Source organism: Canis aureus, chromosome 4, assembly GCF_053574225.1.
Source record: "Canis aureus isolate CA01 chromosome 4, VMU_Caureus_v.1.0, whole genome shotgun sequence".
In the NCBI taxonomy this organism is placed as follows: domain Eukaryota; kingdom Metazoa; phylum Chordata; class Mammalia; order Carnivora; family Canidae; genus Canis; species Canis aureus.
This window is the reverse complement of record NC_135614.1, coordinates 22,900,769-23,013,228: the sequence shown is the minus strand read 5'-3', so window position 1 is coordinate 23,013,228 and position 112,460 is coordinate 22,900,769. Positions and strand designations below refer to the sequence as shown.

At 45.4% G+C, this 112,460-nt stretch overlaps 4 protein-coding genes across 12 annotated transcripts; all 4 read left to right on the top strand.

Annotated features, from left to right (window-relative positions):
* The first annotated feature begins 256 nt into the window (after positions 1 to 256).
* Positions 257 to 26,058, top strand: NPFFR1 (neuropeptide FF receptor 1). Of its 8 annotated transcripts, none has more exons than XM_077894840.1 (8): positions 257 to 384; positions 14,589 to 14,903; positions 17,216 to 17,315; positions 18,172 to 18,274; positions 18,488 to 18,769; positions 20,837 to 20,957; positions 22,407 to 22,969; positions 25,923 to 26,058. In XM_077894840.1, exons 1-7 carry the CDS (start codon positions 378 to 380, stop codon positions 22,556 to 22,558), a joined length of 1,080 nt encoding a protein of 359 aa, XP_077750966.1. In that variant the 5' UTR covers positions 257 to 377; the 3' UTR covers positions 22,559 to 22,969; positions 25,923 to 26,058. The 8 variants fall into 8 exon arrangements, with proteins under 8 accessions (XP_077750966.1, XP_077750964.1, XP_077750965.1 ...); XM_077894838.1 differs by having other exon boundaries at positions 20,837 to 21,084; XM_077894839.1 differs by lacking the exon at positions 25,923 to 26,058 and having other exon boundaries at positions 20,837 to 21,084; positions 22,407 to 23,795.
* A 9,399-nt stretch (positions 26,059 to 35,457) lies between these two features.
* PPA1 (inorganic pyrophosphatase 1) lies at positions 35,458 to 71,482 on the top strand. The gene is made up of 11 exons (XM_077894831.1): positions 35,458 to 35,627; positions 38,294 to 38,352; positions 52,987 to 53,040; positions 53,878 to 53,997; positions 57,005 to 57,091; positions 58,365 to 58,491; positions 62,777 to 62,904; positions 63,180 to 63,265; positions 69,305 to 69,374; positions 70,397 to 70,439; positions 71,128 to 71,482. The coding sequence occupies exons 1-11, from the start codon at positions 35,564 to 35,566 to the stop codon at positions 71,157 to 71,159; spliced, it is 870 nt and encodes a 289-aa protein (XP_077750957.1). The 5' UTR covers positions 35,458 to 35,563; the 3' UTR covers positions 71,160 to 71,482.
* Positions 71,483 to 79,774: 8,292 nt separating this feature from the next.
* On the top strand, positions 79,775 to 96,052 carry SAR1A (secretion associated Ras related GTPase 1A). Of its 2 annotated transcripts, none has more exons than XM_077894829.1 (7): positions 79,775 to 79,922; positions 84,622 to 84,695; positions 84,814 to 84,933; positions 85,370 to 85,435; positions 88,447 to 88,550; positions 91,497 to 91,628; positions 93,644 to 96,052. In XM_077894829.1, exons 2-7 carry the CDS (start codon positions 84,638 to 84,640, stop codon positions 93,758 to 93,760), a joined length of 597 nt encoding a protein of 198 aa, XP_077750955.1. In that variant the 5' UTR covers positions 79,775 to 79,922; positions 84,622 to 84,637; the 3' UTR covers positions 93,761 to 96,052. The 2 variants fall into 2 exon arrangements, with proteins under 2 accessions (XP_077750955.1, XP_077750956.1); XM_077894830.1 differs by lacking the exon at positions 79,775 to 79,922 and adding an exon at positions 80,554 to 80,733.
* Positions 96,053 to 98,919: 2,867 nt separating this feature from the next.
* Positions 98,920 to 108,535, top strand: TYSND1 (trypsin like peroxisomal matrix peptidase 1). The gene is made up of 5 exons (XM_077894828.1): positions 98,920 to 99,579; positions 99,616 to 100,202; positions 102,259 to 102,389; positions 103,436 to 103,621; positions 105,876 to 108,535. The coding sequence occupies exons 1-5, from the start codon at positions 99,001 to 99,003 to the stop codon at positions 106,091 to 106,093; spliced, it is 1,701 nt and encodes a 566-aa protein (XP_077750954.1). The 5' UTR covers positions 98,920 to 99,000; the 3' UTR covers positions 106,094 to 108,535.
* The last annotated feature ends 3,925 nt before the right edge of the window (positions 108,536 to 112,460 follow it).

Here is a 112,460-nt window from a genome sequence, read left to right as displayed (position 1 = left end):
GCGGGCAGGGGGCGCTGCGGCGGGCACAGGCGTGCCGGTTGCCGTGGCGACGGCGCCGCGCGAGCCCCCCCCTCGCTGGCGCCCCGGGAGGCGCGGGGCAGCGGGCGGCGGGCGGCGGGCGGCGGGCGGGAGGCGGGAGGCGGCGCCGCGGCGGGGCGGGCTCGGAGCCCCGAGGGGAGCGAGACCCCGCGACCCGCTGGGCCCCGCGGCCGCACGCCGCCCCCCGCCCCGCCTCCGCCCGGCCCCGGCCCGGGACTCGATCCCCGGAATGCAGAGGTAGGGGGCGGGCAGGCCAGCCCGGCGCCCGAGCGCCCCCGCCCCACTCCCCTGCCAGGGCGGAGGGGTCCGCTGTGCCCCCCGCCGGCCGAGCGGGCAGCATGGAGGGTGAGTGAGCCCCGGGGCTGGGGCTGCGGGGGCTGGGAGTGGGAGCGGGTCGGGCACGGACTCCCCAGCGGTGAGCCGAGGGGAGAGCAAAGGGGCTGCGGTGTGACAATGTGTGTGTGCGCGTGCCAGGGACAGAGAGACCCTGGGGGAGGCCGAAAGACCTAGAGGGCTCTGTACTGTGTGGGGTGTACGTGTGTGTGCCAGAGACAGAGACGCAGAGCCGGGGAGCCGGGGAGAAGACCTGGTGCCCCCGGGTCCTGTGCGGTCGCAGGCTGCTCCTGCCCGGGCAGGGCATCATCTGAAACCAGGTGAGCTTGGCTGTTGGCCTCAGTGGAATTGTCACCCTCGACTTTGCCTGCTAAGAGTGGGAGCACTGGGGGAGATGAAATTCTAGACAAGATTTCTTCCATGCAGAGCAAATTTTTCTCCCTGGAGGAAAGGTGCATTTATGGACCCGACCTCCAGGACTCTAAGGTATAAGACCCAGGCATTAAGCTGCTTGCTTCAGCCTTACCACGTGGGGGTCCAAACCCCGGTCGGTCTCAGCCAACGCGAGCAAAGAAAACCAAATTTAGGCTAAGAAACTGGAAGACTGAGGGGTGGTCCGCTGGCTTGCTGGGTGTCTTTGGGGTGGGAGGGGTGGCTAAGCTCCCCTGTGCCACTAGTTACCTATCTGTTGAATGCAGAAATTTACATTTAGTTGGCTTCACCGGGTGGCCAGGGGGGTAAAGTAAGACAAAATGTGTTGAACAAATCCACACCAGTAAGAGAGGGTGCTTCGGGAGATGATAAAACCCTGAAATTCCAAGGAGGTAATTGCGAACACTGCTGGCAAGAAAGAAAAGAGAGTGTCACAGAACCCCTTGTGTGGCTGCACTTGTAGGGTTTGAAAACTGCACACATACAAAGATGCGATGAAGATCGCATAACCCAAAACGAATGTGAAGGACTGGCAAGATCGATCTGTAAAAAGAGTGTTAGCAAAACACCAAAGCCCGAGTGAACAGAGCGAGGGGATATGAACAAAGACAGAGCAAAGAGCTTTCAAAGTCTGAGTAAGGATAACACGAAGGAATCTGCTCAGGGCTTGCGGTATGCGGTGTAAGCTTAGCTCACAAGGGAGGGTAGCAGAGCAGGGCCCAGGCAATTTTACTCAAATGATGGAATAAAGAGCGTAAGTTGGAAATTGAAACCCAAGATAGGTGATGGGAAGAAGGCACCAAAGGCCAGACAAATGACATCCCAGGGACGTGGAGGCTTGCTGATGTAATCACTGCCTAAAAGGAAATTACAAAGAATGAAGGAAAACCAGAAAACTAAAGATGGGCAAATGTCCTGATCTCCAAAAAAGGAAGTAAAGATAGATTAAAAAAAGAAAAAAGACTCTAAGATCAATATTGGCCTCTATAAATTATCAAACACATAATGAATACTTAAGAGACAATAAAGCAATTGAACACCTCGGAATTTTTTCAAAGGATGCCAACCTGTACACTCGCAAAGAGATATGCATGAGCATTTTCAGCTCAATGCAAAACCGGAAGCCATCGAGATGCCCATAATTAAAGTAAATTAAATGATGAAACGCATCTGCAAGCATACTGTGTAGACAGTAAGAACTGCGTTTAGGATTTTATTTACAGGCAGGGATATATGTTCCCTGCCTGCTGTGAGTAATTTTTTACAAGCAGGTTTTAGAACACAGTAGTAGTATGATCCCCTTTATGCAAAATTATATAGGCTTATTATTGGATATGTATGTAAAATGCATGCCAAGAGACCTCTTCCTTTGGATTCCCTGGCTCCTGAAAGCATACCCTAAGACAAGGGCTCGGGTCCAGGGAATCTGATGCCTGAAAGCAGAAGTGAAGAGAGTGAGATGAGAGAGGGAGAAAAACAGGTGCAGGAATGAATGGGGCTTAGCTGTAGGCACCTGAGGGCTCTGTCCCTCTCTGGACCCTCTGTGAAGCATGCAGAAAGCACCCAGAATTTGCTTCACTCGAGAAGGGGAGCTGCCTTCTGTGCTGGCTGAGGCTTGCCCTCCCTGCACTCCTAGAAGCTTCCCATACTTAGCTTCAAAGAAAGCAGAGCAGAAAGACCCGAGTGTAGGCTTGGTGGGGTGCAGGAAGCACAAGGAATAGTCCACCACGACTGGGATCCTCAGACCAAGGGGATGTGGCAAAAGGTGTCACAAACACACTGGCTGTGGGTGACCCTTGTGTGTGCAAGAGTTCAGTGATGGCCATCCTCTTCTTCAGTAGTGCCTGGAACTGTTTTATCAGGAGCACATCCTTTTTTATAAAAACAAACTTTTTTTTCCCAAAAAGAAAGAGAATAACATGGTGCTCCTGAAGAGCCAGTATCCCCGTGTTCATTCACTAAGACTGAATCAGACCAAAGCCACCAAATTCCCTCTTTCAGACTGGGTTTCTGAGAGGGACAAAGACAGATTATAGGATTTCAACAGGACACAGCAAAGATCTTTCGTGGAAGCCCCGGAAACTCATTGGGAAATGTGGGAAGGGGTTTTGGGAAAGGCAGCCCAGAGGTCCCTTTGGGCTCTGACCTTGTCCTGACATTAAGTAATTTAGAGGGAAAATAAAAGGTGTGCTTATCAAATCTCTGGATAAGAGCCACAGCACCCACATGGCAACAGATTCAAGACTTGAGGCTACCTCAACCTTCAGATCAAAGCTAAGGAAAGGAAAGGTAAATGTAAGTGGGATGCAGAGTCCTGAATTTCGGTCCAAAGGTCCAGTCAATTGCACGTGGTGACAATGACAGAGCTCTGGCTTGGATTCCTGAGGCCAGTTACTGGGCGGATGAAAGGGAACTGACGATGATGAGATGGGCCTCCAACTCCTTTCACCGAAGAGCCCCTGGTGGTTCTGGTGGGACAAAGGTGGCGGAAGGGGAACGACCCTGGGGACAGGGGCTCACTCCTGTCTATGTGGCTCCAAGGGGCAGGTTACACTAAGATGGTTCAACTCAACTGTCAGGAAGAACTCTCTAGCTCTCCAAACTGGCCTAGAAGCTGTCTCCTCACCAGATCTCATTGTCCAGCTCGGACGAGGGTCGGGGGGGCCGGGTTTGGCAGGGTCCCGAAGGGGGTGTGGACCAAAAATAGGGCCCGGAGAGCTCGCTGAGGGTCAAAAGCCTTCTCCCGGCACCTGCAGATGGACACTGCAGTCCAGTAACCCCCGTCCAGCCAGTAACCTCCGTCTGACTTCCCACCAGCCTTGGTTGTGGTGCACTGGGCTGCAGAGCACATCTACTCCCCACCCCCACTTCCAGTCCCACCCCAGCCTGGTGACTCCCTCGGAGCCCCTGGCCTCCCCCATAGCTGCTGCCAGGCCCGGGAGCTCTGTGGCCCAGGGAGGCCCAGAGGACGATGTATGCTCGCACCAGCTGGAGGTGGGGGTACTGCGGGGAAGCGGCCTGAGAGAGAGCAGAACGCCAGCTGGGCTCCCTCCAGTGCAGGCCACAGAAGTGTCTCGCAGGTCCAGGTGGGTTCTGCTTTTCCAAGCCTCTGGAAATGCTGCCGGAGGCATTGTGCTCTGTGTTCTTTGCAAAGCCCTTCGCCGCCTTGTAGCTGCTCAGGCAGTCTGGGAAGCGCGCAGGGAGACAGGATCACCCCCCTCCCTCCTTTAACAGATGATAAAATTGGGAGGTGCTCCTCGCCCTGGCTTGAACTAAATCAGGTCTGCTGGCTTCTGTACAAACAACCCAGATTCTGGCCACACTTAAGGCTGCAGCCTCCATGGAGTCCAGCGGTCCAGCTGTGACCTGAGGACCATGTGCACCTTCCTGTCTTCTGAGGAGTGGGGAATGGGAGGGGTCTCAGCTGCTGCTGGGGAAGCACAGGCCAGGTAGATGCATATCCGGTCCTCTCTGGAGCCATGATCTGGCTCGTTGGCAGTCTGTCCTGCTTCTAGCAGCAAGTTGAGGCAATAATTCCATTAAGTATTTCTGCTCCAATCATTGGGTGGCCATTCCTTTGCAAAGGCGCCAGGTTATTAGAGCCGGGAGAAGCTTGGGTAAGCAGGTGCTCAACCCTGGTTTTTGAAATGAGGACACTGAGGCACAGAGAGTGGAACTGGCCACACAGCTCATTTCTATAAGATCTACCGAAGATACAAATATAAAAGAATTAAATTCAGTCCTGCCTTCTCAAAAACCTTTTGCTACTCTCTCTTTAATAACTGAAATTACACCACTGGAGCTTTTTTTTTTTTTTTTTTTTTTTTAAATCCTGATTTAAGGTTTGACTCCCTTTGAAATGCAAACACCAAAAAGAGACACCACACCTCAAGCTGTTATGAGTCATTTCCTCATCTGTGTGAACAAATCCATCAAAATCTTTCCTAAAAGATCATGCTAGGAATGGAGAGAGACAGTGCATAAGTAGCTTGGGACAGGGATGCTGAGGCTCCAGGCCACGATGCCTGCTTGGGAGTATGGGGTGGGGAAGAATGGATCCCAAAGGAGTTAGGTGTTCATGCCCATTACTTCTCAGTTGAGCCCAGGGGAGCCTGGCTCTGCCTCTGGCCGTCATGTCCCTGCTTCCTCAGGAGAGGTTTCAGATGACCCATGCAGTATTCATGGTGTCAGCTTTGCAGCTAGAGCCTTGGAAAGACAGGGACCCCTCAAATCAGAGATCCCCATTTGCTGCAAAGGGACACTAGAGATCTTAATAGATGGTCTGATGATACCAAGAGCAAAGAGAAACTGATTGGAGGTAGCAGAACCAGAGCTAGGGCTTAAACTCAGATTAGGTCCCTTGGCTTACTTGATGGACTCTGAATCCTGGAGCCAAGTGCCTCCTGTGTTTAAGAGTAGGTCTCTGCTTTTTTAAGATTTCATTTATTTATTCATGAGAGACACACAGAGAGAGGCAGAGATATGGACAGAGGGAGAAACAGGCTCCTTGCAGGGAGCCCAATGTGGGACTCAATCCCCAGACCGGGATCATGCCCTGAGCCAAAGGCAGATGCTCAACTGCTGAGCCACCCAGGCATCCCTGCTTTTGAGCTTTGATTGCCTATCTGTGAAATCAATAATTCTCCTTTCCTTGTCAGAGATAGCTTGATGCTGTATAATAGGTATTTTTATTTTTTCAAGATTTCATTTATTTATTTGAGAGGGCAAGGGAGCATGAGCAGGGTGAGGAGCAGAGGGAGAGGGACAAGCAGACCTCCCACTGAGCGGGGAGTCCTTTGTGAGACTCGGTCCCAGGGCCCTGAGATCATGACCTGAGCCAAAGTCAGACCCTCAACCAACAGAGCCACCCAGGCATCCCTGTATAAAAAGTATTTCAACAATAATGTAAACAGTATATCAGAGCTCATGGGATACAGCTAAAGCAGTGATTAGAGGAAAATTCATAGCCTTCAAGACCTATATTAACTGCCACAATTTATTAATTGTCTGCGTGTCCTATGCCTGTGCCAGATAGTGGAGATCATTCTGAGATGAAAGAGGCATAGCTTCTGCCCCAAGGGCATTTCCAGCTTAATGGAAGAAAAAATATCTATATACATAGTTGAAGTAGGAAACGGAATGTGACCAGTGCTACAGGTAGACCCTGAGGAAGCAATCATAGAACCCAGAAAGGATTCTCCTGGACATCTGCTTGGCCTGACCTAGAGCAGGACAGAGGAAAGTCTTTCCCTCTCTTATTTTTCTAAGGTCTGGAATTCCTCTGAATGTGCTGAGAGTATAGGCCTAAGATGCCAGTAAAGAGCAGCTCAGTTAAAAAAAAAAAAAAAAAAAGAGCAGCTCAGTTAACTTCAGTTTCTACTGAGAGGTAAACAGTTTGCATTAGAACCTTCTTTCCTGGGGATCCCTGGGTGGCTCAGTGGTTTAGTGCCTGCCTTCGGCCCAAGGTGTGATCCTGGAGTCCCGGGATTGAGTCCCCAGATCGAGTCCCCAGATCGAGTCCCCGGATCGAGTCCCGCATCGGGCTCCCCGCATGGAGCCTGCTTCTCCTTCTGCCTGTGTGTTGGCTTCTCTCTCTTTCTCTCTCTCTGTGTCTCTCATGAATAAATAAATAAAATCTTAAAAAAAAAAAAAAAAAGAACATTCTTTCCTGAGTCCAGGTTTTGATGAGTAAAACAGAAAACTGTAGAGCTCCAGGAGGAAGTGAGGAGAAATGAAAAGAGTTCAGAGTAAAACGGGAAGTGCAGAAAGAGGCTAGTTTGGCTCCTGTTGGCTGCCTTGGGAGCTCATCAGCCCTTGGCCTTGGCCTCTGTGGACTCAAAAGATTCTTGGGAGGCCCACACTCCTCCTCACAAACAAAGGGCCAGGCTTGCAGGATCTGTGTTGCAGTGGTGGGTGCCTGGAATGTGGTGGGCTTTAGCTCAGCTGCCAGGAGGAGAGAAGGGAGGTCGCAGTCTCGGGAAGCCTCCCTCCTCAGCAATGACACCCCCATACACCCACATTTCACTCATCTGTGTGGCCTAACACAGGGCTTGCCAGCCTGGTTTCCTTGAGGACAAATCCTAGTGAACTGGAACCTCACTGGAGCCCCCCGGTTCCCTGCAGCTGCCTGGCAGATAGCTAATACGGAGACACAGCCCTTAGGTCTATGAGGCCCTCTATAATTTACTCTGGTATCTTCCTGAGCCTGGTAACAACCCCATGAGGTGGGGAGGTGCGAGAAGCCCAGGCCATTTACCTTTGAAAGCCAAAGAGAACGCAAGGAGGTGAAGTGGACCTCCCCAGTTCACAGAGTAATACCAAGGGGGGGCATGCAGGATGAAGCTCCCCATCAGCAGTCCTCAAACGACCCCAAACTAAATATACCTCCCTATAAAAACAGTGCAGAAGCAGCTTTAAGACAAGTTCCTAAGCTAAGCTTTGCCTTCAAACCAGACTATTCCCTACCAGCCCCTTCTATATGAAAGTTTTGGAGTGACCACCACTGGGCCAACTCTCAAAGGCATGTTAGCTGACTCCTAAATCAGTATCCTTTCCTGTATGCACCAGCAAAGACTCCACGGAAGATCACATGGCCTGTTAGAGGAAGCACAGAGAGGGCTGATATCTAACCTGGGGAGCAGGAATCTTGCTCTATCCCTACCCTTTTCCAGCTGTCCCTGGTGTTTTGTTTTTTTGTTTTATGGTGTTTCTTTTAAGATTTTATTTATTTGGGATGACTGGGTGGCTCAGTGGTTGAGTGTCTGCCTTTGGCTCAGGGCCTGATCCCAGATTCCCAGGATTGAGCCCCATATCAGGCTCCTTGGATGAAGCCTGCTTCACCTCCCTCTGCCTGTGTCTCTGCCTCTCTTTCTGTGTCTCTCATGAATAAATAAGTAAAATCTTAAAGATTTTATTTATTTATTTGACAGAGAGAGAGAGAGAGGACAAGCAGGCCGAGGGAAAGGGAGAAGCAGACTCCCCGCTGAGCAAGGAGCCGAATGTGGGGCTCGATTCCAGAACTGTGGGATCATGAACTGAGCCGAAGACAAATACTTGACCCACTGAACCACCCAGGTGCCCCGAGACCCTGGGGTTTTGAACCTGGACTCCACAGATTCAAAAGAGGCCCAAGGATGATCAACTTTGATCCCTTTGTATTAGTCAAGACAATAGGCTACAAGCAACAGAAACATTTTCTGGCTAATTTAACCACCAATGGGAATGTATTGGAAGAGTATGGGCAAGTCATCTAAGGGAAAGAAAAGCTGTGTTATTGAGACCTAGAGTCAAATCCAACACAGAAGAGGTCTGATTGGCTATCCTTTGGCCACAGGGCAGTGTAGACTCCTGATTGACAGTCCCTCTAGTTACACACACAAAGAGGGCTTACTCCCGAAGGCCAGCAGAGGTAATGGGTGTAGGGTGAGCCACAAGCTCAGCTGTCCACCATTCCCTTGAAAGTGTGTGAATTATCAAGTGCACTTTTTGAGAGAGGATCCAAAGCTTTCAAAGACTGTGAGTTCCATCTGGACAGGGGTCATTTCTTGACATACTAAGACAAAGCTCTAGGAAAGCATCTGTGAAATGAATTCAAATGCATCAGAAGCTCAAAGAGTTTGGTGACTCTCACAATGTGAAACACTCACTGCCCACAAGCAGCTTGAAAACAGGAATTATGAAATTCAGCGGTTCTCAAATCTGCTGCACTTGGAAATCACCAGGGAAGCTTTTGAGAAAAATACCAGTCCCTGGACTCCACCCCCAGAGATTTCTACTCATTTGAGGGAGTGCTGTATCCTTAAAAGCCAGGTGATTTTGATTTGAGTCAGAGTTCAGAACCACTGATGTAGTCGGTTTAAAATCACATTTATCGGAGCTTCCTTCTGATTAGAAAGGTCAAAATGCAAGTTAGTGAACAGAAAGATGAAAATCACTTGAAACATCCCTGTGGATAAATACTATTTTTTGTCATTTGTTCACACACACGCACACCCTTTTATACAGAATGCAGATTTATATATATACTGTTTTGTAACTATTACAGCTCACAGTCGGTATTTCCTCCCGCACCATAGATCTTATCCCCTAGGATAGGTCCCTAGAAGTGGAGTGGCTGGATCCTGGAGCAGGTCCCTTGTCAGGGTGCTGGATGGATGTGCCCACCCTCCCCTCCCCCCAGAGCAGAGCCACACCATGGCCATCGCTGAGCACTTTTCTTCTCTGCCAATCTAACAGATGGAAAAGTTTTTGAAAACGGCATTTCTTGGATCACAAACAAATTTAACCTTTTGTCTTATGTGTTTATTTGTGCTTTTAGTGTTGTATTCTTCAGCAGGTCCCCAGTGCCTCTCCAGCAGGTCACATTGACCCTGGAGGCTGTCAGGAAGTGGCTGGTGAATGGTGAACCCCAGGTCTTTTGGGGGGGCGGGGCGCCAAGCTCCCCGTGTTGCCAGGACCGACCAGCAGGTGGCAGTAACGACGACTGCATTCGTGGGAGTTGCTGGAAACTCCAGAAACAAATACCCAGCCTGATTCTGTGCTCTGGGCGGTGGTTCTGGTGGTGTTTTCTCTCTCTCACAGCTTTCAGGCTTTGCGGGGAGGCCCAGACCAAGAGCATCACGAAGGTCTCACCCTCACATCCGTTGTGTAGTTTTTTTTTTTTTTAATCTATTTATTTTTATTTTATTTTATTTACCTATTCATGAGAGACACAGAGAGAGAGGCAGAGACACAGGCAAGGGGAGAAGCAGGCTCCTGCAGGGAGCCCCATGCGGGACTCCATCCCTGACCAGGATCATGCCCTGGGCCAAAGATAGACGCTCAACCGCTGAGCCACCCAGGCGTCCCCGTTGTGTAGTTAACACTGCCAGTCTGGCTGGTACTGAGCTACATGCATGGAGCGCTGTGTGCCCAGCACTGTGCCAAGGTCCCTCCACCCCTCCACGCCTCCACCCAATGGCCCTCACTGCACCTCCCTATCCGCATCTTACCAGTGAGAACCCTGGATTCCAGAGAGGTGGTGTGAGTTATGCTAGGTCACAGCCAGGAATCAAGTGTTTCCACTTTCAAGATGAGAACACTGAGTTCCTACAGAGGCCAGGCGGTCTTCCAGTCTTGGGGCTGCTGTAACAAAACACCATGGGGAGGGGGGCGCTTAGAAACAACAGAAACCTATTTGTCACGGTCCTGGAGGCTGGGAAGGCTAAGATCCAGGTGCAGATGATGATGCCTGCTGAGGCATCGCTTCCCGCTTTGCACACAGCCCTCTTTCTGCTGTGTCCTCCACTGTGGAAGGGATGAGGTCTCCTTCAGAAAGGCACTGTTTCCATTCATGACAGCTCGCCATGGGAATCTAATCTCGCGAGGCCCCAGCTCCAATATCATCATATTGGGGATTAGGTTTCAATTTGTGAATGTTGAGGGGACACCTGAAGTGCCAGGAAGGAGGGCTGGGGCCTCCCAGTCTGTGTGTGTCCACTGTTTCCAGGGCCTTTGGGCCAAGTCCTTTAAACCTGTGGTTCTCTTTTTAAAAAAAATATTTTATTTATTTATTCATGAGAGACACAAAGAGAGGGAGAGGCAGAGACACAGGCGGAGGGAGAAACAGGCTCCCCGCAAGGAGCCTGATGTGGGACTTGATCCCAGATGCCAGGGTCACACCCTGGGCCAAAGGCAGACCCCCAACTGCTGAGCCACCCAGATGTCCCTAAATCTGTGGTTCTCAAACTCGTGTTGCATCTGAATCACCTGGAGGATGTGTTAAGACAGTTGGGCTTCAGGCTCCCTCTGTCAGAGGTGAAGCCTGAGAATGTGCATTTCTGACAAGTCTGTGATGCTGATGCCGCTGGCCAGGATCACAGTGAGAACCAGGATACCTTCATCTTCTCTCTGGCCCTGGACTTGCTCTCTGAGATCATCAGAATGCCTTGGAGGCAACCGTTATTATATCCTGAGACCTCCAGGAAGCTCCCCAAGTAAGGGAATGACTTAACTGGATTCAGCAGATAAGATTTTCACAGACTTTAATGTATCCACGAGGGCACTGGGCAGATCGCAGGAAGGGCGAGTCCAGGGTGTTAATGAGGCCTCTGGCTACTAGCACGGCCCAGCTGGGGTGGGAGGCCTGCCCACTCCCAACTCATTTCACCCCTACCCAGGGGAGTTGCCAGGAATCCTCCCTGAGAAAGGATCATTCAGCAATGCTGGAAGCTGCAGTGAGGGTGGGCAGAGATGCCCAGCGTAGCCGAGGGTCTGGAGATGGGCAGGGGCACTCCCCGGGCAAGGACTACAGAATAGGAGCTCACTAAGCACTTCTCCGAGGCTGAGCGAAGGGCAAGGAAAGACAGACTGGAGTCTGGCCCGGCAGGTTGCGGCAATTTCCTCTACCCATGCACACCCACAGATTTCTTATGTCATGGGGACTGATTCAGAGCTGATCTGGGGCTCAGGAAGGGTGAGCTGCCCGGGGAGGCTCCCGACAGACATGGGATGGGGTTCCTTCCAGAAGAGCCCTTGAAAGCCTTCCAACACCAGCAACATCCCCCTGTCTCCCCATGTCAGAATCCACCTTTCCTTCCTTTTTCTTTTCAAGCAAATCTGTACCTATCCAACAACCATTTACTGAACCATTGACCATGGGCAGGGACTGATGAGATGCTGGGGATGCAGGTGCCAACTGCTCTCCAGGACCTGACTTTCAAGGGTGGGGAAGTAAAAAGCCAATCAACCCAAAAACAAATAATATATGGACAGATGGAGGAAACTAAAGAAAATGCTGTGAGAGCTAATAAATAGGAGGGCAACTACTTGAAATAGAGCAACCAGGTCAGGCTTTTCTCTGAGAAGACAGCCTAGTCTAAGCTGAGGGATAAGGGGAGGAGGAGACAGGAGCAATAGGAAGGGGTAAAATCCTTGTAGTTGGACAGAGATGGAGCGTGTAGGAGCCAGGGCAAGGTGGTCAGGGCCGAATAGGCAAACAGGAATGTGGCAGGGGGTGAGGTCAGAGATGGCGACGGGGTCAGAGCACGGAGCGTTTTGGATGCCTCTGAGGACAGAGTTTGGATTGTATTTGAAAGACAATGAGGGGTCTAGGCAATAATCCTTAGGGGCTGCTGCTCAAAACATTGGTGAACAGCTAATGGCATCAGGTCCTTGGGAAGAGCATGCAACTCTTGATTTCAGGGTCGTGAGTTTGAGCCTAGGTGAAGAGATTACTATAAACAAACTTTAAAAAATTATCTAGTGATCAAGGAATTTGAATGTTGGATGCTGGGGCAGTGATCATATTAGACAGAATTGTCAATTTTGTTAGGTAGAATTCTGATCCTGTGGTTACGTGAGGGTTTTTTGTTGTTGTTGTTGTTTTGTTTGTTTGTTTTTGTTTTTTTTAGTTCTATCTTTTAGCAATACAAACTGGAGTGTTTGCGGATAAAAGAAAGCAATGTGCTGTTCCAAAGAGAGGTGGGTATGGGTGAAACCAGATTAGCCTTAAATCGATCATTGTTTTTTTTTTTTTTTTTTTAAGGTTTTATTTATTTATTCATGAGAAACACAGAGAGGAGAGAGAGAGGCAGAGACACAGGCAGAGGGAGAAGCAGGCTCCATGCAGGGAACCCGACGCGGGGCTCGATCCCGGGTCTCCAGGACCATGCCCCAGGCTGCAGGCGGCGCTAAACCGCTGTGCCACCCGGCTGCCCCCAAGTTGATTATTGTTGAAGGTGGAGGATGTATGCACAGGAGGTCTTTATATTCCTCTCTTGGAATAGTTCGTTAAGCGATATACTCTTTAAAAAAATTTTTTTAAAGATTTTATTTATTTATTCATGAGAGACACAGAAAGAAAGAGGCAGAGGGAGAAGCAGGCTCCATGCAGGGAGCCCGATGTGGGACTCGATCCTGGAACTCCAGGATCACCCTCTGAGCTGAAGGTGGACACTCAACTCCGGAGCCACCCAGTGTCCCAGCGATATACTCTTGTATATGTTCACTATAATGTTCTCTCTTATGCATGTTTGACGTCTTCCAGAGTAAAAGATATTTGGGTGCAACTGGACACCCAAGAGCACCTAAACAGGGGGTTAGCACCTCCTCCTCTCACTATGCACCTGAAGCTTGCCAGATCTCCACCTCCACCCAGCCCGAGTGCACCTGCTGCCCCTGCTGGGCCCTCCAGTCCTGGTCATGCCAGCTCATTGGCCCTAGAGCATCACTAGCCTCTAGATCCCAAGCCTCTGGTGGGTCTCCAGGCTAGTGGCTGAGCTCTGGATGTGACAGAAAATTCCCCAAAGACTCTTCATCCCCTGGAACAGGCCACACTCAGTCCCAGCGGAAGACAGGAGGAGAGTTTATGAGACAACATCATGAGTCACCACAACTAATGGCTTCCCAGAGGAGCTGTGGTTGGACACAGAGCTGCTCCTTCCCAAAGGTGGCTGGGGAAGCACACGCTGAAGCCTGGAACTGATTCAGAGATGCACAGAGCAGGACCACCTCTGCTACATACTCCTGAGCCACCTGGGGAATGTCACAGAACACCTCTGATCTCAGTTCTCCCATTTCAAAAGGGGCTAATACCTAACATGTTTACATCAGGGGGTGATTGGGAGGATGAGATAAAATAATGCATATGCAGGGCACCTGGGTGGCTCAGTTGGTTAAGCATCTGCCTTCAGCTCCGGTCACGATTCCAGGGCCCTGGGACTGAGTTTGTGTCAAGCTCCCTGCTCAGCAGGAGCCTGCTTCTCCCTCTCCTGATCATGCTTTCTCTCTCTCTCTCAAATAAATAAATAAAAATCTCCTTATAAATAAAAAAAAATAATGCATATGCAAGTGCATATGCATAACAAGTGCTTTTGTTAAATGCTGTGCAAATGAAGCAGCTGGTACCATGATGGGAGAGAGTGAAGGATGCATGGTAGCCTTGGCTTGGCTTTGGATGGACTTTTGGTAAATTTAATGTGGGCCTTTGCTCCTTACCCTCATTCAGAGTCCTCTTCCATTGTCCCTTTCTGTGTTGCCTTCTTGCCTTTCCCTCCTCTGGAGGAGAGGAAGAGGGACAACAAGATTTTGAGGGTACAAGAGGCAGAGCCCCAGGAAAAAACAAGTGGTGCACCCAGAAAGCATTTACCTGAGAGTTTAATAGAGGGACTTTATAAGGGGTAGGGTAAGAGAACCAGCAAGGGATGAACAAGCACTGGGACTGGTGGCGATCACAGGAAGCTGTGGGTGCAAGGAGAGAAAACAGTATCAGTCTGGCCCCAAAAGAGCTAGAGTCCTGGAAGAGCATCACCTAACAGGAGCTGTGTCCATATGGACAGCCCCACAGGAGAAGAGAGTCAGGCAGGGAGGGAGTGGGAAGAGAAATACCCTGGGGTCTGGCTTCTCCAGTCGTTCAGTTTCCTTCAGTGCTTTCCGTTGGCTGAACCTGGTCAGAAACCAGAGAGTGAGGGAACCTGGCTGTGGTAGTCCTTGGAGGTCAGCCTCTGGGGCAGACAGTAGGGCTAACTAAGAAGGGTGGAGCCCAGATGGGGCAGGGGGGTGGGCTATATGTGAATGGAGAATAGCCAACATTGGGAAATGAGTTGTGGACGAGATGAGATGAAGGTATGAGATCAGGGTTTGGGTGCAGTGGGTTGAACGTGCATCTAGTCACAATCAGAGTCAAGCACACGATCAAGGTGCTAGGGCATGGTCAGGATTTGGAGCACTGAAGGGCCTCACCAGTGGCAAGATTGATCATCTCTTCCTTGCCTAAGATCCTGACCTGTATGCTCCTTTGCTTCTAGGGGAGCCCTCCCAGCCTCCTAACAGCAGCTGGCCCCCAAGCCAGAATGGGAGTCATACCAAGGCCACGCCTACAGTAAACCTCACCTTCTCCTCCTACTACCAGCACTCCTCACCAGTGGCAGCCCTGTTCATTGTGGCCTATGTGCTCATCTTCCTCCTCTGCATGGTGGGCAATGCCCTGGTCTGCTTCATTGTGCTCAAGAACCGGCACATGCGCACCGTCACCAACATGTTCATTCTCAACCTGGCTGTCAGTGACCTGCTGGTGGGCATCTTCTGCATGCCCACTACTCTCGTGGACAACCTCATCACTGGTGAGTGTAGGCCATGGAGGCAGTGGGAGTCCCCTCTGCCCCCAAAAGCATTGCTGGCCTGGTCTCTTGGCCAAGATGTCATTGTCTCAAACTCTCCATTCTTGTGGCTGAGGGATTGGGTTAGAAATAATAGATACAATGAACTACAATTCTTCTCTTGGTTCCAGGAATAGTATGACTTACTCTTCTTGCATTAACTTCACTAATGCTCACAACAATCCAATGCATTGTTATTATTGTCCTGATTTTTGGGATTGGGATACTGGTGCTCAGAGTGACAAGACACAGGTCTGTAGTTACACGGCTAAGTGTCAAGTCCCATGTCTTCATACCCATATTTCTTTTGTTTGTTTTTTGTTTAAAGATTTATTTATTTATTCATGAGAGACACAGACTTGAGAGAGGCAGAGACACAGGTAGAGGGAGAAGCAGGTTCCTCGCAGAGAGCCCAGTGCAGGACCCGATCCTGGATCCCAGGATCACGACCCGAGCCGAAGGCAGGCACCCAACCGCTGAGCCACCCAGGCGTCCCTACACCCATATTTCTAACCATTACACCATTAACTCTTACTCTTCTGAGTAGCTCCCCTGGGAAAAGCTAGAACCCATAGGTTTCCCCTGAATACAGACCTAATGATCCACTTATTTGAGTTGTTCTCCAACCAAAGAGATTCTATCCTACGGGTAGTGACCTCCCTTCACGAGTGTCTAAATTAGGGACTGGCCAGCCATTTAACAGTGACTTGGTAGAAGGGATTTAAGCAGAACTAGACCACCTGACCTCTAAATTCCTGCCTTTTCATCCCTCAAACATCAGAAGGATCACACTCTCGTCTACTCCCTCCCAGGTGATTTTCTTGTTTCAGAATAAGTTTCCACGGACTCCCGAGACTCTAGTTGGACTGGCTTCCAGAGCCGTGGAGATGTCTGGAGGTCTGAGCTTGCAGGTTCTGAGCTCAAAGTGCCCAGGAACTTGGCTCCAGAGCCTGGACAGCTCCACTGGAAATGACTTACCTGACTTGGGGCAGGGGAGTCACAGTCTGTGTTTCTATAGGTTTCAGGCCCTGGGAAGTAGAGCCAGGGCAGTCACCTGTCCCTGAGCTGCACTGGCTCTGCCTGGTGGGACCTTCACTCACAGCTGGATCTCAGGTTCCATCAGGGCTGTTGAACATAAAATGCTCATCCTCTCCTTCCCAGCACACCTACACTCACACATATGCATGTGTGCACACACCTATAGGCACGCACATACACATGCACCAGTTAATAATGATATGGTGAAGTCACTAGTTGGTTAAGGTGGTGTCTCCAGCCCTTTTCACCTGCCTAAATTTTAACAATTGTTTGAATAACGCATTCACGTGGTTCAAGATTGAAAAGGTTTCCAGTTTCCCCAGCACCCACACCAAACTCTCACACTAACCCATAGTGATTTGGGGGCAAAGAGACGAAACCAACTCATCTCGCCTCGGTCTTCTCTTCCATGAAACGGATATTACACTAGGGTTGTTGGGAGGATGGAACAAGACAGTGACCGACACTCAGTAATTGTGCAGGCAGAAAGTGAACTGAGGGTGGCTGCCACTGAAGGTGGGCCCAGCCTTGGGAGAGGGCTCCTGTGGCCAGGCACGAGAGACAGGAACAGGTGGGACCCCCAGGCCTAGAAGGGCAGAGACACAGGGCAGTTACCAACACATGGCCTCAAGGAACCAAGGTGTGGATCTGGCTTCCAGTCCTGAGGCCAAGTGGGGCCCAGGTCTCCGGGTAGAGCAGCCCAGGAAGCAAAGCTAAATCTGCGTATGTCTCCCCGACCTGGGAGTCAGGTTTGCTCTGTCCTAGTGGTTCTCAACTTTGGCTGCCACTCAGATCCCCTGGGTAGATCTGAAAAGTACTGATGTCTGGTCCCACCCTCAGAGATGCTGATTGTAATTGGCCTGGCATGGGTCTGGGCACTGGCTCTTTTCAAAGCCCTCAGGTGATTCTAGTGAGTGACCAGGGTGGAGAACTGCTGGCCTAGAACTTGAAGGAGGGCTATGGGGGCAGAAAGCCAGGCAGGCCTGGACAGATACAAAGCTCCTGGAGAGAAATCATTGGTCAATACAAAGACTGTCTCTCTAACCGTGAGAACTATGACCACGGTGGTATACACAGGTCAGTTCATCATTTCTGGAAGTGTGTAAGCAGAGGCAGGATGACCACCTAGCAGGACGCGGAGGATAGATCTGAGTCACAGAGGGGACTGGACTAAATAGCCCATGATCTCTGGCTCTTTGTGGATAAGGCACTCACTCTGTGGTGGACTCTCATTGCAGGGTGGCCCTTTGACAACGCCACATGCAAGATGAGCGGCTTGGTGCAGGGCATGTCTGTGTCGGCTTCCGTGTTCACACTGGTGGCCATTGCTGTGGAAAGGTGAGAGGGTTCCTGGTAGAGTTATCCCTGGCCAACGGGGGCCCAGCACTAGAAAGAGCCACCGTCTCCACTGTTACACTGACCAGGAGGCTGGGGCTGAATCATGAGCTATAAAGGGAAGGGCTGTGGGGCTGGCTGCCCTCTACACTTGGGGGACCTACAGAGAACACCACACCTTCTTCTGGGAGGCCTGAAGGCAGCTCCCGTGGAGGTTTACTAGGGATTCCTGGGTCCTGTGAGAGCCTGACAGCAGTCCTTATTTCCTGAGCTGTAGGAATCCTGCCACCCATGAGTCTGAGCAAGGAAAGCCAGTTTCAGGGTGGGGTGCACAGAGCATGGCCTTGCTCCTTCACTGCCCTCCCATTTCTCCTACTCCCTACTTGCTGTTCCCTGGCAGCCCAGGCCTTACTAACTCCTCATCTCTACCCTACCTCAAGCTACCTGTGGTCTCTTTCAGCCTCAGATTCCATCAGATTCTCTGATAAGCATGAGTTGGCTAATAGAATGGAGCCAGGGGACAAGGAAGCTTTGCAAACAACAAAACTGACCCAAATTCACGCAGTAGGTCATTCTCCCTTCCTCCCCCTCAGTGAGCTCTTGCACTAAGGGTTCCCCAGGGCACTCTTCCCGAGAGAGCATGGGAGGCAGGCAAGAACGCTGGCCAAGATGACATAGGGACAGTTTGTCATGTAGACTCCACACCTGAACCCCCAGGGTTCTGAAGAATCCTTAAACAGCTAAAAATGTTCTTTGATACACCTACCTAATCAGCCTACTCAAAGGACAGAATGTGCAGACTGATCACTTTGCTAGCTGCCAGCTAATCAATTTACCCCCCTCCCCTCCGTCCCCAAAGTGCACAGGATTGTTTCCCACGCTGCCTGCAGTTCCTTCCTCCTTCCTGGTTCTGCCTTTGTTCCTTGGCTCTGCAGCCAATGGAGTTGCGGACTCCCTCGCAGGTGTGAACCAGTTTGCTTGCAAACGAGCCCAAACCGCCCCCACCCCCCAGCTGCTCTTGGAAGCTGCCCTTGATGATGCTGCGGGTGGAGTGCCTGCACTTTGCCAGCCCCCGCCACCCCCGGGGCGGTGGGGGTGGGGGACAGGGACCCCTGGGACCCCTGGGACCCCTGGGACCCGTCCCGAGCCCACTTCTCTTTCCTCCCCGGCCGCAGGTTCCGCTGCATCGTGCACCCTTTCCGCGAGAAGCTGACGCTGCGCAAGGCGCTGGTCACCATCGCGGTCATCTGGGCGCTGGCCCTGCTCATCATGTGCCCCTCGGCCGTCACGCTGACCGTCACGCGCCAGGAGCACCACTTCATGGTGGACGCCCGCAACCGCTCCTACCCGCTCTACTCGTGCTGGGAGGCCTGGCCCGAGAAGGGCATGCGCAGGGTCTACACCACCGTGCTCTTCTCGCACATCTACCTGGCGCCGCTGGCGCTCATCGTGCTCATGTACGCGCGCATCGCCCGCAAGCTGTGCAAGGCGTCGGGGCCCGCGCGGCCGGGCGGGGAGGCGGCGCCCGAGGGGGGCCGGGGGGCCCGGGGGGCCCGGGGGGCCCGGCGCCGCGCCCGGGTGGTGCACATGCTGGTCGTGGTGGCGCTGGTCTTCACGCTGTCCTGGCTGCCGCTCTGGGCGCTGCTGCTGCTCACCGACTACGGCCAGCTCAGCGAGCCGCAGCTGCACCTGGTCACCGTCTACGCCTTCCCGTTGGCGCACTGGCTGGCCTTCTGCAACAGCAGCGCCAACCCCGTCATCTACGGCTACTTCAACGAGAACTTCCGCCGCGGCTTCCAGGCCGCCTTCCGCGCGCAGCTCTGCCCGTGCCCGCCGCAGGGGGCGCGCCCCAGGGAGGCCTACTCGGAGCGGCCCGGGGGGCTCCTGCGCGCCCCGCCCTCCCTGGAGGTGCCGCCCAGCGACTCGGGCCAGAGCAGCGGGGCGCCCCGGCCGGGCCGCCTCCCGCTGCGCGGTGGCCGGGTGGCCCACCACGGCTCGGCCGGGGAGGGCCCCGGCTGCGGCCACCTGCCCGTCACCATCCCCGCGTGGGATATCTGAGCGGTACCCGGACGGGCCTGGACCCCGGGGCCCCGGCGGGACGCGGCAGCCTGGACGGGATAGGCGGTGGCAGCCGCTGGGGGCATCTGCCCTTCTGCGGCCTTCCCCGTCCCGGCGCGGAAGGAAGCCGCTTTCCACCAAACCCTTCCTTGTTTGGTGCACACGCGCCGGCTCCCGGAATCCTCGCCACGCTGCGGGAGTAGGTTCTCTTGTCCCTCCTCCTACAGAGGAGAAACTGAGGACCGGAGACGAGGGGACTAGCCTGGGCTCTCAGCTGGACACCTCCCAGGAGCCTGACTCAGTGCCTGCGTGGACCTCTCCAGCTGTCCCCAGAACAGCCCTAAGGTGGAGCACAGTGAAATGGGTAAATCCTAATGGCGCTGCTGGGAAGGAGAAAAAGCAAAGTTGTCCTGTCCGTTGGATGCTTTGTGTCCATGTGCTGGAGTCCCTCACGTATTACTGAAGCGCCTCTGCTTCGCCCTTTCCTGGGAGAACACGGTGTTGTCTCCTGCCGACTCCCTGTGGGGTTGTCTTTTGCTTGTTCCGAGAGGGGTTCTGGGCCGTTCTCTTCTTCCCAGAGTACTACATGGGACATCGTGTCTGAGCAGCTGCAGGATTGTCAGTTGCAGACACTCTGGGTCTTGCCCTTTGGGCCGGAGCCCCAAGAAAAGAGGAGGGTCCTCCCTCCTCTCCTCATAGGGCCCACTGCCATCACTCAGGCCCCGGGCAAGAATTTACAATGCGACAGGCAGCTGTAAGGCCACAGTGTTTACCCAAGGGCAGGAGGGAAAGCACAGTACCTTTCCGCTTTTGGAAACACATCTGCCCACTGGAGCTGCAAGTACAAAGCCTTCCCAAGGCCTCGCTTCCCCAGGGCTCAGAAGTGGGTAGGCTTGTCAAAGTCCAGGTGCCCTCGGGGCCTTCCTTGGTACACTGGTAACTCCAGTCCTCTGAAAAGGGGTGGCAACCAGAGGTCCTTTGTTTTCTCTGGCTGTCTCCCAGTGTACCTGCATCACCTCAAAGAAATGAGGCTTCTCTCCATGAGATGGGAGGAAATGGCATTGCCTCAGTGTGATCCCCGCAAGGCCCCGATAATCTGCAGCTCACTGGACATTTCCCCCTCATCTCTACAGAAAACACAATGTTGCTAGGACTGTAGTGCATAGCAAATAACTATTTCCAGGGGTCAGGCCAGAGAACGCAGCTCCGAGGCTTGATGGCTTCTGTAATGGACAACAACTTAACCCTGTTTTACTCCACTCTAAGTACCGGACATAGGAGCAGAGGAAACTTCCAGAGCAGTTGTACAGTACGATCTCCGAGAGCATGTCCTCAAACACTGTCTCATTGGATCCATGTGAGCAAGGCCGCAAGGGGCCAAGGTCACCAGCCACAGAGTGGCAGGGTTTGGATTAGAATTTGTCTTCTGAGGTTTCTTCCCAAGGCCCCTTTGTTATATTTTCCAGATGCAGTCTGCCTCTCAGGGAAGTGGCTGGAGCATAATGGGGAGGAGAATTGAAGTTCCTACAAAGGTTTTCTGCCTGACAGTGAACCAGAACACTCGTGGAGCTAGGATCCCTTCAAGCTGTCAGTCTGGGAAGCGGGACTGTGTCTACTCTTGTGATGTCCAGACTGAGCTGTTCTGTGCACAAATATCCATAACCCATGCGCTGAGCAGGCCCTCGAGACCCATCGTGACCCCACACTGGTCCTGGTATCTGGGGGTCATGAAGGGGGGCGTCTCAGGAGAGGATATGCTATCCTGCTCCTCATTAGCTGATACACATATGGGCCCCATTTCTGGTGCTCTGTGTTGAGTGTCACATAGGGCACAGAGTTCCTGGCTGCTTATTGCGAAGAACTCTGTCTCCAGGCTCTAAAAATTGGCCAGAGAAAGGGCCATCTCAAACCCAAATGCTTGTCCCTGTGGCTGGGTGGGATCTGTCCAGAGACACCTTGTGGTTTCTCCTCCGGGGTGTGTTTCTCCTTTAGCATGGCCTCTGCAACCACAAAATCACAGCCTTTATAGTGAGGGGAGAGCAGAGTGCTCACCCCAGCCAACCTCTCCACCAAGGCCCCTTTGTTATATTTCCTCCGAAAGATGCCATGCTTTGAAAGATTGGGCCTGCCAAAAAACTGCACTTGGTCATAGTTCATATATTTTGCTGTTGCTTTTCTTTTTTGAAAATCAATCAAAGGTTGTGCCTGCCCATTCACAGATTTGATCTGAATGGTAACAGGCATGACTTTATGCTTTCATGAGGGGGTGAGGCCTTGTGGGTATGTGCAGAATATTTGTTTTTTGTACATGTTGTAAAATATACACAACATAAAACTTACTATTATTAACATTTCTACGCGTACAGTTCAGTGGCCCTAAGTGTTTTCACGCTGATATGTAACTATCACCACTGTAGATTTCCATAACTTTTTTTAACATCCCAAACTGTAACACTATACCCATTGAACACTAACTCCTCATTTCTCCCTGCTCCTGGTAACCACCATTCTTCTTTCTGTGTCAATGAATTTGACTACTCTAGGTCCCTCACACACGTGGAATCAAATTGTGTTTGTATTCTGGGTCTGGCTTATTTCACTGACCAGAATGTCTTAACAGTTCATCTGTATTGTAGTGTATGTCTGAATTTCCTTTTATTTAAGGCCAAATAACATTATAGTGTATGTGTATGCCACATTTTGTTTATCCATTCATCCATTGGTGGGCATTTGGGTTGCATCCTCAAGTTAATTATTGTGAATCATGTGTGGAATTTTAAGATATTGGAAGTAGTTCCTGAAAATAATGCCTGTGTGAGCTTGGGGACAGAGACCCCAGGTTGGAAACTCAGGATCTCTCCCAGCTCAGCATCGATGGGTGACGAAGCAGAGGTCAAGGAAAGCTGTGATTCGTCTCACTTCTCTGTGCCCACCCCGCTGTTCTGAGCATCTCATGGGCTTTATTTCTTCACTAGAGTGGCTACAAAATTGATTGTTTCCTCCATGGGATAAAGTCTTATGACACTATTTTTATAGCTACAGGTTCAATGTCCTCACTGGAATCCTGTGTCCCGATACCTGGACCCTGTCAGGAGTCTTGTCCAGCTATCCCGAGGCACATAGAGGGAACAATGCTTCTCCTGATGTACCATCCTTCATCTACGGGCCAGTTGGGTCTCCTAAGGTGACTACCCTTCCACAGGCAGAAAGCCTGAAGACGAATTGGATGTGTGATGGGTGAAAAGTGCCAGAGACCTGTTGACACAGAGTACCTCCAGCCCCGAAGACTCTTGGAGGGACTCTGTGTCCCATCTTGCCACGTGCAGCATGAGTGGTCATCTAAGCATGGGTCTCCACTGATGAATGGCCTCTTGACTTCACCAAGACCATGCAGCACTCAATAGACCAATGGGAGCCGGAGGCAGGCTCCTGGCCTGGACCCCACAAACCACAATCTGCCCAGTCCTATGCTAAGAACTTTCTCTTGGGGCCTGGAAGATGCATGAGTTGATTTGGGTTGGAATGGAGGGCGGAGAGCTGGCAAAGTAGGACGAGAGCCCCCTATCATTAGTCTACTGTGTATTCATCCAGAAATCCAGGTGAGAGCCAAACCCAGAGCTGGGTGGACAAAGCATTGCTATTAAGCTCTGTACCTTTTTGCATCTGTTTCCTCAGCTCACCCCTGAAAAGTGCCACTGAGGAAAGATAGATGAGGAGGAGGTAACCCAAATAGGCTTCATTACAAGAAAACAATGTTGAATCGACAATAGATTCCTTGTGGAATAACACGATTATTTATGTTTATGGCATTTTATTGTTGGTTTTTTCTCTCTTGACGCAAATACCCCATAATCATTGTGGAAATTTTATAGCATTTAGATAAGCGAAGAGAGGAAAGTAAAAAGCACCTAAATCCCATCACAAGAGATAAGCATAAAGTCATTTGGTAGAGATATATAGCAATGTGTTTTAAAACTTCGTAACAGTTTTATTAAGGCATAATTCACATACAAAAAAAGTTTGCCTATCTGAATTGTACACTTTCATAAGTTTTAGCTGTTGTGTACAGTTGTGTAAGCACCACCACACCCAAGATAGTTCCAGCATCCCCCCAAAATTCCCTTGTGCCATACTGCAGTCAACCGTGTCCCTCACTCCTGGCCCCAGATAACCATCCATCTGGTTTCAAAATGTCATATACATGGAACCATACAGTGTGTTGCTTTTGGAATCTGGTTTCTTTCATTTAGCATGATGTTCTTGAGATTGATCTGTGTTGTAGCCTTTGTTCCTTTTTATTGCTGACTAGTAGTCCATTGTGTGGCTATATCACATTTTATTTCTCGTTCTTCAGCTGATAGACATTTGAGTTGTTATTCAAGTATGAATTATGAATAATGCTGCTATAAACAAATTCATATACAAGTCCTTACAGTATATATATGTTTTCAGTTCTCTTAGGTAAATGTGTAGGTGTGGGTTTGCTGGGTTGTATGGTGAGTGTATAGTTTAACCATGTAAGAAACCACCAAAGTATTGTCCAAAGTTGCCGCACCATTTTGCACTTCCATCAGCAGAGTACAAGTGTTCCAGTTTTTCTTGCCAATGCTTAGTAGTACCAGTCTTGAAAAACTATCCCTGATGACTAGTGATGCTAGGCATCTCTTCTTAGGCTTATTGGTTATTCTTTTTTCTTTTTTTAATTTTTTTTTCTTATTGGTCATTCTTAAATCTTTTACTGTAAAATGTTTCCAAATCTGCCTATCTTTTAGAAATGTGATTATACTGCAGACTTTAGTACAAAAATTTACCCTAAAAAAAAAAAAAAAAAAAAAAAATTTACCCTAAATCTACGAGAAAATTTTCACTAATAGATATTCTTGGGGGGGCTGGGGGCAGGGGAGAGGGAGAGAGAGAAAAACTAAAGTAGGCTCCATGCTCAGTGTGGAGCCCAATGTGAGGTTCAACGTGGGGCTCCATCTCACAATCCTGAGATCATGACCTGAGCCAAAATCATGAGTCGGACACTCAACCAACTGAGCAACCCAGGCACTCCCAGTAATAGGTGATTTTTTTTTTTAAGATTTTATTTATTTATTCATGAGAGACACAGAGAGAGAGAGAGAGAGAGAGAGAGAGGCAGAGACACAGGCAGAGGGAGAAGCAGGCTCCATGCAGGGAGCCCGACATGGAACTTGATCCTGGGTCCCCAGGATCACATCCTGGGCTGAAGTCGACGCTAAACTGGGCCACTGGGGCTGCCCTAATAGGTGATTTTTAAACCCATCAAGAATAGGTTATTTGAATAGGTAATTAGGAATGGCCTCTGGGGAGGTGACGTTTGAGTAGAGCTATGAATAAAGCAAGAGAGAAGTCATGTGAATTGCTGAGAAAAGAACAAGCCAGATAGAGATTATCATTTGTAAAGCCCCTGAGATAGGAAGGGATCTGTGAAAAAGGAATTAATGCATATTGAATGGCACTGAATTTCAAGAACTACATTTCTGGTCATCTGAAAACATGAGTACCTGTTAAAAGCCAGGGACAAGAGTAAGTGCTTTTGCCTATTATATATTTCTCCCAACAGACCATAAGCTCCATGAGGACAGGAGCTATGTCTGCTTCACTCACCTTTGTAGACTCAGATTTAGGGCATTGCCTGGTACATAGGAGGCACTCAGTAGATGTCTGCTGAATGGATGATATAATGAAATAAGCAAGTATTTATTACTATCCCCATATTACAGATGGAAAACCCAAGTCTTGGAGAAGTTAAATAACTTCCTGAAGGTCACATAACTAGATGGTGGTGAAGCTAGGACTCATGTCTTGATCCAACTGACCAGAAAGCACAGGTTTTGCAACTCCTCAAGCCGCTGTGGATTCTCCTTCCTATATTTGGGAAAGTGAGGTTCAGAATAAAACAAAGAGGCTTGATGGAGGTCCCCTGTAATCCAAAAATAAAACCAGCCAGCCACAGGCTCCAGACTGCTGTGTTGGCCGGAAGACCACATTTCCATCACATTCAGTGGCTTCCAAAAATTTGAGATGGAAGGAATACCAGCAGTTTAATTAGAAGGTGAAAATTTAGTTTGATCCAGCACCACATCAAGCCTTCACGGGCTGAAAGAAATCACCCTTGTGACTCCTGTGCCTTGCAGTCCATGATGGGGCGAAAGCTGCCCAAGTGATTGTAGTATCTTGCCTTGAGTTGTTTGTGTTCTCTTGCTGAGCTGCAATGCCCAGACCTTTGAATCCCTGTCACCAACAAATTCTGCTGTTGTCATGTGCAAGCAACCAAATTAATGTGGATGGAAAAACCCAAGCTTAGTGATTTGGGTAAATTAGTTTATCTGTCACATAGCCAGTGGTGGTGTTAAATCACTCTCTGTTTGAGGAGTAATCACTCCCCGCCCTGCTCTGTCTTCCTCTCCACGGAGAGGTTAGAACAGCCAAAGTCAAGCTGTTTTAGTAGCAGAGCAACCTACATTTCCATGTTTTGACCACCCCCAAGGAAGGGTATTTTACATAATGTAATTTGTTCATTCACAGTGCTGTCTGGAGGTCCTCTGAAGCCACTTCTCATGATCAAAATCACCCCTTCCTTCTCCTCTAGTCCATGTCTTTGGAAAATGATCCTGTTACCTCTGCTATAAATCATGGAAAATAAACTCATTACAAAAGCGTTGAGTGTTTACTTTCTACATTCATTGCATGTGTAGCTTTCCCTCTTTTGCATCTTTACTGTGAATGAAAAGTTTCCAGGCAAGTAGCCATCCTCCCCAAAAAGGCAGACAGCAGGCTATGTTACCACCGACAGAGAGGCAGGATTCCCATTTTACAGATGGGAAACTGAGTTGCATAGGGGCCCAGGAATTTCCCTGAGGCCCCCACATCTTGTCAGTGGGGGAAATCGAAAGGAAGCTTCAGGCTCTGTGGGTTGCAATCAAGTGTTCTTGACACTTCAGCAAGTCTCTTACTTGGTTAGCTCCCTCCTTTTAGGCCTATGTGACAAGTTTAGATAAAACTTAAATTCTGGCATGTTTCCTTCTCAACAAACCTAGTGTCTGTTGACTCTGGGAACACGGACCTCTCACAGCCCAGTAGGCAGAGAGAGAAAAGACAAAAAGTGTTATGCGGCCGGCATACTACTTTTCACAAGGGAACAACCATGGTTGGCCAAAGAAGAGCTGGGACAGTCTGAGGAGCTGAATTCCTGTAAGGGGCTTGAAGTAAGTCTTAAAGATGGAATTAGAGCCAGCCAGATAGAGAGGAGGGTTTGAGGCAGGGAAGTGATGCACTCGGATCTTCATCTGTTAAAGCTTCTCCTGGCAGTGGGTAGACAGTGACGTGGAGGGAGATGGAGCTGGAGACCAGTGAGGTAGGAAGAGGGATCTTGGTTAGAGATCCTGGGATTGGCTAAGGCAGTAGGAATGGGGAAGAGACAGCAAGATGTTTGAGAGATCAATTTGGTATTATCCCGTAACTGCTAGGATGGGGGAGGATGGGCTATCATTCCAGGATACTTTTAGTTGCCAGTAACTGGCTTAAATGGAAGGTTCACAAAATAGTTAAGTGCAGGTGATTGGTTGATTCAGAAGCTCAGCAATGTTCCCAAGGACCACACTACACTGTCTCCATTCCTCTGCTCTGCCATCTACGGTGTGAACTTGGTCCTCAGCCTGGCTTCCCTCGTGGTGCAGAATGCAGCCATCAGCAATCAGAGCTACCTGCTTTCTTATTTACATTGAGAGAGAAAGAGAACGAACCTCTCTCTCTTTTTAAAAGATTTTATTTATTTGAGAGAGAGAGGGAGAGGGAGCAGAAGCAGGGGGAGGAGCAGAGAGAGAGGGAGAAGCCGACTCCCTGCTGAGCAGAGAGCCAGATCCCAGGACCCAGGATCATGACCTGAGCTGAAGGCAGATGCTTAACGGACTAAGCCACCCAGGCGCCCCGAGAAGGACTATCTCTTCCCGTGACCTTTGCCTAAGAGAACAAAGTAGCTTCTCAGAAGGAAGCAGGAAACTTATTTAGATCAGGTGTCCATTCCTGAACCAATCCCTGTGGCTAGGAGAATGCCATGTTCTGAGTTCCATGCTCTTTGATGGAGTTCCTGAACAGGTAAAGGGCATATGATTACAATGATTGATTTAGACGAATCAAGGCCCCTCCCTGGAACCAGAGTCAATCTCCAATCTAGGTAATCTTTTTTTTTTTTTTTTTTTTTTAAGATTTATTTATTTATTCAGAGAGAGAGAGGTGGGGGGGGGGGCAGAGACACAGACAGAGGGAGACGTGGGACTCGATCCCAGGTCTCCAGGATCATGCCCTAGGCTGCAGGCGGCGCTAAACCGCTGCGCCACCGGGGCTGCCCCAATCTAAGTAATCTTGGGGAGGAGGTGACAGATTGATGGGAAGCTGTATCCATTAGAATGTCTTTCAGCTGCAAGAAACATAATACTCTGAATCACACCAGTTTTTACACAACAACAAAGTCAATTTATTATCTTACATCCTGCATTAACTATTAGTAAGGTCAATTTATTATCGGTTCATAAAAAGCCTTAGGCAGGAAGGGCCCAGTTTTAATTAAGTCAGCAGCTCAGTGACATCAAGACCTAAGATTTGTCCACTTGGCATCTTCATTTTGGGTATATTGTACTACCTGCAGCCTATGTCCCCTCCAGATTGTAAGACAGCTGTGCTTGGCAAATTCCATGACAATGTGTAAAGAAAGAAGAGCATCTCTCATAGAAGCAAGAGAACCTCCCCTTAGACTGCATTGGCAGCATTGTGTCACATATTTCTAACCAAACTAGTCATTGGCAAGGGGAACAGAATCACTGTGATAAACTTAATCGGACCCTCCCCTGGGGCTGGGATGGCACCACATTTCCCGAAATACATGGCCACTCAGGGGTGAGTGGATGCATGTCCGACCATCACAGTCCTGTTGGGAAAAAGAAAGGGGAGTGAACAGGTGTTGAGTGGGTTACCAGTGACTGCCACAGAGATTAACCAGGAGAGACCCACAAGGACCTTCTTGATAGGATGAGTGGGCAGTTGAGGCACTGGCAACTGAGTCTATCTCAAGAGAAAAGATTTTTGGATTTGGTGAATACAAGATGCTCATGCACCAGTTATGCTGAGAAGTCTATGTAAGGCTTGATCATCTTCTTCTTAAATCCTCTCCCCTTTCTCTGGCTTCCAAGACACCATGATTCCTTGTTTTAGCCCCCACCTCTCTGTCATGGCTTCTTTTGACCCTTTCTTGGCTTTTCTTCTGCCGTCCATCCCTGGAATATTGAGATTTCTCAGGGTTCTGTTCCGGGCCCTCTACTTTAAAAAAAAACAACAACAACTATATATATATATATATATATATATATATATATATATATATATATATATATACAAACACACAAATATATAAAAATATAAATATATATTTAAATATAACTATTTATATTTAAATATATATTTAGGGGGATCCCTGGGTGGCTCAGCAGTTTCGCACCTGCCTTTGGCCCAGGGCACGATCCTGGAGTCCTGGGATCAAGTCCCGTGTTGGGCTCCCGGCATAGAGCCTGCTTCTCCCTCTGCCTGTGTCTCTGCCTCTCTCTCTCTGTCTATCATAAATAAATAAAAATAAATCTTTAAAAAATATAGATATATTTATATTTAAATATTTATATATTTAAATATAAATATATATTTATTTCATTAATATATATAGTTCTGCTAGGTAGTCTCATCTTCTCCTGTGGCTCTATTTGCCCAAATCAATGACTTTAGCCAACCTTCCTTTCTCTTCTCAGTTCCAGGCCTCATATCTAACCACTTACTGAACTTCTCCACCTGGACTTCTGTCTCTCGTCACCCCCTAGAATCTCTACAAGATTTTCTCCATTATGTGTTACTGACAATTCTGGACATTTTTTTTCCTCTGTCTTATATAATGGACTACACCACTGTGACTTCAAGCTGCCTCTTCATCCAGCTCTACTGCTGTCCTAAGTCGCTGTTGTCATATCCATCCATTCTTTACTCTTTTTCCCTGCTCTTCTGTATTTGTTGTGTACAGGGGCAGGGGGCAGTAGCCCCCTATAGACTAGGTTTCCCAAACTCCTGTGTCAGAGGAATACAAGATTATCTTACTGTTTCCAATTATTCACTCTCTTCCCTGAAATAGGAGCACAGAACCCTTTGTTACCAAGTGCATTATAAATGCCTCCCTGCAGATAAATATAATTCTCTGTCCGCTTAACTTTCGGCCTGGCTACATGACTTACTTTGGCCAGTGGAAAGTGAACAGAAGCTCTATATCAACTCCAACCAGAAGCTTTAGGAACCACAGTGTGACTCAGAAGTTTCTCTTCTCCCTCTACATGAGACCACGATAAGAGCTATTCCCTCCATCAGGATTCTAGAATAACAGATACATGGAGCAGAGCCAAACCAATCTGTAGCCCTGACATGTAATCTGAGGAACGAATGTAGTGAGATTTCAGCAGGGGAAGGCTGTCTGTTAATTCAACATTATCTAGGAAATCTGACTGATAGAATAATCAGTGTAAGTTGCAGAATGCTGTCCTTAAGTATGTGCCATTGCTTCCCAGCGGTGGGCAGCAAGTGGTGTGGCTTTTGGTCATTTAGAAGGCAGATTACTATTAATCAGCTTGTGAGTTTAGACAAAAAAGTTGGGGAACAGATTGTCATGAGCGTGCCTTGGTTGTTTTTAGCTGCATTTGACAGGGCTGCTACAAGAAATAGATGAGCTCAGAAAAGAACTGTTTTGTAAACAGAGATTAAAACTCAGCCTCTGGACAGAGACCAGATCAAGGTCATGAGCAGTGGCTGCCAACCAGTCCCTGGTTGAATAAAGTGACCCAGGGAAAACAGACTAAGAGCGTGGCTCTCCAGCGGAGGCTTGGTAAGTTCATTACCTTAGCAGTTATGCCTAGAGAGATAGGTTTGTTCAAAAAAATCATAAGCGTGGTATTTGGCACACAGAGCTGACTGTCCAAAGTAGGTAAAATGCTACTAAGGTGTAAAGAGAGGTGTATAGCCAAGACATATCAGCTTGGGTTAAAAGATGTGATTGCTAGAGACATTTGGGCTTCCAAATTTCTGTGCGTAGGAAGGAAGCTGAGAAAGCTGCTCAGGTCCCAATCAGCCACAAGTTACGAGGAACTATTCCCAGGGACCTGCACTGGAACTTAATCAAGGAATATTTTTTACACCCAGCAGGATTTGGGAATTCTAAGAACCAGTGATGGTTGTGAGACTGTCATTCTTTCTTTAGATGAACAGAAGTGTTTATTCCGTCTCTGTTCAACCATTTTGTATTAGGTAGAGATGTGGGGGACATTAGATGACATTTGTTTGTCTTTGAGTTCATTAGTCTCTGGATCAAGAGGAGCTATATATGGACATAATGCAGAGACTATCATGAGATATTAAACTTTGGCCTTCATGCCATGATTGGTTGAAACTTTTGGGTGTCACTCTTGTTAGGAAGAGTGAGTATATTTTTCATACCAAAAGGACAGAAATGAGTATTTATGATCAAGAAGGTAGACTGTGATAAGAGAATATTATTTTTATTATCTATTTGCTTCTCTCCCTATAGGAGAATTATATAGTCCTTGACACGGTTACCATTTGCATTGTCTCATACAGGAGGAGTATATTTCCATAACCCACTGGCATCAAGCAAGGTCACATAACTTTCTTTAGCTAATTGAATGTGAGTGGAAGTGACATACATCATTTCTAAGCAAAAGCTAAAGAGCCATTATGTGGTTTGGCCATTTCTTCCCCCCTCTGCTTGGTCTTGTTAGGGCAGGCTGGGGGATGCTACTTCAGCTTCAGTCTGCGAATGAGAAGGCATGTGGGGCAGAGCCACAGGTGACTCATAGCACCACCACGAAATTGAACAAGAAATAAATGTTCATTCATTTTTTTTTTTAAGATTTTATTTATTTATTTATGAGAGACACAGAGAGGCAGAGACACAGGCAGAGGGAGAAGCAGGCTCCATGCAGGGAGCCCAAAGTGGGACTCAATCCTGGGACTCCAGGATCAGGCCTTGGGTGGAAGGCGGCACTAAACCGCTGAGCCACCCAGGGATCCCTGGTGCCCCCCATTTAAACCATTCTTAAGTGTACAGTCTGGTGGCAGAAAGTACATTCATATTGCCATGCAGCCATCACTAGCATTCACCTCTAGCACTTTTTTCTCTTCCCAAACTGAAACTCCATAACGTTAAACATTATCTCCCCATTCCCCCTTTACCCCAGCCCCTGACAACTACCATTCTACTTTCTGTTTCTGTGAATTTGACTTCTCGAGGTATTTTATGCAAATGGAATCACACAGCCTTTGTGCTGTTGTGATTGACTTATTTCACCGAGCATAGGGTCTTCAAGGTTCATCCATGTTGTAGCCTGTGTCAGAATTTCCTTCCTTTTTCAAGCAATCAGTCCCTTGTCTTCCACTCCATCCAACCAATGAAACCAGTTGCATTGATTCTACGTTAAACATGGCTCCATCATTGCTCTTCTCTTTTGCTACGTACGTTCAGGACCTGATCAGCATCTTTAACCTCAGTCACTATTGCAGCCGCCTCCTTGGTCTCCTTGTATGTAGTCTTGCTAAAACTCCAACCCAGGCTCCATGCTGCTAACAGAGCCACTTTCTTTCTTTTTTAAGATTTTATTTATTCATTCATGAGAGACACAGACAGAGAGAGAGAAGCACAGGCAGAGGGAGAAGCAGGCTCCATGCCAGGAGCCCGATGTGGGACTCCATCCCGGGTCTCCAGGATCACGCCCTGGGCCGAAGGTGGCACCAAACCACTGGGCCACTGGGGCTGCCCATACAGAGCCACTTTCTAAAGCAATTCTGATCATGCTCCTTTCCTGCTAAAAACTCTTAAGTTGCCCATTGCTTTTAGGGAAAAGTTCAGACCCTACATCATGCTTTCCAAGGCACCTCCACCATTTAACCCTGACCTACTTCTTTGGTCTTCTCTCTCTCTCTCTCTCTTTTAAAGATTTTATCCATTTATTCATGAGAAACACAGAGAGAAAGCAGAGACATAAGCAGAGGGAGATGCAGGCTCCCCATAGGGAGCTCTATGTGGGACTTGATCCCGGAACCCCAGGATCATGCCCTTAGTCGAAGGCAGATGCTCAACCGCTGAGCCACCCAGGTGTCCCTCTGGTCTCATCTCTTAATATTCTCTTTCTGGCTTCTGCCTTGTTCTCTTTGCTTTATTAACCCCTTCTCATCCTCCTGGTCATAGATTAAGGATCACTTCCTTGAAGGGGCTCCCTGCTCCCATAATGCAATGCCCTGTACTTTATCACTCTACTTATCCACATTTATTGTAATTATTTGCTGAAGTCTGCTTTCCCTTTGGACTATACCTTCTTTGAGGGCCAAGACCATGTCTGTCTAAATGCCACATCCCTACCACCTAGCACAGACAATGACCACAATAAGTGTTAAATAAAACTTAGTTGTAGATTTGAAAGTTTTCATGTTACAAGACCTAAGGTGGTAGTTAATACCAATATATACATGAGACAATCTAGGGAGATGGTATCTCTAGAGACAGAGAACATGAGAAGAAAGACAATGATGATTAAGATAAAGAGATGAAGACAAAGCTAAGGGGGAGAATGTGAAAGGAGTGGCCAGAGAAGTAGGAGAAATGTCAGAGGAGAATGTGGTCATAAGTCAAAGAAGAGAGGCCATCAGAAAATTAGAGGCACCTGCTAGGGTCAAGCACAGCAAAGAAGACACGATACAGATTGAAGAGAAGTGCCACTGGAATTGTTACAGAGCAAGAAAGATTATATAATGTTTGGCAGCAGTTGGGTTTATCCTTTGTCAAACTAATATACTTATGAAGGTATTGTTACCTCCTTTTCATTAATTCCTCTATCCATTAGCCCAGCAAAGATTCACTAAACATCTCCTCTAGGCCAGGTACTATGCTAGGCTCAGGGAGATATGAGAAATAGAACAACATCTACTTGAGCTTGTGGGTCTCACCACCATTGCCTGCAAGGGAAAAGTTCCAAACTTGTGGCCCAGCAAAACCAGGGCATGGCATTTTATTAGAGTTGCTACTGACTGGCCTTCCAAACACACTCAATGAAATAAAAGTTGGTGTGCAAGTCCAGAGGTCAGCAAGACTTTGTTATCTTGCTCTGAGCTGGCAGGAGGCAAAAGGGAAAGTGTATGTAGTACACAATTGCATCATTTCCATTTGTTCATAAGTCAGCCACAGACAAGATTCTGTGTTTTTCCAAAAAGCTAATTCCTGTGCTCAAAAGCAGAAAACTGAGAGCAACTCAGCCCAAAGAACATCCCCTTAAGAAACTCCCTGAAGTTAATCCTACTTTAGTGTTCATTCTGCAGAGATTCCTTTAACTTCCAGTAATATATTGTATTACTGACTAAATTATTGCTTGATTTTTTTTTTTTTTTTTGCCTGCCTTGTGTTCCAACTGCAGTAAAATAGTGTGGTGTACTGTTCAAAAGGTCAGTGAGTCATGGCTTTCTGAAAATTAATGGGAGACTGGATGGAGACAAGGGAGTAACATTCTAACTCATTAGAAAATTATCCAACTAGGTTTTCATTTAATACAGGGGTCATCTCCTTTTATATAGTAGTCATTGCTTTGAAATAAAAAAAAATTAAATCAAAATGTCTTTAAAGCATATTATCTTTGGGGTACCTTGTGGCTCAGTCAGTTAAGCATCCAACTTTTGATTTCAGCTGAGGTCATGATCTCAGGGTCCTGTGTTAGGCTCTGCACTGAGCCTGGAGTCTGCTTGACTCTCTCTCCCTCTGCCTCCCCCCACTCACACACACACTCTCTCTCAAAAATAAATAAACAAATCTTGAAAAAACAAAAGCATATTATCTTTAATGGCCCAGAAAAACAAGATCTTTTAAAGGAACCCAGCCCATCAAACTAGGCTTTCTTTGAAATACTCATTATTATATAATCAAATTAGTGAATAATCAGTTCCTAATTTATAATTTGGATTTTGAAATACATTAAAAAATATACATATATGTAGGATTGGGGAAGTAAATGATGCAGTTAACTGACCATAGCCTCAATCAGATTTTAGCTATTGGGGTCTGGCCTGACTCAATAGAACAGAAGTTGAAAAACAAGCTCCAAGGAACTTATGCCTGAGAGAAACGTACTCAAGGGACTCTGAGCTCATGCCTGGACCTTCCCAACGCTTACAACTGAAAAGTCCCTTGGGACTCCGGGGTGAGTTGAGCAAGGAGGGCGGCAGAGTGAATCCTCCCTCACCGGGGAGGGTAGAAATAACCAGTCACAGTTCCATAGTGCTCACAGGGAGCCAGCTCTTCCTCGGAGTCTTGACATGCATCAAGTCAGTTAATCATCCCAAGGACTCATAATAGCTACTATTATTATCTCCATTTCCAAGATGAGAAACCGAGTCAGAAAGGTTAGCAGCAATTCGCCCGCTGTCCCACACCAGAAGGTGGTGGAGCTGGTTACTCACCAGGTAGCCATGGGCGGGGGGCGGGGGAGGGGTGTCAGTAATTTGCTTCGGATTTGCTTAAAATGCGCGTCTTTAAGATCAAAGGCAGGGCCTGAGGAAGCACGTGACCTCGGAGCTCCTGAGACCAGGAATTACTCTGGGCGGAGGGGGGGCGGCGAGAGGGGTGAAGGGGGGGCGAGGGGGGCGAAGGGGGGGCCAGTTCCCAGTGTGCAAGGTGGGGGATGGGTGCCGGCCAACGCCTGGCCGGTGCGAGCTGAGAACTTGCGCCGTGACCGCCCTCGGTCAGGGTCCCTCGGCCCTCGGGGCGGAGGGGGAAGGCAGGCGGGCCAGAGCTCGCCGCCAGCCACGTGGCCCAGCCTGGGAGCCAGCGGGCCGGCGGTCCCGAGGGGCGGGGCCGGGGCGGGGGCGGGGGCGGGGCCGGGGCGCGGGGCCGCGCGGGCGGGGCGGAGTGCGCCTGCGCGCGGGGTGGGCCGGCCGCTTAAAGCCGTTCCCCGCTGGCTCGCGGGCCCAGTGGCCGCGGTGCGCAGGCGCGGAGGCTCGTCCTTGTCAGCCGGCGCCGCGTGCTGGTGGTGGCTCTGCGGCGGCGGCGGCGGCGGCGGCGGCGGCGGCGGCGGCCAGTCCTCGGCACCATGAGCGGCTTCAGCAGCGAGGAGCGCGCCGCGCCCTTCACGCTCGAGTACCGAGTCTTCCTCAGTGAGTGTCGGCGGCCCGCGGCCCGTCCCCGCCCGCCCGCCCATTCATTCCCGGGCCGCGGCTCGCCTCCTGCCCGGGCGCTTGCGGGCCGCGCTCCGCCCCTCGTCCCGGGCGCGGGCCGGGCTCCCCGGGCTCCCCGGGGCTGGGCGGCCGGGCCTTCCCGGGTCGCAGGTGGCGCCCGCAGGCGGCCCGGCGGGCCCGGCGTTCCCCTTCCACACGCGCGGTGGGGCCCGGCCCGGGCCGGGGCTGGTCTTGCAGGTGTCCTGCTCGGCGGGCACCGCCCGGTGGGACAGGAAACCACCGAGTCACCCCGACGGGGTCTGGAGGTGAACGGATCCTCGTAAGAGGATTGCTCGGTTTGGAGGACTGGGGCGCGGTGGATGACTCCCTAAGGACCTTGATTCCCGAGCCGTAGCTCCGCTTGTGGGCACCGAGCAGGATCGCATCCGCCCCCCGGTTCTGCAGACGGGGAAACTGAGGCCCAGATCAGGAGCCACATGAGTGGAGGCCCGAGCCCCCCGGGGTGTGGGGGCGGTAGCGCTCCTTCCCCTCCCGCCGGGGTGTCCCCCGCAGCAGCGATGCTGGGAAGGCGGCTTGCGAAACGGAAAGCTGTTCCCCTCGAGTCAAACAGGTGACGTCAGTCTGGGAAGCACGAGTGAGAAAGTGCCAGGTTCTTGCTCCCCCCCCCCCCCGCCCCGGGCAGGGCATCGGCATCCGAGGGGTACCGACCCCGAGTCTGCACCTGGAGCTGCGCTGAGAGCCCGGCCGGCCGAGTTCCGCTTTCACCCGGTGCACGACCTTTCCGTCCTGCAGGTGGAGGAAGGCTACCTCGGCCTTACCTCTACCTACCGCTCCCCGCCCCCCCACCGCCCACCGCCCACCGCCCACCGCCCACCGCCCAAGCCACTAGGAATAGATTATTGGAGACGACGGAGGCGTTTGATAATGTGTCACCAGAGGCGTTCAATTTCAACTGCAAAGAACAGCTTTACTCGGAAGGAAGGGAACAGGGCAGGTGCAGCGAGGTCGTTGCGTGTGATGTGTGCAGGGCAGGAAAGAGCGAGGTGGAGGGGGCAAATGGGAATACGGAGAGAATCTGCACAAAGCTCCTGCCGTGGGGGGAAGCAAAGTGAACTCAAGGTTGACGCACGGAGCTGACGATTCCTGTAAAATCCAGGGAGGCTAGGACTCCCCATTTTATTTAATTTCAGAGTTAAATCAGGCAGTGTGGGAACTTCTGATGAATAATTCACGGAAAAGTAGTTTCGTTGCCCCGGAGTTTGTGTTGCAGTTAGTGTTGCCCCAGAATTCCTCTGTAAGAGGGAATTAGAGAGGTGCCCCTAGAGTTGGAAGGTGGAGGGAGGATTAGGTAACTGACTTCAAGCAGTATTTGTGCAGCAGTTTTTACTTAGGTTACGGGTTGGTAGCGAGTGTTTGATGGCCATTGTGGAAGACTGCAGCCACTCCCTGGCTTTGGCACTGGCTAAAGGAGCTTTTTATCAGAACTTTCTGGGACTTAAATGCCGGTAATTAGCAGTATGTAATTAACTTTAAGAGTTTTTTAAAGCCATAGATTTCTTCGCACCTTCCTTAACAGAGGATTTTTTTTTGACCTCTGTAATATTATATTTGCCAGTCTCTTTAAAACTGATAGTGGATAGGATTGCAGAGTCGCAGGTGAGTCTGAAGGGATCGTAGTGGAACTGGAGATGGGACTCAGTCTTTGCTCTTCTACCTTGGTTTTTATTTTTATTTTTTTAAAAGATTTTATTTATTCATGAGAGACAGAGACAGAGGCAGAGACACAGACAGAGGGAGAAGCAAAGCAGGCTCTCTAAGGGAGCCCCATGTGGGACAGGGATCACACCCTGGGCCAAAGGCAGATGCTCAACCGCTGAGCCACCCAGGCATCCCGTACCTTGGTTTTTAAATGTGAAGGGATACAGCGTGGACTAACTCTGAGGTTTACCTAAAGAACAGTAAGGAAGTTTTGAAACTACTTTTTGGATATGGGAGTTAGGTCTCTAGAATATAGAAACTACCTGTGAAAGTGTTGTTGCAACTTGATTATCCTTAAGAAATATAATTATCTAAGATGGCTTTGTCTTCCTGGAACATTATACTTAAAACAACAGGGTTTTGTAATTCAGCAAGTTGGTCCCCTCCGTTGTCTCCCACCCCACTCCCAGCCCAACTGTTTCATTAGTTCTGTAAACTGTTAACTGTAGTAAGATCAGTCCAAAACAGTTTGATCCCCTTTTTTATACCAGGCACTGCTAGACTCTGGGTATACAAAATTATGTAAGGCAGCCCCTGCCCTCATTATAGAGGTTGGTGTCTAACTATCTGTTAGACACCTAAGGAAAGCATAGGATGAAAACTTAGCCCAATCTTGGAGGGGTCAGGAAAGTAAAATATACAACCAGTTTTTCTGGTGTGGGAATAAAAAATGTCTACTTCACTATTCTGGTGAATGGTGTTGGTAATGGGGGGAGGCTCTGCACGTGTGGGAGCAGGCAGGGATATGGTAAATCTCTACCTTTTTTTCAACTTTATTGTAAACCTAGAATTACTCTAAAAAAATATTTTTAAAAATGTGTGCTTCATGCATCTGGAAACACAATTAACAAAAAATTGGTGATAACTTTTTCTAATTCATTTTGCAGAAAATGAAAAAGGACAATATATATCTCCATTTCATGATGTTCCAATTTATGCAGATAAGGTAAGCTGTCCTCATCATTTAAACATAGTCTCTTTACTCAGATCAGTTAGTTCCACATGGATTTTCTTATATATCTTGATAGTGCTTAAAATGCCTCATTGTGCCATGAGTTAAATATACATTGACTAAATAAATCAGTCTTTTTTTTTTTTTTAAAGATTTTATTTATTTATTCAAGAGAGACAGAGAGAGAGAGAAGCAGAGACACAGGCAGAAGGAGAAGCAGGCTCCATGCAGGGAGCCCGACATGGGACTCGATCCCAGGTCTCCAGGATCAGGCCCTCGGCCAAAGGCAGGGGCTAAACCACTGAGCCACCCGGGCTGCCCAATAAATCAGTCTTAAATCCAGATTATTTGCCTAAAGAAGCAACCATAAATTGGAGAACGAGTAGAGGAACAGACACAGATGTTTTAAAGGTGTCTTGGCTTAGGGTCACCTGGGTGGCTCAGTTGGTTAGGTGGCTGTCTCTTGGTTTTCACTCAGGGCATGATCTCACAGTCCTGGGATCAAGCCCCCCACCTCAGGCCCTGCACTTGGCAGGGCTAAGCTTCCTTGGTGTTGGTTTGTTTTTTGTTTTTTTTGTTTTTTTTTAGATTTTATTTATTTATTCATGAAAGACAAAGAGAGAGAGAGAGAGGCAGAGACACAGGCAGAGGGAGAAGCAGGCTCCATGCAGGGAGCCTGACATGGGACTCGATCGAGGTCTCCAGGATCATACCCTGGGCTGCAGGTGGTACTAAACTGCTGAGCCACCTGGGCTGCCGGCTTCCTTGGTTTAAAGAAAGGAATCACATTGGTCTTCTCTGTATGTGTATTTGGAACTAAAATCTTAGTACTTCATAAGTGGTTTTAAAATTAACCAGATTAAAAAAATAATAATAATAAAAATAAAATTAACCAGATAGTCAGCATAATATTTGGGTTATGGGATATTTATCAAACAGCAAAAATAAACTATAGAGTATTCAGTAACTACCAGAAAATGCAGTACTTTTAATGGATTGGTAGACTTAAGATACAAGTAGTATTAATAAGAAGGTTAAGTCTAGAGACTTTTTTTGAGAGAGAAGGCAAGTGCACAAGAGCAGGGAAGAGAGGGAAGTGGGAGAGACGATCTCCAGCAGACTCCATGCCCAGCGCAGAGCCCAGTGTGGGGCTCCATCACACAACCTTGAGATCATGACCTGAACCGAAATCAAGAGTTGAATGCTTAACCAACTGAACCAGGCACTCTAAGTCTACAGACTTCTAAAAAGAGAGGTCTGTTCCTTTGCACACCAGCGAGCTGAAGAAACCTCACAAATTGATAGGTTTACCACAGATTGGTAAGAATCTTACTTGGCTAGGAAAAAATGTCTACAACTATATACATAGTCTGTGATCCTCTGGAAGTAGAATTGCTAGTGTCTCTTTCTGTTTGTATTTTCATTTTTGCCTTTTTATATTTTCTAGTAGTTTTACAGAGTATACATTACTTGTACAGGTGTTTAATAGTTATTATTTTTTTAATTCATAGCTTGTTTTAGATGCCTTCCCAATAGGAGAACTTATACAGTATGTAGGAACCAACACAAGGAAAAATGTCTGCTGCTTTTTTATATCTTTAAAAATTCTTGGGGCGCCTGGGTGGCTCAGTGGTCAAGCGTCTGCCTTTGGCTCAGGTCATAATCCTGGAATCCTGGGATTGAGTCCTGCATTGAGCTCCCTATGGAGTGCCTGCTTCTCCCTCTGCCTATGTCTGTGCTTCTCTCTGCGTGTCTCTTGTGAATAAATAAATAAATTAAAAAAAAAAAATTCTTTTTGAGGCACCCAGCTGGCTTAGTCCGTGCAGCATGGGAATCTTGATCTCGGGTTGGGAGTTTGAGCCCCATGTTGGGTATAGAGATTATTCAAAAATAAAATCTTAAAAAAAAAAATTCTTACTGTTCAACCAAGAAGCATGATTCACAGTGAGTACAAATTTTTTTGACTTGTAAATGCTGCAAATTTTATTAATCTTCCTTAGCTAGATAATCCATACATAATACATGTGAACATCTCATTCCAGTGCATGCCTAGAATAGCATTAAAGATTAAATCTTGTCTTTGTATGTGCTACTTTTATGTATTTGACTATGAGAAAAATAGGTGAATTCACTGAACTACCAGGAAATTTGCTTCAGTTCTAGATTGACACTTGGACATTGGCAGAAAATCCAACTCATGTTGCTACTGAGGAGCCTACGTGAGCTGGGCTCCAACTGGAGACAGTGGAGCAAATAGCCAGAGGCCAATTATGTGCCACCGTTACAGCAGGGACCTCTAATTGGCACATGTTCTCCTGTGGGATTCTCAAAGTTGTATTTATTCAGAAACTAATTTGTTACATATGATTTCCTGGGAGTTGATATGAACTGCAGGATCCTTCCTTCCTCTTGAATTGGCATCATTTGGTTGGCTTGATTATCTGTTTGGTGTATAATTAAATAAATATCAAAGTACTTCACAATACCCTCTCACAGCATTTTGAGTAGTTAAGCAGTATAAAATGATGACCGAAAGTTTATCAACTTGACATATAGATGTGCTAAGGAAAAAAATATTTTCTTGACATAGGGCAGGATTTTTAAAAATTTCTTTTGAAAATTTTATTTATTCACAAGATTCACACAGAGAGAGGCAGAGACACAGGCAAAGGGAAAAGTGGGCTCCTGACAGGGTGTCTGTTGTGGGACGTGATCCCTGAATCCGGGATCACGCCCTGGGCTGAAGGCAGATGCTCAACCGCTGAGCATTTTGTATGTGTCTTAGTCCTTTTGGGCTACTCTGACAAAACACTGTAGACTGGGTAGCTTATAAACAGCAGAAATTTACTGCTCGGGCAGCCCGGGTGGCTCAGCGGTTTAGCACCACCTTCAGCCCGGGGCGTGATCCTGGAGTCCTGGGATCGATTCCCACATCGGGCTCCCTGCGTGGAGCCTGCTTTTCTCCCTCTGCCTGTCTGTCTCTCTGTCTCTGTCTCTGTCTCTCTCTCTCTCTCTGTCTCTCATGAATAAATAAAATCTTTAAACATTTTTTTTTTTAATTAAAAAAGAAATTTATTGCTCACAGTTCTGGGGCCTGAAGGTCTGAGATCAGGGTGCCAGCATGGTTGGGTGAGGGCCCATTTCTGGTCATGGACTTCTAGCTATGTACCTATGTGGAGGAAAGGGCTAGGGATCTCTCTGGAGCCTCTTTTATAAGGTACTAACCCCATTCATGAGGGTTCCAGAGTCATGTCTTAAATACTTCCCGAAAGTCCCACCTACTGTACAATGACCATTGAGGGTGAGGATTTCAACAAATGAATTTGAGAGGGGACACGAACTTTCAGACCATAGCTATAAGTAACCAGACTATATTCTAGCCAACGATCAGATGCTTATAGCAGCTGCAGTGCCTAGTTTTCTTACTGCTTCGTTACCCCCAAAATAAGAAATGGAGACTGTATTTTGGTGCCGTGTGAAACATCTTCACTCAGATTATTCTGCTACTCCTTGAAGTCTGGTATGGGACTGATTGTGGTGATAATCTGGGATTACTCAAATGAAGACACAGCCTTTGTACCACCCTGGGCTGGTTTAAAAAACACAAGCTCTTGTAACAACTCTGGATTTTACCAGTGATCCAGAGCTCAGTGAACCTCAGCTCTTCAGATTCCTGTCTGAGAAGCAGGAAGAGTTCTTTTGTTTTTAAGGAAGTTTAGTATACACAAAACACAAAAAGGGTGTGGTGCCCAGAAATTATTTTGGATTATAGCCTAAATAAAGGATCTGATTAATTCCATTGGCTACAGAAGAGTGTGATTTTTTTTTTTGAAAAATTCCAATGTGATTAAGTTCATGTAACATTGTTATGTGTATGGCTATAGACTTTATCACTAATATGGTCAGTCATTTGAGGGGTGATAATGAAGGAATGTACCTTTCACACAACTCTGTTGGCTCTGCTAAGGGAAAATGCCCAAAGACTTCTATTCTGCTCCATGTCAGGACCTCTTAATGTGGACAGCTTTTTTTTTTTTTTTTTTTAAGATTTTATTTATTTATTCATGAGAGACAGAGAGAGAGAGAGAGAGAGAGAGAGGCAGAGACACAGAGGGAGAAGCAGACTCCATGCAGGGAGCCCGATGTGGGACTCAGTCCCAGGTCTCCAGGATCATGCCCTGGGCCGAAGGCAGGCACTGAACCCCTGAGCCACCGGGCTGCCCTTTAAAAAAATTTTTTAAAAAAAGATTTTATTTATTTATTCATGAGAGACACAGAGAGAGGGAGAGAAGCAGGCTCCACGCAGGGAGCCCGACACAGGACTTCATCCCGGGTCTCCAGGATCACGCCCTGGGCTGAAGGCGGCGCTAAACCGCTGAACCACCTGGGCTGCCTCCTTTTTTTTTTTAATTGAAGTTCAATTTGCCAACATATAGTATAACACCCAGTGCTCATCCTGTCAAGTGCCCCCCTCAGTGCCCTGTCACCCAGTCACCCAACCCCCCGCCCACCTCCCTTTCTACCACCCCTTTCTACCATTTCCCAGAGTTAGCTATCTTTCATGTTTTTTTCACCCTCACTGATATTTCCCACTCATTTTCTCTCCCTTCCCCTTTAATCCCTTTCACTATTCTTTATATTCCCCAAATATAATAATAATAATTAATTAATTAAATACATAAATAAATAAATAAATTGAAGAAATAAATAAATAAACAATAAATAAGAGACCATATAATGTTTGTCCTTCTCCGATTGACTTACTTCACTCAGCATAATACCCTCTAGGTCCATCCACGTGTGGACAGTTTTTGAGGGTATATATTCCCAGAGAGTTCTGGGAATCCTTGTGACTCAAACACCCTGCTTGGATTATTTCCAAGTCCATGAGTAGAAGAAGGCAAAGGGAAGGACTCGATGGATTTTGTCATTTGCTCTAGGTCTCTTTTGGGTCAAATGTAAAAGTACCTGTAGCTCAGAGTATCTTCTGACATAAAACCTCTGAGATAAGAGAAATTTTAAAATCCAGAACATAGCCTAAAAGTGTGAAACACTGAGTAGATTAAGCTTTATCTAAATCTTAAAGTGCTTAAATATCATGACTTGATATTTACATTTAGAAGTTTGATATTTTTCTGCTCTGTATCTTAAGCTTCAGTGTTACATATTTGTTCTAATAATATAGGCTTCCATTAGTGACTGTTGGGAGGATATATAAATATGGAAGTATGTTTCTTTTCTCCTCTTCTAAAAAAAAAAGTCAAACTTGTAATCAAATACCTTGATGCTTCAGGAATTTAACAGAATCTTTTCTGCACCTGTGTATCGTTCTCAGTTTTTTCTTTTTTGAAGATTTTATTTTTAAGCAATCTCTGAGCCCAACATGGGGCTTGAATAAGATCGAGAGCCACATGCTCCACTGGTTGAGCCAGCCAGGCACCCCTGCAGTCATTTATCCTTTTTTAAAAATTTTCTTTATTCACTCATGAGAGACACAGGCAGAGGGAGGAGAAGCAGGCTCCCCGAGAGGAGCTGGATATGGGACTCGATCCCAGATCCCGGGATCACGCCCTCAGTCAAAAAGGCAGACGCTCAACCGTTGAGCCACTCAGGCGTCCCTCATTTATCATTCTTAACTTCTTAAAGATACCATCTCATGGTACCTGAAACCTTTATAGGAGATATACCCAAGTGGATGCTTTTTTGATTACTCACTTCCTTACAGGGTTTGTTTTGTTTTGAATTTTCTGTTTCTTTTTTATTAGACAGTTTTTAAATGGAAGTTTTTTAAATGTCACTGAATTAATAATTTAAACATGGTTTTCTTCCTTCGCTTTGTATGTTTATGGAATGGGTTTTCTGGATTTTTGTTTTGTTTTGTTTATCTTTTGGTTTCATGTTTCCTAAGCCAAAGTTAGAACTAGGAACAGATGAAAACTGATGACAATTAAACTTAATTGGCTTGTCATAACTGAGAATAAACTCATTTTTCCCCCTCAAATGAGCTTTCGGGTGACTAAATTTTGAAAAGAGACATTCTAACCATAATCTCTGTGGTCTATTCGTCAAAAAGATAGAGTTGGGATGGATGATTAAATACGCATATAACACAGCCACAATGCCTGGCTTTTAGGAAATTCTCAGTAAATAATAACCAAACAAATAGGATGATGATATTGAGCACAAGGACTGATTATTTCTTTAGCCTTTCAAAGCTCTATTTTATAGAGTAAAAATCACTGAATCAGGAGTAAGGAATCTGGATTTTATTTTTAGTCCTGGTTTTACCACTAATGATAATTGAGCAGATTACTTCACCCCTGAGCAGTGTTAATCTTAGTGAGCGTTTTAGATTACATTTTAGGCTGATGATGTCCCATGTTTCTGTATATGTAGCTTATTGATGAAGCCTCATAAAGATCATTGCATTCTTAAAAAAATATACTGTTACTGGGTTGCCTGGGTGGCTTAGTCCATTGAGCATTTGGCTCTTCAGCTCAGGTCATGATCTCAGGATCCTGGGATTGAGTTTTGTGCTCAGGGGGCTGTCTGCCTGTATCCCCTCTCTGTCTGTCCCTCTCATGAGCATTCTCTTTCTCAAATAAGTAAATAAATCTTTAGAAAAATATGTTATACTATTTATTGAATGCTTCTTGTACCTTAGGTACTATGCTAAAGCCCTTATGTGGATTATATCATTTAGGGATCATGTCATTCTCTGAGCTGGGTTCTTTAATTAGCCCCGTTGTTCAGGATCAGCGGCTAGAACTCGTAAGTTGCAGTGACAGGCTTGAAACCCCGGCATTCTGGCTTAGAACCTGTGATTTATTTTATTTTATTTATTTGAGAAAGAGAGTGAGGGAGTGGGCAGGGTGGGGCAGAGGGAGAGAGAGAGAGAAAAAAGCAGGCTCCCTGATAAGCAGGGATTTTTTGAAAATCATAGAAAAGTTTGACACCTGAAAATGCAGTCATCTGCTTAATTTTATAAAGAGAAGAAAGTAAACAGATTATAGTTATAATATCTGTTTTTAAAATTTAGTTCTCTTAAAGCTCATCTGATAGGGTTGGAGAGGAGCTTATTTTTAGCTATGGCATGTCAATTAAGTTTTATTACTTTTTTTTTTTTATAAAGATTTTATTTATTCATTCATGAGAGACACAGAGAAAGAGAGAGAGAGAAGCAGACACACAGGCAGAGGGAGGAGCAGGCTTCATGCAGGGAGTGGGACTCAATCCTGGGTCTCCACGCCCTGGACCCAAGGCGGCACTAAACCGCTGAGCTACTGGGGCTGCCCAGTTTTATTACTTTCTATAGATACATACCGTAGAGTTTGTTGGAATTGCCGGGAATAGGAAATCTGTGTTTTTGGAAACCTAAATGAGTATTACTGTAAGGTGTTTCTTGGGTTTTAAATTAAAAAAAAATTTTTTTTATTTATTCATGAGAGACAGAGAGAGAGGCAGAGACACAGGCAGAGGAAGAAGCAAGCTCCCCACAGGGAGCTGGATGTGGGACCTAAGCTGAAGGCAGATGCTCAACCACTGAGCCACCCAGGGGCCCTTGGGTTTTAAATTTTAATAGGTTAACCATCTCCTCTGGACTTTTAATACTAAATTTAGTGAGCAAAGTTTTTTGGTTGGCATAAATCATATTTTCCTTTGTGAAGTTACAATTCTAAATGAATAGGGTGTGAGCTTTGTTTATCATATTTTTTTTTCCATCAGCTGCTCAAATAGACATCTTTTGTCAAGGAAATAATCAGGAACCCATTTACTTTTTTGTTTTAAAAATTTTTTAATTTTTTTCAGCTCTATTGAGGTAGGATTAACAAATAGTCATGTATTTAAGGTATATAATATAATGTTTTTATATATGTGTACATTGTGAAATGATCTCCCCCAAGTAAGCAAATAGACCTCTTCACCATCTGACATATTTACTTTTTGTGTGTGTGTGTGTGTGTGTGTGTGTGTGTGTGCGACAAGAATACTTAATATCTGCTCTTTTAGCAAATTTCATTAAGCCATGGTGTACATTAGATCTCCTGAACTTAATTGTCTTATAATGGAAAGTTGTACCAGCATTTCCACTTTTTCTCTAGCCCTTGGCAGTCACCTTTCTACTCTGTTTTTATGAGTTTGACTTTTTTTGGATTCCACTTACAAGGGAGATCAGATAGTATTTGTCTCTATCTGACTGATATATTTCACTTAGCATATGTCTTCCACGTTTATCCATGTAGTCATAAGAGGCAGGATTTCCTTTTTTAAAACTAAATAAGATTCCCACACATGGGAGTGCTCTTCAAGATTATGATTTAATTTCTTTGGGGTATATACCCAGAAATTGGATTGCTAGATTATATGGTAGTTCGAGTTTTAGAGTTTTGAGAAACCAGCATACTGTTTTCCATAATGGCTGCACCTGATTTACATTCCCACGGACAGTGCACAAGGAGGAATCAATTTACATATAATAGTTTAGAGTATATCCTGTAATCAAAAAACCAACTTTGAAGCCAAAACCTAAAATCAAGAGTTAAGAGCCCTTGTCACTTGGTGAGTACTTAGTAAGGTATAATACCTTAGAAATGATGAAATCTGGTATACCTTTTCAAAAGTTCCTCTATGGGGGTGGAACATTTCCTTATGTGAACTCTTCTGATAGGGATTTTATACTCCAAAACTATTCTATAGGTTTTTAAAAAAAAAAAAAAAAAAAAAGGTAAGCTGCCCTTGTTTTTTATTAGCCTCTTGCTTCACGTCTAATCTCTAGATATATTTGGAAGAAAATCCTAACTACCACTGTTTTTCTGTAAATTTTACTGCAAAACAGAAAAGTAAAAGTAAGGAGGATAGAATCAGAGACTGATTATTTTTTCCTAAGTCTTTGTTCCTTGATTCCTGAAGTTATCCAGAGAAATGCGATAGATTAACTTGAAAATGCTAATTTAAGCCACTGACATAATTTTGCATTATAGCATGTCATGTTCACTAGGCTTCAGATGCAGTGTTGGAAACAGATTGTAAATCATGAGGTGGTCACAGGTTCCCCAGTAAAGACCCATTTAACTTTACTACTAAGATTCAGAGATGGGATATAATTATATTAAGAGCATGGTCCCTGTATACACATACTTAACTACATTAGTAATAATAGCCTACCAAATAGCTATAGCCTGCTCACTAGCCAACAACTCGTTAGACTACTAATTTGACCCACAAGAAAACTAACCAGTTTGGAGACGAAACCTATGATCACCATACCACTATAATATCCCTATTTAATCAGTGAAATGAAAAGACTAAGCAAAATATAGGTTACATTTCTTCTGTCCCTAAAATACAAAAGTATTTAAAAGTATTTATTTATTTATTTATTTATTTTTTTAAATTTTATTTATTTATGATAGGCACACAGTGAGAGAGAGAGGCAGAGACACAGGCAGAGGGAGAAGCAGGCCTCATGCACCAGGAGCCCGACGTGGGATTCGATCCTGGGTCTCCAGGATCGCGCCCTGGGCCAAAGGCAGGCGCCAAACCGCTGCGCCACCCAGGGATCCCTAAAAGTATTTAAAATACAAAATAATATGAAATGAAAAGACTAAGCAAAATATAGGTTACATTTCTTCTGTCCCTAAAATACAAAAGTATTTTTTTTTTTAAATATTTATTTATTTATGATAGTCACAGAGAGAGAAAGAGAGAGAGGCAGAGACACAGGCAGAGGGAGAAGCAGGCTCCATGCACTGGGAGCCCGACGTGGGATTCGATCCCGGGTCTCCAGGATCGTGCCCTGGGCCAAAGGCAGGCGCCAAACCCCTGCGCCACCCAGGGATCCCACAAAAGTATTTAAAAAGTATTTAAAGTCTTTTTAATTTAATAGAATGATGTAATTAATTTTATCCTTAAATTTCTAATCTTGGAATCTGGACACCTTCGACATTGACATTCTTATTGATGAAATGATTACAAATCTGAGAAGTAAGACTGATATGCCTAACTTTGGGAAGTCAGAACTAAAGCTATGGTTTGCCTTTCCTCTGCCTCCCACAGGCTTGTCAGAATCCTCCTACAAGGGATGCTAACCTCTTCCTTCCTTCCTCTGAAACTATAAATAAGGAGCTAGATGCCAGAGCAGGGATGAGAATCAAAGCAGAGTAGAGGTGGAGAACAGAGTTCTGAGAAGCCCTAAAAATGGGGATAATAAGATAATAAGTCTAGGATTGAGCTAAGTCATAGTTGAAACCAGTTGGGATTAGTGAAAGAAGGCATGAATTCATAACTGGGTACGAAATATCCTAAAAACTTGTCTCACTATTTTATTTATTTATTTTTTTTTTAAAGATTTTATTATTTCACAGAGCACAAGCAGGGAGAGCAGGAAAGGGAGAAGCAGGCTCCTACAGAGCAGGAAGCCTGATGTGGGACTTGCTCCCAGGACCCTGGGATCATGACCTGAGCCGAAGGCAGATACTTAACCTACTGAGCCACCCAGGCGCCCCTTGTCCTCAGTATTTTAAATGCATAAACATTGGAAACGTGAGAATGCGTAATTTTTCCTAATTGTTAATTGTAAAATCCACATAAGCTTGACAGTCGTAAGCATTGTTAAGTTTAGTGATACTGAGGGATTCCTGGGTGGCGCAGCGGTTTAGCCCCTGCCTTTGGCCCAGGGTGCGATCCTGGAGACCCAGGATGGAATCCCACATTGGGCTCCCGGTGCATGGAGCCTGCTTCTCCCTCTGCCTGTCTCTCTCTCTCTCTCTCTCTCTGTGACTATCATAAATTTAAAAAAAAAAAAAAAAAGGTTTAGTGATATTGAGTACATTCACAGTGTTGTGCAAACATAACCACCCTTCATCTCCAGAACTCTCTTGGGCTTGCCAAACTGAAACTCCACCCCCATTAAACACTAACTCCCCATCCCTCCTGCCAATCCTCTGGCAGCTACCCTCTACTCTGTGTGTCTGAATTTGGCTTCTTTAGATACCTCAGGTAAGTGGAAACATACAATATTTTTGTCCTTTGTGACCGGCTTCTTTCACTTATCACATCTTCAGGGTTCAGCCACATTATAGCATGTTAGAATTTTCTTCCTCTTTTGGGCTTAGATATTGTGAATCATGCTGCTATGAACATGGGTGTACAAATGCCTCTTCAAGACCCTGCTTTCAGTTCTTTTGGGTAAATACCCAGAAGTGGAATTGCTGGGTCATAGGGTAATTCTGTTTTTAGTTTTTGGGAGGATTGCCATTTTCCACAGTGGCTATTCCATCTTACATTCCTACGAACAGTGCATAGGAGTTCCAATTAGAATGCATAATTTAACAGTAAAAGCGCTTCTGGCAATGGAGTAATTGGTTGGGATTACTTATATTACCCTGAAAATCCTAAGGATTACTGGTCACCTGAACAACTCTCTGAATTGCTGCCATGGTTTTCTAGGAGGAATAAACTATTCTGTACTAGTAGTTCCTGCTAAAGAATGAAGCTCCTCTGTTGTATATCAAAATACTTAAGTAACACCTATATTGTGATAATAATTGGAGAGAATAATGACTAAAAGCTATAAGCTCATTGCTTTATTTTTTTTTTTTATAATTTTTTTAAAGATTTTATTCATTCACAAGAGACACAGAGAGAGAGGAAGAGACATAGGCAGAGGGAGAAGCAGGCTCCATGCAGGGAGCCCAATGTGGGATTTGATCCTGGATTCCGGGATCACGCCCTGAGCGAAAGGTAGATGCTCAGCCTCAGCCACTCAGGCATCCCAAGCTCATTGCTTTAAAAAAAAGATATAATAAATGGGCAGCCTGGGTGGCCCAGCGGTTTAGCACTACCTTCAGCCCAGGGTGTGATCCTGGAGACCCAGGATCGAGTACCCTGTCAGGCTCCCGGTGCATGGAGCCTGCTTCTCCCTCTGCCTGTCTCTGCCTCTCTCTTTCTCTGTGTCTGTCGTGAATAAATAAATAAAATCTTAAAAAAAAAAAAGATACAATAATCACTACAGCATCTCCAAACACTTGAAAATGTGTTAAACATTTCATTTTACAGACAAGGTCTCTCACTCAGGTTTGTGGACTCCCCGGCTGTAGCCTGAGGACTCCACACAGAAACAACCCAATTTGGAGATCCAACTTTTAGGGAGTAAAAGGAGCTTTTATTCTGTTCACCACTAGTCTTCAGGGCCTGGGAAAATAACAGAACAGTGGCAATCAGTGATTCATTATTTGTTGAAAGAAAATGAATGAATCAGCTCTGAGACTTTTTAAGGATACTCCTTGCTATTTTTTGGCTTACCTAATTTCTAAAAAGCAACAAACCTTCACGGTTTTGGAGTTCTTGTGTTTGCAGTAGTTATCTTACCATTTTCAGAAAGATGTTTTCTTTCCTGTAATGTTGGTCATTCTTTTCTTTCTTTGCTTGCTTGCTTCCCATTATATATAGTTATGTGGGTTTTTGTATCATTATATAATGTGGTTTTTGAGGATCTATATTTATCATGTATTTATCATGTATTTTGAGGCTCTGTATTTATCATCGTATTTATCATGTAATCCAATTAAAATGTTCTACAAATATAGTTACTAAATTTTGAAATCATATATTTTACCTCTATTTGCTACTTTTTCCCTTGAGGTAATTTATTTATTTGGTAATGCTTTCTTTAAAAAAACCAATCTCTGGGAATCCTTGGGTGGCTTACCGCCTGCCTTGGGCCAGGGCCTGATCCTGGAGACTCGGGATTGAGTCCCACGTCAGGCTCCCTGCATGGAGCCTGCTTCTCCCTCTGCTTCTGTCTCTGCCTCTCTCTCTATGTGTGTCTCTCATGAATAAATAAATAAAATCTTAAAAAAACAAAAACCAGTCTCCTTGGTTTTTGCTTCTCACTCTTTCACGTGGTAGCAGCGCCATCTTGTGGACCCTTAAGATATTGCTGCTTGTTCGTATGACTCGTATGATTAGTTCGTAAAAATATATATATATGTTTTTTAGATTTTATTTATTAATTCATAAAAGACACAGAGGGAGGCAGAGACACAGGCAGAGGGAAAAGCAGTCTCCTCGCAGTGAGTCTGATGTGGGACTCGATCCCAGGACTTCGGGATCACACCCTGAGCTGAAGGCAGACACTCAACCACGGAGCCACCCAAGTGTCCCAAGATCTTCCATTGTAATACCTACCTGAGTAGTGTACAAGATAGATGCAGTTCTTGAAAACGTATAGTAGGTAGAATGAAATTTAATCAAAGATTGGGTCTACCCATGAACAATGTGTTACTTTTTCTAAACCACATAGTATTTACCTTACAGGGATAGAGCACTTATCTCTCTTTTTACCAGTCCCTATTTGTGATGCAAAGTAGCAGAGAAGTAATCCTAAGAAGTGTGTAACTAAGTGATTTTCAGTTGAAATCTCCCTTTAAAAAATATACATTTTATAGAAGAATAATTGCAGATTTGTCTTCATATATGCCTTTTGCAGAAGCTGTAAATTGGAAAACTGCATTTAAAGTTTGATCCCGGGATGCCTGGGTGGCTCAGTGGTCGAGCATCTGCCTTGGGGTCAGAGCATGATCCCAGGATCCAGGATCGAGTCCTGCATCAGGCTCTCTGCATGGAGCCTGCTTCTCCCTCTGCCTGTGTCTCTGCCTCTCTCTCTGTGTCTCTCATGAATAAATAAATAATATCTTTTTTAAAAAAAGTTTGATCTCTTGGTAAAAATAAATTTGACCATTTAAAGCTCAGTTTAAGGCTGTAAACTAATTACAGTAGCACTGCCATGAATCAAAATATTTTTGGAACTTATGTGCTCTTCAGTGTCAAACTTCTTGTCTTTTCAAGGAGTACTTGATTTTTTAAAAACAGCCAAGTTGGGAGAATGATGTGGGTAATCGAGTTGATTGATTTTGTATGAGGCTAAAACTAAAGTATGACAAAGTAACTAAATGGACTTGGGTTTGTCTTACAAACTGCCTCTGAAATCAGAGTTCCGAAAACATCCTCAGCAATTGCACTGTCATTGGAGGAAGTAAGTAGCCTTTGGAGATGATCACTTTGAAGATGGGCTTCCTCAGAGATAGAAATTCTGTTATGTTTAAAAACTGTTTCTTTATAGGAACATTCTTACCCACCCCCCAACATTTTATTATGAAAAATTTATTATCTTTACTTAAACATACAAAAAAGTTGAAAGAATATACACCATGGACAGGCATACAGCCACCACCTTGATTCTACAGTTTTGTTTTTTTTTTTAAGATTTTATTTATTTATTCATAGACACAGAGATAAAGAGGCAGAGACACAGGCAGAGGGAGAAGCAAGCTCCATGCTGTGACCCCAGGATCACACCCCAGGCTGTAGGCGGCGCCAAACCGCTGTGCCACCGGGGCTGCCTGATTCTACAGTTATTTTGCATATTTGCTTTATCTCTTCATTCTTCATCAGTTATCTGATTTTTTTTTTGATGAATTTTACTGAAAGCCCATTGACTTCCAAAGTCCAAAACAATGAACAATTTAATTCTGGAAGAACTAGAGCATGCTCATTGAAGTAAGATAATAGATTAGCTCCTGGGACCATCTGAATTCTGTTTTTTTTTTTTTTTTTTTTTTTTTTCAGGACGTTTTCCACATGGTAGTTGAAGTACCACGCTGGTCTAATGCAAAAATGGAGGTATGTTTCCCCTTATATTCATAATTAGACTTAGGGTACTAACTTTGACCTAGCCACACTGATTTGTTTAAGGGTTTAACAGCTGAAGCCCTTCTTGTTAGTGCAGTCTGCTTTCCAGTTGGATCCCCTGTTGCCTGCCAATCTCCCACTGAGACTCCAACCCAACCAGTTACTGTTTACAAATATGCTATGGACTTTCCATCTCCACACCCTTGCTTCTGGCATTCTGAAAGCCTAGAATTACCTTTTTCTCCTCTTTTGTCCTCTTAAGTCCATCATTGATGCCTCCACAGAGTCAGTGGGCTCTCTTTAGTTACCCTAGCCACCTGTGATTTTATTAGAATTTCTGTTGCATTTTGTTAATTTCTTTCTGATGATACCTAATAGGTTTGGCTTTTTGTTGTGGTTGTTACACATTTTATATCAGTTAATTAAGCTTTTTGACAGTAACCCCACTTTGCATATGTTATATACTCAAATATTTGAATAATTTAAAATGTTTTAAAGAAAATTTTAAGTTGGATAATATTTATTTTGCCTGTTTAAAAGAAACCTTAAAACATTTCTCCAATGTTAGGATTTATTACAGATAATTTTAGTTTTTGCTTTCTGGAGTAAGTAAATGTTTTTTGTTTGTTTTCCTTTCTGTATACCTCAAATAAGTTTTCCACTTAAAGGCTGATTACGGAAAAACATATCAAATCATGAAAATGTTAGAGGTAAAGCATGTCATTAAAGTGGAATTAGGGGCTATGTATTCCACAATTCATTTCCTCAAATCCTTATTTGAATAGTATTTTATATCCAAATATTCTGATTTGAAATTTTTTATTTCAGATAGCTACAAAAGACCCTCTAAACCCAATTAAACAAGATGTGAAGAAAGGAAAACTCCGTTATGTTGCAAATTTGTTCCCTTATAAAGGATATATCTGGAACTATGGTGCCATCCCTCAGGTATGTCCCTGTGTGATTGCTCGAAATGTACTTTTTAGCTTACAAACGGTTAACCCGCTGCTGTTAATGAAAAAGATTTAAACACATGTGGAAAGTGTTCGCTACGGTAGATTTTAGCAACAGAAGAGTAATTATTTCAGTACTTTCTTGAACAAGTTATTTTCAAAATAAACTGAAAGATAAATGTTTATAGTGTTGATTTTTTTAAAAGATTTTATTTATTTATTTATTCATGAGAGACACACAGAGAGAGAGAGAGAGAGAGAGAGAGGGAGGCAGAGACCGAGGCAGAGGGAGAAGAAGGCTCCATGCAAGGAGCCTGATGTGGAATCCGATCCTGGATCCTGGGATCACGCCCTGAGCCAAAGGCAGATGCCCAACCGCAATGCCACTGAGGTGTCCCTGTTTACAGTGTTTAAATTCACATTTGAAAGTTTATTCTTTTCTGAAATATTTATTTTTCTATATGGACTGGTCATAAACCATACACACTGTTTCTTTACATAATGAGTGGCAAACCTGTTAGGAGAGCCTGTATAGCCTGGTGGTTGAAAGCTCTGTATTGGTACCACATCTCAAGTCTGTTATTTGCTAGCTCACTCGACTAACTTGCCTTTCTTCCTTCCCAAGACCTATCTCCCCAAGATATTACTAGCACCTAGCTCACAGGCTGTTGTGAGGAACCTAGCGCATGTATGCTTTTATGTTAAGAGTCCTGATTTCTTCTTCTTAATGCCACTCTTTTGTGGTAGAGTAGTAAATGGGATTCTGTTTTCCTTTATTTTATTTTTTTAAAGATTTTATTTATTCATGAGAGACAGAGAGAAGCAGAGACACAGGCAGAGGGAGAAGCAGGCTCCATGCAGGGAGCCCGACGTGGGACTTGATCCTGGGTCTCCAGGATCACGCCCTGGGCTGAAGGCAGTGCTAAACCACTGAACCACCCAGGGATCCCCCAGTTGCCCTTTATGCCTCTTCACTTTGATGTTTTTGCCTTTACTCCAGTTGAGTAGGCAAACAAATCCAAGATATAAGTTCTAGATTGGGGAGAAAAGAACTAGAACAATGGCTACATTTTAAAATTCTGGTAGTGCGCAGACTATCCATTCGTTTGTGAGATGCTTTATGAGGACTCAGGAAATAAAGCCAGCAATTGAAAGCTCCAGAAAAATCCTGATTAACTTTTCAGTCTTGGCTCCTGGTCAATGATGACACTTTTACCACCAGAGCATCTCATTTCCTTTATTTTATTTTATTTTATTTTATTTTATTTTATTTTATTTTATTTTATTTTATTTATTTATTTTATTTTATTTTATTTTATATTTTATGTATTTTATTTTACTTTATTTTATTTTATTATTTTATTTTATTATTTTATTTTATATTTTGTTTATTTTATTTTATTTTTTAAAGATTTATTTATTTATTTTTATTTATGATAGACACAGAGAGAGAAAGAGGCAGAGACACAGGAGGAGGGAAAAGCAGGCTCCATGCCGGGAGCCCGACACGGGACTTGATTCGGGGCTCTAGGATCATGCCCGGGCCAAAGGCAGGCGTCAAACTGCTGAGCCACCCAGGGATCCCCGCATTTCCATTTTAGTACTACTGTCTACGTACGTCTGTTTTGGAAATTTATTCTAAAGAAAATCTAGTTAGTAGAAGATAGTGAACATGAAGAGTTCATCAAACGCATTTTACTTTCAATGTGTTTTTTTTTTTTTTTTTTTTAATTTTTATTTATTTATGATAGTCACAGAGAGAGAGAGAGAGGCAGAGACACAGGCAGAGGGAGAAGCAGGCTCCATGCACCGGGAGCCTGACGTGGGATTCGATCCCGGGTCTCCAGGATCGCGCCCTGGGCCAAAGGCAGGTGCTAAACCACTGCGCCACCCAGGGATCCCACTTTCAATGTGTTTTTTAGGTAAATATTTGGGTCTGTATTTGTGTTGCATGTTGTCTGAGCTATTATTAGGTGGTTGTTTTTGCTTGTTTTAAATAGGTTCATTATTGGGACCCTGGCTGGCTTAGTCAGTAGAGCCTGTGACTCTTGATCTCAGGTGGGGAGTCAAGCCCCATGTTGAGTGTAGAGATTACTAAAAATAAAACAAATAAATAAACTTAAGAAAAGATTATTCTTTCTTTTAAGGTTTAAATTTAGTTTAGCATATTTTTGAACATATATAGCATATGTAGCATAATAGAGCCCCAACATTTAATTAAAATTATTGTATATAGTGAAGATTCTTAGATGTGAAATAAAAATTTGGGCAGCCCGGGTGGCTCAGTGGTTTAGTGCCGCCTTCGGCCCAGGGTGTGATCCTGGAGACCTGGGATCGAGTCCCACATCAGGCTCCCTGCATGGAGCCTGCTTCTCCCTCTGCCAGTGTCTCTGCCTCTCTCTCTATGTGTGTCTCTCATGAATAAATAAAATCTTAAAAAAAAAAAGAAATAATTTCTTAAAAATGAGAAGAAACTAGGGATGCCTGGGTGGCTCAGCGGTTGAGCATCTGCCTTTGGCTCAGAGCATGATCCTGGGGTCTGGGGATCGAGTCCTGCATTGGGTGGGCTCCCTGTGAGGAACCTGCAAACTTAAAAATTAGAAGAAAATAGCTAAAGATTCATATTTAAAAAAATTTTGAGGGGGGATCCCTGGGTGGCTCAGCGGTTTAGCGCCTGCCTTTGGCCCAGGGCGCAATCCTGGAGTCCTGTGATCGAGTTCCGTGTCAGGCTCCCAGCGTGGAGCCTGCTTCTCCCTCTGACTGTGTCTCTGCCTCTCTCTCTCTCTCTCTCTCTCTCTCTGTCTATCATAAATTAAATAAATAAATAAATAAATAAATAAATAAATAAATCTTAAAAAAATTTTTTTTTGAGTATAGTTGACTGGATTTATATTTTTGCAGACTTATGGGGTGTTACTTTTTAATGTCAAACATGATCCACTTTGTTAGTAACATGTAGAAGAGTGATATACTCTCAGCCTTATTATTGTTATTTTTTTTAGACTTGGGAAGACCCAGGACACAATGACAAACATACTGGCTGTTGTGGTGACAATGACCCCATCGATGTGTGTGAAATTGGAAGTAAGGTAATGGAATCTGAAATATTTTTCTGTAGAGTCAACAAGATAGTAATGTGGTATACAAAGTTCATACTTCAAAAAATATTGTTAATAAAATATATGAGTATCAGCAAAATAATGATGTCTCTTTGATAAATTAAAAGCTTCTGGTTCATTGAAGCATTTGTATGTTACAATTTGTGCATTTAAAACTAGTGTGGAAAAGTGTGTATATATGCACACATGACTGTACATACATGTGGGAGAAATGGTTGTGTCCTCATTGCTTCAGAAGGCAGATGGTGAGTCAGTAGGTGAAGAGTACTAGGAGGCAAATTTCATCTCAATACGGGGCAAACTTTACCTAATGACTGGGAGCAGTCAGCGACCTGACTCATGCCAGATAACCTCATGAGCTGGAGACAATTGGTCAGAATTTCTTTATCAAGTAGGGCTGCTGTAAGATTATGACTATAATTCTATTTCTTTATGGTTTTTCTCAGGCTCAGGGAAATAGTTAACCAAAAAGAAGGCTGTCATTAATTTTTTTAACTCATAAAGTTAAGTCATATATGATATGCCTAATTCAGTTGTTTCTATAAAATAAAAAGCTGAGAAAGCTTGCTTATTTATTTATTTATTTATTTATTTATTTATTTATTTATTTATTTATTTTCTGGTTAACATATAGTGCAATAATGGTTTCAGTAGAATTCAGTGGTTTATCATTTACATACAACAACCAGTGCTCAACACAGGTGCCTCCTTAATCCCCATCACCCATCTATTCCCCTACCCCATCTACCGCCCTCTAGCAACCCTGTTTGTTCTCTGTCTCTAAGAGTCTCTTATGATTTGTTTCCTTCTCTCCTTTTTTTCTTTCCCCCTTCCTATATGCTCATCTTTTTTTTTCTTGAATTCCACAAATGAGTGAGATCATATGGTATTTGTCTTTCTCTGACTGACTTATTTTAAGAAAACACATTTAAATGTGAATTTGAGACATTATGGTGGATTTATTCTTTGGCACAAACAGTGGCAGTTCAAAAAGTAGGAATTATCCTGAACCATATTATTGCTTTTCTTAGGGCCTATAAGTAATAAGGTACCTATTTTCAATTTTGATAGGACTGACAGGGATTTGCTTGTTTAGCTTTTTAAAAATTGCTTAAAGGAACAATCTTAAGGTAAGTTTGCAGAAATTCAGCATCTTCTGTATTTCCTGTTAACTACCAAGTAAAACTTTTCTTCCAAAGGTTCATTCTGTAGTATGGTCCTAACTGTGGGTATTGACTCTTAGGTATGTGCAAGAGGTGAAATAATTAGGGTGAAAGTTCTGGGCATACTGGCTATGATTGATGAAGGAGAAACTGACTGGAAAGTCATTGCCATTAATGTGGATGATCCTGATGCAGCCAATTACAATGGTAAGGAAATCTGAAGATCTAAGTCTATCCAAATCTTATGCACCACCAAACTTAACCTATAATGACAGAATTGGCTTCAGTAAGCAATAAAGAATAAGCCCATGCCTTCAGACTGTTAAAGAATGGAGAAGCAAAATATTCAACAAAGCGTTGTTACTTTACATAGTGAACTTCTTAGTAGTTAACTAAACTTTCTCCTTCGTTCCAGGAAAGGAAAAATCTGGTAGTTTGTGTCTACTGTTTTCTTTTTTCCTTCCACACATACTAGCATTCAGCTGCTCTATTTATTTACTTAAAATTTTTTTTTATTGAGACATGATCTGCATTCTGTAAAATTTGCTACTTTAAAGTATATAATTCTACGATTTCTCATATATTTACTTGGTTGTACAACTATCACTAATACCTAATTCCAGAACAAGTTCCCCACCCTAAGAGGAAGCCCTATATCCATTAGCAATCCCTCAATATTTCCACTTCCTGCTGTCCCTGGCAACCACTAATCTATTGCCTGTCTTTATGGATTTGCCTGTTCTGAACATTTCACACAAGTGGAATCGTATGATAATGTGCCTGGCTGGCTTCTTTCACGTAGCATCATGTTTTCTTTTTCTTTCTTTCTTCCTTTTTTTAAAAAAGATTTTATTTATTTATTTATGAGAGCCAGAGAGAGAGAGGCAGAGACACAGGCAGAGGGAGAAGCAGGCTCCATGCAGGTAGCCCGACAGAGGACTCGATCCCGGGTCTCCAGGACCACACCTCGGGCCGAAGGGAGCGCTAAACCACTGAGCCACCCGGGCTGCCCAGCATCATGTTTTCAAGGCTCATCTACATTTTAACATATATCAGTACTTCTTTCATCTGCCGCCCCTCCCTCTGCCCCACCCCCCCCTTTTTTTTTTTGGTGGTAAAATTCACTTAACACAAAATTCACCGTTTTAACCATTTTAAAGTGTACAGTTTGGTGGCATATAGTACATTCACAAGGTTGTACAGCCTTCACCACTGTCTAGTTTCAGGACATTTCATCACTTGAAAGGAAAACTTTCCCTCTAAGTTGTTACTCCCTAGTCCCTGCTCTTCCTGGGCTTTGGCAACCACTAATCTGCATGTCTGTCTCCATGGATTTCCCCATCCTGCATGTTTTGTATACTTGGAATTTCATATACTTGTGACCTTTTGTGTCTGGTTTCTTTTACTTAGCATAATGCTTACTAGGTGCATCCATGTTGTAGCACTCCTTCCTTTTTTTGGCTGAATTCTATACATTGCATTGATATATGCCACATTGTGTTTATCCATTCATATGTTGGTAGACATTTGGTTTGTTTTTGGCTATTAGGAATAATGCTGCTGCTATGAACACGCCTGAACAAGTTTTTATGTGGACAAATGTTTTTAAATCTTCTCAGATACAGATACCTAGGAGTGGAGTTGCTGAATCATATGGAAACTCTCATGTTTAACCTTTTCAGGAATGGCCAAACTCTTTCCCAAAGCAGCTGCACCATTTTACCAGTCCTGCCAGCTTGCTATAAGTGTTCCAATTTCTCTACTTCCTTGCTCATTTGTTACTTTTTTTATTATTATTATAGCCATTCTAGTGGTATGTTTTATTGTTGGATTATAAAAGTTTTTTATGTATTGTGGACACTAGACTTTTAGGAAATACATAATTTACCTGTATTTTTTTCCATTTTGTAGATTGTCCTTGAATTTTCTTAGTGTAAGCACTCAAGTTTTCCATTTTTGTGTAGTCTGATTTATCTTTTTTTTTTTTTTTTTCGTTTCCTGTGCTTGTAGTGTCATACCTAAGAAACCACTACTTAGTCCAGGGTCACAAAGATTGATACTTATGTTTCTAAGACTTTTATAAATTTAGCTCTCACATTTAGGTCCCTGATCTTTTCTATGTTAATTTGTGTATATGTTATGGATTAGGTCAGCATCGTTCTTTTGGACGTGGATATCTACTTGTCCCAGCACCATTTTTTGAAAAGACCATTTATTCTTTCCCCCATTGAATTGTCTTGGGAATCATTGGGAACCATTATTGGGAATCACTTGGCCAAAAATGTATGGGTTAGTGCTATAATTTGATTGAGTCCTTTTTGAAAAAGAAATGTTTGTAACTCTGTGTCTTATTATCATGACTATTTTTTTTGTTTTAAGATTTTTATTCATTTATTCATGACAGACACAGAGAGAGAGAGGCAGAGGGAGAAGCAGGCCCCATGCAGGGAGCCTGTCATGGGACTTGATCCCGGGTCTCCAGGATCACACCCCGGGCCGAAGGCGGCATTAAACCGCTGAGCCACCAGGGCTGCCCTATCATGACTATTTTTATATTAATCTTGCCTCTCGTTAATAATTAAATCCATTTTAGTTATTGAATTGACCTTCTCTTGCCTGTCTGAAATGGGTCTTACTGGACTAAAATCAAGATATCACAGGATTGTATTCTTTCTGGAGGCTCTAAAGAAAAATATTTTCCCTTGCATTCCAGCTTCTAAAGGCTGCCCACATTCTGTGATTCATGTCCTCTCTCCATCTTAAAAGCCAGCAATTGCAAGTCAAGTTTTTATCTCTTCTTCCCTGATTCTTCTGCCTTCCTCTTCCACATGAAGACCTTTATGATTAAGCTCACCCAGATAACCCAGGATTATCTCCAGTTTTAAGTTCAGCTGATTAACAACCTTAATTCCACCTGCAACCTTCATTCCCCCTTGCCATGTAACATAACAAATTCACAGGTTCTGGGAATTAGAGTATGTACATCTTTAAGTGTGGACAGTTTTCTGCTTGCCACAAATGGTGACACTAATGGTGGATATATGATACTATGCATTTGTCAAAACCTCTAGGATTTTATAGTAGCAGAATAAGGCTGTGCCCCTTCTAAAGATGTCTACCTCCTAATCCCCAGAAACTCTGAATAGATTACTTTACATGGCAGATGGACTTTCAGATGTGATTAAGGTTAGGTCCTTGAGATGGGGAGAGTATCATGGATTATCCAGCTGGGCCCCATCTAATCATGAGTCCTTGAAAGCAGAGAGCTTTTCTCACCTATAGTCAGAAGGCGATTTGATGACAGAAGAAGAGTCAGAGAGAGTCAGAAAAAGGATAAAGATAGTTTCAGATAGTTCTGTATTAAAATTTTGTACAGTGATTCTCATGATCAATATGTCTATTTTCATATGTGCTACTTACATAAGAGCACTTGTGCTAAGTGGCATGCTCCAGCCACAGTTAGTGAAGCCACCCACACCTGTCAGTGTGTCAGTGGCATTTTGCTAGGGCATCATTTCCCTGCAGTAGAAGCTATTAGAACCCTGAAAATTTTCTCTGGGTGGCTGCCCCATGGTGCAAGTAGCATGCAGCTTTCCTACAATGTCAACTCAAGACAGTATCTGTCTGCCATCCATTATAATTTGAAGAGTTTACTGGAGTTTCTAGATGGGGAGAACTCTTGACTAGCCACAACTTTGGGAGAGATAGACACAGAGCCATGGAATAGGACTGCTTATCCACTAAAGCAACTAGGTTGGATACATTGATCCTCTTTGAGAGAGATAGAGAGGTTGTGAGACCAGTAAGTGAGTTGGAGGAGGGGCAGAAGGAGAGAGAATCTCAAGCAGACTCCGTGCTAACTGCAGAACCGCAGAACACGGGACTAGATTCCACAACCCTGAGACCATGATCTGAGCCAAAATCAAGAGTTGGTTGCTTAACTGACTGAGCCACCCAGGCACTCTGAAAAGTTTTTTAAACAGGACATTTTTCTGTTGGCCAGAACCACAGCATTGTGATATAGATGCCTATCCTGTAGAGTGAGAAGTCTAGCCTTATTTAACAGGTCACTGGTCAAGGGATTTCAGTATAATCCCTTTTTTCTTATCTTTGGTAATTGGGGTGTGTGCCTCTGAATATAGCCCTCAGGCTGTCTGTTTTAGTATCTGCTGCCCTTCTCATAGAAATTACCTACCCTTGCCAAACCAGTTCCTTCCTTATGGAGTCCCCAGTCATTTTTCCTCCCTCTGTCATTTTTCCTCCCTCTCTTTTAATAGAAGTTACTATTGTATTGATCCCTTAATAAAGTCACTAGATGATTTCCTTTTTATGTGTATGTGTTCTCTTTATAACACGGTGGTTAGTTCTAATGCTATGCTATCTTTTACTTTGTTGATAATCTATCTCATAGCTCTCTCAAAGTACATACTTGAGATTTTTATTACATGAATAATTATATATGCATCTTGCAACCTGCTTATTCTCTTCTTAGATATTAATGATGTCAAGCGGCTGAAACCTGGCTACCTGGAAGCTACTGTGGACTGGTTTAGAAGGTACAAGGTTCCTGATGGAAAACCAGAGAATCAGTTTGCTTTCAATGCAGAATTTAAAGATAAGGTAATGCGTCATTTTGACGTGTAGCTTTAGGCCTGTTTGTATTGAGACTAATGTAGCTATTTTATGAACCATTTAAAGACTATATGATCATAAAACAAGTGTTTAAAGACATAAGTGAGACAGCCTTAATATTGATTTATTCATTTAAATGTTCTCTTCTGTTTTTGACATGAGGAAGTGAATTCAGAAAAGACAGAGTTATCAGGCTTTGGGAAACTGCTAACAAGGAAAGAACACTTATCTGTCGTTGTAAGGCATATCTCTTCGAATTACAGGATTTTGCAATGGATATTATTAAAAGCACTCATGACCATTGGAGAGCATTAGTGACGAAGAAAATCGATGGAAAGGGAATCAGTTGGTAAGTAGTAACTCTTCTCTGCATGTTTAACACAACAAGCACATCAGCTTGCTCCAAAGGTTTTAATGACATAAGCACACTGTATCATTACATTCCCTTAGAACAGAGATAACTGGTTTTGTCATTCAGTGCTAAAGTGAGTGGGAAGGTAGATATGTAAGCAACTGAAAAGTACTCGTAAGATACTCTCTGAACAAGTACAAACTAAAACCATAAAGGGAGAGTGAGATCAGAGCTTCATGAGGGTATCGAAAGGCTTCCTCATATCGGGGTGCTCCGAATGTAGTGAGTAAAACAATGTTGAGTGCAAAGTTTTTCTGATATAAATATGTAAGATGCGCTGCAGCTAAAACCAGTATCTACCACGTACACAAAATTTACTACTGCTTATAATAATAGCTAATATTTGGTGAGCAGTTGAATATTTGCCAAGTATGTAGCAGGGAAAGTAAACTTAACCAATGTCCTTCCCTGATAAGTGTTTTAGAGTTAGGACTCACATCCAAGCCTGTCTGGCCCCCAAACCATGGTCAGGATCATATACTTCCTCTTGGGTATGTAAAGATTGACAAGAGAATGCCCATTATCACCACTTAACTAATGTTCTTGAAATAGTAGTCAGTGAAGTATATAAGGGAAATGATGTGTTTTGATGCAGGAATATTGGAAAAGGAGGAGCAAACTGTCACAGGTATATGATTTTGTACCCAGAAAACAATAGGAAAAGTAAAGAATTCAGCAAGGTGTGACCAACTACAAAATGAATATATGTGTATTTTGATAGCTTTCTATACAAATGGTAACAGAAACTATAGTGGAGGAAAAGGACCCATACAGAATATAGTATTTAAGAAATAAAACATAACCACGGTATAAACAAGACATCGGTAGGACCCAGAAGAAGAAAACTTTAAGACTATTGAAGAATATAAAATCTGTTGAATGAAAAGGAAGCTATGTTTGTAAATAACATTTCCGTTTCATTAGAAGAAATTTGCATGTGAAAATAGCGAGGAAAATTCTGGGGGGTAAAATGAGGTAGTGGTGGTGGGGTGGAGTTATCTTTGTCCTGTTTAGTAATATTGTTTTCCTGAAAGTTTGATGTTGAAGAAGAAAGTCAGATCACTCAGTCCTTTAGAGTTTGGTAGACCCACAGAGGTAGAGGAATTTAGTTTATAACAAAGTATTACAGGTGGAGGGTTTTGGACCTCTGGCTGTTTAAGAAGACAGGCTAGATCTTGATCTTGCTCATATACTCTTTTTTTTTTTTTCTTGAGATTTTATTTATTCATGAGAGACAGACAGAGAGAGAGAGAGAGAGAGGCAGAGACACAGGCAGAGGGAAAAACAGGCTCCATGCAGGGAGCCTGATGTGGGACTCCATCCCGGGTCTCCAGGATCAGGCCCTGGGCCGAAGGCCACGCTAAACCGCTGAGCCACCGGGGCTGCCCTCCTATATCCTTTTATCAGAGATGCATAGTGGCATCTGCCACCATGTGCTGCCTGTTTCTTTTTCTTTTTTTCTTTTTTTTTTTTTTCTTTTTTTAATATTGTATTTATTTATTTGAGAGAGAGACAGCACAAATGAGGAGGAGGGTCAGAGGGAGAGGGAGAATCAGGAGCCTGATGAAGGCCTGGCCCAACCCTGAGATTATGACTTGAGCTGAAGGCAGTTGCTTCACTGACTGAGCCACCCAGGTGCCCCTGGCTGTTTCATTTTGTGTCTCAAAGGTGCTGTAACTGGGCAGGTGGCTCCCTGAGTGCCCCTCAGAAGCAGTTCAGCACCTTTTCTTACATTTAGCTTTTCCCCACTTTTATGTTAACAGGGTGCGGTCTGTTAGTACTTGAGTTTGCAGCCCTTGACTTACATCAATATTCAATTCCAGACACATAAATTTTGATGTGAAAAGATTCTCGAAAAAGTATAATTGAATTTCTTTATTAGCTTATAGCAGAGAAGGCCTTTCAAAACAGAGCACAAACTCAAAATCCATACAAGATACGGATATTTTTATGTATCAAGAGACAGTTTTTCCCAGTTGTATTTTTTTATTTGAACAAAACACAACAAAGGGCTAAATAGCTTGTTTAAGTTGGTAAGAAAGACTAACAGCTCGATAGAGAAAAAAGGTAAGAGAAGGAAGTTTACATAGAAGAAGGTATACAGTCTGACTCATAATTTAAAAAGCAATTCAGGGGCATCTGGGTGGCCCAGCTGATTGTCTGTCTTCAGCTCAGGTCATGATCTTAGGGTCCTGAGGTTAAGCCCTGCATCGGGCTCCCTGCTCAGTGAGGATGTGCTTCTCCCTCTCCCTCTGCCCTTGCTCATGTTCTCTTTCTTGCTCACTCTCTCTCTGTCAAATAAAATAAATAAATAAAATCTTGGAAAATAAAATAAAATGCAATTCAGCAAGATAATGGTATCACCCATTAGACTTGCAAAAATTAAAAAAAAAAAAAAAGATGATAGCTAGGGATACCAAGAACATACATATGTAGCTGCTAAGCTATAGATGGGTATATCTTTGTAAAGGGCAATTTGACAGGATCCAGCCCAGAAATTAAAATTTCATGTATGGGATCCCTGGGTGGCTCAGCGGTTTAGCGCCTGCCTTCAGCCCAGGGCGTGATCCTGGAGTCCCAGGAACGAGTCCCACGTCGGGCTCCCTGCATGGAGCCTGCTTCTCCCTCTGCCTGTGTCTCTGCCTCTCTCTCTCACTCTGTGTGTCTATCATGAATAAATAAAAAATAAAATCTTTAAAATATAAAACAAAGTAAAGTAAAAAAATAAAATTGCATGTATTTCTTCATACCACCACTGCTAGGAATATACCCATAGTTCACCAAGATCCATGTATAAGATGGTGTCATTTATAATAACAAAATGTTATGTAATATAATGGTTATGTACATCTATGTAATAGAATAGTAATTAGCACATTCAAAAATCTCTATATATGTTGATATGGAATGATATCCAAAATATGTTAAGGGAGAAAAGCAAAGTTCCTAGTAGTATATTTAATAGGATCCCATTTATGCAAGATAAACACCCACCCACCCACATGCCAGCATCTGTATTTATATCTAAATTTTTTTTTTCTGGGGGAAATAAGAACTATAAATTGCCTTTGAAGACAGTCATCTGGAGAGGAGAGGAAGGAAGGCTTTCATTTTATGATTGTCTGCATTTTCTTTTTCTTTCTTTCTTTCTTTCTTTCTTTCTTTTTTTTTTTTTTTTTTTAATTTAAGATTTTATTTATTTATTCATGAGAGACACAGAGGAAGGCAGAGAGAGAAGCAGGCTCCATGAAGGGAGCCCGATGTGGGACTTGATCCTGGGACTCCAGGATCACGCCTTGAGCCACAGGCAGGCACGCTCAACCGCTGAGCCACCCAGGCATCCCTAGATCATTGTTTAAATCTCTGAATTCTAAGAGGTGAAACTTTTCTATCAAAGCACATGGATACAGTTTATCAGAGTATTTTCCAGAAATATTTCTCTGGGAACCAGGTGTTGCTCCCACTAGGACAGTTTATCTCAGATCTTTCACTAGCACTGATAGGAACTGATATATTTTTTGTTTTTGTCTAATTAGGAAGGATATGTTTCTCATTTTATTTTGCATTTCTAGTTATTTCAGTGAGAATTACAGGGCATTCAGTCATTACAGGGCATTTCTAAATTTGAACTTGTTTTGGGTGCTTGAATAAAAGTGGCAACAAGAATAACTATGCCTTGGCAAAATAAATAGAATATATAATATAGGTGGAGAAAGCTTTCAACTAAATCAAACTTGACTTTCATCTGGTCTACCATCTTCAACTTTTAAAAAAAATTATTTTTCATTGGGATGTAATTGACATAACATTTTGTTAGTTTCAGGTATACAGTGTAATGAGTCGATTTGTACTTATTACAAAATGATCATGGTAAGTCCAGTTAACATCCATCACCGAACATAGTTACAACATTTTTTTTTCTTGATATAAGAACTTTCAAGATCCACTGTCCTAGCTACTTTCAAATATGCGATATGGTATTATTAACTATAGTCACTATAGTTACATACCCATGACTTAGTCATAACTGATCATTGGCAACTTTGACCCCCTTCACCCATTTTGCTCACCCTTCACCTCACCTCAGGTAACCACCAATATGTTCTCTATATCCATGAACTTCGGTGTTTTTTTTTTGTTGTTGTTGTTGTTTGTTTTTTTTAGATTCCACATATAAGTGAGATTATATGGTATTTATTTTTTTGTATGACTTATTTCATTTAGCATAATGCCTTCAAGTTCCATCTATGTTGTCACAAATGGCAAGATCTCATTCTCTCTTATTGTGTGTGTATATACTACATTTTCTTTATCTGTTCATTCATCGGAGGACCTTTAGGTCGTTTCCGTGTCTTGTTGTAAATCCTGCTACAGAACATGAGGTTTTCCATTTAGTGTTTTTGCTTTCTTCAGACAAATACTCGAAGTGGAATTATTGGATCATAGGGTAGTTCTATTTTTAATTTTTTGAGAACTCTTCATACTGTTTTCCATAGTGGCTGCTCCAGTTTGCATTTCCTCCAAGAGTGCAAAAGGGCTTCATTTTTTCTACATCCTACTAACACTTGTTATTTCTTACCTTGTTTGTGACAGCCATTCTAACAGGTGTGAGGTGATACCTCATTGTGGTTTTGATTTGCATTTCCCTGATGATGAGTGATGTTGAGCATGTTTTTTTGTATTTATTGGTCACCTGTATGTCTTCTTTGGAAAATTTCCTATCCAATCCTCTTACCCATTTTTTAATCAGATTTTGTTTGCTATTGAGTTGTTTGGGTTCTTTATATATTTTGGATCTTAACCCCTCATCAGATATATGCTTTGCAAATATTTTCTCCCATTTAGTAGGTTGCATTTTAATTTTGTTGATGGTTCCCTTTGCTGTGCCAAAGCCTTTTTAGTTTGAAGTGCTCCCAACTTACAGATTTTTGCTTTTACCTTTGCTTTTTGGATAAATCCAAAAATTTATCCTCGAGACTGATGTCAAGGAGCTTACTGCCTATGTTTTCTTCTAGGAGTTTTATGGTTTCAGGTCTTACATTCAAGTCTTTAACCTATTTTGACTTAGCATTTGTGTATGATAGAAGATGGCGGTCCAGTTTCATTCTTTTGCATGTGGCTGTCCAGTTTTTCCAACACCATGTGTTGAAGAGGCTGCCCTTTTCTCATTGTATATTCTTGGCTCCTTTTTTGTAAATAAATTGACCTTATACAAATGGATTTTATTTCTGGGCTTTCTATACTGTTCCTTTGATCTATTTATCTGTTTTTATGCTAATACCATACTGCTCTGATTGCTGTGGCATGAAATCAGGAAGTGTGATGCCTCCAGCTTTGCTCTTATTTCTCAAAATTGTTATGACTATTCAGGGTCTTTTGTGGGTCCACATAAATCTTAGGATTGTTTGTCCTGTTTCTGTGAAAAATGCCACTGAATTTTGGTAGGGATTGCATTGAATCTGTAAATTGCTTTGGGTAGTATAAATATTTTCACCATATTAATTCTTCCAGTCCATGAGCATGGACTATCTTTCCATTTATTTGTATTTTCCTCAATTTCTTTTTATTAAGGTCTTATAGTTTTCAGCGTACAGCTCTTTCCATGGTTAAATTGGGATGCCTGGCTGGCTCAGTCAGGAGAGCATGCAACTCTAGATCTTGGGGTTATGAGTTCACGCCCTATGTTGGACATAGAGATTACTTTAAAAAATTTATTCCTAGATATTCTGTTCTTTTTGTAACTGTAAATGTTACTGTTTTCTTAATTTCTCTTTCTGATTGTTTATTACTGTGTGTGAAAAATGCAACAGATTTTTGTATATACTGATTTTGTGTCCTATACCTTGAGTAAACTTGAGATTCAGGAAAACCTGACTTGAATCTCATCTGGTCTACCATCTCAACCTGCTGTTTTTTAACTAGTAAGAGACCAGCTTTGTTACTGTGACTCATGACTACTTCTGTTTTGTTTGATAGCATGAATACTACGGTGTCTGAGAGCCCCTTCAAGTGTGATCCTGATGCTGCCAAAGCTATTGTGGATGCTGTATGTAAAATTTTTCCTTGAACGAGAGCATACCTGGTGGCTAAAAAAATATGATGCTAATGGGGAGAGAAAGTACTTCTCTCAACAAATATTGGAGTTCCTCCTGCATGCATGTTATTGTGTGAGGTCTTGAAACCACAAACCATGAGCGGACCCAAGTAGACCGTGGACTGAAGGGAGAGGCTGGGAAGGGCCCCAGTCAATTCTGAATGGGAAAATAGTACAATTATAACAATCAAAATGATTCCAGAATGTACTAACTAACCCAAATACCTGTGTACCTATCATAAGCCCTTTTTCCCAAAGGAATTAATGGGAACTTACTGGACTTGGTTATAGCAAGGACTAAGAAAGTGGCCAAGTTTCAGGCACCATGCAGGAGTGGCTCATAATCCTAGAAAAGGCTTTCTTGTAAGGTAGTCGACTATTCATGAAAGAAAGAATTTTAGCTTGTATTATTTTTAATTATTTGATTTAGATTAACCAAAAGACTGAACGAGGTAATCTTATTCTCATTTATGATATCCAATAAGGAAAACAAAAGAAAATGAAGTCTGACTTTGTACTGCCTTGTAAATGGGGTATGGTACAAGGAAAAAACATTGAAGCCTGTATATTTAGATTTATCTTTATATATGAATTCTGACAAAGTTGAGATGAATAAGAAAAATTGGAAGACAAAAACCATTAGTTAATATAACTTTTGAAAGAGAATACTCTGTCTACTTTCTATGTATATGTATGTATATATAAAATCATTATATAAGCATCAATCAGTTATTTCAAGCAACATCTCTATTTATTCTCCCTTGTGCAATTGAAAGCTAAGAGGCCTGAATTGGTTTTTGGTAGTCGAATGAACCTTGCCTTGTTCCTATATGTTATAAATTATTTTTAGGACCTAAAAATTGGGAAAGTTATCTTCTGTTCAGATTCTTTCTAATTTTTTTATTGGTATACTTTTTTTTTTAGCTTACTTGTTTTCTGGAATTAGACTAATATATTTTAATATTTTATTTTAGTTACCGCCACCATGCGAATCTGCCTGCACAGTACCAACAGATGGTAAGATCTATATTCTAGTAAAATTACACTAAACAGTATATGTGTGGGAAAATTATATCTATCTACAGATACATATTACACACCACATCCACAGAGAAAGAGAAGGAGGGGGGGAAGAAACATTTTTAGAGTTCCATAAGTATGTGGGAAGAAAGATGGTTATAACACCACCTTTCACGCCACCCCCCATCACAGCAATTCCCAAACTATGACCCACTGTTCCCCTCTGGGTTTCAGGTAGATGCCTTATGGATGTTGGAGCAGGTGGGGCTCTGGATTCCCATCAGGCCACCAGCTGCTTCACCCAGAAAGCAGTTTTCTCTCCCTTGAGGTTTAGAATTCTCTGTAGGGGGCAACTCTGTCGGGACCCCTCTCACTTCGCTCACTCTCAAATTAAAAAAAAAAAAAAAAAAAAGAATTCTCTGTAAGAGTCTTCTGGTGAGAATCACATATATATTGATTAGTATCAAGAGTGAGAAAGCCCAAAACACTGTGATTAAATTACCTGTTTTTGCTGCAGTGAAACTTAGGTGTAAGTTTGTTTTAAGGTAATCCATGGTAGGATACGTTAAAGCAAGTATGGTATTCTTTGTTATAGTTTGACTGTATTTTGATTTTTTTATTATTATTTAAAAATTTTTGAATCTTAATAGAGATTCTAATTTGGTTTTCTTTTCTCTGAATGCAGTGGATAAGTGGTTCCATCACCAGAAAAACTAAGGAATATTCTGTGGAATACAAGCTTGATATTCCTGCATCCTATTCATGTGGAGTATTAGATGCAAAAGTAGTAGCTTTTCAAAACTTTAAATTCATAGAACTAATCTAACTAAAGCAAAATTCTGCTGTGACCAATATATTCAGGATGTTATATATCTAAAAGCATTCTTCATATCTCAACTAAGATAACTGTTAGTACACTCTTCAATATCAAAGCAGTTGTAATTTGGAAGTCATTTGTGAATAAATGTGCAAGATGAGTGCATATTGGATGTATATGTTTACCATGTGTTAGAAAATAAAATTATTTTGCTGAAACTTCATTTATAATATTTTTACTTTAATCTGAAGCCTGACATTACCAAACAGGCATGCATGCTATTTGGTGTTTGTTTTCTATCCATGATCTTATAATTTAATTTCAAAATTATTAGACTAAAACGGACTTTATTTTTAGGAACCTGAGAATAAAATCCCTTATGTTTACAGTAGTCTTGATACTATATTCCTACTGATTCCTAGCATCTCATTATAAAGCAAAAGCTTTTAAACTTCTGTCCTATTAGTGAAAAGCAAAACTTTGCTCACCTTTTGAAATGATATAGTTACCTTTTTTACTTCTTGAATCAGCAAATTGGATTCTTAAGTCATTTGTGTTGTATTCTGAGATATCCACTCCAAATAGCTTTGTGATTAAGGTCGTGGTTTTTGGAGATGTACAGACCTGAATTTTCAATCCTAGCCCATCTGCTTTTAACTATGTAATCTTAGGTCAGTTAACCCACTACCCAGCTTAGGTTTCCTCATTTGTAAATAAGATGTTACTCATGTAATATCCTGTATTAAGTAAATTTTTTAATTGAAATTTTTTGAGATGATTGTGGATCCACATGCAATTGTAAGAAAGAGAGTCTCTCTATACCTTCCCATTTCCTCCAAAGATATGATTTTGCAAAACGATAGTATAATATGACCACTTAGGACACTAGCTTTGATACGGTTTGCTGATCTTATTCAGATTTTCCAGTTTTTACCTATGCTCGTTTGTATGGCATATTGTTCTGTACAACTGAATCTCCCATGTATGTTCTGGCATCCTACAAGACACTGAACAGGTTTGTTTTGTTTTGTTTAACATTTTATTTATTTGAGAGAGAGTGTGTGAGAGAACATGAGTGGGGGTAGAGGCAGAGAGAAAGAGAAGATACAGACTCCCTGCTGAGCAGAGAGCAGGGCTCTATCCCAGGACCCTGAGATCATGACCTGAGCTGATTAACCACTGAGCCACCCAGGTGCCCCAAGACATTGAACAGTTCTGACAGCATACCTTCGTCTTGTCCTTTTACAACCACACCTTCCTCTTACAGGTTCTCCCCACCCTCATCCTTAACCCTTGGCAACCACTAATCTGTCCTCTATTTCTACAATTTTGTCATTTCAAGAATACTGTATAAATGGTACCACACAGTGGGTGGCCATGTGGGACTGGCTTTTTTCACTCAGCATAATTCCCTGGAGATTCTTCTAAATTGTTGCATGTATCAATAGTTCATAGCTTTTTATTCATCCCTTTTTATTGCTAAGTAGTATTCCATAGTAGGCTTACTCTAATTTTTGGCTATTACATGTAAAGCTGCTGTGAACATTCCCAGACACATCGGTGTGTCAGCATCACCTGTCACTGTGATTGCTAGGTGAAATGATGGATGCGTGCTTAGTTTCATAAGAAGCTGCAAGATTGTTTTCCAAAAAGGCTGTACTAGTTCACATGTAAGATAATTACTGCTATTTTGCTTTTTATGCTGTTTGGTGTTTGCTCAGCTTAGGTCTGTAAATTTGTGTCTTTCACCAGATGTGGGAATTTTTTAGCACTATTTCTTCAAATACTCTTTCAGCCCCAACTGTACTCTTCCTCTCTTTGTGGGACCCTAATGATACAAGGGTTGGATCTTTTGCTGCTGTCCATGAGTCTGTAGGCTCTTGTTTTGTTTTTCCCACTATTTTCTCTCTGTTTCAGACTGGATGAGTTATGTTGTGTTCTGTCCTTGAGTTTGTGAAACCTGTCCTGTCATCTCCAAGCTCATGGTGAACCTAGCCAGCAGGTGTTCTGTTATTATGGAACTGTTATATTACTGTATTTTTAATTCTATGGTTTCTATTCTGATCTTTTTTATAACTTCTATTTCTTTGCTGAGATTTTCTATTTTTTAACTTACTTCAAGGGCGTTTCTAATTGACAGTCTAATTGCAGTTTTAAGATGGCTGCTTTAAAATCCTTTTCAAGATTCATTACCGTGTTGGCGTCCATTGTCATTTTTCACTCAAGTTGTGATTTTCTTCGTTCACGATATGATGGGTTAGTTGTGTCTTAGACATGTTGTCTATTATGTAAATTTTATGTAAATTTTGTATTTTAGCAGTCATCCTCCACCAAGGCCTAGCACATGGGGCTCAGCCTACTTTATGGACTGTGGTTTCAATGGTGGTTTAATTTTCAGTGGCTTCGGACTGTTAACTCTGGTGTGCTTGGTTTTTTCTGGTGCTGTGGGGCTTCTGTTGGTTCCTGCAGGTGCTGCTTCAAGGCACTGGTGGGTATCTCTGGAGGAAGGGCATTGGATCCCTCAACTGATCCTCCCAACCCACCCTACTGGGCAAGTGTCCCTGGGTAGGGGAGGAGTCTTATTTAGCCTACAAGGATAAAGAGGCTTCCTGGACTAGTCTACCTGCTATAGCTGGGTTTCTCCCTTGGGCTCAGCCTGCCCACCCACCTAGGAGGCTCTTGGTGGAAATAGGGAGTCTGGAAAATACCTCCCTGGTGGCTTATTCCTGGCTAGTCTTCCCACCCTTGCCAAGTGGTATCATGCCGACCAGAGAGACTCCCATTCTCTAAAGGAGAGGAGTGAGCCTATTTTACTAGGTCAAGAGTTGAGAAAGACTCTCTAGTTGGGTGGTAGGATGCATGTGCTCTTGCCACTGTGCTGTTTTTTGGTCCTGGTCCCAAACCAGCTCACCTTTTTGCCACCTTTCAGAGTTTTCCTTTGATTGTCTCTTTTGCCATTTCCAGGATTGAAGCTGTGCTTAGCCATGAGGGGCAGGGAAAAATGGGTCTATGTATGCCATCTTGTTTGGACCCGAATCAGAAACATCAGCATTCAGATTTTAGCAATATTTCTCTTACTTCCTTTTAAGTGTATTTTTAAATGTTGTCTCAGTCATGGTCCTATGTGATTTCTTAAGTGATTTATTTGTCAGGATGAGAAATAGATTTTGTAATGAAAGATTGTATAGGGACACCTGGGTGGCTCAGTGGTTGAGCGTCTGCCTTCGGCCCAGGACGTGATCCCGGAGTTCCAGGATTGAGTCCTGCGTTGGGCTCCTGCACAGAGCCTGCCTCTTCTCCTTCTGCCTGTGTCTCTGTTTCTCTGTGTGTCTCTCATGAATAAATAAACAACAAAAATATATATAGAAAGAAAGATTATACAATGTGCAAGACTTCATAAGAATTGGCTCAGTTCAGTCCCGGTGGCTCAGCGGTCCAGGGCGTGATCATGAAGACCCAGGATCGAGTCCCATGTCAGGCTCCCTGCATGGAGCCTGCTTCTCCCTCTGCCTGTGCCTCTGCCTCTCTCTCTCTCTCTCATGAATAAATAAATAAAATCTTAAAAAAAAAAAAAAAAAAAAAGACTTGGCCCACTAGTTAGGAATCAGTCAGCAAGGTTTTTGACAGTTTTCAATGCAGCAAATGATTGAATTTTTTCCCACGGACTTAGAAGTCAAATCTGACTATATCACCATGGTTAAATTACTTAACCTATTTGAGCTTTAGTTTTTCCATTTGTAAGATGATCATGAAGCCATCACAGGATGGAAGGAATGTAGGTGAAGGATTTCCACAGTGCCAGGGTGGTAAGAAAGGCTTACTCGATGGAGGCTGGTTGTTCATAATTGTAATCTCAACAACAGTGAGTGTGAGCAATGCATTTTTCCAGATAAGGGAATCTGAAACAGGCCCAGCTGTGTAAAGCGTCTGATTAAGAACTCCCACTGGAAATTCAAATTTCATTTTCACCATCAGAACGTAAGCCTGGAAAAAAAAAAAAAAAAAAAAAAAAAAACAGAACCTAAGCCTGCATGTGCTACAGCTATAAAGGCACTTATGTCCTATTTGATCAGTATATTTGGTCTGTGAGGGCTTAAACTGTTCTTTTACACAGAATGTTCCTTATATTTAGAAAGAGCTGCCCCTATTGCTTTCTGGGAGTCTGGGCAGAAGGGAATTAGCTTTTACAATGACAATAATGCTATACAAGTTGCTTTGTGGTGGGCAAATACTTAAGAATTAGGAACTTGAGTTCACTACCATATAGTTCATTGTTCCCTCTGCTAGTCTTTGGAATCTTTCCTTTAGTTATTACAAAACCTTTAAATTAACAGAAAATACTCATCAGAAGTAAGATTAAGCAATGAAAGAATCACAAGGTTATGTGGCAATCTGAATTTAAAAAGAAGCCTGAGATCAATTTGGCAGTCTCCATCAAAATTTTAAACTCACACTTACCCTTTGAGTCAGCAATTCTGCTCTGCGAATTCATTCCAGTTGACTAAGAATAGTCAACCAAGTGCATAGTGTATGGTGGCTTTGTTTAGTCCAGCAAAACCTGGAAAAACATCTAATTGTCCAGTTCAGAAGTGGCTAAATATGTTATCAGTACCATGTAGCAGTTAAAGAATAGTCATTGCATGGGCTGATATGGAAAAGATATTCAAAATATACAAGTGATAAGAGAACCTTGTACTCTAGCAGCCAACTATGGCCGGTGGGCCAAATCCCGCCTGCTGCCTGCTGCCAGTCTGGTCTGGTAACTAAAACTGCTTTGGAACACAGCCACACCCATTCATTTGCAAATTGCTGTGCCTGCCTTCAAGCTACAAGGGAGACTTTAGTAGTTGGGACAGAGACCATATGGCCCACAAAGCCGAAAATATTTACTATTCAACATGTTACTGAAGTCATTTGCCAACCCCTGCTCTATCCTATGATCCTCTTGGTATTTTTTTTTTTTTTTTTTACAAAGTAAGCATGGGGGAAAAGAGCTACATTCGCGGATATGCTTGTATGGGCACAATTTCTGGAAATAAACAAAATCAACCACAGCTAATAATGATTATCTCAGGAGGTAGGAATGTAGAGAACAGCATGGAAGATGTGGGGTCCAGCGAGTTTCCTTCCACTTGATGAGATTCTGCACTCTTTAAATTGTTTTTCTAAAAGCATGTGTGACTTATTTAAAAAAAAATTTTTTTTTTAAGAAAATCAAATGAAATAGAACACCAAGGACAGTGCTTAGCACAGCTCGTGGCAGAGTGCTCCCGGCTCAAGGCAGCCTCTCTCCTGGTGGTCCTTGAACCACGAGCACTGAATCACCTGAGATATTTGTAAAAAATAAAGAAGTAAATACAATATACATATTATAGATGATAGATAGCCTTATATATATGTAAAACAGTAGTATATACATATAATACCTACTGAATTACATTGGGCATGGCTAGGCCCTGAAATCTAATTTTGAACCAGTTCTCCCCTCCCCGGGTAATCCTAACATTCCTCAATGTTTGAAAACCGCTACTCTAATCATAAATCAGAGAAAGAGTTCTCAGCAGGTTGTAATATAATCAGCATGAGATAATCAGCAAACATCTACCACAGCAACAAAAATAGCTCCCATTTGTGGGGCGCCTGGCTGGCTTAATTGATAGAGCATCTGCCTCTCTATCTCAGGGTTGTGAGTTTGAGCCCCATGGTGGGTACAGAAGATTACTCGAAAAAAAAAAATCTTAAAAATAAGTAGCTCCAATTGGTATTTGCTAAGTAAATATCAGGCCCTGTTCTATATACTTTATGTAATTCATCTCATTTAATGCACTTGCAACATGGAACGAGGGAGGCCAAGTGACCTCCCTGAGGTCTCTGAGCGCCTTGGGCCAGGCCCTTTGCAAAGGGCTGGGAATGTGACACCATCCCAAGCCCCATGGCTCTTCCCACAGTGACAAGCTGGTCTCCTTCATCTGGCAAGTCACATCAGGTGGTCTCAACCAGCTGGGTCACCTTCAACGTACAACTCCCAATCTTGGGAAATAAGGGGCTTGACCTGGTTGCCTTGGGAGGGCCTCTTCCAGTCTGACATGCAAGGCTCCACCTGAGAGCAGTAGTGTGGATGTTCCAGGGTGACCTGTGGCTCCTTGCTGTTGCGCTCATGCACCTGAGGCCACTGTCCCCTGACCTGTCTCCTTGCCCCTTCCCTGTGGAGGCAGATGACATCGTTGCACTGCATTCCAGCTTCAAGTCTACTTCCCTAGTCGCCCTGTCTCTCCTCCTAGCTTATTAAAGCACATTGCGAGCATGGAAGTGGGATCCCTAGACTCTCTGCCAGTTCTTCACAGGCAGAGGCCGTGTTCATGCCTGTCCTCCAGCACAGCACTGAGCCCACAGTGGGAGTTCACTAAGAACTTGATGCGTCTCCAATGGCTTTGAACAGAAACAACAGCTAAGCCACTCAGGCGTCCCTAAGATTTTCTCTTTACTGGGATTCTGGGTGGCTCGGTGTTGAGCCTCTGCCTTTGGCTCAGGTCATGATCCCGGGGTCCTGGGATCCAGTCCCACATCAGGCTCCCTGCATGGAGCCTGCTTCTTCCTCTGCCCGTGTCTCTGCCTCTCTCTGTCTCTCATGAAGAAATAAAATCTTAAAAAAAAAAAAAAAAAATTCTCTCTTTTCCTCTCTCTCTGCCCCTCCCTCTTCCCTCTCTAAATAAAAATACAATACAAAAGATTGCTTTTCAGGATGATTTTTCTAGTCAACATTGTATGAAATCCTCCAGATGACAAAGGTCAAATGTTTACATTTGTCTCAAGATTTGAACAAACTTGTACATATTGACACAGATGGTATTCTGGTTTTTACCACTGAGCAGAAAGAAATAATTGCTTACATGTACAACATCCTTTCACCCATTTTAGAGTGCGGTATCCTGTAGCCTGGGGCATCTGTCAACTTGCTCAAAGCTGCCTATCTGGCAAGGAGAGTTTGCAGCTCTCCTGATAATTTGCCTGTGTTCTTCCTTCCTCCTGAGCCCCCCAAGCCATCCTTGTGATTTGGGACACCCCCTACCTCCACCTCTTGCAGCCAGCCTTCAGTCAGGGCCAGTAATCTAATGCAATAGCTTGCGCTAGGAGAGCCCTATACCTCCAGGGCACACACATTGGAGGTCCAAGTCCTGTGGACACAGTTCCCCTGGTTTCACCAAAGCTGGTGAGAAGCCTCAGAACATGGCTTTCTGCATCTGGACAGGATTCAAACTCAATGCAGAAGACTCACAGGATGAAAAGAAGGGGTAAAGGGGTGAGCTTGTTCATCCAATGCCCTCTGAATATTACTGGAGTTGCCAGATGGCCACCTGATGATTTTATTTATTTATTTATGAGATAGAGAGCAGGAGCAGGGGGAGGGCAGAGGGAGAAGCAGACTCCCGGCTGAGCCAGGAGCTGGATACCGGCTTGGCTGGATCCCAGGACCCGGGATCACGACCTGAGCTGAAGGCAGATGCTTAACCGACTGAACCACTGAGGGGCTCCTCCCCAAGGTGTTCTAATTACTGAGCATCTATAATATATTGGAGTATCTGACAGTGCTAGCTCCCCATCCTTGTTCATTTTCAGATCCTGTTTGTTCCCTGAATAGCCTTGTTTATTTTTCCATTTGAATTTTAGGCGGGAACAAAACAGGGTGGTTTAACATACACACACAACCTACTGATCCTATTATTACTTTCATGGGAATTATGTTAAATTTATAGTTGTATTTAAGGAGAATTAAGATGTTTATATTGGGCCTTAACTATCCAAAAACATCATTCATCCCATTATTTGACTTAGTTTTCCTATCTGTAAACTTGGAGTAATAATACGAAACTCGTAGGGCTGTGTCTTCAGAATTAAGTGAGGAAATGCTCATGTTAAAAGTTGCAAAAATGAATTCCTGCTCTGCGCCTTGCTCGCCTACCAGCTCAGGCTCGGCTACTGGACTATTCTGAACCTTGGTCCTCCCATTTGCAAAAAATGAGGATAATAACAGTATCTGCTTCATCAGGGCTGTAATCGAAGTCAAATTAAAAAGACAAATCGAGGGAGGATTCACGCCAAGGGCTCGGAGCACCCCCTGGACCCTAAGCGCTCAGAATATTAGCCGTTCCTCCCAAACACAGGCTATCCCAGAGAACCGCGACGGAAAGGACGGGCTTTCTGGGACCCACCCAGGGTGGAGGGCTGTCGGGGAAACGCTTCTTTCCGAGAACCGACCAAGCCGCCGGTCGCCGGCCCCCCGCCCCGACTCCGTCCGACGGCAGCGGGACTCGAACCCGCGACCCGGAGCGAGCCCCCGCCCCCCCGGCTCCCGCCCCGCCCCCGGGGCCGCGGCGCTGCCACGTCTCGCGCGTCCGGCTCTGCGTGCGGGAGGGGGCGTGGCCAAATGCGGGCCCGCCCCGGGATCGCCGTGCGGCCCCGGCGTGGCGGAGCGCCGTGACGCCACGAGGGGGCGGGGTCGAGACGCGCCCGGAAGTCCCCGGGGAGGGGCGTGTTGCGTATATCCGGCGAGTAGCTGGCGGTCCCGGGTGCTGCTGGGCTGTGTGCTGTGAGGGAGGGTCGACGCCGCCCGCCGCCCGCCGCCCGCCGCCCGCCGCCGCCGGAGGAGCAGCCCCGCCTCGGCCGTGAGCAGGGGGGCTGCTGCAGGGGAGGGAGCCGAGGGCCGGCGGGGCTGCCGCGGACGGCGGGGAGGGTCGGGGCGGAGGCCGGCGCGGGCGGAGTTGGGGGGGGAAGTGACACGCAGGCGGTTCTGCGGGGCCGCGGGGCCGGTTCTGGGCGGGGATGGGCCGCCCCGGCCGGGCCGCCGCGTTCCGATAGCGCCCGGGGTGCGGGCCGGTCGGCCTTCCTCGGGGTCCCGCAGCCGCCGGGCGGGTGACCGTTGTGTGTCCCGTGCGCCGGGGTTTGCGGAGCGGTGGCCCGGCCCGGCCCGGCCCGGCGAGCCCCTAGCCTGGGCGGGCGTCCTGATGACTGTGCGTGGCCTGAGCCCGAGGGGGAATCGCGAGGCCCCGGAGGCTGTGCCTTGGCCGCGGCCCCGCGGGTCGCAGGAGGAGCTCGGGGGGTCGCTCCGGGGCGCGCCCGGCCTCCCCGCCTTCGGCCCTGAGTTCTCGTCCGCGAGGCCCGGGTCGAGCCCGGTATTTCCTCCCCCCACCTTCCTCTTTTCTGCCCTCTCCGGTGCGTGGGAAAATTCCTCCGCGCGTTTGTAGAAGTCCGCGCTGGCCGGGGTCGTAGCCGAGGCCAGGAGCGCGCTTGCGAGGGTTGGCGCCCCGCGGCCCTCGGCGGGAGTCTCCCCCTTGCTCTCGTCCCTCCTCCGTCGGCCTAGGCCGGGACTGGGGGCTTGACCTTTACTAGCTACCCTGCAGCTCGGCACAGCTTCTTAGCCGAAAACCTGCTGTCCCTCCCGGGTCGGCCTGGAGCGGTGTTTCAGAGCCGTGACGAGTACGTGTAGGAAGTGGGAGCGTGTGCAGAAAGGAACGTACACACTGTTAGTGGCTGATGGTCGGTGTTGCCTGGTGCCCCTCTTTTTTTTTTTTTTTTTTTTAAAGATTTTTATTTATTTATTCTTGAGAGACACACAGAGAGAGGCAGAGACACAGGCAGAGGGAGAAGCAGGCTCCTCGCAGGGAGCCCGACGCGGGACTCGATCTCGGGTCTCCAGGTCCACACCCTGGGCCCAAGGCCCGCGCCCAACCGCTGAGCCACCCGGGGATCCCCTCCTCTTTTTTATCTACTTCAGTCCTGAAAATTTGCGAATTTTAATTTGGGGTACATTGGCAGTGCTTCTGTGGTAGTTTAGAGTTCTTAAGTTTTAGAGTATGCTGATTTGCCATAAGATGCCATGAAGTGCCTTAAGGTGATAGAGTGGATCAAGGACAGGGAACAAATAGAGTGCTAATTATCAAAATACCGTCCATGGGACACCTGGGTGGCTGCATGGAGCCTGCTTCCCCCTCTGCCTGTGTCTCTGCCTCTCTCTCTGTGTGTGTCTCTCATGAATAAATAAATAAATCTTTAAGAAAAAAAAAGTGTAAAACTACTCACGAGGGGTACAAATCCTAAGGTCTCAAGGATGGAGGAGCCTCAAAGCCATTTCTCTGACTTTGAGGGGCAATACAATGCAACGCTTTGGGTCCAATAGTTTTTATGATTTTGTTAGCATCACCTGAAGAGTTTCTTCAAGCACTTTTCCATAGATCGTTTTGGAGGGAAGAAATATAGGACTTTTATTTATTTATTTTACATATTTTATTTATTTATTCATTCATGGGAGACACAGAGAGGCAGAGGGAGAAGCAGGCTCCCTGTGGGGAGCCCGATGTGGGACTCGATCCCAGGACCCCGGGATCACGACCTGGGCAGAAGGTAGATGCTCAACTGCTGAACCACCCAGGCGCCCCGAATTATAGGACTTTAAAGCAGAAGTGTCAAGGGAAGATAAATTGGAAAATCAGACCAGCTCAGTTCCCGTGAAAAATTCCTCAAAGGAGGGTTTTCCCAGGCAGCCCCGGGTGGCTCAGCAGTTTAGCACCGCCTTCAGTCCAGGCCTTGATCCTGGAGACCCGGGATCAAGTCCCACATCGGGCTCCCTGCATGGAGCCTGCTTCTCCCTCTGCCTGTGTCTCTGCCTCTCCCTCTCTCTGTCTCTCTCATGAATAAATAAATAAAATCTTTTTTTTTTTTTTTTAAAGGAGAGTTTTCCCATTGTCACCCTTGGAGAATTCATTGGGTTTGGAAGAATTCTAAAATGATGTGGTAAAACTTTACGGTATTGACCACAAACCAGTGTAGTACAAGTAAATATGTAACAATGGGTTTTAAAGGAGTGCCCAGAGTGGGAGTGATCTTAATCAGAGGTCTCTGTAAAGATGAGCCACGTTTCTCCAAGTTGTAGACTGAGAAAAGTAGGGAAAGATGCCTGGTTTGGGAGAATTGTAGAGAAGAGGCACATTGTTCCTTTACTTACCTACAGTGGGAATTTAAAAGCAGGAGCTTTCTACGTGTATTTAAGTCATTAAACTTTTTAAAGTGCTAAGTTTCAAGACAAATTATCTAACATGCTAAATTGGTTTCTGCCAAAATATATCTTAATGTTACTGAAAAAAGCAAAAAAAAAAAAAAAAAAAAACCCACGACCCCATAGTATCTTTTTATGAAAGCTTTTGCCTTAGACTCTCACCCAAACTCCCAAGCCTCATTTGGTCTTCTGTGATAAGAGCCGTAGAAAATAAGCATTAAACAGTCCCGAAAGCCAATAGGTCAGGCTTGATTTAAAAAAAAAAAACAATCAAAACCCAGTAATTGGACAGAAAAAAAAATATATATATATATATATATTTAGGTTTATTTCAGTGGTCTTTACCCTTAATGTGGGGTGCAAACTCCTGATCCCAAGATCAAGAGTCACAAGTTCCTCTGAGTCAGCCAAGAGCCCCCGAATTAACATATATTGTCCCTACTTTTCAACTTCTTTATCTAGCATTCTTTGAATGAAGAATATAGGTGGGTTTTTGTGGATAACCCTGTTAAAGTCACTACTAAGAGTAACAAAAGTAAATGTTTGTTTACCCCCTTTTTTTTTTAAGATTTTATTTATTCATGAGAGACACAGAGACAGGCAGAGACATGGGCAGAGGGAGAAGCAGGTTCCCCACAGAGAGCTATGCAGGACTCCATACCAGGACCACAGGACCACAGCCTGAACCAAAGGCAGACGCTGAACCACTGCGCCACCCAGCCCCCCCAAAAAAAACAAAAGTTCATGAAAATTGTATTTGATAGCAGTTGATCGCATTTAGTGTAGCCTTGTGCTCACATGCTCTTGCTGATGGAGAGGAGTGAAAGTGGGGGATCTTTTTTTTCTGTGCCAAATGAGATATTTAGGTAAAAGTTCAGTGACCAGAAAATGCTGACCCTGAGAACTTTGACACCACCACTGGCTTTAGATGTTACCCTTTTCTTTCAGAGATCTTGCTTATCGCCAATATATGTATGTAGATCTTTTAGTAGCTTTGAGGCATCTCTTGTTTTGTCTAGGTTTATGGAAAACAGTAGGAAAAGTGGTCTTAATATTAGTACTAATTAAGGTGTGTACTTGGCTAGGAATCTACTTCTACGCCCTGAGCAAGTATTCTTATTTTAAGAGAATCCCTCTTTGTAAAGTGGGTTAGATCTTGATTACTCACTTTATGAAAGGATTCTCTTATTTCTTCATGGTTCTCCAAAATAGCAGTATCATTTCTTTTTATAAGTTAAGACACAAATCTGCAAGAGGGATTAAATACTGTTTAAGAAAGAGCATTGGCAGGGTGCCTGGGTGGCACAGTCAATTAAGTGTCCCACTCTTGGTTCAATTCAGGGTCGTGAGCTCCAGGGTCTGTGCTCAGTGGGGCATATGCTTGAATTCTCTCTCAAATAAATAAATAGATCTTAAAAGAAATAGCAATCATTGGTAAGTGGAGCAGGGCAAATTATTGTCAGCCATTAGGATTTTGGTGACTTTTTTAGAGCTGTTTATAAGGAAAGGTTAATATACTTTTCATTCAGGTTAATGTGCTTTTTCACTCTTATTTTCTGGTGTATCAGTGTGACATTTTTTATTTTTTATTTTATTTTTTTTTATTATTTATTTATGATAGGCACACAGTGAGAGAGAGAGGCAGAGACACAGGCAGAGGGAGAAGCAGGCTCCATGCACCAGGAGCCCGACGTGGGATTCGATCCTGGGTCTCCAGGATCGCGCCCTGGGCCAAAGGCAGGCGCTAAACCGCTGCGCCACCCAGGGATCCCAGTGTGACATTTTTTAAAAAAAGATTTTATTTATTTATTTGAGAGAGCACAGAGGGAGAGTAAGAAGGAGCAGACTCCCCGCTGAGCAGAGACACACACACACCCCCCAGGACCCCAAGATCATGATTTGAGCTGAAGACAGATGCTTAACCGACTGAACCACCCTGGCACCTCCAGTGTGACATTTTTATCTAGATTATTGATGTGACTGATTTCTTAGAGGTGTTGCTAACTGGTTGACAGAGTATCCAGGGGATGTAGATGATCAGCTGCTTGGAGGAGTACACAGTAAAAGAGGAAAGTATAGCTTTAACTCCTATCCTTAGAGTATCATAGATTGAAAATTGTTAGAAAACCAGGAGTTTGTGCAGATCTGAGGACCCCAGAGACTTCCCTTCAGAGTACAAAATCCTTTATTTTCTTATGCTTGAAAATATGGGACAGTAAACATGCATCAGGGTTACAGAATAAGAGTTAACTTCTCCAGAACTGTATTAACATTCAGAAAGCTAATGTTTGCTGCTTTCATATTTTATACAGGTAGTAACCGTTAATAATGTCTTTCATCTTTGAGTGGATCTACAATGGCTTCAGCAGTGTGCTCCAGTTCCTAGGTAAAACCATTTCCTTGAAATATATCATAGGTTTCAAACTTTGTACATTTCAATAAAAATACAAGCAGCCTTTGGTAAGTAGAAAACAAAATTATGTTAAAATTTTTTTCTTTTTTAGGACTCTACAAGAAATCTGGAAAACTTGTATTTTTGGGTTTGGACAATGCGGGCAAAACCACTCTTCTACACATGCTCAAAGATGACCGATTGGGCCAACATGTTCCGACATTACATCCGAGTAAGTTTGAGAATACCAGGTGACCTTTTGATATTTGAAGGTCGATGTCATGGATTGGGGATGAATCCTCAGTTGATGCAGTTCTTGTATTAACTGAAGTCCCAAAAGATAGCTCACTTGAAAAAATTCCCTGTAGGACACACTCAGGTCACATGCCCCTAAATCTAACCCTCTAGGACTCTGTCAGTATCTATTCTCACTAGTTCTGTAAGGGGACACATTTCCCATATCTACTTCCAAGAAGTAGCAGGCATATTGGAGAAAAAGAAACTTGACTTTTCAGAATAATTTAAGAATGTTTTCACCCTTGTATCCTTTTCTTTATAAGGTAAAAGCTTCATTAAGTTTTGCATTTATATTGGCTTACAGTATTGGGAGTTGGGTCTTTTTTGCTTGGAGGAATTTATTTCTTTTTTCTATTTTGACAATTTTTCAGCATCAGAAGAGCTGACAATTGCTGGAATGACTTTTACAACTTTTGATCTTGGTGGGCATGAGCAAGGTAAGAGGACAATTCAGTGGAAGAATGGTATTGACTTATGGTTCTTTTATACCCTCTTATTTTTTTTTAAAGTAGTGTGACATTTTTACCTTTTAAATTATTGAGATCTTAAAGTTGTTTTATTTACTTCTTGTTTTTAAGTACTTTCAAACTTGTCCAAAGTTGCATAAATACAGAGAACTCCACTCCTTTATCCCTTTTGCCCCAATTTATTAGTCTCCTTCTCTATGTAACACATACTAATATTTATGTTATCAAACCTAGGAAGTTTTATTTTTTATCTACTCTGTAGTATGTATTTCTCTTTTTGTTGATTGCCTCCATAATCTTCTTTATAGCATTTTTCTTTTGGAACAAGATCTAGTACAGTATCAAATTTAATCTTATCTCTTTTATATCATTTATTCAGTGGAGTATAAGTGGGTAGAATATTTTATTATTTGTACCTAATTCAAATATGTTAAAAGTTGCAAAAATAATACAGTGATATACATGTGACCACTCTGATCTGTTTTGTGTACTCTATCCACGTGGGGCGGTTGGTAGAAGATTACCTTCTATCTTATTGTTCTCATAGTACTTTCTGTCTTATGCAGGTCATCTCCATTTGGTTCTTAGACTCCTGTCGGGTATCTTGTGTGGGTTTTGGAGATATGTATAATGGGGCATCTTTTTCTTTATTTATTAAAAGATTTTATTTATTCATGAGAGACACAGAAAGAGGCAGAGGGAGAAGTAGACTCCATGCAGAGAGCCTGACGTGGGACTTGATCCTGGATCCCGGGATCAGGCCCTGAGCCGGAGGCAGACGGTCAACTAAGCCACACAGCATCCCGGGGCACCTTTTTCTGATGGACACTTTACATTTGGCAAGATTCTAGGCTTAGGAGTAAAACATTTAAGATGTGGGAATATTGTGGAAAGTAGAAAATAGAAACTATTAAAAGGCTTTATTTATTCATGAGAGAGACAAAGGGAAAGGGAGAAGCAGTCTGTCTCCCTGTGGGGAGCCTGATGAGCCTGATGTGGGACTCAATCCCAGGACCCTGGGATCACCGCCTGAGCCAAAAGCAGATGCTCCACCACTGAGCCACCCAGATGCTCCCTATTATAGCTTTTTAAAATAGGTAAAAGAATAGAATATTGATAGCTTTTATTTTTTAGCTAAGTAACTTTATTTTATTTATTTTTTAAATATTTTATTTATTTATTTGTGTGAGAGAGAGAGAGAAGCAGAGACACAGGCAGAGGGAGAAGTAGGCTCCATGCAGGGAGCTCGATGTGGGACTCAATCCTGGGACTTCAGGATCATGCCCTGGGCTGAAGGCAGGTGCTAAACTGCTGATCCCCTAGCTAAGTAATTTTAACCAAAAATCTAAGGAGTGATCCAAATGATTTTATAGTCAGTGATTTCATTAACATATAATTACATTTGTTTTAGTCACGTAATATTTATATCCCACAAAATCATATGTAGTGTGGTCATAATCACATAAAATAACTACAGAAAAAAGATTGGCAGAATATATACAAAACCAGCAGTAGGTGTGTTTCAGTGGAGGATTTTAGATGGATGATCTTGCATCCTTTTTTCTATAATGAGCTTGTATTGTTTTCATTTGGGTAAGAATGGGTGTATGGTGGCTTTTCCGCTTCTTTCATAAGGATTTGTAACTGCTTACAAATTTAAATTCAGAGATAATACTATTATGAGAGTTGAACGGAGACCATCTGGAGAATGCAGGAATAGAGGTTTTTAGACCTCTGAAAGGAGACTTACGTGTTATTTGGTGTGATAAATTTAGCTTTCAGGTTTTGATAGATTATAAGGGAGAATGTGTTATATGTAGTTTTGTTTTGTTTGAGGAAAGTTTATTTCATAGAAATACTTTATTATAATAACTTAGTCACCATTTTACAGAAGTTGCTAAAATACTATATATTTGAAGATTGTCTTTTTAAAGAAAACTTTAAAAATCTAGCCTATTAAAGTAGGCCAGGATCAGGGTACCTGGCTGGCTCAGTCAGAAAAACATGGGACTCTTGGTATCAGGATTGTGAGTTCGAGTCCCATGTTGGGTACAGAGATAACTTAAAAAAAAAAAACAAAAAACAAAATAAAACCCCATTGGTTCAGGGTCCATGTAACAAAGTGAGTACACACTCAGCATATAAATATGGAAGGTAAAAGTAGAAGTTCCCCCAGCCTCTCCTTCCCCATCCCACTTTTCAGAGGTAACCATTATTAATTGTTTGATGTAGAGATTCTTTGTTTATTCATCCATTGAAAGTGCCAGAAATGAATGGCTTAGAAATTATAATTAAAGCATCACTTCCCAAACCATTATCAGTTCATGTCATAAACAAACAAACAAAAATTTATAAGTCTTCCTGGGTTAAATATGGCAGACTGGGGTAATTGCCCGGGACTTCAACCAGCTGTGAAGCCCAATCCCCTGAAAATGGATGGAGCTAGTTAGTGTGTTGTACACAGACATACTGATTAGTTAGGATTTAACTTAGGATGGATGGTATATGGACAGGTCTTTTGCATCCTGATGAATTTAACTCAGGTTGCAAATGGCTTCAGGGTTGAGGTAAGTCATTCAATTGAGTAAAAGTGACTAGGTGTCCGTAGGGAGTGGTGGAAACTGCCAAATGGTAGAGTCCAGACCTCTTCTAAAGGGGTGGACACCATTCAGTTCCAGCTGATGAGTGATGTGTGGGTAGGTATGTGTAGGGTTGCCAGATGTTACAGTTTTTCCTAAAATCAGGCAGAAAACCTTGATGTTTTAATTTGAAAAAATCAGATTCAATTCATGGATCATCAGTGTATATACCCTTTGTTCTGATTTAATACTTATTAGGGCTTAGAGAATCCACATGGAGTTGAATCCTATTGAAACTGAGCCAAGGTATGCCCATTTTAGGGCAAAAAATAGATCTATTTTTCAAAATACTTTTTTTTTTTTTTTTTAAACTTTAATGCAACTACAAACTTTGTCTTTTAGCACGCCGGGTTTGGAAAAATTACCTCCCAGCAATTAATGGGATTGTCTTTCTGGTGGACTGTGCAGATCATCCTCGCCTCATGGAATCCAAAGTTGAGCTAAATGTATGATTATATTTTTTCCTTTTTTGGCCTCTATTTCTTTTAAGGAATACAGGTCAGTAGTGCTAGTACTTCAGCATTCCAGTTAACATTTGATGAAACTCCTAGTTACAGGAAGAAAGTGTTTTAAAATCTAAGACCCTGCTTTTCAGTGTCCTGAGCAAACTCAGCTTGAACTGGTGTAAGTTAACTTTGTTTGTATTTATCATAGGGTGACTGTCCAGTTTGTTCAGATACTCCCCAGTGTGCGCCTGTTGCCCTAGCATTATAATCGCCTTCTCCCTTCAGGGATCATGGATGGTCGCGAAGCATTGGCGGAGTGAAACCCTAAGAGAGATTAAGGGTTCTTTATGTGTTTGAATGTGGGTTCTCACTTGTGCCTGCCCACTCTCTCACTGAATGACTTCACAGACCTTCACTGTCTGTTCTCAGCCTTCAGTTTTGGTCATGGGCAGCATTTGATACTGTTGAATTTTCTCCTTTCTCAACATTGCTTCTTGGCTTCTCAGTTTCTCTGTAATGTTGCCTTTGTTAATCCTACCCTTTGTTGACCCATACTGGGTCACCCTGCACCTCTTATTTAATTTGTAACTGTCTCTCTACATTCTTGTTCCTGGCAATTTGAACCTGTTACACATTTATTTGTAAGTATGCTTCTTGAATCTATAGCTCTGGTCTATGTAGAGTGGCTTATAGGGCATTCCTTCCCTTATTTGACCTCTTGGCATTGGCATTCTCTTATTTCTTTGAACTCCCATTTGCATTCTTGGTTTTGGTGTGTTCTCTCTGGCTAATACGTCTCAGATTCTTTCACAATCACCCATTCTGCTTAACCCTTAAATCTTGGCGTCCCCCAGATTCTGTACTTTCTCCCAGACACTGGTCCTCCCACATGCCGATGACTCCCATATGGATTTCTCTTGTATGAACCTCTCTAGCTCTAGCCTCATACAGAATGTTACCTACTAGAAAACTCCACCTACCAATTCTGGTCTCCCAGAATGGAACTCTTCCCCATCGTCTACCTGGATATGTGGTCCAGAGCCTGTGAATGACTGTAGATTTTGCTACCACCCTGCCACATTTTATAATGCTAGAAGGAACGTTTTTAGATCTATCATTGGCTTATTTAATATTCTTCAATAGATATCATCTTTGGGCTAAAGTCTGGAAATCCTTTGCATAGCACATAACATCTTTCCTGATCTCTCCTCTGTTTATTTCTCCAGCTTTTTTTTCTCTTTATTGCTTACCTTGAACTACATTCCAAACATAAAGAACAACTTGTCCTCCTTTCAGTATGCACAAGTGGCTGTCCCTGCCTGACTTTCTCGTCTGACCCCCACCCACTTTCACTAGTAAATTTAAAAACGTCCTTTAAGAGATCCCAGAGTTCAGCCATGACCTCTTCTAGGAAGCTTTCCCTGACCTCTTGGTCTTACTCTCCACCTTATCAGAGTCTATGATCTTTACTGGTTTTCTTGTAGGTCTCTATCAGATCGTGAACTTAGGAGGGACCTAGTTTTGTTTGTGAAACCCTTGCACCTAGCAAAGCATCAGACATATAGTAGGTATCTGGTTACTATTCAGTCAATGAATGACATCTTTATTCTGATTTTGTCTAGCATTTCTGGGAACCTAAAATGGTCAAAAGTATATTTCCCTTTATCCCTTCAGTTCTACTTCTTTCCAAGCTTTTCCTGTCAATGGGCACTGGATTCCCAGGCTTAAAAATCTGTGCTGGCTCAGGTCCCTCTTCTCTGTCTTATCATCTAGACATCAGTCTCTTATCTTCTTTCTCCACAGTCCCTGCTGCACTATTCCTTGGACTCTGCTATCTTAGGTCAAGTCAGTGTCTCTTATCTAAGGACACATAGGTGCTTTGTATGAATTCATTGTGTTTCTTTACACACACATTCCTTTTTTTTTTTTTTTTAAGATCTTACTTATTTGAGAGAGAGGCAGAGGGAGAAGGAGAAGGAGGGAGCCTGATGTGGGCCTGGATCCCAGGACCCCGAGGTTGTGACCCGAGCTGAAGGCAGACACTTCATCAACTGAGCCACCAGGTGCCCCTTTACACACAGATTCTATCCAGTAATTTCTGGATTTGGAGTCTTTAGGATCTATTGCAGCTAGCTTCTTAGACTGGCACCATAATGTTGATCATGCTTCCCATTCTGTTTTATGATGTTTCAACATAAAGACAGGGAGTTGTCCATGTGGCTTTCTGAATTCTTTTCCTACTGTAAAGCCATTGCTTAAATTATCCCTTCTCCTTTCCCTCTATCCAAATCCTGTCCATCTTTGAGAGCTTAGTTTGTATTCTGCAACTTTGCTAACACGTTCCTTAAGCTCACCATTTTCCTTGCCATTTGATTTCCCCAAATGTCTTTCAGTATTTATATTCTGTCCCTATTCATTGTGACACTTAATCATCCACTTGTCTTACTTAGTTGACAGATGTAAAAACACGGAGTGAGGATTTCTTGAAGCCAGGGATATGTCTTGCCTTTCTTTTTGTATTCCTCTTAGTGCCTGAGATAATGATTTGCGTGCGTTGGGCACTCAGTGAATACTTGGGGACTTCGTGTAGCCATCTTGGAGATTCTGTAGCCAGAGCATTCAGTCTTCTAGGACTGCTCGGTGGATAGCCTGAGGATGCTCTGTGGCTGAGTGATTTATCTGTGAGTTAAGGTTGTAAATAGACACAGCCTTAAGTTGCGGTTTTGAGGCTGGTTATTTTTACCTATCGTCAAGGTAGTTTTTAGGGCTTACCTAATGTTAAGAATGTTTTATAATGTCAAGACTTTTAGTTCATCACTTAGGTAATAAAAATGATCAGATTTCACTTTACATTTGATACTTTATAGACAAGTGAAAGTCTGGGTTGTTTTCGTATCTGGTGGGCATTCGTAGATTCCTCACCTACTTCTGTTTTGTTGTCTTTAGGCTCTAATGACTGATGAGACAATATCCAATGTGCCAATCCTGATCTTGGGTAACAAGATAGACAGAACAGATGCAATCAGTGAAGAAAAACTCCGGGAGATATTTGGGCTTTATGGACAGACCACAGGAAAGGTAAGAGAAAAATCTTCAGGGCACATATTAAGGAAATATGAATTAATTGGTACATATGAATGGAAATATGAATTCATACAAATTTCACAGTTTTGGGGGGGGCATTCATGTTTTGCTATCTAGATTTTTTTTTTTTTTTTTTTTTAATTTATGATAGTCACACAGGGAGAGAGAGAGAGGCAGAGACACAGGCAGAGGGAGAAGCAGGCTCCATGCACCAGGAGCCCGACGTGGGACTCGATCCCGGGTCTCCAGGATCGCGCCCTGGGCCAAAGGCAGGCGCTAAACCGCTGCGCCACCCAGGGATCCTTGCTATCTAGATTTTACTTGTCTTTCAGAAATTTAACTGGGCCTAGGGTTTACCATAGGTGATTTATAGTCCCTCTGAAGGCAGGAGCCTGTTCTTTCACTGTTTTCCAATGAGGTTTTCTTCAGGTATATGAGGATGAAGAAATTGGTAGGAAAGGCATACTTAACAATTTAAGAATTTTTGACTCTTTCAAATCTAATTCAGAGAAATCTTTTTTTTTTTTTTAATTTTTTTTAAAATTTTTATTTATTTATGATAGTCACAGAGAGAGAGAGAGAGAGAGAGAGGAGAGACACAGGCAGAGGGAGAAGCAGGCTCCATGCACCAGGAGCCCGACGTGGGATTCGATCCCGGGTCTCCAGGATCGCGCCCTGGGCCAAAGGCAGGCGCCAAACCGCTGCGCCACCCAGGGATCCCTTTTTTCTTTTTTTTAAAGATTTTATTCATGAGAGACAGAGAGAGAGGCAGAGACATAGGCAGAGGGAGAAGCAGGCTCCTCGCAGGAAGCCCAATTCGGGACTTGATCCCAGGACCCTGGGATCACGCCCTGAGCCGAAGGCAGACAGTCAACTGCTGAATCACCTAGGCGTCCCTGAATGCTTATGTTAATGAGAATGTCCTTTTTTAAAAGACTATTTCTTTATTTGAGAGAGAGAGCACGAGTGAGGGGAGTGAGGGGAGTGGCAGAGGCAGAGGGAGAAACACTCTCAACCAAGCAGGGAGTCCCAGGAGGGGTTTGATCCCAGGACCCTGAGATCGTTACCTGAGCCTAATGCAGATGCCTAACCGACTAAGCCACCTATGAGCCCCTCTTTTTTTGGTGTCTTTTTTCTTTTCTTTTCTTTTCTTTTCTTTTCTTTTCTTTTCTTTTCTTTTCTTTTCTTTTCTTTTCTTTTCTTTTCTTTTCTTTTTTTTTCTTTTCTTTTCTTTTCTTTTCTTTTCTTTCTTTTCTTTTCTTTCTTTTCTTCCCCTCCCCTCCCCTCCCCTCCCCTCCCTTCCCTTCTTCTTTTCTTTCTTTTCTTTCTTTTCTTTCTTTCTTTTTTTTTTTTTAAGATTTTTTATTTACTCAGAGAATGAGAGGCAGAGACACAGGCAGAGGGAGAAGCAGGCCCCATGCAGAGAGCCCGATGCGGGACTCGATCCAGGGTCTCCAGGATCACGCCCTAGGCTGCAGGCGTCGCTAAACCGCTGGGCCACCTGGGCCACCGGGGCTGCCCTGTTGTTGTTTTTTCAAAGATCTTTTTGTTTCTTAGAGAACATGCATGATGGTGGAAGGGGCAGAAGGAGAGAACCAAGCAGGCTCCCCACTGAGTGAGGAGCCCCATACGGAGCTTAATCTTATGACCCTGAAATCATGACTTGAGCTGAAACCAAGAGTCGGACGCTTAACTGAGCTACCCAGGCCCCCCAAGAATGTCCTTATTTCCAAAGAGTCTTAGACCTCTGCCCATTAAGGAGCATGCTGATTCTGTGGGTCTTTTTCCTGGTTAGCTGCCATAACTTGCCAGATGCTAGTGTGTTCAAAGAAAAGGCTCTTTACAAAGAGAGTTTGGGGAAGTCATCTTTATGGCCTGGACCACATTTCTATAGTGAATTCCTACTTCCATTTGCTTTTGAGGAATGAAGAAAGTGATTGGTGATCACTCTTTCAAGCTTTTCTGCCACAGAAATGCTAACAGGCCTTTCTTGGTTTTGCCTCCCTTAGGGGAACGTGACCCTGAAAGAGCTGAACGCGCGCCCCATGGAAGTGTTCATGTGCAGTGTGCTCAAGAGGCAAGGCTACGGCGAGGGCTTCCGCTGGCTTTCCCAGTATATTGACTGATGTTTGGACAGTGAAAATAAAAGAGTTTTCCTTCTCTGGACTGATCCTATTCACAGCTTCCTCATGAACTTTTCTAATAGAACAAGGAAAGCTCTTCAACCGTGTCTGGCATTGAGAAGCCAAGAATCTCTGTCAGTCAGCTCTCTCATTGCCCAGTGGTGATACGTGCTCTTCTCCACACTGTTGGGAGGTGACGCTGCCCCACGTGCCGGCGCAGGTCAGCATCCCGGGACTTGGAAGCTGGCAGGATTTGCTGAGTAAAGCTGTGTGCCAACATGGGGCACCTGAAAAGAAAAACACGTCTCACCACTGTGGTTGATTTCAAAAGAAAGTGATTCTATTTTTTAAAGAAAGTGTTGTTAATGTAATTGGTGTCCCTCCTAACTTTTTGAGTTAAAAATTTCCTTGGTCCAGAGTTTTCTATTCCTTTTTTTTTTTTTTTTTTTGTGGATCTAGTGAATGGCATTTAGATACTTCATAATATTATGCACAGAAACACATCGGAGGCCAGAACTCCCATGAAATGAACCTACTCCTGTTGCATTAGCAGGTCAGTGAGAGAAGTTCCCCTGTGTCTGGCTGCCCGGCAGTAGGTGGCCCCACTTTGTGCAGCGAGGAGCCAGGAAGGGCAGGGCCTGGCCTGGCACTTGTAGCAGGTTTCCACCACGGAAGCCAGGATCATTCCTCATTGTGGTATGTAGAGCAGATTGTTCACTGTGGAGGACTTCTTTAGAGAGGGGTTATTTTATTATTTTTACTTCTAAAGTTACAAATTTCAGCTAGTCTTTGCTTTTATACTGTTGGGAAACTTCGTTTCTCTCCATAGCACCTTTTTCATTTTCAGTTTCATAAATGACTCTTGCCTCATGAAAGAGAACATCTCCCATGTTGTCCTACACTGCAGGTGTGTGTCTGTTACTTTTGCACAGATTCTAGGGGAAAATTTTTTGAAGAGGTGAGTCCCACAGGACAGTTAACAGCCGACAGGCTTTTAATTCTATGAGTTGAGAACTTAAAAATCTGGTATTTGTAGCATTTGCTTGGATCCAGGAAAGATTTATTTAGTGGGCTTTATTATACGTGCTGCTGAAGTGAGCACTACTTAGTGGGCTTTAAAATTCTCACTTGCAGGATTTGGTCTCTTTATGGGACTGTTCATGGCTCTTTTTATCGGTTACCTTTTTTTTTGGTATGGAATTGCCTTTCACCATTCCAGAAGTAAGCTGGGAAAACTCTAATCTAATAGCTTTGTGTAGTGCTATTCCTTTTGAGCCAGCACATCACTTGTCAGTAAGAGCTCAGTATAAAAAGCCTCAGCATGCCCAGTAGTGTGATGAGGATCATTTTTATAGCATTCGTTTTTCTTGGTGCCACGAGTAAAATTGGGTTTTCATGATCTTGACCAATATTAGATCCTTTCTTAAGATGAGTGGATATCTTCATTTTTCTTTAATGAGAGATTAAAAGTAGTTTCCTCAAAACAAAATTGTGATGATGATGCTTTATTTGCAAAGGATTGAACTAAATTCAGTGGATTCTTGTGTCTAATGTGAGGGTAAGGAAAGTGTGGATAACATACTCCAGAGGTGAGAGTATTGTTCTTTAATGGATTTCTCGTTGTTAGTCTTCAGTACTGACCTATTAGAAAAGCATATGTTCTCACTGCCAGGTACCAAATGCAGAGGCTCAGTAAAGGATAAATCTGGGAAGAGCATGCCTTTTCTTTATTAGCAGGCATAGCTGGATTAAAACAAAATTGTGGGTTTGGAAAGAGGTGAAAGCCTTAAATGAACAAATCTAGCTAATGGTGAATGAACTAGGTAGTTAACTTGCATACTTTTCATTCCTTTGGCTAAAGGTAACCCATACTTCGTTATCCAGAGACATGAGAAGTATGATTGCAGTGCTAGTTTTCTTGTTTTCGTTTTTTTCCCATTTGTCCCTAATCACTTTGTAGCAAACTAGAAAACTGTGGATTCTACACAGCTCAGCTCTTTGTGAAAGTGGTTGACCACTGGAGAAAGAGGGGATTGAAAAGTCAGTTGGCATCCGTCTATTTCTTGCTCCACAGAAAACACTGTTCCTATAATAAGATCGCAAAAGAAGCCGCTGTGAGGAGCTTGACTCTTAACAGTAAGGATCAGAGCTTTGTACAGGAATTCCCATAAATTGAGACTTTTCATTCTGTTTTATCAGAGTGCATATATGTCCTATTTCAGGAAAAGTTAAAACGGTCATTTGCAAAAGAAAGTCAGTCTGTATCTAAGCATTTTAATAAAAAGTTAAAACAAACTTGCTATCTTGTTCCATTTATTTTTTTCATGTATTTGCATTGGTTTGTTCTGAGTTTGAACATCCGCTGACGTTTGTTGTGTGTGTGGTGGGGGTGGGGAAGCAAAAGTTACTTCCTACTTATGAGAAGTAAGAGGATAAGAAAGACTTTGCTACTAGGAGGAAAAAAAACCTAGGCCAATTCACACATTTTATTCAAAGTGATAAATTTAGTACCATTTGAGAAGCTTTGAACATGTGATGATCCCAGGATTGGGGGTATGCTTTTTTTTGGGGGGGGGGAGGGATATACTTTTTAACAAAATCTCATACTAACATACTAGCAAGGACTGGGTCCAGTTTAGCTATTTACCATTTTATACAGAATTGGAGAGATTCAGCTGAATGCTACATTTGGTAAAGTAGGAGAAGGAATGAAGCGTGTGCTTGTGCATTTACTAGGCTTGTAGGAAGCCTTGTTTTTAGAAAACCCAAATGAGATTCTAAAACTAAGGTAATAGGACAAATAGAATGGGAAGCAAAATGCAACAGGTCCTTTTTGATCGAGTATTAAAAAGTGTTAGAGGCTGAAACTAATGTCCCTGTTACTAAGATGATGCCATGGATTCTATGTTTATATGCATTGTCTGCGTCGTTTGAGTTAGAGTGGGACGTGAGAAGTACAGACTCAGGGAGCCCAGCACTCAGGGAGTCTCACCTCGGCTGTTGGCTGTGACTTGGAACTCTATACTCTGATGCTGTAAACAGAAAAACCTGACGCAAAACAGTTCATGCTGGAGGCTTGAGCGTCATTAAGGGAGAATCCTGGGACTCTAGAGAGAAAGAAACTCTTAATTGCCAGGAAGTTGGGATAGTTTTTCCTGTGATCGAGGCATTGTCTGTGTCACAACCAAAAGAAGACAGATGGGAAGACTGCTAATTTCTGTCCCATCTCAAACTATGATGCGTTGTCATCTAACTCAAACAGCTTTGTGTCACTGGGGGCATTGCAAACATTACCCTGTGTCATGCTGGGGAATACCCTGAGCGGCATTCGTTTTATTCAGAAACTGAGGCAGCAAGGTTATGCGATTTAAGTACTGACTGAATAATTTTTGTTAATGCTGACAGAAAAATGTACCAAAATAATCTGGGCTGCTGCCTGTTTTTGTATGGCCTGTGAGGGAAAAGAAAGAATGCTGTCTTGTGACAAAACTCAAATTTCAGGGCAGCCCAGGTGGCTCAGCAGTTTAGCGCCGCCTTCAGCCCAGGGCCTGATCCTGGAGACCCAGGATAGAGTCCCACGTTGGGCTCCCTGCATGGGGCCTGCTTCTCCCTCTGCCTGTGTCTCTGCCTCTCTCTATCTGTGTCTCTCATGACTAAATAAGTAAATCTTAAAAAAAATAAAAATAGGGCATCCCGGGTGGCTCAGTGGTTTAGCCCCTGCCTTTGGCCTAGGGCCTGATCCTGGAAACCCAGGATCGAGTCCCACGTCGGGCTCCCTGCATGGAGCCTGCTTCTCCCTCTCCCTGTCTCTCTCTCTCTCTTTCATGAATAAATAAAATCTTTAAAAAAATTCAAATTTCAGTGTCCATAAGGAAAGTTTTACAGGAACACAGCCACCCATTTATTTTTTTAAAAAAGCTCAGGATCTTGTGATCTTTTTTCCAAAATATTTTAATTAGTGCACAAGCAGGGAAGCAGCTGGCAGAGGGAGAGAATGAAACAGGCTCCCCGCTGAGCAAGGAGCTCAGGATCAGGACCTGAACCAAGGCAGATGCCTAACTGACTGAGCCACCTGGCCACCCGTTCCTTTAGCTTTTGCCTACTTCAAATAAACACTTGGTATTTGAGAGTTTATGGCCCGCAAACCCTGAAGTACTGACGCTCTGGCCCTTTACTGAAAAAGAGTTTGGCCCTTGATAAATCCCTAGGTGGTGGTTCTAAATCTTAGAGGAAATGTGCACGCTGCAAAAATACAGGGGTAATTAAAATTTTTGACTTCAGTTCCTGTTCATCATAGTTTTATTTCCAAGAGTTTATTTATCCATGAGAGACAAACCGCGGGGAGCCCGATAGGGGACTGGAGCCCGGGACCCTGGGGGTTACACCCTGAGCTGAAGGCAGACAGACGCTCAACCACTGAGCCACCCAGGCGCCCCTGTTCATCATAGTTTTTATTTTTTTAAAAGATTTTATTTATTCATAGAAAGAGAGAGAGAGAGAGAGAGAGACAGGCAGAGGGAGAAGCAGGCTCCATGCAGGGAGCCCGACGTGGGACTCGATCCCAGGTCTCCAGGATCAGGCCCTGGCTGCAGGCGGCGCTAAACCGCTGCGCCACCAGGGCTGCCCCATCATAGTTTTTAAAGGGCAATTTTATTTTTGCGCAAACCCAGTTTTCACGAGTTGTGTCTTGGGCTTTGGCCTCAGAGGGCCCTAGGTGTGGCCCTGCGAGCCGCGTGCCACCTGGTGGAGGGCTGAAGGGTTTATTTACAAAATCTCAACTGAGGCGGCCAAGCGGCCCAGGATTTCCTTGCTCTTCTCATCCCAGGGGTCAGAGGCCGACGGCTCAGGGTCCCGCCCCGGTCTGGGCAAGTCCAGCCGCACCGTTTCTATTCCTCCCCCGCCGGGCGGCACCGCGCGCCGCTCGCTGTCCCTGAGCTCGTCGCCCTCCGCCCCCGCAGCGCCCGGGTGTGTCGAGCCCACGGGGGCGGGGCGGGGCGAGGCGGGGGCGGGGCCAGCCCGGGCAGCCAATCAGGGCTCGGCCCCCGGCGCAGCCCTTGGGGCGGGCGAGTTGCGGCTTAGCCAATCGGGCCCGACGAGGAAGACCTGAGTCAGCGTTCGCGCCTGCGGCCGGCAGTTTCGGGGGGCGCTGCCCGGGGCCGGCGGGGCCCGGCGGGGCGCTCGCTCGCTGCTCGCTCGCTGCTCCCGCGTTCCCCCGGAGGCCCGTGCGCAGCGTCGCGGCGGACATGGCGCGGCAGTGGGGGCCCTCCCTGAGGGCGGCCGAGAAGGCCGGCTGCGTGGTGAGCGCCTCCCGGGCCGGGCAGCCCGCGGCGGGCTCGTGGAGCTGCAGCGGGGTGATCGTGAGCCGCGGCCCGGACCTGGTGCTGTGCCACGGGGGCATCCTCACCCCCTTCCTGCGGGCCGGCAGCGCGGCGCTCACGGCGGCCGGCGCCGCCTTCCTGCGCGGCGACAGTTGCGGCGACGACCTGCGCCTGCACGTGCAGTGGGGCCCGGCGGCCGCGAGCCCCGCGGGCGGCGCGGAGCGGGGCCGGGCCGGGCTGTGCACGCCCCAGTGCGCGGCCCCCCAGCCCGGCCCGCCGGCCCGCCCCCGCGGGCGCCCCCTGCAGCCGCCGAGGCCCGCCGAGCTGCTGCTGCTGCTGAGCTGCCCCGCCTTCCGGGCCCACTTCGCGCGCCTCTTCGGGGGCGAGGCGGCCGAGCAGTGGCGCTTCGCGAGCGCGGCGCCGGACGACCAGGTGTCGGAGGAGGAGGAGGAGGACCAGCTGAGGGCGCTGGGCTGGTTCGCGCTGCTGCGGGTGCGGCGGGGCGCGGCGGCGGCGGCGGCGGCCGAGCAGGAGCAGGAGCAGGAGCAGGAGCCGGCGGAGCGCGGGCCGGCCGTGGCCGTGGCGCCCCTCGGGGCCGTGCCCAAGGGCGCGCCGCTGCTGGCCTGCGGCTCCCCGTTCGGCGCCTTCTGCCCGGACATCTTCCTCAACACGCTCAGCCGCGGGGTGCTCAGCAACGCCGCGGGCCCGCTGCTGCTCACCGACGCGCGCTGCCTGCCGGGCACCGAGGGCGGCGGCGTGTTCGCGGCGCGGCCCGCGGGGGCGCTCGTGGCGCTGGTGGCCGCGCCGCTCTGCTGGAAGGCCCGCGAGTGGGTGGGCCTGACGCTGCTGTGCGCCGCCGCCCCCCTGCTCCGCGCCGCGCGGGCCGCGCTCGGCCGCCCGGGCCCCGGCGCCCCGGGCCTGGCCGCCCTCCTGCCGCCGGAGGTGGGCGCCCCGTGGGGCCTGCCCCTCCGGGCGCCCGGGCCCCCGTGGGCAGCCGCGGCCGTGCTGGTGGAGTGCGGCGCCGTCTGGGGCTCCGGAGTGGCCGTGGCGCCCCGCCTCGTGGTGACCTGCCGGCACGTGGCCCCCCGGGAGGCGGCCAGGGTCCTGGTGCGCGCCACGCCCCCCAAGTAAGGCCCGCGGGGTTGCCCCAACCTGCCCCCGCCCCAGGTCCCGACGGTCGCGGGCTGCTCTGCGGGTGGAGGGCGGATAGAGACCCGAGTGCCCCCGCCCTTCCCTGGCGCCCGGGCCTAGAGTTGGGGGCGAATGGGGCTTGGGCAAGACGCCCGGCATCTCTGGGTTGGGGGACCGTGGGGGAGCCCCGGCATCCCCGACTCGGCATCTTGGAGGCACCCCCCCCCCCGCCCCCACAGCCTGCATTAGCTTCTGAATTCTGGCTGCTGGGTCTCCCAGCCCCGCACGCCCGCACCACTGGGCCCCTTGAAAGCCGACTCCCCGCCCCGCTTTCTCCCCTAGAAGCGGCAGTGAAGCCCCAGAGGCCCAGGGTGCTGCCTTCCTGGGCTCATGACGCGGGCCTCTTACTTGATTGCTCTCTTAGGTCTTAAACGGAACTTCCCATCGGGCTAAAGATGACAAGTGTGGGGCTCCACCTAATTAGAATGGGAGTGGGGCCCAGCACACTGGTGTATTTTTTTTTTTTTTTAATTTTTATTTACTTATGATAGGCACACAGTGAGAGAGAGAGAGGCAGAGACACAGGCAGAGGGAGAAGCAGGCTCCATGCACCGGGAGCCCGACGTGGGATTCGATCCTGGGTCTCCAGGATCGCGCCCTGGGCCAAAGGCAGGCGCTAAACCGCTACGCCACCAGGGATCCCCACACTGGTGTATTTGAACAATCTTCGGGTGATCCTGGCAGCCAGGTTCTAGGTTGGGGCTTCCTCCTTTGTTCCCCCTCTGCAGGGAAGAGCACTCTTGGCGTCCTTGGCTTCCATTTGTTGGGCAGTAGGGACAGCGGCCGTGGCTTCCTGGCTCGGGTTTCTAGTACCTGTTGGGTTTCTGCTGTAGTCCCAGGTCCTCCACGCAGGAGCAGAGCAGTGTAGCACCTTGGTGTTCATGCCTGAGGTTCTGTACCTGGCTCAGCCTAGCCCCGCAGCCCAGGCCTTTCCACATCCCTCTACTGAATTTCCAGTGTCAACCCAGCCCGGCCTTGACATAGGGTTTCCCTGCTGGTGTCCAACAGGGCAGGAAGACTGATAATGAAGAGTTCCCCGTACGTGAGATGCCCAATCCCCCGGCCCTGCCAACACACACGCTGGCTTCTAGGGAGCCCACTAGGTCTGCTGGAAGCCATGCCTGCAGAGTGCAGCGGGAAGCCCCTGTGTGATCCCAGGCCGGTCTGTAGGCTGCCTCCCCCTGGGATGACCTGTGAAGTCTTGGAACAGAGCCTGGCCCCCTGTAAGAGCCATAGAAGTGCTAGTGCTTATGTATGTAGTTAGGGACACAGGATCGAAATGGTGTGTCTGCCTCACCAGCTGGCAGGATTGTTTGCTGAGATGAGGCAATGAAGGAAAACATTGGGAATGTGTGCCCTGGCTTCTGCCGCTTAGTGTGTGACCTTGAGGAAGTTACTCAACCTCTCCGGCCCTCAAATATACCATTTAAAATGGTGATAACACCAGTGCCTAGTTCTCTTTTCTTTTCTTTTTCTTTTTTTTAAAAAGATTTTATTTATTTTTTCATGAGAGATACAGAGAGGCAGAAACAGGCAGAGGGAGAAGCAGGCTTCCTGTGGGGAACCCAATGCGGGACTCGACCTCAGGACCCCGGGATCATGACCTAAGCCAAAGGCAGATGCTCAACCACTGAGCCACCCAGGTGGCCCTCCAGTGCCTAGTTGTTAGGGCTTCATGAGAACTAAATACCAAAATGAAATGGTGTTCACAGAGCATCAACACCAGCCCTGGCCCATAGTGCTCACCGGGTGTTAGGAGTGTGGGGAGGCACAGGGAGCTTATGTAGAAGTCTGCTATAGTCGGCGAAGCATGTCTGGAAATGTACCACAGGGTGGCTGAGGCCCAGATGCCTGCCTGGTACGTGGCAGGGCTGGTGCCAGACCCGTTAACCCCCAGGTCTGTGACTTCTACTGTCACTCTCATTCCCTGGCATCCTCCCTGCACTAAAGGGTCAGAAAGCTAGCCCATCACTTTGTTTCCCTTGCCCCTAGGAGTGCTATGATCTGGGGACATGTGGTGTTTGCCACCCAGGAGACCTCTCCCTATGACATAGCGGTCGTGAGCCTGGAGGAGGACTTACAGGGGATCCCCCTGCCTGTGCCAACTGAGCACTTCCACGAAGGTAAAGGACAAAGTTGGTCCTCTGGTCTGGGGAAGACCTCAGGGAGTGAAGTCAGCGCTGGGCACTCTGACCCTCTAGATTGGGGGGCCAATGCCCTAGGCGGGTTCCCTGCCCACCCCCTGCTGGGGTAATGAGTCGGGACAGCGTGAAGCTGCAGTGAAGCATCCTGGTGCATCGGCTGGGATTGCTCTTGGAGGCTTCTCTGCTTGTGGCCAGCATGCTCCAGGGTGGGGGGCAGGGGAGGAGGCGCAGATGGAATCCCTAGCAAAGCCCTGCAGCAGTGTAACGTGGAGGGGCTGAGAAGGGGGGTTCCTCAGAACACTGCGGGCTGGCCAGGGTGGTGGTCCCCTGTTGAGGCTCCGATGGCACGGCATGCTGCCTTGGATACCTGAAGTGTCACCGTGCAGGTGCAGTGTGATGGACAGATGACACCTCTAAGTGGCCATCTCTTCTGCCACTTGCTAGCCCTGTGTCCTTGGACAGGCAACTCCATATTCTTTGCCTCAGTTTCCACATCTGTAAAATGGGGATATGCTCCCTGTTCCTGGGCATTGTGAGGAGAGAGTGAGACGTTGCCTATAAAGCACTTAGATGCATGCTCTGTGTGTTCAAAGCACTTGGGAAAGGAAGTTGGCAGGCAGTTGGTCGTCATCATCACCACTTTTTTTCACCAAGAGACTTCTTAATCCGAGGAGAGATGGGTGTTAATGTCACAAACATTTATTGAGCGCAGGGCTGGGTGCCAGGGACCCTGAAGAGTGACTCCCTCATCCAGCAGGGAAATGAGGGCTGGAGAACAGCCTGAGGCTGAGAACAAGGGGTGAACAGGTGCTGGGAGCTCAGTGGACGTCCCAGCCTCTTCCCGAGAGGGACCTGGGGCAGACTCCCTCCCTGGAGGCAGGAGTATCTGAGCAGCAGCCTGAAGGACAGAGAAGGTTTGGAACTTTGGAGAGGACAGGGAGCAGACTGGGGAGCGTGTGTGAGTTGTGTCAGACAGAGGCAACTCCCCACCTTCACCTTCTTCACCCTCCTTTCTTTCCGGGCAGGTGAAGCTGTCAGTGTGGTGGGCTTCGGCGTCTTTGGCCAGGCTTGCGGGCCCTCGGTGACTTCAGGCATCCTGTCAGCCGTGGTGCGGGTGGATGACACACCGGTGATGCTACAGACCACATGTGCTGTGCACGGCGGCTCCAGCGGGGGACCCCTCTTCTCCACCTGCACAGGAGACCTCCTGGGTAACCAGCTCCTTGGCCCTCACCCAGCCTTCCCCTTGCCAGAGTCTCAGTCCCATTTAATGAGTGCTGGGCACCCTGTCCTGAGAGCCACCCACGGCCTCGGGAGATGGCAGGCCTTATGGCCAAGAGGTAGTTAGCCAAGGTTTTCGGGCACTTGTGCTTGTGAGAGTGGAGAGGGACAGATGCTGAGCAGCAAGGTGGAAAGAGATCTGAGTCGGGTTCTTTCTCTGCCACTGAGCCACTGTACCACCTTAGGTAAGTCACCTGATCTCATTGGGTCTGTGAAACTAGGAGTTGGATTAGTCCAGGAGTCACAGGTCAAGTGAATGAATGAGGGAGTGAAAACAGCAGGGAGTAGAGGGTTAAGGGTGACTGGGGGGAGCACCACTCTGCTCCAGCACCCTGCTGCCTCATCCCATAGGACTCTGAGGCTAACATTGCCTGATTCTGTAGTTGTTCACTAGCAGCAATGGACTCATTTTTCCCCCCTCTAAATATGTGGTTGTTAAACCTTTTGATTTAAACATTATGGTAACTAATTCTGGTTAAAAACAAAACAAAACAGTCTGCACATTAAAAAAAAGCCAACCTTGAGTGCATGTGGTTACCTCCAGCTGTATGCCTGCACCAGGTCATGTGATGCTTCCCCTTCCCTTACTTCTGTCCTAGTGAGAAACCTTGCCTTGCTCACGCTAGCTGGAATGGATTTCCTTAGTTCTTCAACTGTAGGACACAAAGTACATGCAGAATCTATACGTCACACCCCTGCATGAAATAGATCTACCATCTAGAGTACAGCGTTCAAGTGCACAGAGTTCTTTTTGCCTTTAGCCCTAACATGTCCTGGCAAAACACTGTTTTCCCTCATTTCTTAGGTCAACTCCTGTCTTCCGCTTCCCCTTTAGCACAGTTAATGATTCACTGGTGATACACTTAGAGCTAGTTGTCACAGTCTGCATTTATTCCCTCCATAGACTGGCGGACTTTTAGAAATACATACACAAAGAAGTGGAGGTAGTGATAATATCAATGTGTGTGTGTAGGCATGAGTTAGTGCATATCTATCTATCTATATCTATATCTAGCTTTGTCCGCTGAGAGCGTTAGAAGCAGTGACACCCCAGTTGCAGTGAGCACACCAAAAGCCCAGATCTTGGCTTCTCTGAATAAATATTAAGACAGAGACCAGTGGCAGCGCTTCCTTACAGAAGAATTCCAATTACTAAATGCAGAAGAAACTAGGGAAGTAGAAAACCGCTGTTAGGAGACCATAGAAGAAATTGCTGCACACAGGACCCACCAATGAATGGAAAGTAGAAATGAGATATTTGCATGATCCTAAATGATTTCGTACTTACAAGAGGGAAAACAGTAAGCCTACGTGAGAGAATCCTACAGATAGCACCTTCGCCAAGTGATCAAGATTAGCTGGCATCACAGGACATGCCACCTCCCGATAGGCCGCATTGAGAAGGGCACGGGGCGCTAGTCTCAATCGCACACTTACCACTAGATAACATCAGGGGACCTCACACTGAGGGACGTTCTACAGAACAACTGACCTGTGCTGTTCCAAGTGTCCAGGCCATGAGAGAGGGAAAGACTGGACTTGGCCCAGACTGGAGAGGACTTGGGGACATGATAGCAAGAGGCTTCTGAGACCCTGGATTGGATGGATCCTGGAACAGAAAAAGTGCTTATAGAATCTGACTGGTGACATCCACACACGTGACTGTATCTCAGTCAATAGTGTTGTTCCAAGGTTGCTTTCCTGGTTTTGATCAGTGTTTCACGGTGACAGGAGGAGGAGCTGAAGGGCATAGAAGGACTCTCCTATTTTGGCAATGCTGCTGTAAATCTGCCTAAAAAAGCACATCCCCATGCACACACTTGCACACACACATGCACTCCCACAAGGCGCAACTCCTCTATTTGTTCAGCCCGCACGTTCCTGTTGATGCCCCCCGGGTCAGGCACCAATCTGTAGGTGTGAGGCCCGTGCGTGTGGAGAGCCCACAGAGCAGACACTAGCTGGAGAGAAAGGTCACAAAGTAAGTGAGACATTGTGTGTTAGGTCCTGACAGTGTTGAGGGGAAAGTCGGTCTGGGAAGGGGCCCTGGGGCATGGGGGGCCCGAGGCCAGGAAGGAGGCTTCAAGCTCCCAGCAGTCCTAGGGCCCCCGGGCTGGAGATGGGGGTCCGACCGTCCTTTGGGCCACAGGCTCACACCCTGCTTCCTCTTTGACTCCTGCACAGGCATCGTGGCCAGCAACACCAGAGACAATAACACAGGGGCCACGTACCCCCACCTGAACTTCAGCGTTCCCGTCACCGTGCTGCAGCCGGCCCTGCAGCGGTACAGGCAGACAGGTGACCTGGGTGGCCTCCGGGAGCTGGATGGGGCCGTGGAGCCAGTGAAGGTGGTGTGGCGGCTGCAGCGGCCCCTGACCAAGGCGCCCCGCAGCAAGCTCTGACGCCTGGCAGCCCTCTGGTCGGAAGAGCCACTGCCTTACGCCCCAGGCGTGCCGAGGGAGCAGCCCCGGGATCCCCGCACAGGGCACACCCCAGCTGGGCCGCTGCCCCATCACCACCTCTCGTTCAGCTCTGAAATCTGGTCCATGCTTTCCTTCGGCCCCATGGGTCTCCAGCCGGGCAGCCTGTTTGGGGGTGCTTTTTTGAGCCCTCACCTCCGTCTGGCCCCTGGCACTAGATTCAGCTGTACTGTTTGGCCTTCTGAGGGGCCCCGTGCAAGTGCACAGCCATCCTGGTCCTGACACGCGGGTGCTGGCTGGAAGGCCGGCCCAGCCCTGGTTTGCACCTGTTCACTGTCTGCTGATGGCCACTGGCCGCCGGAGCAGCGGCTTCACTGGGGCAGGGGCTTCCTCGGAAACCCTTGGCGGAGCGGCGCGCTCTGAAGACCAAAGACAAAGGGAGAGAACGGCTTTCTGTTCTGCTACATCTCTAGGTGGAGTCCCTGAAAGTTGTGGGTCTTCATAAGTTGGGTGTCGCTGACCTCCAGGGGCACTCTGACACAGTGCCTTTACTTTCCAGCCCATAAAATGGGCCTCAGGGATCTTGTGGGGTAGAATGTGTCTGGTTGGTGGTGGGGAATAAAGAGGGTGTTATCCAAGAACTCTACTTCTGTACGTCAGGTTCTGGTTTTTTTTTTTGTCTCAGAAGTTGAATTGGGAATGGGAAACCACCAGGCACAGAAACACACCTTTTCTGTCCTGCTTTCTTGGTGGTGTGTCCTCATGGGCTGCTCTCATTCCAGACTTGGCCTGGACTCTGGTCACGGTGCCAGACAGCACTAGGTGGGGCTTGCAGATCCCAGGGGGTGGTGGTCCTGACCTGGCAGCAGGGACTCGCAGAGTGTCGCAGGCTGTCTCCAGGCCTGTACTGGGTTGGGGAGTTCAGGGGTATGGATGAGGCCAAGGCTGCCCCAAGGAGCTGAGACTAACCCTGCAAGTCAAGAACATGCACTGTGTACCCAGGGCCCTACCCATGTCGACCCTCAAGAAATGACTATGACGTCATTGGCAGGCCGAATGCCACTGGGGGGTGCCTGGGGTACTAATTCTAAGCCAAAAGAATCCGGGAGTACTTTGTTTCCAGCATCTGTCTGTTGAGCGCCAACTGGGCAACCAAGAACTGTGATGATTGTTCTCCCCTGTACAGCTCAGGAATGGTCCCAAGGGCCAAGCTAGCCTGAGAGAAACCCCACAGTAGATTAATGGATGTAGAGGGGGCGAAGGCTGAGGTCTGACTTAGTTGGCAGTGGAAGGGGAACATTTCTTCCAGTGGGTACCAAGGAGCTCGGTACTCTGGGGAGACCAGAGTGTCAGCCCTTTAGTGCGACGAGCAGGGCAGCTCTGTCCGCTTCGATGGAAGGCTGTGTCCTGGGGCCTTGGGAGGGGTTCAGGCAAGGCCTCATCAAGGTGTCTCAGGAGCTGAAGCCTGAAAAAGAAGTAGGGATTTACTGAACAGACTGGAAACAGGGAGGGTGTTCCAGGTGGAAAGCAGCAGGAGCTGGGACGAGAACGTGAGAAAGCTTGTGTGTTCTGGCAAGTGCCAGGTGGAGGGCAAGTGGGAAGGGGTAGGATTGAGCCTCGGGAGCCAGCTCCACTGGTGGGGGGGGGCACGTGGGGGGAGAAGACAGCTGGAGCAGGACTGGTAGACGTGGAGAAGACCATGTGAGGGCACAGGAGCAGGGGCAACGCCGAGGTGGAGAGAGAGAGAGAGAGAGCGCCAGCACAAGTGTGGGGGGTGAGGGAGAGGCAGAGGGAGAAGCAGACCCCCCATTGAGCAGGGAGCCCAACATAGGGCTTGATCCCAGGAGCCTGAGATCATGACCTGAGCTGAAGGCCATTGCTTAACCAACTGAGCCACCCAGGCGCCCCGATTCCTGCTTCTTTTTAAAAAATTATTTTGGAACCATTTTAAACATGGAGAAAAGTGGATGAGTCTGATGTCCTTGACCCTCCTGAAGGTAACAGAGGATGCGCCTTAGCCTCGTTTTGTCCAAGCTTCCTCCTGATTTGATTCAGGATATGCTCTGGTGGTGATGTCACATTAGTGCTGTCATCTTCTTATGTGTCTGTCCACTGGGTGGCCCGTGATGTTTATTGGTCCTATTACAGGTGATAATGTTGATCATTTGAGTAAGGTGGCGCCTGCGAGGTTTCTCTGCTGTAAAGTTTTTTTTCCTCCTTTGTAATTAATAACTATTTTGTGTGGAATTACTATGAAACAATGTAAATACACGGTTCTGTATCCCACTTTCACCATGATGTTCACCACCTGTTTATGCCTCTTGGCTGAGTAGCTTTAATCATTGCAAAATGGTCATTTCTTTATTTTCATTATTTCTGCTACATGTATTAGTTGGCATTCTATTATAATAGCTTTCCCCTCAATCTGTTTAGTTGTATCTGTGTGGGCTCATGGATTTGTATTTTTTTCAGTGAATTATAATCTATAATTGTCATTTATTTTAAGGCCCAAACTATTGGCTGGTGAGAGCGCCTTCAAACTAGCTTCTGTGTTCCTTCTTTTTGGCATCTCCCCATCGTTCTCTGAGGCCTGCCTTCAAAACAAAATGTTCTGGGCTTGCCTTGTACTTTCCCTGGAACCAGACATTTCTCCAGGATTCTGTTTACTGGAGAATGGTGTTTAGAAGCCAACATCTAGGTATAAGGGGTGCTTATTGTTCCGAGCTGTTGCTGCTCCTGGACTCTCTCTCAGTAGATCCTACATCTATATTTATTTCTGTCTCTGAATATGATGAACCTGGAGTTACCACCAGTAGTGCCGACTTGTATTTAATGCCACGAGGTTCATTCGGGCTCTCCCCTCTTCCTATTTGTTCTCCCTCCTGTCAGTGAGAAACACATTACATTATCCCTAGTTTATTTTCCTGTTTGCTCCATCCCCTGCATGTGGCCAACCTTCTGACCCCTTTGGCCTGCCTCTGTCACCATGCTCTGAGGCTATTCTCACACAGGCCACAATTACCACTCCCCCACAAGCCTGCCTATTGTGATTTTTTTTTTCGAGGGAAGGAAGTCACCCTTGCTTCTTCACTGCTTCACACCAGAAGTGTTGCATATCCCTTCTGTTCACGTACCTTCAGGAGAACTTGGCTCCACCCAGAAGCAAGTGGCAGGGTGGGAAATGTCTCTAGCTAGACAGATGATTCCCAGCAGGACCCTCACAGCTTAGAATGACTGTGGAAGAGCTGGCTGACCCTGCCAAGCTGGATCTCATTTTAGTGCCACTTTAGGAACAAAGATTCACTTCTGTAACCTAAATAAAAATAGGGCTAGTGTTCAGAACCTCCTGGACAGGTGTCAGAAACCTCCTTGACTCAGGGGGGCTCAAGGGCCACTAGGTATGCTCCAGGTGTATCCACATCCTCTCTGCTTTGTTCCCCCTCTTCTGGCCTTCTCTGCATGCAGGGTCTCTCTCCTTGTAAGCATGGTTTGCATTTGGCCATCCAGACCTTTCTGGCCCTCTGTCCATGCCCTTTAACCTCTAGCTCTCCTTATCACATGCCCTGTTTTCAAATTCCCTCAATAAATGCCCAAGAGAGCAGATGTCTGATTGGGCCCATCGTCTTCTTATGCCCTGCTATGGCTGGGGCTGCGTCAGGGTGGGTTCTTTTGGCCTGGAAGTAGCCCCTCACAACCATCTGCATTGCGCATGAGGCTGGGTGCTTCCAGCTGACACTGGGGATGTGGGTGCAGTGAAGGGCCTGGGGCCAGTAGTGTTACAGGAGAGAAGCAGAGCAGGAGTCTGCCAGGGGGCCAAGGAGAGACAAGCAGAGGCATAGGAAGAGAACCAGGGAGACTGAGACCTAGCTTACCAGCATCCCTCTTCCCCCTGGGTATATGCTAGACTTCACGGTGGCCACTTTCAGGGTGGCTGTGCCCATGAGTTCCAGCTCATGAAATTAGAGCAGAAAGGAGGTGCACCACTTCCAGGCCTGGCTGTAACCACCTGTGTGCTCTCCCCACCTCCCCTTGATGGGAATGGAGGCGACCATTTGAGACTTTGAGACTTTGGAAGCCACTTGTTTTTATTTATTTTTTTTTTAAAGATTTTTATTTATTCATGAGAGACAGAGAGGCAGAGACATAGGCAGAGGGAGAAGCAGGCTCCATGCAGAGAATCCAATATGGGACTTGATTCTGGAATCCTGGGATCACGCCCTGAGCCGAGGGCAGATGCTCAACCAAGGAGCCACCCAGGTGTCCCTAGATTTGGGTTTCTATTTGTCTCAGCAGTAGAACCTACCCTTGAGAAATAAAGTCTTTCCCTAGCTGGAAGCACCATAACCAAACCACATTGGGGGGAGAGAAGAAGAAACAGGGAGATTTCCTGTGTCCTCTGAAGCTTATAAATTTAGCTGGAAGTTCAAGTGGAAAAGGAAAGTATTTCTCAGGCTTGCCAGGGTTAAGGGTTTCCTCTTCCTCAAGTGGGGGTACTGGCTCTGTCTCTCCTGGCCCCTGAATGGACCCCAGTACCTTGGAGCTCCTCCCAGCCCTGGGACCCGGCAGGCAGCAAAGCCACCTGTTGTCTTTCAGGAGATGTGAACTCGTCATGGCTGAGAGCCAACAATGCTTCCTTCTCTTAGGTTCTGTGATGTCAAACAATCTGCCCACCATTCCTACTAATCATTAAAGTCCCATACAACTGCCAGCGTTTTGGCATCCAAACCATACCTTCCTACTATCTCTGGAACTTGCAAATTCAAAGACAAAAGTCTTTCGTTAGGTAGGGAGCCTTGATTTTCAGTTCCATGCCTCTGGGCCCTGCTGGGTGGGAAGAGAGGAGTGGTGTGGGGTAAATGGCCTAGGGAATTGAGTATGAGGTTTCTTTTTGGAATGATGAAATGTCCTGGAGTTAGATGGTGGTGATGGTGGAACAGTGTGACACCAACAATTTAGACACTTTAAAAGAGTAAATTTTATGGTATGTGAATTGTACCTTAATTTTAAAAAAATCATTCATTTCCACAAACATTACTAAACTCCTAGGGAACTGGGTACTGGGGTCAATGCCAAAGACCAGGGACCCATAGTCCAGCAAAGCAAGGTCTCTGCCCACAAAAGCGGGTCAGATGTAGTTGTTACCCTCCTTGGTGTCAGAGTTTAGCCTCAGCCCTACTTTTATCTAGGGGTGTCAGGAGAGAAAAGAGGAGATAAAAGCTCCTTGGAAGTTTGCAAAGCCCAGGACAAATGCAAGGCTTGGGGCGTCCAAGCTGTGGCTCTCTGATGGTCCCTTAAGGGCCAGCATTAGGACCAGCAGGGTCTTGAGCACTCTGTGTGGTTGCTTTTCTGTGGTCCCAGGGGCTGAGAGAAGGAGGTAGAGACTCCCCTACCTCTGACTGAATCCCCTTCTTAAGCCCAAATTCAGGGGGCAGGGTGTCAGCCAGCACCTAGGAGAAGAGCAAGGATTCCAAAGAAGTAGAAGGGGCCGCCTGGGCCGTATGGGATAATATGTGAGTAGGGCGCTCACAGGAGGACACCAGCTTCCCCCCATCTCAGGAATGTTCTGGGCACCAAGGTCTTCTAGTTGGAACTGATGACAATCCTCCCCATACCAGGGGTATACCAGGGGATACAGGGTCCTTGGCCACAGCTTTTGGTAAAAGTCCAGAACGGTTTACACTGCTAGTGTGAATATTCATGAAAACCGGGAAGACAAAGGGCGGTATTCAAAAGAGCATTGGGCTGGGAGCTCGGGAGTTGCCAACATACTATGTAGCCTTGGGCAGGCTAATCTGCCCACATAAAACACCTGTAAGAAATATCTGCTGTGTGCCAGGCTTCAAGTTAAAACACTTCACAGAGATGATCTCATTGGATCTTTTCCACAATTCCTAGGGTGGGCGCTAATATTTGCGTTAAATAGACGAGGATGGCTCATCCATCACCAAATTGGCTACATCTTACCGCCGGGTGGGAGCTTGCGGCAGGGCGGCCTGTTTCCAGATCCCAGTCAAGCGCCTTTGTCTCCAGGACCCCCCTCCACCCCCCCAATTTCAGGCAGCCCTGCCACTCCCCCATCCTTCCGCCACAGAAGGGAAGTCACATCTGTCACCCTCCCGCTTAAAACCTCGCAGGGGCGCAGGGCGTCCCAGTGCCCCGGGGTGACGCGGCCAGCCCCCAGGCCCGGAGGTCTGCGCGCCCGCCCGCGCTGCGCCCGCCGTCCCGGGCCGCCCCTGCGAGCCCCCGCTTTCAGCTCTGCGTCCTGCTGCCGGGTCCTTGCACACCCAGGGCACAGCCGCCCCTGTCCTCCCCTGCCCGCCCCTTCTCATCCTGGGAGAGGCCGCGGCCC

Coding starts and splice junctions, on each gene's coding strand:
- NPFFR1 (XM_077894836.1), top strand. Junction 14,904..17,215: donor CGTGGACAACCTCATCACTG/GTGAGTGTAGGC, acceptor CTCTCATTGCAG/GGTGGCCCTTTGACAACGCC. Junction 17,316..18,487: donor GTGGCCATTGCTGTGGAAAG/GTGAGAGGGTTC, acceptor CCCCGGCCGCAG/GTTCCGCTGCATCGTGCACC.
- PPA1 (XM_077894831.1), top strand. CDS start 35,564: ATGAGCGGCTTCAGCAGCGAGGAGCGCGCCGCGCCCTTCACGCTCGAG. Junction 53,998..57,004: donor ACTATGGTGCCATCCCTCAG/GTATGTCCCTGT, acceptor TATTTTTTTTAG/ACTTGGGAAGACCCAGGACA. Junction 57,092..58,364: donor TGTGTGAAATTGGAAGTAAG/GTAATGGAATCT, acceptor ATTGACTCTTAG/GTATGTGCAAGAGGTGAAAT.
- SAR1A (XM_077894829.1), top strand. CDS start 84,638: ATGTCTTTCATCTTTGAGTGGATCTACAATGGCTTCAGCAGTGTGCTC. Junction 85,436..88,446: donor TCTTGGTGGGCATGAGCAAG/GTAAGAGGACAA, acceptor TTTGTCTTTTAG/CACGCCGGGTTTGGAAAAAT. Junction 88,551..91,496: donor AATCCAAAGTTGAGCTAAAT/GTATGATTATAT, acceptor TGTTGTCTTTAG/GCTCTAATGACTGATGAGAC.
- TYSND1 (XM_077894828.1), top strand. CDS start 99,001: ATGGCGCGGCAGTGGGGGCCCTCCCTGAGGGCGGCCGAGAAGGCCGGC. Junction 99,580..99,615: donor TGCTGCGGGTGCGGCGGGGC/GCGGCGGCGGCG, acceptor CAGGAGCAGGAG/CAGGAGCAGGAGCCGGCGGA. Junction 102,390..103,435: donor AACTGAGCACTTCCACGAAG/GTAAAGGACAAA, acceptor CTTTCCGGGCAG/GTGAAGCTGTCAGTGTGGTG.